At 64.4% G+C, this 138462-nt stretch overlaps 1 protein-coding gene across 1 annotated transcript; it reads left to right on the top strand.

The window, feature by feature from the left end:
• Positions 1-40708: 40708 nt before the first annotated feature.
• On the top strand, positions 40709-123226 carry PLXNA2 (plexin A2). Its single transcript, XM_037497572.2, has 32 exons — positions 40709-40741; positions 54449-55687; positions 59354-59536; positions 74069-74203; positions 89179-89279; positions 90230-90353; positions 91116-91269; positions 91829-91925; positions 93105-93219; positions 95090-95290; positions 95981-96077; positions 96965-97155; positions 102945-103096; positions 105768-105885; positions 106787-106923; positions 107520-107687; positions 107769-107862; positions 108085-108321; positions 108610-108753; positions 108944-109178; positions 110239-110381; positions 111107-111375; positions 112331-112397; positions 112484-112630; positions 112962-113121; positions 113724-113827; positions 115835-115934; positions 116312-116502; positions 116875-117044; positions 118815-119027; positions 119453-119603; positions 120106-123226. Exons 2-32 carry the CDS (start codon positions 54521-54523, stop codon positions 120199-120201), a joined length of 5661 nt encoding a protein of 1886 aa, XP_037353469.1. The 5' UTR covers positions 40709-40741; positions 54449-54520; the 3' UTR covers positions 120202-123226.
• The last annotated feature ends 15236 nt before the right edge of the window (positions 123227-138462 follow it).

Below are 138462 nucleotides of genomic sequence, written 5' to 3'. Positions count from 1 at the left end.
GGGCGCTTTGTCCAGAGCAAGCCTGTCTAGACAGGGCAGGCAGGCAGGGGGGGGCCCCAGGCTCATGGCTTGCCCCTCCACCAGTCCCTGCCTCTGAGGACTGGGCTGGGCTGCAGCCATGTGTCCACTGGCCCCTGCCTCTGAGGACCGTCTCAGCTCCCAAAGATGAAATGCTGCGTAAATGTACAAATGACTTTATGGCTTTGATTCGACAACTTCTGAGCGGAGATGGCGGAGATGTGAGGGAGACCAAAGGTGCTGGGATGAGAGGGGGCTTTGAAATCTGTTTTCGAACTGGAGGGTCACGATCTGAGGGCTGAGCCTGATGAAAGCGGGGCGCCCGCACAAAGATATGGCTGGCTGCTGGCCCTCGTACCTTTAAAGTCTGCTCATTAACATGCACAGAGCAGGAGGATGGCTAGAACATTGCAGAGCCTGGTGTGATGAGCCCGGCCGAGGCTGAGGGGGATGAGGCACGCCCTGAGTGCCTGGCTTTCCAGTTTGTCCTCCAAGCTCCTCTGGGGTGGGTGGCCCTTGCTCTGGGGACTGAGCCCCGCCCAGATGGCAGCGGTGGAGGCCATACCTGAGTCTGGGAACCCTTGGGGAACATCTCTGGACGTCCCCTGGACATGAGGCACGGCCCACCCCCAGGCCTGGCCCAGTGGGCTCTTGGCCACTCCCTCCTGGCGAGGGGCAGGAGGGAGTCTAGACATCGGGGCACCAGGGCCGCTGCCGGGCACCCTCCAGACAGGGGATGAGAGGCTGGTGGGGCTTGGGGCTTCCCAGGGGCATGGCAGCCCCACGCTCTGGACGACGCCCCCCACAGGGACGACGTGTTCTAGGTGCAGCTGCTGGAGTGAAGCTGAGATGGCGTTTTTTTTAGTCTCCTCATTTAAGCGTGGGCAACTGGCTTCCTGTCCACGGCACGCAGTCGAGCATGCTGCGGAGGGCTGGAGCCAAGGGCGGGCAGCTGCCTGGACAGCATGCGGACAGGGCAGGGCAGTGCTCTGCCAGGGGAGCCCCATGGGCTGGGGTGACAGGGGGCCCTGCCAGGGACGCCCCACAGACAGAGCGGGGGGTGCCCCTGCTCAGCCGCTGCAAAGGACAGGAGGGCAGTGCCAAGCAGCGTCTTTCCTGGCGAGTCAGCAGGGGCTGCTTTCCCGGATGGTGTATGGCTGCAACGAGCCTCTCCAGGGGCAGGAGCACAGGGCTGCCACAGGGGTGTGACAAGCTGCACTTCAGGGCCCAGGAATTATGTAACCAGCGATTCCCATAAATATTTAACAATGAGCAGACACATGAAGACAAAGGGCTGGGGACTCACTCCTCACGCAGCCCAAGAATGCAGACGCTATTGGCCACCCTCCATGCACACTGTCGGATATCTGGGCAGCCAGACCCGCTGGGCTGAGGCAGCTGATGCTGGCCATGCTCTGGAGGGGTCAACCCAGAGGTTGATGGCCTCGCCTGCCAGGCCCGGTCCAGCCTGTGGAGATGCTTGGGCCCTTGGCTGAGATGGGCCTGTCAGGCACAGGAGTGAGGTGTCAGCCCAAGCCTGGATGCAGAGTCCAGGACCTTGGCCAGAACAAGCAGCTCTGGGCCCAGGAACCTCCTGGGGAAACGCCCTCCAGGCCTCTTTTGGCCAGGTCTCGGCCTGCCCGACCCTGCCTGAGCCGCAGGGCTGAGTACCCACCCCAAGGCTCACACCCGTCTGGCCCTGGCTGGGCACCTGCTCTGGCCCTGCAGATCTCAACCTGTTACCCCCACCGAGCGCTTGGCCCCTGCCCTGCACCCAGGACCTGCACCCCTCCATCTTGGGCCAGACCCCATATCTCATACCCCAGGCCCCTCCCCCTCTCCCTGGGGCCACACCCCTCCACCTGGTGCTAGACCCCGACACCGTTCCCTGGACCCCGCACCCTGGGCCCCACACCCCTCCGTCTTGGGCTGGACCCCGCACGCCGGGACCCACCCCTTCTCCTTGGGGCCATACCCCTTTACCTGGTGCTGGACCCAGAACCCACTCCCTGGACCCCACACCCTGCCCCTTGTGTCCAGACCCCACACCCCGCACCCCGGGCCCTGCACCCCGCTGTCTTGGGCCAGACCCCAGATCCCGGGGTGAGCGTGAGCCAAAGACCACCTGGTTTCAAGGCAGAGGCCACTCTGGTGAGGCCCTGAGAGCCCCAGCGACCCTGGCCTGAGGGTGTCACCCACAGCACAGCAGATTCGGGCAGCCCTGGGCAGGAGCCGGGGTCAGAGAGCTCAGCACAGACGGCCGGGGCTCAACGGGAGGGCAGGAGGTGGAAGAAGGGGCCCCGCGGCCCACAAAACAAGGAGGGCTGGCGGGTGCCTGTGTGCAGGGGGGACAGCTGGCTGCAGCTGCACTCCTCGCCTTGGGACCATTTGAAGAGAAACACATAGGAAGGGGGCTGCCTGTGCAGTCAGGGGCCAGTGGTCCAGACCTCAGCTGAGGACACCTCTCCTGGTCCTGCCGGGTGGATGCTCCTCCTGCAGGGTGGACACCCCTTCTGGGGGTGGACACCCCTCCTCTGGGGTGGACACCCCTCTGTAAGCAGGGGTCCTGTGCACTCAGGGGGCCACGGCCGGGGCCTTACCTCGCAGCCCTGCCAGCCTTTCCTGCAGTCTCATCTGGTTTCCGGCCCCTGGCTGCTTGGAGTCCCCAAGCTGGCGAGTGGAGAGGGTGGTTTCTGCTCCAGGCAGGCACATCTCCATGGTGAGCACACTCAGTTCTGCCCGGGTGCCTGAGTGTGCAAGCTTGCAAGGGGGCCTTGGGAGTGGGGGTCCCCACTTCCAGGGTAGACAGGCAGGGCCGGGGATGGCACCATCTCAGCCCTACCTCAGCCCCACCTCGACCCCTGGGGTCTTGTGGCCCCACCCCTGAGGGTCCCCTGCAGACTGGCAACCCCCGCACCCCATCAGGTGGCACAGCAGCCCCCAGGCCCATGGCTTGGTGGCTGGCATTTAGGAGAGATGGTTCTCCTGCGCCACCCCCGTCACGGGACTTCCCAGCCCTGCAGCTGCAGCCTTTCATTCAGGACCCCAGTGACCCGGCGAAGCACACAGTGCAGAGATATCAAAGTCGACTTCCCCCTCCCCTCTCCATGCCACTGCCTGGGGACTTCACGATTGATTGTTACTGGTTCAGGTTCAGCTTCCAGGACGCTCACGTCTTAATCCAGTCAATCCCTTCTGAGAGCCCACTCCAGCCGTGTAATTGTGTTTTCCACCTGGAGAGCGAGAGGTTTGTCATCCCTGCCTGGAGGAGGGGATGGGTCTCGACCTCCACCTCCAGGCTCCACCACCCTCACACTGGGGAGGGAATAGGCCTTGGGGATCTCAGGAAACCTCCACCTGAGGCCCAGGGAGTGAGGTGCAGGCGAAAGCTAACCAAGCATGAGGGCGCCCTGGTGGGGGCCCCTGCCAGTCTGGCCTGGCTTTCACTGGATGGCGCCAGAGGCCTGACACAGCAAGGCTGGCCCTGCCCAGGGCAATGCACTTGGCTCCCGCCGAGCCCCAAGTCCCAGCCATCTGGGGGTCGCTGATGTGCAACATGCTCCCTGGAGGACACGGGGCCCTCACAGCACCCGCACGCTGGGGTGTGGGTGGGTCTTGGTGCTTCCCGCTGACACTGCTTAGCCCAGGAGCCAGTTCCAGCCCCAGGCTGCAAGTCTCCCTCCTCCAGCGTGGCCATTTCTGCCCGCCTGCTCCCTCTGCTCGTCCCTCGGTGCTGGCGTGGCCGAGACCCGAGGGCACCTCACCGAGGCCGGTGCTGTGCCCTGCAGGGGCTACAAAAAACTGGCTCCGCTGCTGCCCACCTGGTGCCCGCCTGCTGGACTGGCCCCCAAGGGCTCAGCTGCAACCTGGGCCTGCTATGACCCAGTTTCACCCACTGCTTGTTACCCGGGGGCTCAGAACTGTGTTGATGCTCTTGTGGCACAGCTGGTAATATTTCCTCCCAGGCAGCACACGCCAGCCATGGGAACCTTCTGGCCATAGGAATCTGCTGGCCACAGGGACCTACTGGCCACAGGAACCTGCTGACTTGCTGATGGTGGAGGCAGCATGGGCCAGCCCAGGCTCACGGCCTGCACTACGCAGGGGCCACGTGGGAGACGCCCAGGCCATGCTGTGCCCTCAGGGCCCAGCCTCCCAGCAGGGTGTGGCTGCCAGGTGGAGGGGGCAGGGAGGATGCCATCCAGAGCAGGACGAGGCATGCAGTGTGTCCTGGCCATCTGCGCCCTGAACACCCATTCATCCCTGTCTGTCTGTCTGTCTGCAAGCACAGATGCGCAGGTGCTCAGCTGGGCCTCCCTGTGTGCCGCATGGGTCCTGCCCCGGCCTGAGAGGCAGCAAGCGATGAGGAGATGGTCTCCCACCAGCACACCTGGCTGCCAGGTGTGTGCAGGGCCGAGCGTGCAGGGCTGAGTGTGCCAGGCCGAGTGCATCAGCACGCGTGTGCAGGGCTGAGTGTGCAAGGCTGAATGTGCCCGCGCATATGTGCACACCTATCTAGGCAAGGGTCCCGGCTGGGCTGGGCTGGGGCCAGGGTTGTGGTCACATGGGGCATGAACCCCTCTCCCAGCTGCGCAGCCCAGGGGCACCTACCCCTGCCCTGTACCCCTGCCCCCAGCCCTGCCCCACCCCCTCCGCCTTGGATGCAGAGTCCCTTCTCTCTCATGCTCTCCTCCCTGCACTGACCCAGTGCTGGACCTGGTCTGTGCCACTGCAGGGCGTTTCCCTCCTCCAAGGCCTCACTCCCGCCGCCCGTGGGCTCAGGTGCCCGCAGGTGCCTCAGTCGGCTGCTCAGAGCACATTCCTCGCCTGCAGAAATGGAGTCAGGATTCGCCGAACACCCAACACATGAATAGCAAGGTCCCACATTTGGGGTGGACTGCCAATCTGCCCCCAGTCAGGAGCACAGGGTGGTTGGGGTCCCCAGTGGACAGGCCAGCCAGCAAGCTCCGCCATATGTTGCCCACTGCTGGAACAGGGCTGCCCAGTGAGTGCAGGCAGAAAGCTCTCTCCATTGTTCTCCCCCTCTGCTCCTGCAACATTATTTCTAAATTGTCACAAAAATGTTGCCAGAAATTTGGACATTTAGACACATGCTCATTTTTCTTTTGGACAGAATGGAGCTTGGTGGCATCTGCAGATCGCTCAGCTTAAAGGCGAAGGGCAAGCTGGAACTGGGGGCCCTGCCCACGGACACTGCCCGGGGGAGCCCTGGCGGTCAGCGCTTGTCCACATGTCTGGGCGCAGGGGTGCTGCGGTCTTGGGCAGCTCTGCCCCAGTGGTACTGGATTCTTGCTCGGGCCAGGTGCGGGTACTGGGCACTGGACTGGAGCGTGCACCCTCCACGCTGCCAGGCTCACCAGGGGGACAGTGGGGCTCCTGGCCATGGAGCGGGCCTGTCCCCCCTGTGCTGTACCAGATGCAGGCAGAAGAGCAGGACCTGCCGGTCACTCCTGCCACAGGGCTCCTGCTGAGTCAGCCCCACAGCGCGGTGAGGGGAGGGGACAGAGACCGGACACCAGACCAGAGCCCGGCAGCGCCCCAGGCTCCTCTGTGGACCGCTAGCATCTCCCCAGGCTGGGGTGCGTCTCCCTGCATGTGTCCCGCCAGGGGCTCCTGCTTGTGCTGAGGCAGCCACGAGGCCACATGCGAGTCCCAGTGAGCAGACCAGGCCAGTGAGGTCAGCAAGGATCCTGACAGTGAGCCCGTGCCCCGTCCTTGGGGCAGAACTGCCCGTCCACCCCATGTCATCTCCACCTCTCCACCTCTCCACCTCTCCACCTGAGTCCTGAGCCTCTGAGGGTCCTGGCCAGCGACCCCTTTGGGTGGTGGGGGGATACTGGGGGATGCCCACTGTGTGTGAGGTGCGGACATGGGGGCTCCAGAGCAATGCACCTCCCGGCACACTCCCAGAGAGGTTGTCTGCCTCCCTGAGATGGACTTTCTCTGTCCTGCTGTGGCTTTCAGGGACCTCACAGGTTGACAGCACTGGCGTCCCCAGAGCCCCCACCTCCTGCCCAGCCAGATGAAACCTGAGTGTCCAGCGAGCTGGGGAGCTGGGCAGGTGCTGCATGGGTGATGGCCCGGGAGGACCCTGCTCTTGGGGACTCACCCTTCCCGCGGGGAACTGTGCTCAGCAAGGCAGACGTCGCCCGGAGAAAGGGCTGGATGTGTACAATCTGCTCTGTATTTAAAAAACGAAAAAGAGATGGGAAAAAAACACAACTTCTCCCTTTCTGCGCCATGAAGACAAACACCCCCCCTTCCAGTGACAGCTCAGCGTGCAGGCCCCTCCAGAAATCACACATCCCATCAGAAACACGTCCAATCTGTCTCCGAGGCAGATCAAATTGCATTCTGTTTTGAAAGAATCGAAAGCACACTTGTTAATATAATAAATGCCTTCCGTTCGTTCGAGAATTGGTCTTTGTTAGCACATAATTCAAGAATTATCTATTATGGTGAAAAAAAGCTGGAGCCCTGGGCCTGGGTTAGTGTCTGGCTACGCTTCCTGGGGCCCCTCGTCCTTCCTTCGTGGGAGAGCTCAGCCCGGTCTGCGCTTCCTCGGGGACCATCGCTCTCCAGGATCGATGGAGCAACAAAAGGCGTTTTCTTGATTTTCATACATTACGCGAACAGTCCGGTGATGACAGGCCATTAAAACTCAGCAAGTCAGATGCTTAAGCCATGGAGCTTTATGTCCTATATATCACTTTTACAAAGCAACTTTCTTCCCTCCTCCAACTTTCTGTGGAATCTTTTATCAATAGGAAGGACAGGAAAAATGCTTATTTACCACATATTTGCTGAGCCACATCCATTCGCAATGCATCTTGGCTGACGGTGTAGGAGAGGAAGTGCCATCACGCCGCCCATCTGGAAGTGGGCAAGTGCCTGGACAGCGGCCTTCTTGCCCGAGGGACCTGGCTTCTCCCCAGGTGTCCCTGCAGTGCATCTCCTTGCAACCCCAGCTTCTGTGGGAGCCTGAGGGTCAGGTGAGGCCGGGGGAGGACTGCAGAACAGGGTCCCCCCAGGGGAAGGGGCTTCTCTGCAGGAAGGTCCCCCTGGCCCAGGTCTGCTGGCCTGCAGCTGGGCTCAGCCTGTACCTGTCCCGGCTGCGCTGGCAGCTGGAGTGCTGGCCAGGGGCCCGGGTAGTCCTTCAGAAGGAGGCCTGGCTGCTCAGCCATGCGGAGAGGCCTGAGGGCTATTCCTGGACAGCAGGTGCCTGAGAAGCGGCCGGCATGTTGGGCTGGTCTCCAGTCAGAGCTGGTGGCCCGAGCACCCAATGGTCTGGTCTACAGATGGCCCCCTGGGCCCTGGCTGTGGGGCTGCAGTGGGGAGGGCCAGGGAGGTGCCCACCGTCTCCAGGAACCTAGTGCCACCAGCCAGCAGGCCAGGATGCGGGCCCAGTGCCACGCTGTGTCCAGGCCCAGGGTGGCAGGGCCCTGGGGTATCTGGCCCTTGGGAGGGCCCTGGCCAGCGGCCTGCCCCAGGCTCTCGCCCTCTCCTAAAAGTGGCCACAGGCACCTGGCCGGGCAGCCCCGCACTGCAGCCCCATCCACCACCCCTGCCCCAGCCTGGCTGACTCCCAGGCCTATCCCCCCTGGCTCAGAGTCATCCAGGGGCAGTCTGGGGTGCTAGGGCCACATGCCCAGCTGCTCTTACATACCTGCCTGGAGCAGGGTCATTCTTGGTGACAGCTGTGGGGCTGTGGGGACTCCCGAAGCCTCCACCTTCCTGCCTGGTTCTGACTCGGCTGAAGAAAGACCACGCAGCAGGAAGGGGTGCCGGGGGCCCTGAAGTCCCATCCTCACAGACTGCGCAGTGGGCTCTTTGCCCAGACGGAATCCCGGAATCCCATCGCAGAGTCCCTGCGTGGGAGGGTGGCCCTGTGCTCAGCCTGCAGGGGCTCCTCCTCTGTAAGAGGCAGCATGAGGTCCAGGGCCTGGCGTGGAGGACAGAGGGCGGAGGCTGGGCAATGAGGGGGCATGAAGGCCAGGGCAGGCTTGGCAGACCCTGCGGGGCCCTGTCCTGGGACACGCCCCCCAAGTCCTTGCCCTCTGCAGCCTCCTGGGTGCTCTGGGCTGGGGGGCCCATCCCTGCCTGTGCCCTGTCTGCTCTGCCGCCATCTCTGTCCCCATTGTCCACGGGTGGGGACACCAGTCATCACATGAGCTCACACCGCAGCCCCACATTCACTGTGTCACCCCTGGGCCCCACAGCAGCCCATTCTCACGCCCTGGGAGGCTTCAACACTCTCTGGGGGCTCAGTCCAGCTTGGAGCAAGGCACCTCAAATCAGTCCTGTTCCCCATGGCAGCCAGAGCCCGGGGTTGCTTGAGGCCCCTGGGGAATCTCCAGTGTGGCCCAGGACTTCAACATGGGCAGAGGCTACTATGTGCGTGGGGCGTGATTCCTACCTGCTCCGTATCTCCTGTAGACACTGTTCTCTGCAGTCCTTGTTTAAATGGTGTCTCTGTTCAGAGACTCCCCATAGTCCAGACTTTTAACCCCCCACTGCTACCCTGTATATAGATTTGTAATTCTGGCATTTGCTTTACTTTAGATTTTTAAATTCATTTTTTTAATTTAAATTTTAAATTCATTTTTTAAATTTAAAGCACGTGTACGTGTTTGCACATTTATCTCTTCTCCAAAACAGTGTGCCAATGACTCCCGCCCACGCTGTCCTCCCACCCAGCCATGCTTTCTCCTGAGCTGGGGTTCCCTGCCCGAGCAGGCAAGCACCAAGGCGGGAGCCGCATGGGGACCAGGAGGGTAAGGGCCTCCTGTGGGCAACAGGCGGTGCATTCCTAGCCCCAAGACCAGCCTTCCTGCCCCTCCAGGAGATGCTAACCCTGGGGAGGCTGCTAAGTGCTTGGGAGGCCACTGAGCTCCAAACTCCCGCAAGGTGGCCACACACTCTGGGAGGGTCGCTCAGCACTGAGGAGGCCAGGGCTGCAGTTACGGCAATGCCCACGCAGGCGCCAGACTCCTCTGTTCCGGGAGGCTGGTGTGAGGCCCCGCACCCAGGACCAGTTTGGGGCAGAGGTGGGGCTAAGTCAGATCGCCTCATCCTGCCAGGGAGAGGCGGTCTGAAGGGCTGGAGTTTGGCTACCTGCACCTGCTCTAAACCCTCTAGACCACTCCAGACACTCCCGAGGATTAGTCAGGCGCCCATGGACGTCATGGCTTCACACTGGGGAGGACACATGTGGGTGCTTCCCCAGCACAGAAAATGTGGGAACTGGGCCTCCCCAGTGGCGCAGCGGTTGAGCGCTGGGTTGCGAAGCTGCCCGCAGCCTCTGCAGCACTGGTTCGATCCCCGGCTGCTCCCCGGCCACCAGAGGAGGGTCCTGCATGGCGCGCAGACCTCTCCTGCCGCCCGCTGCTCCCCTCAGCAGTGTACTTCGGTCCTTCTGCCTGCTCTGCTCCCCGCTCTGGCTCTGGTGAATTCTCTCACTCTCCCGCGCTTCTGGCTGTACCCAGTGCTTGTATAAATAAATAAATAAATCTTAAAAAAAAAAAAAAGAAAATGTGGGAACCTCTTTAAGAAATCACCCCCCACCCCCACCCCCGCCTCCCGCCCCGCTCCCGCAGCATCCACAGCCCAGCCCTGTTCTGAGGCCAGGTGTTGCTACAGCACCACTGGGTATTTCCTGCACAGTGTCCAGTCTGTAAACTAATCACACAGCCTGGTCGGATCTTCTGGCCAGCGTGTGGGTTCACCACTAAGACCCCACGCTTAGACACCTGCCTCCAGGTGCTCCCCAAGGTGGCTACCCAGTGGCGCCAGGCACTGGGCAAGTCAGGGTGCCTTCCCCAGGCCCCCGGGGAGCTGGCCTGCAGGGACAGGGCCCACGGCCTGCTCCTCCTACCTGGACCAGGCCCTCCCTCAATCTCACCTCCTGCCTGCATTTTCTTGTGCCTGACGCTCCCATGATTCTGTTTCAGCAAGGCCATTCGGGGTTTCTGACCTTGCCTGGCTGCACCAACGCTGATCCAGCAAGCAGAGTTGCCAAGAAGATGAAGCTATGTAGGCATGAGGCAGCAGCTGGGGCGCCAGTGAGCTGGTCCTGAGGAAGGGCCCCACACTCCTCCTCTGACACTGGGCAGAGAGGGGCCCCGAACGACCTCGCGGCTCCCACCCTGCACCCACCAAGGTGAACCTGGAGCAGGTTCGGCACATGGCAGGAGGCTACTCCTGGGTGCTGCCGGTGAGCTTGTGCGAAGGGCACTTCACTGGCTGCGAAATCACTGCACGCAGCAGGGGCTCGTCTCTGCACGCAGTTCTAGTACCGCCCGGCCATAATGAATTCTGGAGCAAAATTAATGTACAGTGAACGGTGATTAGGTAATTAGCAGGCACAGAGGAATTTAACCATCCCAGAGATGGAGAGCCAGGCCCTGCCGACACCATGCGCTCCGCAAATGATGAATATTCTCAGCGCCAGCCCATCTCCACCGCTCATCAGGAGAAAAGGAGCCTGTCCCCGGCAGTCACTCCCCGCCCCTGTGCCTGGAGCCCGCCCCACCCCCTGCGCCTCTCCTGTCGGGTGGCCTTGGCCTCTGCAATTTGACTCCATGGAGGCCTTACTTGGTGGCGGTGTCTTCAGGCCATCGCAGCAGGGGAACACCTGTCACCCCAGATGCCCCCAGGCAGTGCCAGAGCCACCCAGTCTTGTTTTCAGCGGCGGCCACCAGGGTCTGCACCCCACAGCCCCGCACTGCTCTCATTCCACTCCAGAGAGTGTGCATGCAGGTACACTGGGTGTGTGTGCATGTAGGTGTGTGTGCACATGTGTGTACGTGGGCTTGTGTGCACATGGGTATGTGCACGTGGAAGCCGCCTCATGTCCTATTGTGTCCACCCCAACCTACAGTCTGGCCCCACCGCAAAGGCTGTTCCACTGCCCCCCGCCACTGGCTGAGCACCTATGCTGCCAGGCCCTAAAGGACCACATGCCCCGGGGGTCAGAGCAGCGTGGGCAGGACATTGTCCACTTCTCCAGCCCCCAGAAACCCCCCAGACAAGGGGGGCTCCCCAGGGCCCCCACCTGCAGTAGGTTCCTGACTCCACCAACCCCTCCAGGGGCACCACAGTGAGCCCTTTCCCGTACCGCTCCCAGGGTATATAGGTGCCACCACTCGCCAGCCCTGTGAGGGATGCTCGGGGGCCACTGCCCCTCTGGCTGTCAAGAGGAGGCACCTCCCGGCAGCCCAGCCAGCAGAAGGAGGCACCTGTGCGCTCAGGGGCCAGGCAGGTGTGTCTGCAGGAGAGCTCTAGCATCTGCGATAGTCAGAGGGTGGAGGGGTCTCATGTCTGCCAATGGGTCCACTGCCCTCTCCTCCTGGCCAGGGCTCGGCAGGTGTTCAGCCCAAAGACACGGCCCCTAGGGCTCTGGCAGCGCATTCTGGCAGCCACGGGCACAGCGGCACACTCAGGGTGGGGCGGGGCCAAGGGTATGGGGCTTCCCCGGCGAGTGCTGGGTGGATGAGCTCGGGCCTCAGGCTGTCTGGCCAGGGTGATGAGTGGACATGAGAACAGCTGGGGTGGGGGCTGCCATGGGACCCTCACTGTCCACAGAGACGGCTCTGTGGAGACTCCACAGAGAGGGCACTGTCCACAGAGAAGGCTCTGGGGGGGCTGCTGACCCTCACCCTGGGGCCATGCTTGCAGCTCCCATGGCCACCTGGTGTGCGTGGGGCCCATAGTCCTCGCTGTCCGCCTCCCGGCTGCCCCGGCTGGCTCACCTTCCAGTGCCCTTTTCCGCCTCTGCTTGACCCTGTGTCCTGGGAGTATCCACGTTGGTATGGCCAGTGGAGGAGGGAGCTGCCCAGCACAGCCAAGGGCCTTGGTTGTTGCTATGGTTGTGGCCCAGGCTGGTCCTGCTGCTCAGGCCGCCGCCTAGGGTGGCCCAGGGGCCAGGGCTGCATCTGCATCCCTCTGTCTCTGTCCCTGTCTCTTACAGGCCACCTGTAAGTGGGGTGCGGGGTACCATTCAGCTGCTCTGCACGGGACCCACCTCCACCCGCGCCCCTTGGCCTGAGCCCTCCCAGTGAGTGTCCCTCCTGGGGACATCTATCAGCAGAGTTGGCCTGACGTCAAAGCCTGATGCTTCACTCCACTGAGCAGCATCCTGGTGCCCGTGCTGGGGGCTCCTCTGTCACTCTCACTCTTTCCTCTCACTTGATGGCGTCCACTTCAGGGGGCCTCTGGGCTGAGGGTTGTCCTCTTTTCGGGAGCCACTGGGCGGGAGGTGACTCTGGGCAGGAGGTGGCCTCTGGGTGGGGAGTGGCCTCTGGGTGGGGTGGGGACCTCAGGTCAGGGAGGGACAGGTGTGGTGTGAAGACACTGGGCAGCGGTGGTGGTGGACAGCCCTAGCCAGGCTCCCTCCGCGTCTCAGGCCTGCCTGCGCCTGCATCTGCACTGGGGGTAGGGAGGACGAGGGAGCGTCACCGTGCCTCCCACAGGCTGGGGCCTGCCGCTGCCAGGAGTGACCTTGGAAAGAGGAAGAGGAGCTGGGTCTGCCCTACACCCTGTCCAGCAGGCAGGTGGCGAGGGATGTGGGGGCAGAGGAGGGCTCTGGGGTAACACTGGGGATGTGTGACAGTCTTGGGGGAGGTGAGCTAACCAGTGGGCTGGGGTGCAGTGTGGTCCCGGGGGGTGGGGCGCCTGGCTGCTGCTGACTTTGGACAGGACCCAGCCCAAAGGTGGCCCCTGGGTGGATGGCAACCATAAGAGGACCCAGGCTGACCCACGGGGAGGGTGGGGGGACCCCATGGAGCCGGGTGAATTCTGGGCCACAGCCTCAGGTGAGGAATAAGCCCCGCAGCAAGGCCTGGCTGAGGGTCTGTGTGCAGCTGCAGGAAGCAGTGCCCACAGGGCCAGGGGTACCCCAGGGGGCTCAGCCCAGCCCCACTGCCTGCTGACACCTGAGACCATGAGTCTGGGCCAGGCCCCGGCACCCCACGGCACTATGCGGAGGTCCAAGTCTGGGGGTCAGAACTGGGCACCCCGCAGAGGTGAGCAGGCTAGGGGCAGGTCCAGGCAGCATAGCCCCTCGGCTCGTCCCTTCCCACGTGGTGCCGGCTCCATCAACAAGTGTGAGTGGGCAAGGCCGGCCTGAATCTTACCCTTGATCCAGGGAGCGCATTCGGCCTTGGGGTTGGTCTGTCACAGCCTGTCAGAGGAAGACCATCTTTCCTAGGAGCAAGTGCCCCATCCCAGCCATCCCCATCCCAGGCCCAGAACCTGCTCGACCCTGAGGGGCTCAGCTCCTGGGGCTGACCCTGTGCTCCAGCTCAGCCTGTTGCATCTTGTTGGGCTGATTCAACTATAACCCGTTTAGGCGCCCAGCTCGCCTGCCCCATGGCCCTCAGCCCCTCCTGGTCTCTGCCTCACCTGCAACCAACACACCCCTTCTCCAGCTCTGCTCAGCCCTCTGAGCAGCTGCCCTCACCTGCAGTGGAGCCGTGGGGCGCTGCACCAACCCCTCCCAGCACACCCACGTCAAGCACAGTATGGAGGAGTCGGGGTGAGCCTGCTGAGACCCGGCGCCCCAGAGCCCAGGTTGCCCCCACCCTCCCACACCACAAGCCTGCCCCCGGAGCGAGACCTGCAGATTTTCCTGGCATGGGTGTCGAGCAACATTGCACCCCATATCTGTCCTGTGCCTCCAGATCATATAGGGTCTCAGACAACGAGGTGCAAGCTATGTGTTCCCAACACCCCCAAGCCCTGCACCCCCACCTGAGCCCTGCACCCCCAGGCCCGAGCCCTATACCCCCAGCCCATAGCCTTGCACCCCAGCCCCATACCCCTAGACCTTGAGCCCCACATCCCCAGCCCTGCACCCCTACCTGCCCAGCCCCATATCCCCAGTCCCCGAGCCCTGCACCCCTGGCCGGAGCCTGCACGCCTAGCCTCTCAGTCCCACACCCCAGCCCCTGAGCCCTGCACTCCCAGCCCTGCACCTTCCACCCTTCAGCCCTGCGCCCTCTACCCTTCAGCCCTGCAGCCCCGCCCCTGAGCTCTGCACCGCCACCCCTCAGTGCAACCTCACTGGCCAAGGGCTCCTCTCTTACCAGGCCTGCCTGGCCCCCAGGTGTCCAGGTGGGGCTTTATGGTTCAGAGAGGTGAAAAGACTTGCACGGGGTAGGGGGGCAGTCACACCAACATCCGCCTGGGGGCTGCCCCAGGACCACACCACGCCCACGCCCACCCCATCCTGCCAGCTCTCTGCACCCTGCACACTGTACGGCTGTGAGCCCCAGTCCCCACTGCGTCAGCGCTGGCACTTTGTGATGTGCCAGCCAGAGTCAGCCCAGCTGTGCATGCCTGGCTCTGGGGCATGGGGCACCAGGCATGCCCCCATAATCACCTCCGGCTGACAGGCCTTCGTCAGCAGCGCCACCCTGCTCCCGCATGCCCACAGCATCCTTGTCCTCCCGCGTCCATCTCTGAGCTGACAGCTGACTCCCTGTCACCCACCTGCTAATGTGCTGAGCTGGGACAAGCCGGCCCGACCCACTTCTGCCCCCCATGCTGCGCTGGGCCGGCTGGGCCAGCCAGATGAGGAGGGGCACGTCCAGCCGCTGCCCACACCCAGGGCAGCCGCTGGCTGCAGCCTCAGCGCGGCCTCCCCTCACAGAGACCCGCGGAGGGGAAGGGGCAATTGGCTACATTATTAGGACAGAGACTGGTGGGAACAGGGACAGGGACAAGCCATAAAGCTCCACACGGCCCACACCGTGAAGGGGCGGGGGGCTGCTTCCTGGCACAGCTCACACTCTGTGCCCGCGATGCCACTATGCAGCTAGCTCCACAAGGAAGATGGGCCACATCCATGTGCTCCCCAACCACCCCTCTGGAACCCACAGAGGCCTTGGGCATTTGATCTGCTAAGCACTTTATGCTGAAAATAGCCCTTATTAAAATGGCTTCATTATCCCTAGTGCTCCCCGCTGCCCTGGGGACGTGGCACCTCTGGTTCTAACTTGGAGCAGGAAGCCAGGTCTGCACACGTGGCAGCAGAGAGCCAAGCTTCCAGAAGCTTCCCAGTCACACAGGGTCGGCATGGCTCCTCCTGCTACCCCACACCCCTCTCGAAATACCCAAGGAGGCACAGACTAGCAGATGCAGCTCTGACCCCAGCGCCTGCCCATGGGAGACATGAGAGCTTGGGCTTCCTGCCAGGCACCCACTGGCCCAGGCACCTGCTCTGCCCCCCACTGTGCTGCCCACACTGCTTGGGACCCTGGGGCTGGAGGGCACCCCGGGGTACGCTGGGAGGGCTGCCTGCCCTGCTCAGTGTTGACTGCACTGCCTCGTCCTGTGACAGAGGCCACCAGGGCACTGGCCCTGCACACACCTGGCCCTGCAGCAGAGCACACATGGTGGGACTGGGGGTGCCAGAGCCTGAGGGCACACAGACACTCCTTCCCTGCCCCCAGTACGGCATGGCCTCACCTGCTGCCCGCCGTACTTCATGCCTGCGTCATAGGCCATGTGGGATGCCCTCAGCACGACCTCCATCCCGTGGACCCCCCACCGGGACGCAACCCTCCCCAGTACCTGAGAAGCACACGTGGGGGGCGCCAGGGCTTCTCATTTCCGCAGCAAGGCCACCCTGGCCTGACCAGTACCCTAACGCCCCCAGCAGAAGAGGAGGGCGGGTCATGTCTTGTCTTGGCCATGTCAGCGGGGCAGTGACTGTGGGTGGAATCAGGGGGTGCTCGGCACGGGAGCTGAGGCTTCTGGTGACAACAGGAAACCCTCATTTAGCCAGAACCGCAGAAGGAGCTGGTGAGAGATGGGGCGAGCACCCTTGTATTACTGCAAAGCACTCATCTCGGCCCTGTCGCCCGGGGCGCGCCTGACCCGTCCTCCTGGGGGCCGAAGGGCCAGCACCGTGTCTTCTGCTTCCCTGCACTTTTATTACGGTGCTGGCCCTGACGCCAGAGCCCATCAGCACCTCTGCTCAGTGGCTCGAAGTAGGCTGAATTGTAGCTGGTGGCAGGGGGTGATAAATGTGGCGTGAGCCGCCTTTCCCCAGCAAGCTGCAAATCGCCCGAGCAGCACAGCCCACAAAAGGTTCCCGTGGAGAGAATTTATCTTGCATTGTCGAGTGGAGAGGGGAGTGGAGAGCCCTGCTTTCCATTTCTGCAAAGTCACATTCGATCTCGTGCGACGTGCAGTCCACATATCTTGAAAGGGGCTCCAGCGGAAGTGAGATGGGGCCAGAGTGGACAGCAGGAAAGGGGTCACCCGAGGTGCAGGCCGATCCTGAGCTTTTTCAATTTCCAGCCCTGGCTCCTGAATGACCACCCGCGTGGCCCCCGCCCTGCCGGGAATGCAGGATGGAGACGCTTGGCTGCCCCCCAGAACCCTAAGCCCCCTGCAGGGCAGCTGTGCTCCCAGGCCAGGGCCCCCTGTCACTGCACCTTGTCTAACACTGGCAGATTATCTGCCTCCAGGCAGAGCCTTAGCCCTGCACCTCCCTGTCAAAGCATCCGCCCGTTTTGGAATTCTCCGGAATGTTGGATGATCTGGGGAACCGCGAGGTGTGGTGGACGTCCTGACACCTCATGCAGGGTGAGGGCTTGGGGGTGCAGGGTCCCCCCTGCTGGACAGCCATGATAGTGACAGCCTTTCTCGAGACAGGCCTACCTGGCCTAGCCCTCCCCCCCCCCACTCTGCCTCTCCCGGTGCTCAGCCGCGTGGGGGAGGCGGGGGACGGTGTCTGTTCTCCTTGACTAGGGCAGACCCCATCATTCCCACTCTTCCATACCCACTCTCTTGGACTCACTCCAGCGTGGGCCCCAAATTGCCCCTCCCCAGTGTGAGCACCGCCTCAGCCCACGGCCCCGCCCTCACAGCCCCGCCCCTTGTCCTGGCTCCTTCCCACCCCTGTGGTCCCGCCTCCTGGTCCTGGCCCCGCCTCTGTCCCTGAGCACTGTGGGTCTTGTCCTGGAGGGGCCCCTCCCATCTTCCACAGCTGCTTGGGTGCCCCACGGCTGGACGGGGTCCCCCTCCTGTCCAGGCCTCTGCCAGCCTGGTGGCTGGGGGCACACTGCGCCAACCTGGCTGGGCCGAGGGATGCCCGCAGCGAACCCTGGATGTGAATGTGGGGCCTGGCGATGGGGCAGAGGTCCCCAAAAGGAGCAGGCGATCCCTCAGACGGGTGGTGGATTCCCAGGACACTGGAAGCGGGGCAGCTTGTTTGCTGGGTCACCCGCAGAGGCACTGCGGTGGGTTTCTCAGCCTGGCCCAATCTGCTTGGCCCCTGGAGCCAGCTCTGCAGGTAGACTTTTCATGCACGCTGCTGTCCAGTAGGGGGACGAGGGGCCGGCCCCCCCACCCGCTCCCAGGACCTTGAGCTGCAGCCTTGTTCCACCCGGGAGTGGACGGCCCGTCCTTGCCTGACCCACGGACTCTCCAAGCTGGACACACGCCTCCCTGCAGGCTTAGCTGCCCAGGACCAGCAGCTCCGTGTCCACACATGGCCCCACAGCAGCCCCCAGGACAAGCTGAACACCTGCACCCTGAGGTCTGTGCTCCCCTGTGAGGGCTGCAGCCCAAATCCTGAGGAACTAATCTCAGCAAGTAGTTCATGAGAGGCCCGTGGCCACCTACACTGTGTCAGAGGGAGGTGTCAGCCCTGAACCTGCCCTGAGCCCGGGCCTGGGCCTGACCCTGAGCCTGGGCCTGAACCTGGACCCTGAGCCTGGGACTGAGCCTGGACCCTGAGTCTGCCCTGAGCCTGGGCCAATTCTTAGACTCACCCCTCCTTTCCTGGGGCACCACCCTGAGACCCAGTGGCCACCTTAGCTCTGTCCCATGGGCCTCGGGTTGCACATCTGTCTGGCCCAGCCTCCCTGCCCCTCTCCCCAGGCTGTTTCATTCCAGCAAATTAAAGGGACATGGAACATGAAAGCAACACAGTCACTGGATAGGCACAGGGGACACCACCCCATGGAGACCAGGCTCGGAGCTGGGGGACCAAGAGCTAAGGGGCTGTGAACTCAGGGACAGGGTGGTCAGGGTCAGGCAACATGGCCTGGAGACATCTGTGGGGTCTGCCTGGGGCAATGCGGCCTGGGCTGTGAGCTGGACCCTCCCCTCACCCTCCCCCCACTGCCTCCCACCTCCTTCCTCTCTCCTCTCCCCACAGCCTCCCCTGCCTCTCCTCCACTGCCTCCCCCTCTCCTTCACTGCTCTCCTCCCCTTTCGCCACCCCCCTCCCCTCTCCCCTGCTCTGCACAACCACTGGCAGCACTAAGAGGCTCAGGCCACCTGGCTGCAGAGTGCCAGGCAGGCACAGAGAGGATGGTCCAGGTCAGGATCAGGGTTACCTTCCTCAGCACCCTGCCCTCGGAGCACAGACAAGCAGGAAGCCCTGACTGAAACAGGTTGGTAGTGCGCCCCAGCTCCTGCTCCGGTCTGGGCAGTGGTGGCGGGACATGCACCTGGTGAGGATTCTCACTGAGCCAGCCCCCAGGGCCACAGACCCATCTTGCCACAGCCATGAAGCTGAAGCCACCACAGGGAGCCCCGCCTCCCTCGCACCACCCTCCACTATGAATGGAATTCAGACGGGGTCACCTCTGTCCGGCTGTGGGTCCAGGTGTGGTGGGAGGGACAGGGCGCGGGTGAGGGGTCAGTCCAGCAGCAGAAAGGAGGACAGGAAGGAAAACAAAACCCAAAATGTGAACGTCAGCAGAGGACATCAGCCCAGCCCTCTGCCCCGCACAGAGGCAGACGGCACCGTGGATGCAGCACACAGAGTGTGGTCCAGTACCGCCCCAGCTGGGTCAGCCCATCGGGGTCAGCCCAGCCCGGGTCAGTCCATCAGGGTCAACTCAGCTGGGGTCAGTCCATTGGGGTCAACCCAACTGGGGTTGGCCCTTCAGGGTCAGCCAGCCAGGGTCAGCCCAGCCCAGGTCGGCCCATCGGGGTCAGCCCATGTGCCACGCAGCTCTCTTGCTAATGCCCTCGAGGGGTCCTGTAGAGTGACCAGCATGCCTGCATGAGGGGGCAGTCATGGGCAGTCACTTCCCAGCATCCTCTGCACCTGGCAGGTTGCATTTGTGGAATGACGGATAAATGCCCAACCCCACACAGGCAGGACTCGGCCCAGCCCCAGAAGGACGCGGCTGAAGGCCACGCCACAGAGATACTGGCTCCAGCACATGGGATCAACCAGTCTTGGCATGTGGCAGATGGGGAAATTGAAGCAGGGAGTGGGGGAAGCTGCCCATGGTGGGCCAAAGACTCCCGGGCGTCCAGGCCTGGGCTGAAGGCCAGGCACCACCATGGCCCTGTTTTGCAGAGCCACTGCTGGACACACCTCATGTTCTCTCATTGACTTTTCAACACAGTCAGGAGTGGACGAACTCTCCATTTCAGAGGTAGAAAGCTGAGGGCACCCCACTGGGGCCAACAGGGGATGGAGCTCCCTGTGTCTGCCCCTGGGCCCCCGGGTGTCACTCTGCCTGGCACAGCAAGGGTCCAGCATGGCCGCTGAGGGCAGGACTGCAGCTGCCAACACTGCTCAGGCTGGCGTTGTCAGAACTGGCCTGGCCTCCAGGGGGTCTTCCCTGAGAGGACCCACCAGCACTGCCTGGCTCAGGTGCTCCCCACCCAGCACCCGCAGTGCTAGGGCTTGGACAGCCCTTTCTGGGTCCTGGCGGGCGCCCTATAGCCAAGTTGATGCAGTGGATGGCTAGTGACACTGGAGTGACGTGAAGGCTCCAAGGCACGCAGCTGTCCTGTTGCAGAAGCAAAGCAGTCACCGGTGCCTGCACCACCTCCCGACTCAGAGCCTCTTCTCTCTCTCTGCACCCCAGACCTCCCCCCAGAACACCCTGCTGCAGCCCCGTGGGGGGGCTGCCACCCCAGCCAGCAGCAACAGAAGGGCGGGGGCATGCAGTGGCCCCAGAACCCCTCCGACCCCATGACAGGCTGGTGGGGTACAGGGCAGCCCCAGAACCCCTCTGTCCCCCATGACAGGTGGGAGGGGGCACGGGGCAGCCCTAGGACCCCTCTGTTCCCATGAGGCGGAGCACAGAGCAGCCCCTGGACCCCTTCTTCCCCCATGACAAGAGTCTAACTTGAGAAGAGGCCTGTCCCCGTGGTGCTGAGTGTGACCCACTAGTCCCTGTCTGCCAGGGGAGACCGCTTCTGAGTGTTTCCCACCAGAAGGGAAGCCATTAGCCGGCCGGAGGGCACCCCAGTTTTCATCTGGCTCCCACTCATGCCTCAGGCCACACAGCAAGCACCCCGAAGGGGAATCTTCCACCGTATGGCGCTGTGTGTGGAGCCTCATCCCTTGTCTACCCACCTCCCCCTGGGTTTGTGAGCTGTGTAACCCCCAGTCCCAGCCCCTGGGAAGGCCATGCCTCCTCCTCTGAGGGCCCCCAAGGTCAGCCCTTCCCCCGCCCCCCACGGCCACGCATCCCCACACCTCCCCAAAGTCATGCCTTCCCCAGCCCCCACAGCATGCCTCCCCACAACCCCCACGGCCATGCTTCCCTTGCTGGGGTGTGTCCCTGGCATGGGTTTGGAATCACATCTGGGAGAAACTGGAGAAGGGAAAGGCACCAGGTGGCCCCGTCACGGACGTCAGGCCTGGTGTCCCTGCTTCCACCCCCTTGTCCACACCTACGGCAGCTGGACACGCAGGGGAGCCCACTGGAGGCCCCCTCGGCTGTGACCATGGCCCCCGGCTGTGGTTCAAAGGTGCAGATAGCCACATGGTGTGGCCCCCACAAAGCCAGGACAGGCGGAAACAAGGAGGTGCCGGGTCACCCTGGGCAGCAGCGCCTGGACAGAGGGGACTTGCCCCCCCAGTGGATGGCTGGCGGTGGCCTTGGAGCTTGTGCGGACAGAGGGGACCCAGAAAGTGGGGCCCATCCTCCTCGGGTGCGGGTGGGGAAACTGAGGCAGCACCTCATCTAAGACCAAAGAGCATGGGGGTTCACCTGGCGTACCCACTCTGTGGCCAAGAAGTGACCAGACTATCTCAGGAGGGGAGCAGGAGAGAAAGGGAGAAAATGAACTGACGCCAAAGAAAATCTTGGAAAAGGAGGAGGAGGAAGAGGAAGCGGGAAGGGAAGGAGAGGGGGAGGGGAAGGGAGCCGCCCCGGGCCGCTGCGAACTCTGGAGGTAAAGTCACCTGAAGCTAGTGTGGCTGACAGCAGGGGTGGGGTCCAGGGTGTCGGGGTGGGGGGATCGGGGCATGGAGTGGGGTCACAAGGATTACAGAGCTATGGTGTGGGGGGGTCCTGGGTGGCGGGGACTGGGGGCTTGGGGAAGCAGGGTGGAGGAAGGGGGGGTGGGGGATGGGGGACCGAGGCAGCAGGGAGGGGGGGATGCAAGTGGGAGTGGGCGAGGGGGGTATGGGAGGGGCAGTGGGAGGGGTTGGAGCGGTGGGAGGGGTTGGAGTCCCAGCTGCTGTGGTGGGGCAGGGCCAATGCCTGAGAGGTGTGCCCTGCCAGCATCCTGGGGTCCGGCAGCCGCCTCCAGGCACTGGGCTGTGTCTCCTGGGTCCCACCACTTGGCCTCTGGGTTCTGGTCCCAGGTGACGACCCAGCCAGGAGGGATGCCCCATGCCCGCCAAGGCCCTTCGCCCCTGTGAGAACCTGGAGAGGGAGTTGCGGTGAGAACTGCGGGGTTTCACGCAGGGAGGCCGAGCAGAGGGCCCTGTTTTCCCAGCTGCCCCACAGCAATGGCCAATGGGACTCCCTGGAGGAGCTGTCCTGGGAGGAGAGGGCCCTGGACTGTGAGGCAGCGCCTGCAGGGTTGGGGCTGTGCCGGGATGCACCCCAGGTTCCCTGTCTGTGACGCGCACACAGGACTGTCCTTGCACCCTGAGAAGGGGCAACCGTGGACATTGGTGCCCACGTCGGGTTAGCCAGGGGGAGTGGGGCTAACCGGTGTGGATGAATTGGAGGTGACAGGGAGGGAGGCACAGCCAAAGGAGCAAAGGTGGGGGCAGCAGGAGGGTGGGGCCTTGACCCCAAGGAGCATCATCTGTTGGGGCAGCATCCTTAGACACTGCCCTCCTCCCTGGGGCATGAACAACCTTCACTTTCCAGCTCAGATGCCTGCTGGACTCTTGACCCCACAGCTCCTGGTAGCACCTGCTGCCCAGGACAGGCCAGAAGAGTGGGCAGGAAGAATGGCCGGCCGGCAGAGCAGCGCAGTTATGTCTCCAAGTGTGTTGGGGGTGGGGCTGCTGTGGGGCAGGGGTCGCGCCAGGAGGCCCAGTGCACCCATCCCACTGGTCACTCCCTGGGTCCAGGAGGGCAAGGACCTGCCAGCAGACAGCCAGGGACAGAGCTGCAGACCCCCGCCAGGCAGAGGACCCTGATGACGTCACAGGTTGGGGATGGCAGGTGTGGTGGGCAGACATGAGGCTCGAGGCAAGAGTCAGACCTGTGATGGATGGAGAGACTTTTCCGACAGAAGGGATGTAAATGAACAGAGAAACCCCTGGTTAGGGAAGTTATTCTAGCAAGTGGCTATATAAATGTCTTTATATTGTTATTTCCAATATTAGTTTGTTGTTCCTCCATGAAAGCTGATTTATTTGAAATGTTATTACTAGAAACACCCTCATCTTTGGCTAATAACTCATACGCTGGAAGATTACCTCTGGAAGGCGGCCTGGCACTGTCTGCAATCCTATTTATGGATTAAAGGATTTGAGCAGTATTGCAAGCGAGATCTCTAAAGAGCAGGATAACGCAAACCTGGTTCCATATAAAGACCTTCCCCGGCCCCAGTAACCCCATTGAGTCAGGACTTTCCCCCCGAGCCGTGCTGGCCTCGAGCGTGGGTCCAGCCGCTTCCCTTGGCTCCCACAGGCCCAGCTGATGCTGTCCCTTCCCCAGGACAGGCTGAATGAGCCATGGGCTGTGGGGGCCAGCAGGGACCCAGGAAGGTGGCGGCCAGGCCCAGGGTGCGCCCACAGTGGGCAGAGGGCCCGTGCTGCCAGCCCAGGGTGCCTCTGGGGCTGCAGCTGCCCCTTCACAACACTCAGCCCACGTGGTGCCTCTTCCTCGGCCATGTTGCTCCTTAACCTATAAGCCCTGGGCCCTGCCCTGGGGGGTGGGATGGCAGGAGGGGAGCAGGAGGCAAGGGCAGCCTCCCCTCCCAGTGGGAAGGTGGGCAGGGAAGTGAAGGCCGACACCGAGGTCCCACTCAGCCATGTGTTCAAGGCCCACTTGACGTAGCACCTGGCCTCCACTGGATTTCAGGGTTGAGACATTTCTAGAGAAAGTGAGTGTCCCCATCTGAGCGGCAATCACACCACACCCTTTCTGTGAAGTGGGCGCCCACTGGGGTGTGGGCGTTGATGTTTCCTTGGGGAGCTGTCTCCTGTTTCACCAGTCATGTCTCCCATGACTCAGTCACTGGTCAGGAGGCAGCTGCCAGCCTGAAGCTTTTGTCTGCCTGCACAACCTCAGCCCGGAGCTGCTGTCTGCTTGCACAACTTTGGCCAACCGGGCATCAGTGCCACAAACACAGTTGCTTAAGGTGCTGGGATGTCTTCAAAAAAGTCTGTCTGCTGTGTTTTCCTTGTAAAACAAATGCTGCCTCCGAGTGAGTGTTTCACTTAAAGTGCTTCCACAGGGCACTTTCCAGAACCTTCTCAGGAATAAGACCTCAGGAGAATGCCACACGCTTGGCCAAAGTAAAGGAAGCAGGTTTAGCGGGGGTGGAGATACTGGGCACAAGGACTGGGGCCCCACAGCTGGGGGGCCCGCTAGTCTGGTGGCGCCGGGGCCGTGGAACGCAGAAGATGGGCAGCCACGTCCAGCACACACTCCCTACAGCTCGCCCCATCAGTCTGGACTCTACTCCTTCCCTTTGGGTCCTTTGAAACAAGTTTGCACATGGCCCTGTGCCTCTGTCCCAGCTGAGACCAATGAGCTAAAAGCCCATTTGTATGGGGGTAAGTCAGAGTAGCCGCCTTGTGCACCAAGCGGCCAGCACAATGAATCATACAACGCTCATCACAGGCAGCAAGAAGCAGATAAGGGACGACAGCCCTTAGCACTGATGCTGGAAGACCTCTGGTGGTAAATAAGCGACATCATCACATGCGATATTAGAAGGCGTATCATCGGAGCGGAGGCATGCCTTCCAGGAGGAGATGGGCGGCCCCCGGCCTGCCGTGGACACCACTCTGGGGACTGTCCTCTGCCTGTCAGAGCTGGCCAGGTGCACCACGCCCTCAGCCTTCTGGGCCATGCCCTCAGGAAGGGGCTGGGAAGGTGCTGACTGAGGGATGCGGCCAGCTGGAGTGCCCGGGACAGGGTGACCGGAGACTCTATCTCCATTCCCTCTGAACTGGCCACTGCTGAGGGGCTCCTGCCAGTGGCATGGGCCAGCCTGGACCCCTGGACCAAGGTGGTCAGCCACAACCCATCACACAGCCGGGAGCACCACGGGCTTCCTTCAGAGAAAGGCCTGCTCACACCAAGCCTGTTCCCGTGGCACCACTCTGTCCCCTGCCCATTCCTTGTCACGACACCTGGCCCTCCTTCCCGGGACAAGTGGGCTCTGGCAATGCAGCTCCACCCATGCTCACTTGCTGCCCAGGTGGCCATGGGGCAGGAGGCCAGAGGAAGCACCCTGGGGGTGCCAGAGGAGCCAGACATGCCTGTCAGCGGTGCCAGGAGCACCAAGACCCAAAGTGCGGGGAAATGCCTGAGACACACTGGCACTGCCTCTGTTCCGGGGCCACGCTGCCCTCACGGACACCCCAGCTGGGCAGGAGCAGCCCCTCACCTGCAGCAGATGGCCACAGTCAAGGTGGGGTCCAGGCAACCCCCCCGCCGCGCCTGCCCTCTCGTGGGCCCTGGCCTGGCCGCCTCGCACACGCGTCTGCTCCCGCCCGTCCCTCCTGTGGGGTTAGAGCCCACTGGCCATGTCACCTTCATCTCCCCAACCTTGATACAGGGCTGGAAGGGCCCCATCTCCAGATATAACCCTGTCCTGAGGTCCTGGGGTTCGGACCAGCCCAGGGGACAGTGGACAGCCTGGCAGCGGGTGGGAGCCAGGCAGCTGAGGGGCTAGGGCGACAGCAGCCTCACCTGCCATCTGGCAGGAGCGGAGGGGCCCAGGTGGGTGGTTGGTCTCAGGGCAGCTCCAGCGGCTGGCGGGTCTTCCAGGTGCATTAGGTGCTAAAGGCAGAGCAGAGCCCGCCCCCAGGGCTCTGAGGAGGGAGATACCAGCAGCAGCCCCATGTGGGCTGCAGTCTCCCAGCTAGGAGGCACCAGGAACCAGCTCCAAGACAGCCACACCTGAGCAAGCAACACTGCGGAGGGCGGAGGAGGGCCATCTACACCTGCATGCCGGGAGCTTGGAGCTGGACACTGGTTGCAGGATGGATCATCTACGAGCTGCTTGGATCGAGAGCTGTCTCACCGCTCTGGGGTCATGGCTGAAAACTTGGGTTCGGGGTGGGAGGCCCCAGAGTGACATTGTCCTCGAAGGAAAAGGAGGGGCCATGCCACTGTCCCCAATAATTAGGCCCCCACCTGCGCCATCTCCCCACCTGCTCCATCTCCCCCATCAGTGCCATCATCCCCACCTGTGCCGTCACCCCTACCTGCTCCATCTCCCCTATCTGGGCCACCTTCCCCATATGGCAGAGTCCCCCTCCATCATCGCATCAGCAGAGGCAGAAGGGCCACCACAGCCCGTGATCAGCAGTTGGGTCTGGTTGGGTCTGTGCCACCACATGCAGCGTCAGTGTCCCCAGTCTGCAGGCCCTTCACTGCGAATGGCTGGCTCTGGAGCCTCCCCTCTCCATGGGCTGCTCCTGTATGCTGGGGAGCCCCACCTGCCACCCTCCGCCCATGACTTCCCCGCCTGCCCACAGTTCTGCCCCCCAGGGCCTCTGTCAGGCCGTCAGACCCCCAAGGGCCAGCCTGGGTCCCCCCGCCCCTCAGCCGGCCCGCAGGCTGCTGGTGCCTCCCCCAAGCCCACTTCTCAGTATCGTGTGCCCCCAAAGGTGAGCAGGCCGAGGCCGAGGCCGTCCTGTGGGCCGTGTGCTGCCCGCCGTGCACGTCTCCCTGCTAGAGTGGACACCAGGACACAGGCTCAGGCGCCGTCCCCTGTGGGCCCTGCCCCTCCTGCCCAGACACGTGCCCATGAAGGACATCAGTCCCTGCTGTTTGTGGCCATGGAGCCCCCAGGATGAGGTGCTGAGGGGAAGAGGCACCGTGTGGCCTGACCCTGGCCTCGGGGAGCCCAGGTCACAGGGACCATGCAGGAGACTGTTGGGCTCATGGGGGAGGCCCCTGGCACCTGCTACACTGAGAGAGTGTGCCTAGAGCTGTGCCCCCACCCACGCCACGGTGTTGGGCAGCACTGGTTGCAATGAGCGTTCAGTCAGCCCATGTGGGTGCACAGGCGAGGAGTGGATGCCCCCACATGTATAGGACATGAAATGGGTCCTGAGAGACCCTTGGGCCCTTGGCACAGCCGTCTCTGGAGCCTGGCCCTTCAGTCCCTGGACCAAGTCCCGGGGCTGCCCAAGCCACCCCCCAACCCGGGCAAATGTGTGTCCTGCCTGCTTAGGGCGCGTCCACTCACATGCCCAAGCCCCACAGGCCAAGCCTGAGCTGACTGCAGCCGCTGTCCACAGTTGGTCCCTCTGTCCCTGTGCTGCCCATGTTGACTTGGGGTCCAGTGGCTTTCACCGCTAGCCCTCTGGAGTGGCTCAGGCCAGGCCCTGTTGGACTGGACAGTCCCGAGCACCTGATGGACCAGGCCAGTCACCCGGGCCCCGGACCAGCCTCCTGCCTGAGTCCACCAGTCAGCCCCACCCCCAGCGATGCTGCTGCAGGAGTCTCTGAACAAATCAATTAAGATTTAATTAATAGTCTACAATTACTCCAGAATAATTATTGAGATCTTTAAATTAAGGATTGATTTGGGGAAAAACTGAAAATCCTGGACTGCTGACTGCCTTCTTCCTGGAGGCTTCACTGCTGTCTGCAGGACACGGGTGTCTGCAGGACACTGATGGTCTTGTGGGACCACAGACTCAGCCATTCCAGGGCCCATGCTGTCCCGTCCATGGGGGCCCAGGCTGTGGCGGGCGACTGCCATGACCCAGGATGTGCTTGTTCTCGACCCTGCCCAGCAGCTCCTCCCTTGTCCGCTGAGCCTGCCTTGGGGGATGCCAAGTGGGCAGCAGCTTCCTCAGTCAGCATCAGCGAGGTGGCCACCCACAGGACGCTGTAGCCCCACTGGGTGCAGCCCAGGGCTGGCCCAGAGCACCCTCACTCTGGGCTGAAGCTGGCAGAGGCGCCCTTGTCCTTGGGGCCCTCCGCTTTCCACTACTCGTGGTCAGGCCCACCCCGCCCTGGTATCCCTTGTGGAACATGGTTGGTCTCGTGCCCAAGACTCCTCCACAGGCCTGAGCTGCGTTTTGCCCCCATGCACCCCTCTGAATGCGTTGCCAGCAGCCTCCATCAGCCTCCTGCTGGCAGGACACCCGGATGCCGGCCAGTCAGTGTCCCTCACGGCGATGCCCAGAGCTGTCCCCGCTGCCCTTGGTCTCTGCAGGGAGGAGCAGAGCCCACAGCTGCCCCGGGCAGCCCGCCCCATCCTGACCTGGATCCTGCATGGCCCAACCCCCCAGGAAATCAGCTCTCCTCACACCCAAGCCAAGACTCCACCTTGGTCCTTGCGCCATGTATCCTGTCTGCGTCAGCTTGTCCCTCCACCCATCTCACGGAGCAGGGGTCCATCACCTGTGTGATCGCAGGGCTCTGAGCACTGCCCGCTCACTGGGCACAAGGTCACCAGACATGGATGAGATGGGCCAGGGCCTGGATGCCCCGGGTACCTCCCAGAGCTGCTGAACCTACGCCACACCCACAAGCCAACCATCCAGGCCCAGAAGGGTCCACAACACACCCCTGCTCCCCGCCCAGCCCCCGCCCACTGGCAACCATCCAGCCTGCTGCCCAAGGACCTCAGGAAGTCACAGCACACCCCCAAGGATACACCCCACCCCACAGGCAAACACACATATACCCCTAACACACACCCTTTACACACGCACCCCCACACATGCTTCCCACACACTCACCCACACACACGCACCCTCCACACACGCTCCCCGCACACATGCACCCCCCACACACACTCATCCCACACACATGCACCCAGTGCTGCCACTACAATGAAGACCACGGCGAGGCTGAGAGTGCATAGCAGAGCACTGGGGGTGGGGCCTGCAGAGCCTCCCCCGTCCTCCATCAGGGATCTGGGGGTCAGTGCCAGCGGCTCCTCATCCTCGCGGCTGTGCTGGGGTGCCCTTCCCTCCACACCTGCCGGTCCCACACCCAGAGTCTGCAGGCACCTAGGCCCCCTACCTGCCATGCAAGAGTGCCCGCCTGGAGCCCACCGGAGCCTCCACCCATGGCCAACAAGCTCTTGGCTGCTGCAGCCCCAAGACCCAGGCCCCTGCCTGGACACTACCCCTCGCACCCCTGCAGAGACTGCTGGGCCCCTGAAACCATGTTCCGCACCAGTCAGCACCCTCAGGGTCCTCTACTGTCCCGCCAGCAAGCCTGGGTCTCTCAGCCTGTGTCCTCCAGGGCACCGGGGACCCTGAGCTTCTTGCCTGCCGTGGCCGTGTCTACTCTGGTGCATGAGGCCTGGCTGGGGCAGCAGGAGACACTCAGCTGGCTCCTGGAAGGCTCAGGTTGGCTTTCCAAGCACCTGAGAGTATGGGGTGGCCACACAGAGGCATAGACAGACAGATAACGGTCGGGGTGGGGCGCATGGCCCTGTCAGCCCTTCCTCCTACCTGCTCGTCTGGCAGCTGCATGGCCGTTGACAAAGCCAGTCCTGTGTGTTCCTCCCCTGCCTGGCCTTTGTCCCTCCATCTGGCCTGGCTGAGGTGGCTGCTGCCTCACACAGCAGAGTAGTGCAGGGTCCTGCTCAGTGCTGCCATGAGGGCGAGACAAGGAGGGACCGCAGGCGGCAGCACACTCTGTCCCCCACACTGCCCGTGGCCAGGGGTGCTGCAGGAGGCATGACCAAGACCAGTGCCCTCCTCAGGGACTGCAGAAGCCCCCAGGCCCACCACCTATCCCCAGGGGTTTGGGGAGAAGGGCAGGGAGAGCAGTTTGCAGTCTGGACTGGCCCAAGCCTGGGCTTCAACTGCTGGCTGGCACCCCCGGGCCAACACTCGCAGGGGATGGACAGCAAGAGGAGACGGGAAGTGGCGGGGAGGACAGCAGGGTTGGGAGCCATTCAGATGTTTTAGGGATGTGCCCTGGCCCTCCCTGTGCCATGCCTGGCCTGGCCTCGCACACACGTGCTGAGGCTGGAGAAAGGGCTCACAGAGGCTGGGGCAGCAGGTTTACGCAGGAGTGGGGTCCTGTCCGGGTAAGTGGGGCACGTAGCAGAGCACAGGGTGTGGGAGGCCAGGCTGCCCATCCCCGCAGGCTCCTGGGACGGTGTCACTGAGGAGTTGGTAGGGTCACCAGACTCTCCACTGGGGGGCGAGCCTACACACTGCTCTTGCGCAGGTAGCGGGCAGGGGCAGCATTGCCAGAATGGGCTCGAGCTTATGGCTCTCCAGAGTGGTCTGCAGGGTGGGCCCCAGGAGGCCTCTTGGGAGGGTATAGACTGGTCAGGCCTCGGCCTCCTGCCTGGGACCTATGTCCTATGCCCAGGGAGCCACCACATGTCCTTCCCATTATAAGAGGAGTCTGTGCCCGCTGGGCCACCAGGGGCCAGAAACCAGGCCTTAGCACACCCCCCTGGGCCAACGTTCACTGCCCCAGGCTCACCTAGACCATAGTGCTGACCTGGGAGTCCCAGGTGAGCACAGGTGACAGGTAAGCACAGGTGACGGGTGAGCCCCAGGGTGAGCACAGGGAGGAAGTGCCTGTCAAGAAGTGACAGAGCAGAGCCCCTGGCCAGAGAAACCTGGGAGCCATCTCAGGGCACCCTGTCCAGGGAGGGGCAGCACTGTTCCCAAGGCACTCCTGAGGGCTCGGGGGCCTGATTCAGTGCCCTGGAGACCAGGACAAAGCCCAGATTTCCTGAGCACTTGGGAGCTCTTTTCCTCTTATCTGAAAAACCCAAGGTTAGTCTGATTCACCCCAGTTCAGACACGTGCTCACACACACACTCATGCATGCTCACAAGACGCAGACGCACATGTGTGTGCACACGGCACGGAGTGTGGGTACATGCTCACGCGTGTGGGCACACAGGGCCGCAGCTCCCTTGCACTCAGGCATGGCAGGCACATGCGGACGGCGTGGGCTCCATTTGGTGAGCTCAGGGGGGGGCAGACAGGCAAATTGGCAGAGCTCACCAGATGAGCCTCGGCCTGGAACTTCACACCTGTTTCCTGCCAGCCCAAGAGCCATCTGCTGCTGTGGAGCGCCAGGAACGCGCCTCGCCTGGGAGGGGGGCGGCAGGCACTGTGACTGCTCAGCTGCGCGGAACCCCAAGGAAAGGCCTTGGCAGGGTTTGCACAGACCTCTGGGGTCGAGCCTGCACGTGGGAGTGGCAGCCTGAGGGAGTTCTCTCAGGAGCAGGGCTGTGTGTGCTCACCAGGTCCACGACCAGAGGATCCTGTGCCTCCTCAAGCCTGTCCCCCCCCACCCCCACCCCGACTCCTGTGACCTCGATTCCTGCTGCCCCTGCAGCAGGGCTCAGTCAGGGAGGAGTGGGAGGGAGCTCAGTGGCTGAGAGCAGTGGGGCAGAGCCTCCGAGGGAGCCAGGGAGCCAGAAGGGAGCCAGGGGAGAACCGAAGGGAGCCGGGGGAGAGCCAGGGAGGAGCCGGGGGTGGGGGTGGGGAGCCGGGGGCATTCTGGGGTGGGGGAAGCCAGGGGGAAGCTGGCCCTCGGTGGCACTGCATGGGACAGACAGGTTGGCAAGGGAAGCACATGGACATCCTGGTCCAGAAGGGCCTTTGTGCTGCGCAGCCTTTGTGGCCCTGGGTCAGCCGCTCCCCAACAGCATGGTGATGTCCAGGCCCCAGGGCGTTCCTGGGGCATAGGCCCCTCTTGAGGACAGCTAAGCTATGAGCGCTGGGCCCTGAGGGAGGACAATGGCCAGAGCCTGGGCTCCACACTCAGGAGGGCCCCCTGCTGGGCGACCTTTGTTGGGACCAGCTGTGTCCACGCGGCTGCGACTCCAGGCGGCCGGGGGCGCCACTGGCAGGACAGCACGCCTGTCCCTCAGCCCCGCTCACTCAGCCCTCTCTGGGTCTGTGAGTCGGGGGGTCAAGGTGTGGGAGTTTCAGAAAACTAATAAAATAAATGACTAAATAAATGGAACCTCTTGTCTAGAACATAGAGATAAGATAAATCATTTCGAGTCCTGGGAAAATTATCTCTAGCATCCCGCCCTGGTCTCTCCGTTCAGCCAGAAAACACTTTAATTTATCTTGTGAAATTTTTCATCTGCTGGACGAACATTAAGTATTTCCTTCTTCCTTCTCCTTTCTTGAATATTCCTTCTCTGCGAGGCGATTGGCTCCCAGCTCACTGGAATAGACACCCGCTGGCCAGTGCACAGAGCTGCTGGCTCAGCCAGGCCGGGCTGGGTAGTGGCAGGATGCAGGGCCCCCGGCTGCGTGCCGGGGCTGGTGAGATGTGCGGTGCGACTCGCTGGGGGACCCTGTCGGCCTCCGCCCTGAACTGACCACGGCTGATGGGAGAGGGCCTCCCGGAGTCTGTGGGGCGCATCCCTGCCCCTCAACCCACAACTCCTGCACCCCTGATCTCTGCAAACACCCAGATCCTCCTGCCGCCCATGCCCAGCCCCGCCCCCCCCCAGCCCTTGCCCCTACAGCTGAGGTGGCCGTGAAGCAGGCTCCGCCTCGAGGGCTGCAGCACTCCAGGGAGTCCCCAGCATTGGCACCGGCTGGACACCAGGTAGAAGGGTGGCATGTGGTGAGCAGCATAGGCACCAACAGAGGAAAGCGATTCCCTCTGCAAAGTCACCAGCCCCCAAATTCAAACCACAGCTCTGTTCTCGGGACTTCCTTCTGGGCTGCAGCCTCCCCACCTGCCTCGTTTGTTCACCCATGGTCTCCTGGGCCCTTCCCTTCCCCCAGGTTCTCCCCTCCCCTCCCCCTGGACCTTCCCTACCCCCAATCCCCCTACCTCCCCCCAGGCACCCTGCAGCCCCCCAGAGGGCAGCAGCTGCCCTTGTGGGCAATGTGTGGGGCCTCCAGGACAGATCCTGCCTTGGAGAGGGAGCAGGCCCGGGCGCTGGGGCTGGACGTGGGCTCTGGAAGGGCCATGGCCAGGAGGCAGCTCGCATCCGCCTGCAGAGCAGCCTGGCAACCCTGTCCGCAGGGCTCAGTGCTGGCGGCACCTCTAGGCAGAGATGCAGTTTCAGGCATGTACTGCCATGACAAAGGTACCAGGCCCTCCAGCCACTCTGTGTCTGTGTGGCCACGGGTGAGCCAGGCCTGCCCTGGCTGCTGCTTGGGCCTGTGGGGGCTGCCAGACGGCCAGGATGCCTCCAGCCTAGTGAGCCACCACCGTCTGCAGATGGGGGGGGTCCCCTGACAGCCACATCATGGCTGGGTCTCGGACTAGGAAGGAGGTGGGGGAGCTGCCAGCCCAGGTCTCTGGGGCTTCTTATAAGCCAGCCTGCCCTGGGAGAGGCCACCCCCACTGACCTGATGGCCGCGGTGTCCAGGTGGTGGTGACATGCAGCACCAGGCTGCCTCGCCAAGCTCGAGGGGGTCCCAGGAGGGTCTTGTACTCGAGCATCTTACCTTCCTGCACACCCATCCCCAACACACACGGAGCAGCTGGGGAAATCGAGACAGGCCGAGCCCTGCCTGTCCATGTGAGGCCTGGCCTGGGAGTCCCCGCCTGCGCCACGCCACGGAGGTCGCCAGTGTCCTTGGACGTGACCATTAACTCTTGCATTGTCTGGTCACCGGTCACAGGGTCCAGCACTGGGCCGGGCACGCTCCTCTGTGGGGCTGGATGAGGGAGGGACCGCAGCCTTGCTGCTTGACGCACAGGCTCCTGCCATGCGCTGCAGTTCCCCGAGATCATGGGCAGCAGGGACCTCTGGGGCTCCTGGCCTGACTGCGGTGCTGAGCTGGCCCTCACAGGTGAGGGGGTTGGGGCCTGGCTCTGTGGGGGGCAGCAGAGCCAAAGCCTGCTCTGTCCACGGTGCAGGGCCCGGCCAGGCCGGTTCAGCCATCCACATCCTCGGCGGGTCAGCGGGGCCGAGGATGCCCTTTGAGCTGGGGGCAAGCCTGCACCCTTGGGCTGGCCATCTGCCCTCAGCAGGGGCAGGAACGGGGACCCCAGCAGGGACGGGAAAGGCCCCCAGGTCCCGAGTCCTGCGGTTGGCTCTGCACAGCCTCCGCCTGCTAGCCTGAAGTCCCACCACGCTCTCTGCAGCCACCCCCATCCCGGCTGCTCCCCTTTGCTGGTGACTGGCTCAATGCCCACGGGAGTCCAGCACCCACCCGTGGAGCCCCAGGCCTCTCCAGAGCTCAGAGTGCCAACTCCAGACCTCTCTGCGGCACGGCTGGGCCTGTCTCGGTGGGGCCATCTGCCGGCCAGGCCGCCGTGCTGGGGCATCTGCACCATGGGCCTCTCCAGCCAAGACACACGTCCTGCCAAGGAAAACTCTCCCCTGAAGCCTCGTCCCATCCAAACGCAGAGCTGGAACCGGCTCTTGGCAGCTCCAAGACAGAGCTAAGTTATGGAAAACAGGGTGTCTGTGCCAGCCAGTCTCGATATGCCGTCTGCAGCGCAGAGCCGTGCCCGCACGCCCTCTTCTTCCCTGCACGCCATGAGGCTGGTGCAGCTGTCCCCACACAGAGCTGCCTGGCAGGCACCCAGCCACGCACAGGGCAGGCCACGCACAGGGAAGACCGTGCACTGGGCAGGCTGCGCTCGGGGCAGGCCATGTACGGTGCAGCACCAGAGCCCAGCAGTGGCAGCTGCCCCGCAGTTAGGGGAGGGACAGACCCAGCTCCAGGCGTGCTGCATGGTCCAAAGCCCAGGTCTGTGGAGTGGACACCACCTTCTGCGCTCTGCCGTCTCTGGCACAGTGTCTTCATGGAGGGAACCGATGGGCCAAGAGGCGTTTTGCAGATTCAGACCTCAGCGCTGGTCGCAAGCAGAGGCCCAGGCCTCTGTGTGGTCTCCGTGGGCCAGGGTCATCCTCCGTGGGAAGGGTTGCACTGACCGCCCCAGCTGCCCCCCCGCTTGCTGGCCCAGCTCCTGAGGCAAAGCTCAGGTCTCCCACGGGATGGCTGTGCATGGGGTGGGGGCGCCTGAAGTTGGACGAGGCACATGTGGCCGACGCCTCTGCACAGCCCCCGTGGCCGCGGCCTCCCAAGCCCTGCCCTGCACCACTCACCTCCGAGGAAGGAAGGGAGGATGATGGTCACACCCTGGGCTGCAGGAGGCGAGGACAGGCTGGAGTGAGTGACTCTGGGGCCTGGCCACCCTGGATGGTCTTGTACTCACCCCCAGAGCTAGTCATGCTGGGGGGAGTACGGGATCGGACCAGCAAGGCAGCTGCCTGACCAGGCCCAGGCCCAAGCCCCAGTCCCCCAAGACCCCCATGCTCCGTGGTCTGCAGCAGGTGGTACCTGTCCCCAGGCACATCAGCTCCTGTTGCTCCAGAGGGGACCCGAAAACTCCCAGCCACAAAGCCTGACTCCCCGCAAATGTAAACCATAAATATCATTCTGTTATCCCATGTCTGCTGCCCCGAAGTGATCGAAAGCAGCATCCGCCCTGCCCATGCCCCTGCGGGCTCTGTGAGGACCCAGGCTCAGTTGCCCTCCATGGACATCTCCAGCCGCGCAGCCTCCCCCTGTGAGCTGCGGTGGGTGTCCTGGCCTCAGGGCACGTCCCGGCTCCATGGACCTGCCCTCAAGCTGCCCAATGGAATGTAGACACTTGGCGTGTGGCCTTCTGGGACAGGATGGAGGCTCCAGTGCGAGGTCCCCACACACTCACCCTAACGGTTATTTGCTCTTTATTTAAATTCACATCCAGCTGGGGTGTGGCCTTTATTGATTGGCTTCCAAACAGGCTGCAGGCAGGACACGTCTGGCCTTCTCTACCCTGAGCCACTGCATCTTTGCGGGGCGGGGGGGGGCTCCCAGTGGGAGTCCTAGGGCCCCTGCTGGCAGTGTTCCAGGGCCCTCACAGCGGGTGTCCCAGGCCCCTTGGCAGGTTGTGCATCGCAGGCCACGGGGCTCATTCTCTGGTCAGCCTGGGCCCCTGGCTGCAGCAGCCTCCCCTGCTCTTCCCTCGGGTCTGCTTTCTGCCCTGGAGGCCCTGCCTATGGCCTCTGAGCTCCTGGCGCTGCAGCTTGGCATGATTGGGCTCCACATGGGTATGCATTTAATTGCTCTTTCCCTTTCATTTTACTTTCTAAAATTTTAGAAGTTGCTTTTTGTAGTTTGTTGTAAAATTATGTAAAAATATTTACATAGTTCCAAGGCAAATCGATGAAACTTGGAGAATCTGAAGTGGTGGGCGCTCGACTTGCTTCTCAGCAGCCGGTGCCCCCTGGGGAGCTGCCAGGATGTGGGGGACGGGCCGGCTCTCCCCTTGACCTCCCTGCGAGCGTGGCCAGGGCCATCTGTGCAAGGGCCCAAAGAAGTGTCAGCATTGCCCAGAAGCTTCTCAGCTTTTTTAAAAGAAGAGACGGCTGAGCTCCCAGGCCCCGAATCCAGATGTCCCTGTGGGTCTTCTAACCCAGACTCAGGGACAGGGCTCGACCCCACACCAGTGTGGCTGAGGACGGGATGCAGCCGGCCATCTAGAGTCGGTGGGAGGCACAGTCAGCCCACCCCACTCAGATGGGCCCACAACATCCACCTGCAGAACATCGCCGCCCTGCCACACGCCTCCAGGGCTCCCCAGAAAGGCCCCCAAGTGGCCCTAGGGCTCAAGAGCACCCCAAGGTGCAGCCAGAGTCAGAGGCCTCAAAAAGCAGCTCTGGCTGCTCCTGCCAGGCCCCAGCCCAGGTGCGGCAGCTGACGCCAGGTGCCGCCGGTGTGACATGAGACTGGCCATGAGGCACCATCCTTCTCCATGAGCCACGGGGGGTAGCAGACCCTGCACCACCCTGGCCAGGTGCCACCACCACCAGACCCCTGCTGGCTTCCTGCCTGCACCAGGAGGGTGACAAGAGAGAGAAGAGTGTCCCGCTCTTGCATCCCAGGGTGCCCTTCCCCATCACTTGGCCCTGAGAAGGGCATGGACGCTTGGGGCAGCCTTCTCCTGGCTCATGGCCTGGGGGGAGGTATCTGTGCCCTGCGGGGCCAGGACAGGCTCCCCAGCACCTGCTTCCAGCATTGCCCCGCTGCAGCCTGCACGCAGCAGGGTGCGGCCTCAGCCTTCGGCTCTTCTCAGGGGTCACCTCAGAATGAAGCCATCACTGAAACCCAAGAAAGCATCCAGCCACAGGTAGCTCACACACAGGCACAGATACCACTGCACACGCAAACACCATGCCGTGCACATATGTGCACACACCGTGCACACACTGCTGCAGACAACAGCACATGCACAAACACCACACTGCACATGTACACACACATGCACTGCACATTCAACACACACATGTGCACACACAAAATTAGCCACATGGATGCACATATGTGTGCATGCACACACTGCAGTGCACACATGTGTGCTGCCATACTGTGTGCACCCTTCTGTGCCCTGAGCCATGTGTGTACCTGTGTGCACACTCCACATGCACACACAAGGTTTCTGCACAGAGGGGCACATAATTGTACACCTGTGGACACATAGGCATGCACGGCCAGCAGCCCTGTGTGCTCTGGGGCTTGCTCTGGTCTCCCTGGCTCCCGTGTGGGAGGAGGGAAAACTCTGCTCAGGCGAAGGCTGAGCTGGGTGTGGGGAGCAAGGGCTGGGCTGGTATGAGCTGGGGTGCGGGCGGCCATGAGTTGGGATGCGGGCAGCCCATAGGGTGCGGGCAGTGCCCCTCGGGGTCTCCTCCCTCGCCGGGCTGTATGCGGAGCTGTGTGGGGCAGGCACCTCAGTTGCTCACTCGCCTGCTTTGCAAAGAGGCGGCAGGGGGAGGAGCCGCTTGCCGGGCTGTGGGAGAATACCCTGGCCCTGGATGGGGTTCACAGGGGATTCAGGCTGGAGACCGAGAACTTTTCCAGCTGGAGGTACTGATGCATCTCCGCACCAGGAGCTCTGGAGTCATCTTCCGGCCCCAGAGGGTTTAAATGCCTGCTCAGAGCCGGATACGAGAGACAAGGATGACCCCTCACCAGGGGCGGGATGCGACGGGGGTTATGCCACAGACACTGTGTTCAAGCAGGCAGGCTCCCTGCAGGCTCTGTGTACCCAGAGCCCTGCACCCACTGTGGGGCCTCTGGAGGACCACACACTGACCAGTATGGGTCACACTGGAGCCACAGGGCCTGAGCAGCTGCGCTTCTGGGCCCAAGGAGGTCCTGACTCCTCTGGCCAGTCACCAGAGACCCCTTGGGCAGGAGGGAGCGCCTGCCATGGGGAGAAGGCCCCTTCAGCATCACCTGCTCCTGGCTGGGCCCTGTGACCAGGAACCTGCAGCCGCAGAGTTGGAGGGGGAGGAGGCCTGAGGTGTCCCTGGGTGTGAGGGTGGCCTGCGTTGGCTGAGTTCGCAGGGGTGGCAACTGTACCTCTGGCCACCCCCACTGCCCCCACCTGCCTGGCTGGAGGCCCCAGTGCTCGGCTCTGCCCGGCAGGACACAGGCTACCCACAAGCAGCTGGCTCCATCACCCGTGTCCAGGGAGCGCCTGGCATGGAGCTGGGCATTGGGAAGTGGGCAGAGGGGGTACCGGGAGGCCCCCTCTATTGACTCCCCATTGCCCTGTCGCCTGCTCCCCCACAAGGAGGCCGTGTGGGCTCAGCTCTGGGGTCCAGGGCACTGTACGGCCAGGAGAGGCTCTAGGCAAGGACATGCAGGGGCTGGGTGGTGTGCACAGCCCAGCAAACCCATCCCCCTCCCCAAGGGCCACAGTGGGGGGGCGGGGCAGAGAGTGGGTGTAGGAGTCTCCCTGCACAGGGGCCACTTTCCTGACACCCCGTGGAAGCTGCAGGGCCTGCCAGAGCCTCTGCTTGGGCTCCCTCGCTGGACATAGCGGCCGAGACATGACGGAGTCCGGTGCCTCCCATCCTAGCACCCAGACCCTCGTTTTCTCCCTCTCAGAAGAGGACAGAACACGGATGTCAGGTAGACATGGTCTCCAGGCGACCATGTTGCTGACCACCTGTGACCTTGGGCTGCTGGGGTGGGGAGTCAGACTGTCCTTGGGAGGTCAGCCATGGAGGACTGGATTGAAATGAGTGTGCCACTGCCCAGGGGCCAGCCCTGACCCCATGTCCACAAGCACACCCTCAGGGGAAGCACAGTCCCGCTTCCCAGAGGCCCCCGCCCTGTGCTCGGGGCTCAAAGGAGCAAGGCACCCCCTGCCTAGCTCACCCTGTGCTTGAAGGGCCTGCTCAGCACCCGTGAGACCCAGTTCTTCAGCGGATCAGGGCAAAGTGGCTGGAGCCCTTCACCGCTCTCCCTATCACCCCAGCTCTGTGCTAGTGTCCACATGTGTGATGGTCATAGCAGAAACCCGTCTCACAGATGGGCACGCTGGGCTCAGGGAGTGCAGGGGCTCGGCAGCCCGGGGCCAGGTGGTGGGGTAAGAGGTGCCACGGGGGCCCCCTCAGACCTCGCAGAGGGTCACCCTGCCTGTGTCTCCCCACAGGTCCCTCCCTTTATTTGGGGAGGGAGGCACAGGTGAGTGGGGGACCCTGCTTCCTTTCTTCCTTCCATGATTCCCTTCTGGCCAGGGCTGGGGAGAGGTATTAGACTCACTGTGTTACCCCTAGGTAGCTTCTCTGAAGGCCCAGCCAGGGACGTGACCCCAAGGCCTGCGAGGGCCTCCGGCATGATCAGTCAGCTGTTTGCAAAGCTTCTGCCCTGCCTGATGGGCAGCAGCCAGGTCCAGACCCACAAAGCTGGCAGCTTTTTCCAATCACCCTCCTTCATAAACTGAGGCTTGGATTTGGTGTGTTGAGATAAGAGGGGAGACAGGGCTGCCTGGATGGGGGTCAGATCCACCTGCAGAGAGAGGATAGCCATGGGCACTTGTGGGAATTGACTGCAGGGGCCAGCAATGAGCAGGGAGGCGGTGGGGGGGGGGCGGGGGGCAGTGTGGCAGAGCCCCAGCCCCCAGGGCACAATGCTGCACTGCGAGGTTGAAAGCAGCACGGACGTCCCTTTGGCAGCCAGAGCTCCCCAGGAGGACACGTTTCTGTGGGTGGAGTGTAACCTGGGTCTTCTCCTGTTCCCCCTTTTTCCAAGACCTGTCAGCCCCAGCTCTGGCAGGCCAGAGCGGCAGCCTGTCTGCAGGGCCAGGGCTGTGGCCGCCAGAGGGCAGTGCGGAGAGGCAGCCTGGGGGCCCTGGGAGGCCTGGCTGCTCAGGTGCACCTCCTCTAAGGGCCCTGGGGCACCCGCCAGCACCCCACCTCCCCAGAGCCTGTGCCCAGGGGCAGAGACACAGACCCTCTGCGTGGGGAGGCGAGGCAGGAGGCCTGCCAGCACCAGAACTCCCCCTGGGTTGTGTGGATAAGGTATGGAGGGCCACCTCTGGCCCCCCAGGGCTCCTGGGTCTGGATGCAGGGGTGCCTCAGGTGCCCACACCTCCCGGAGGCCGCAGAGGGGCTGCGGAGATCCCAGCAAGGCCCAGGTCTGAGACGTAAACAATCAGTGACAGCACCAAACCTCAGCTTCCCGGCTTTGTGGGATCCACTACAGAGGAAACGGTCCCCACCAATTCCGGGTCCCCATCTCAGACCTCGCAGGCAGGCAGCCTCCTCTGCGCTAGGCTCCGGAGGAAGAGGGGCTGCGCGGCCGGCTCGTGACAGGTGATGCTGGGGAGGGGCGCCGCGCCCCACCCTCAGCGCCGGCCCGCCCCCAGCCCCTGCCCGGCGCAGCGCGCCCCTGGCCGCGACCCGGATCCCAGGCCAGCCCCGCGCCCGGGCCCGAAGGTGGCTGTCGGGCAGCCGCTCGGCGGCCGCCCCCTCCGTCGCCGCCCCTTTGTTGACAGCTGGCGGGAGGTCCCGGGGCGGGGCGGGGCGGGGCGGGGCGGGCGCGGGCCGGCAGCGCGGGGGTTAAGCGCGGCTCCATGATAATGAGGCGCCGCTGAGCGGCGGGGAGCGGGTGGGGGGGGGGCGGCGCGCAGTCGCCGGGAAGCTGCGGCCGGAGGCGGGCGCGGGAGTCGGACCGCGGGCGCCCGGCGCCGAGCCGCGAAGACCGAGCCGGGGCTCCCGGAGGAAATGGCCCCGTGAGCGCGCCGGCGGCGGGCGCCGACGGAAGGAAGCCGATCCCGCGGCGGGGCCGGGAAGTCGCGCCGGGAACGGAGCCCGCGCTCGGCTGCGCCGGAGGGACCGGCCGCCCCGCGCCCCGGCGCCCCGCTGCTGCCCGCCAGCCGGCCGGAGACCGAGCTGGGAGCGCGGCGCGGGCGCAGGCCGAGGGCCCGCGGCACCGGGCCAGCGCGGGCGGCCTGCGGGACCTGGATGCGGCGGGGCTCCCTGTGGATCGCTCGGCCCGGTGACCGCGCGCGGCGGACGCCGGAGCCCGGCGCGGACGGGGACGGCTGCACGGAGCGCGCCGCCGAGCCTGGTAAGTGGCAGCGCCCTCGCCCTCGCGCGCCGCGACCCCGGCGCCCCCTGCCCGCGCCCCGCGCGGCCCCTTGGGTGGCGGCCCCGGCGGCGGGGTCCCCGCCGGCCGGCTCGGCCACTTCGCGGGGGCCCTCGGCGGGTGCCAGCGCCTCAGAGCCGCCGCCGCCGGCCGTGCTGCCGGCCCGGCTGGTCGGCCCCGGGCTCCTGGCCTCAGCCGCCCACCCGGCTCCCGCTGCGGACACGCTCTCCTCCCGCCGCCGCGCACCTGCCGCGGTCTGAGGCTTCGGCGTGGGGCGCCAGGGCCGCTGTCCGGAGAGCTGGAGCCTGAAGCGGCCTCCGTGTCAGCCGCGAACCGCGGGCCGGGGTGGCAGGCGCCCGAGTAGGGGCTTTCTCTGAGCGGAGGCCCCGGCGGCCGGCGGCGGCCGGGGAGCAGGTCCTGGGAATGGAGGGGATGGCGCGGAGAGAGGGTCCCAGCTCAGGGGGCTGCGTGGGCCAGCACCCTGCCCCGCCCCCGTGTTGCTCCTGGGAGCTCCGCAGGCTCCCTGCCCTGGCGTGGGGCAGGAAAGGGGGACTGAAGTAGGGCCTGTGGGGTCAGAGGCTCCCACAAGCCCTCTGAGGAGACACCCTCCATGTCCTCCTCTCGCCCCCCCCCCAGCCATGTGGGATCCTGGAAAATTCTAGCTCTTTCATCCCCCCAGGGGCCTCCCACGTGGCTGATGGCTGGACAGTGGGGCAGTCCCCCAACTGCTGACCCGGGCCCTGCAGATGTCCGAACAGGTGTTGGTGCGGGCCTGGTCTCAAACTGGCTCCAGTGGTGGACGTCTCTGGGGGGGCCCAGGGCAGGGTTTCCAGAGAGGGGGCGGGTACGCCAGCACCACCCCCCAACTTTGCCCTGCCTCCAGCAGGCAGCTGGTCCCCAGCCCAAGGAGAGGCTGGCGGGAGGATTGGGTGACCCCGGTAGATGCACAGCTTCCCCATGGCCCGGAAGCTGCAGGGCTGCTGGCCGCCCTCTGCCCCCCCCCCAACCTTCCCCACCCCAGACCTCCCAGCAGAGGGGAGAGCTGACTGCCCCTCTCCACCTCCCCCCCACCCCAGACAGACTTGCCCTCTGCTTGGCCCAGGGAGGGGGAGGAGCGGTGGGAATAGGCTGGAATGTGCGCTTGGCCGCCTGGGCCTGTCGTGTCTCCCCCGCTCCTTCCACCTGGTCTCTAGGTCTTTCCCCCTCAGCCTCATTCCAGACCTGCGGGCCTGCACCCCTGCTTCCCCTGGGTTCCCGGCCCTCCCCTCGGCCCCCAGCACCATCATTAGGGGCCAGTGGTAAAGAGGTAAGGCCGCCTGCCCCCCTGGCCCCCCTCCCCCGCCTCCAGCAAACCGCATCACCCAGGGCAGGTGCCTTGCTGGGCAGTTCAGTGGAAGCGACAGCTGGAGCTGCTGCCCAGGCTGGGGGTCCCACTTGCCAGGACTGGGCAGGGATGGCTCCTCTCTCAGGGCCCGAGGGCCAGCCGCCCTCGGGTAGGGCCGCACTGGGCTGGTGGCCCCCAGGGAGCAGCCCTTGCTGGCAGAGGCTCCCCATCTGGACCCTGTCCTGGGCTGCAGCAGCTGTGCCCAACAGACGCTGGGGGCTGCCTCTTTGGGCACAGGAGGAGCTGCAGGGCAGAGGGGCAGCTTCTGGTAGCCATGGCCTGTGGTGGCTCAGGATGTGCCAGGCCTGTCAGGGCTGCCTTTGGGGGTTAAAGCTCCAGAGGCCCAGGCCCCCACCTGGTGGCAGACTTGTGGCTGGGGGGCAGTCCTCTCTCTAGGCAGTCTCCCCAGAGAGGCGGCTGGGGGAGGTGAGTCCCGTCTCCGGCACACTCCCCCACCCAGCTGTCCCTGCACTCTGGCCGGCCAGCTCCTGTACGCCCCGCAAATAGATCCCCCGCCCCCGTGAGGCCTGGCTCACGGCCCGCCGGTACACTCCAGATAACTGGCCTGGCCAGGGCCGTGGGCGGAGCGTGGGCCGTGGGCGAGGGCCATGGGCCATGGGACCAGGGCTGGGGCTGAAGGGGTGCTGGGGGCAGTGCTGAGCGCCCAGCCTCCCCACGGCCCATGCATTGTCCCCTCTGCCGGCATCGCATGTGTCCCCTGCTGGCCTGCTGAATGGCGAGACCCGTGTGGGAAACCGTTTTTTCACTTAGTTACAAAGATTTCATGGCTGATTAGAACAAGCAAGGGCGTGTGTCCAGTCTGTCCTGCAGTGTCCGGAGGGGCCCGTGGGACAGGAGAGGTCCCTCCTGAGGGCTGGGGCGGTGCCCTCTCCTCGCCCGTGGCCTGGCCCCACTCCCTGGCACTCTGCGCCGCCTCCGGCACCTCGAGCTCCATCTGGAGCTCCAGGCAGAGCCCAGGCGAGAAAGTTCTTTGTTGGGAGCGGGGCCCCGCGGGTGAGAGCGTGATGGGGAGGGCAAGGGGGCGCGGGCTTGGCCGAGCCTGCGGCCCCTGCTCTGGTCACCCTCTGACCCCGACCAGCTGTTCTGGCCTGTCCCCCGAGTGAAGGGCACCACCGTGCCCCGGAGGCACCCATCCCCCTTGGGCCTGGCTGGTGCTGGCCAGGCGGGATGGGGCCTGAGTGAGTGAACAGGACCCCAGTGGAGCCAAGCTCAGGCCCCGGCTCTGCCTGTGGCCCAGCATTCGGGCCAAGGCAGGAGGAGGCCGAGTCCTCCGTTCCTGGTGCTGGTCCCAAGCTGAGGGCTCCAGGGCACCGGGGCTGCTCCCGCTCCTCCGGCAGAGGAGACTAAGAGCCCCAGTGCAGAGCAGAGGCCCTGGTGGCCCTGGTGGCCCAGACCCTGCGGAGGCATGGAGGCCAGAGCCAGCCCAGGAGGGGGGCGGGGTGCAGACCTGGGAGGAGGCGGCCCAAGAGGTGACTGCAGGCGGGTGAAGTTGCAGGTGGTCCCCACTAGAGGGGACTCACAGAGCCAGGCTGGGCCCCAAACTGTGGCTTTTGTGCTGTTTTTTGCCTTTTTTTTTAAAGAAGAAAAAAATAGATGAGACATATTAGACGCCCCAGCTGTCGTGTGCAGAGGCCATGCTGTCTGTCCTGCTGCCAGCGCCGGGCTGTCTGGGGCTGCTGCATGAGGGGCTGGTGGGGTGTGCCCCAAGCAGGGGGCGGGCGGGCGCCGAGGAGGGTCTGCCCGGACGGCAGGCAGAGGGAGGAGGCTGGCTAGACAGTGCAGGAGAGGACCATCTTCTCCAGCAGCAGGAGGGCCGGCCTGGTCCCAGGCCACCTCCCACAGCACCTGTTCAGCCCTTGCGCCCAGCGCACCCCAGGGCCCCCTGCAGAGGGAGGGCAGGGAGGCAGCGGCTGTACCTGTGGTCCCCACCAGGGCACTGCCAATTGCTGCCCCTCACCCGCCCCAGCTCCTGAGAGACGATCCCAGGCGGGGGTGGGCAGCAGCGGGAGCATGGCCCAGGCCCCCCGGGCGCCCCTCTCCTCAGCCCACCTGGGTGGGGACGGTCAAGTCTCCACACGGACACCCACCTACCTGGCTCACCCCAGGGGATGGTGAGGACAGAGGCGGCCCTGAGCACTCCTGGCTGCCAGAGAGGGCCCCTGTAGCCAAGGGGTCAGCGAGCCCAACACACACACAGCCACACACGTGTGCCACACACGTGTGCCACACACACAAACACGTCACACATGTGTGCTGCACATGTACATCCCACAACCAATACACATGCATGCAACACATGCTCCGCATGTGATGCGTGCACATGCCATGAATATGTGTGCATACCTCACAGAAGACACACGCATGCCAGTGAGACTGCACACACACATCACATGAAACACGTGCATGCTCCACATGCTACACATATGCATGCCACATGGTGCATACATATGTCTCACATACAACATAAAAGACACGTGTACACATAAGACACAACATGCATCTCATGAATGCATGCCACACACAACACATTCACAGCTGACATGCATGTGCCACAATAGCATGTGTGAGCACATGAATGTACACACATGCACGGCACAGTGCACACACAATGCATGCACCCGCCACACACATCATGCCACACACATGCATTGGTACACAGCACATGTCTGCACATGTGCACACATGCACAACACACTGTCATGCACAACACATGAATGCACGTGTCAGTGCATGCAAATAACATGTGGCACATGTGTATGCAGTGCATGTCGCACAGGACACTCACACATGTGCACATGCCAGTCTCACATACACATGTAACACAACTCTTGTGCACTGATGCACACATACCACACACATACAACTTGAGCTCACAATGCACACATGCATACAATACACCACACGCCACACAGTGCACCACACACGTGCAGATGCCTCCTTGCATGCACAATGCAGGGCAGAGCCACACGTGCATGGTGCACACAGCATGCTCATGAGGGTGCACACGCCTGGACATGGCCACACATCCCACGCACCATAACACACCCCAGCATGGTGCACGCCCTCTCGCTTCCTGCCCAGTGCACGCAGCGTGAGGAGGTGTGTGCAGTGGAGCTGGCGGTGCCTCCTCCTCCTCCTCTTCCTGGTGTGGGCGGGGGGTGGGTTCCCCAGCACCTGGAGCTGCCCCTCCTCGTGCTGTGGCGCAGGAGGCCCCAAATCAGGGATTGGGCCTGTTTGTGCTTCGACAAGCAGAAGAGTCACGATGTCACGAGGGTCACAGAAGCTTCTAGAACAGAAGACACAGGGAAAGTGCCACCTCCAAAGTGCCCCTCCCCCGGGAGCTCAGAAGTGGGAGCTCCCAAAGATGTCAGTCAGTGAGCAGGTGGGGAGGTCCGGTATCCTAGTCCAGCTGCAACCCCCCATCTGCCCTGACCACGGCTCTCTGGCCCGGTCCCTGTGGGCTCCTGGCGTGTCCCTCGGCCCTGGTGCTGGCCACCACCCCACGAGGTGCTGGGGCTGCCGGTTGTGGCATCCACACATGGCTCTTCATTCCCCTGCCGGCTGCTCCTGGCCGGGTTTCAGGATGCGGGGTCTGGATGCTGCCTGCCTCCGAGTTTGTCCCTCTTGTGGCCTCTGGCTGAAGGCTGGAGGCCCTGGGCTGGAGCGCCACCCGCCCATCTCCCAAGCTTGGTGCAGGGCATGCAGAGCCCAGTGCTGGATGTGCGGCGACCAGGACCTGAGCGGGCCCCGCGGTGGGGAGCCCCTGTTGCCCTGGGCCTGTGGGTGGCAGTCGAGGCACCTGACCTGAGTCTAGGTGGCAGGGTCTCCCTGCAGGCGAGAGGCTGGGCAGGGGTCGGGCTCAGTCTCGGGGGCTCTGAGTGGCATCCTGCCTCCTCCTGCTGGGAAAGGGCTCCTGGGGCCTCTGACCTCCCACCTCCCAGGCCACCCACCTCCCCACCAGCAGCAAAGCTGCCTCTGAATGTGGGATCCTTGTGGAGTCACTGGGGCTCCGGGTCCCCGACCGACGAGACCATCTGCCCCCCGGCCCCACCCAGGCCCTCCTTCATGCAGGCCACCCTCGCATCTGGCTCCAGCAGAGGGGTGGGGGCCTGTGGAAGGCACTGTAGCATCTTCCCTCAGAACGTGTCACACAGACAGGGTGGAGGTGGCAGCCTCGGGGCTTGGGTGGTGGTGCTGGCCCCCACCTCGTGGTCCTGTCCCTGCCTGCTGGCCTGGCAGACCAGCCTGCACCCCGCCCACAGCTGGGCTCTGAGCATGCTCAGCCAGGGCCCCTGGCTTCCCCAGCCACAGGCAGCGGCCTCCTTTCGTGTGGGCTCGGCTCCCATGTCGTGACGGCGCAGGAGCAGTGACTGCAGCAGCGCCATGGACAGGGCTTGGGGCTGCTGGAGCAGGGCGAGCGGGTGGACACACACCAGGGAACTGGCTGCCCCAGAGGGAGGAGCAGCTGGGCCCAAGGACCTGGCAGGCCACCTGGTCAGCTCTGCTGCTTGCCCACCTACCCTGCTAGGCTTCCCCAGGTCGGAGGCCCCGGGGACCAGGAAGAAAGGCTGGGGCCTGGCACCGGGACACGAAGAGGCAGAGCCCTGGTCCAGGATGAGAACCTTCCCTGCAAGGCTGCCGAGGTGGGGGAGGGGAGGTGCAGGCAGTAGGGGAATGTAAATGTGGGAGAGGGGCGGCTACAGGTTGCATACCTGGTTGAGAGCGCCTTGAAACCTGCCCTTCCAGGCCTCTCAGGAGGGGCTGTCAACACCCTGCTCTAGGGGCGCTCAGCTGCGGGCACCTGGCACAGTGGTGGCTCCGCTGGGATATGAGCACCGCCAAGGACAGGGGTCAGGGCCTCCCACCAGGCCCTCTAGGTGGGGACGAGTCCCTGTCCCGGGAGCCAGGCAGAGTTGGAGGCGACGGGAGTGAAGTGCTCCCTGCTGCCAGGGTGGGTCCATGCGGGAAGGCCCTCCTGGCATGCCAGCCCTGGCTGGCCCTGTCTGTCCCCGCTCTCGCCACCCAGCCCGGCCCACACCAGCCTGGCCTCTGCACGGCCAGGGGAGGGCCTGGGAGCCGGTCAGCTCCTCAGCGGGGAGCACCGTCACTCAGGCCGGGAGGCAGCTGTGCACGCCAGTCTATTATCAGCTTGGCTGGAGACAGAGAAATTTAAATGACAGTAAGATGCTTAGCAAAGAAGCGCACGTCGGTGTTAAAAATAAAGGAAACAAGACAGCTTGTTTCATCGAAGCCGAAGGTTATTAAACAGCCCTGCATTAATCAGGAGCCCGCGGGTGGGGTGCAGGCTGGGGCTGGCGGGGGTGGGGGGTGGCGCAGGCTGTGCTGGGCCCCGGATGAGAGCCACTGGTTGTGGTGAGGGCCAGGGGTGCCCCGCGGACTCTCCCAAGCCCTGCTCTGACGTGGCCAGCGCGTCTGCCTCCACCCCCACAAGCCCACCCTGGGGGACCTGAGCCAGCTGGAGGATGCATGGCCTGAGTGCCCACCTGGCCTCCCTGATGGCCCCCAAACTCTGCTGGATGGAGTTCCCCTGCCCCCACTGTGCAAGCACAGCTGGGACCATGCACCCCAGTTCTGTCCCCGCCTCGTCGGCCTGGCACGGGAGCCCTGGATGCCCAGAGGGTAGCCCAGGCCTCCCTGCTCCTCTGGGACCTGGTCCCAGGCCCCATGTCCCAGCCCCCCAAGTCCCAGCCCCCCCGTGTCCCAGGCCCCATGTCCCAGCCCCATGTGTCCCAGGCCCCGTGTCCCAGCCCCCCGAGTCCTAGCCCCATGTGTCCCAGCCCCGAGTCCCAGCCCCATGTGTCCTCCACGTGTCCTCGCGGGAGCCCGAGGTGGCTGGGCTGTGCGGGTGGGCTGGGCACCCAGGAGCCCCTCAGGACAGCAGTGCTGGGCAGCGCAGGCTGGACTGGGCTTTGGCCTGGGCAGTGGCCGGGGGGGCAAACATTTGTACAGCCTGCAGCCGGCATGCGGGGCTGCACCCCCTGCTCCGGAGCTGTCTGTGCACCTGGACTCCGAGACCTCGGCTGCCGCTCACCCTCCAGCCGCATGTCCTGACCAGCACACCAGGCACTGTCACTGTACTGCAGGGCCCTGCCCCAGCTGTGCCCACACACCCTGGCGGGCCACCGGGCTCAGGCTGGGCAGCAGCCACCGTCCTTCCTGATGGGGCCCCTCCCCTCTTCAGAACCCCAAGGCCGCCCCAAGGAGTGGTCCCAGGTGGGAATTCAAACCTTGACTCGACAGGTCGCAGAGCAGTCGACCCCCAAGCCTGCCCCTGCCCCCCACCCTCCGGGATCCTGACCACCGGGTCCCAGGCCGACACCTCCCAGCCCTCATGGGGTGTGAAGGGCCCAGCCAGTGTCCCGCTGCCTCTGGCAGGGGGGAAATAGACAGGTATACAAAACAGCTGTTTTGAACTGATGTTGGGGAGCCAGAGACTGGCAGGGCGTGGGCCCCAGGCATGGTGGCTGGAGCCTGCCAGCACAGGAGGGCCACCCCTGGGCCTGTGGGGACGTGGCCAGATGCTCATGAGGGCAGGAGCGCAGCAGCCTGTGCTGGGTGGCGGGTGGTTCCGCTGCTGCCCTAGGACCATGCTCTGACATCGGCCCTCATTTCTGACTGGGCCCTGCTGGCCCTGACCAGCCCTCACACCTCCCCTGCCCCGTGGCCACACAGGCCAGCCAGGCCTGTGTCTCCAGCAACTTCAGGGCACATCTTCCTGGGCAGAACGGGCCCCTCACACTGACCACTGGGCCCAACCCCTGGGCCCCTCCTTTCCCCTCAGGGAGAGGACAAGGTACTGGGCAGCAGGGTCAGTCTGGGCTGGCCTGGGACCGAGTGCGGCCTTTGTTGGTGGGCAACATCTGGCCCAGCCCTGAGCCCACCCGGGGCCCAGCTCCGGCCAGGGAGGACAGGGCACACGGGCCCTCCAGGCCCCTCCCAGCAGACCTTGGGCCACGTTTCCAGAAAAGAGCAGGCCTTACACCGACCTCAGGGAGGAGGGCCATGTCTTGCTCAGTGCCTGCGTCACCCGGGCTGTGACTAGGCTAGGCTGGGCAATGCTGTGGACATCCACGCAGAGCGCCCGGAAAGCGCAGCTTCCTGAGCCTGCTGGCCCGGCTCACCTTCCTGGGATTGTGCTGTGTCCACGGGGTGGGGGTGGGGGCCTCCTCCCTTCTGTGCACAGGCCCAGTGCAGCCATCACAGAGGATCCAGACCCCTTGGGGAGCTGCTGGGGCAGACCCACGACCCTGCTTTGGAGGAGTAGGCCCCTTTCCTGCCCTGCGACCAGCCCTACGGGCATAGCCCTGCCACCTGCCATTGGGAGATGCGGGTGACCCGGTCAGTGTGACGTGGGTCTGGGACACCGCAGGGCCCCCACGCCCGGGGTGGGGTACAGTGGACAGAGGGCAGGTGGCTGCTGGGGACTGATGGCCACTGTGGCTGTTCCCACCCTGGGCTGCCTTTGCCTGCCAGGTGACCTCAGCTGATGAGGGGGTTCTGGGAGACTCCGGCAGACTGGGGCTTCTGGGCAGGGCTGCAGGTCAGCGGTACGTCTCCGTGCTGCCGGCCCTGCATGAATCTTATCTGCCAGGCGGCCAGCCTGCCCCAGGGAGGACACCCATCTGGCGGCCCCGCTGAACCTCCCTGCAGCTTTGTAACTCAGGGGACAGCGCCGGACTTGGCCAAGCATGGAGGATAGACTCCAGGAGAGCCCGGGGGCCTGGGAACCGGCCAGCCACGCCGCCTGCATGTCAGGACCTGGGCAGCAGGCAGGAGGGCACACAGGAGCCGTCGGTTCTGACTATGCAGCACCCGGCCTGTGACTGCCACGCACACCCCTGCTGATGGCCGGGCACCCTGACACTGGCACTTGCATGTGCACAGTGTGTGTGTGCACAGTGTGCGTGTGCGTACCTGTCCCTGGCAGAAGGTGGCTGTGTGCAGGACTGAGCCCTCCCGCTCCGCGCCCAGCAGGGATTCAGCCTGAACCTGGAGACAGGAAGTCCTGGGTCTGGCAAGGCCTGGGGGGCTGCCTGGGTGCCCTATGTTGGTGTGGAGGTGACACTTCTCCCTGGGTCTTCATCCTGCCCCTGTGCAAGTTCCCTCTTTGTCAGGACACCGCTTTTGGGTGAGGGCCACCCTCCAGGCACAGCCCGAGAGGCTGGGCACAGGCTCTAGTGGCTGGATCCAGGGTGCTCAATCTGCCACACCTGCCTCTGCCCTTGTCGGTGCTCATGGGCTGGGCCCCCGCCAGCCAAGCCCCCAGCTCCACGCGCAGCTCTGGCCTCAACGGAGACTGGCAGGCTCTCAGCTCCGTGGGCCGTGTGGGATCTATCCAGTGTGGTGGGAGTGGAGTTGTGAGGACAGGTGGGGTGCTGCTGCTCCCAGAGGCTCACCCAGACTGGCCCGGACACCCGGGTTGGCCCTGCCGGGCTCTGCCCCACCTCCCTCAGCCCGGAGGCCACTTAGCGTCACATAACAGCACATGCTCGGGAAAATGACATGCGATTAATGAAGCAGATGCAGCTGGTGCCGCAGTGACATCTAAATTGTTCCTCTGGTCCTGTTATTTTCCGTGGGAACCCCCAGCGCGTGTGCATAAAATACGCGCAGCGATCGGTGTCTGAGCTGAGTGGCAGCTGCGGCCAGGGACGGGCGCCCGCCCCGCCCCCACCCACGCCCATGCCCCCGCCCGCGCCTGGCGCCGCCCCTGGCCACGCTCCTGCCCTCCTTGGCTCTTTCAGGGAGAATCACGGGCATTTGAATAATAATATTATAGACAGCGTCAGGGTGACAGTGAGGAGAAATCAGCGCAAACCCATGATTACTCCTTCCTTCTAATAATTATTTAAATACCAGATAGCTCCTTTCACGGTAATTGAGGCCTTGCGCTGTCAGCCTGGCGGGGCCTCCACCCCTCCCCCTCACCTTGGCGTCCCGACGTGCCTGGACTACCCTTGAGGGCCAGGCGGAGGGACATGGGCTCTCCAGTGCCTGGTCGCGCCCCGGCCACCTGGTGATGTGCTGGCCACCTCAGGGCCCCTGGGCCAGGTTGTGTCCATGGGACCTGGCCCCAGCACATACTCCTCCCGCCTTGGGCGCCTCCCACCAGTCGTGGGTGCCAGGCTGCAGGTCAGAACCCCCTCACCGCCACCACCCCCCCCCAGCTCTTGGGAGCGGCTGGGTCCTCTCGGGCCCTCCCGAGGGAGGGTGCCCATTGCCCGGGAGACGCTGGGGAGACCCACAGTCCTGGCCTGGCGAGGATGTCTCCCCACAGCCCTGCCCCTGCTGCCCGCCCCAGGCCCTCTGGCCATGGAGGTCGCGCTGCAGGGTCAGTGTGGGCTATGGTGTCATAGCCACAGGAGCTCAGCCACAGGTCAGCAGGACATAGGCCGAGCTCCGCTGAGTGGGTGCAGGCCTTGGGGGTGCCTGGAGACCCTCGCGCCCCTACCTGGCCCCCTGTTGCCCAACAGGATGGTGCCCTGATGCTGTGCCCACAGGCAGGCACTGAGGGGGCTGTGCTGTGTAGTCCCAGCCCCCGCTGGGCCCCATCCGCCTGGCCCGCCCCCCACCTGCAAGCCCACTCCCTGGGGACCTTGGGAGGGCTGGCCCTGGCCACCATCTGCCCAAGCCTCAGTTCCAGCCCCACATCTGGCCTCAGGTGGGAGCTGCCCTCACTTAGGACAGGGGCAGCTGGCTGTAGACTGGCTGGGCCTGGGCAGAGGATCCCCCACCCCCAGCCCCATTCCCTGCAGAGCTGGCCCTGCCAGGCATGGCACGGCGGGAGCCTTGAGCCTGTGGGGGCCTGGCCCACGTGAGCCCTGGGTGGTCAGCAGGGCCTGGGGGGAGGCACTGATACAGCAGGGCCAGAGCCCAGCCCAGGTCCTGGCCGGCGGTGGCTCTGTGACTGTGACTCCAAGCCTGGTGAGGGGCAAGGGGCGTTCTCCTGAGAGGAGGTCCCGGCACCTGTCATTTTCAGACCCAGAAAGAGGCTCTGGGCGCCCCTTAGGCTGCAGGCTGGTGGGTTCCAGGCCTTGCCCTTCTCCCCCACACCCCCCCCCGGCTGCTGGGGCCCACTGAGGCCACACCAGCGGGAGGACCTGTGTGAGCCGGCTCAGATGCCACTTCCCTGGCCATGTTCCACTGTGGGACATCAGCCCCTGGAAAGGCAGGGGGCAGTGTGGCAGTCGGGGCTCAGGGCCCCACGTGCAACTTTGGGGGTCACCCCGTGTGAGGACAGAGCAGGCGAGCTCTGCTCCCACCCCCACAGGAGAGAGTGGCCAGCATGTCCACCAGGGAGGGAGGGGTCACTGGCCTTGCCCAAGGGCCGAGCTGTTCCCCATTTCTGTGCAGTGAAGACACTCACTGTTCACTCCCACCGCATCTTCTGGGTAGGCAGGGAGGAGGAACAGGCCTAGACTCGGACCCTGGGGAGGAGGGACCCTGGGGAAGAGGGACAGGGTCTAACCTCAGATGCTGGGGAGGAAGAAGCCTTGGGAGAAGGGAGTCTAGGGAGGAGGGACTCCAGAGAGGACAGAAGGGGTCTAACCTCAGACCCTGGGGAGGAAGGACCCTGGGGAGAAGGGATCCTGGGGAGGAGAGAACCTGAGGAGGAAGAATTCCAGGAGGAGGGATGAGGCCTAGACTCAGATCCTGGGTAAAAGGGACCCCGGGGAGGTGGAGCTGCAGGGAGGAGGGACCCCAAGGAGGAGGGACTTTGGGGAGGACAGACAGGGTTGGTCTAGCCTTGACCCTGGAGAGGAGGAACCCTGGGGAGGAGGGAGCATGGGAGGAGGGACTTCAGGGAGGAGGGACGGGATTGAGACTCAGACTTTGTGCCTGGGTGTCAACAGCTACCAGGGCCAGCTTGCGCCCCGGGACGTGTGCGCACACGCCTGGACGCAAGGTGTGCTACCGCATGTGTGCTACCCAGTGGGTGGAGGGCTCAGCACCGGCTCAGGCTGGCCCTGTGGGGATGTGCTGAGTGCCCTGCCGGCTGGGGGCACGAGGGCTGTTATTTCCTTTCCGCGGCTACTCTTGAGGAGCTCACGTCCTGCCTTGGCCAGGACACGCTAAAAATAACTTCCAGATTTCAAACCAAAAACTGGGTCCTTGGAGGCCTTGGGTGCGTGTGGGGCCGGAAGGGCTGAGAGGTCAGCCCTGCTACACCTTCCTCTTTGCAAGGAAGATGCCTGAGTCATGGCAGCCCTGGAGCAGGGGGGCAACACTCCCTGGACACCCTGGCAGCTGTGGGGACCCTGAGTCAGGAGAGCGGTTAGAGCCCCCAGAGAGGCGGGTTCTGGTTCTTGTCCTGCCATTTGACCAGACTAGGGGGAGACAGGACCCCACTGCTGGGAGCACTCTTTGCCCAGGCTCCCCTGTGCCATCCCACTGCCCTGCTGGAGAGCTGCCCCGGCTTGTCTGAGAGCTGCTGGAAAGCGTGTCCTGGGGCCCTCTGCCTCCTGCTGCTGCCTGCAGCCCCTCCCAGGGGTCAGGAGCATTGGAACATCAGGGCACCCCCCACAGCAGGGGTCCAAACTCCAGGCCCCCACCTTGAGTCAGGATCTGTGAGGCTGGGGGAGGGCCAGAGCCTGGGGTGTGATCCCAGTGGCTGGAAGAGGCTGGGCTGCCCCACCCTGCTCCTCCGGTCTTGCAGCAGGAGCTGCCGCCCAGGCAGCCCCTCTGGCCTAGGTGGCCAGTGCCCCTGCCTGGCACTCCCTGGGCTCCCTGCAGAGGTCGCGGTTCCGAAGGCCCGAGTGCCCTAGCAGCTCTGGTACTGCGTCCGTGGTCACGGCCAGCACCCTGCTCCAAGAGTGTGGCTGGGCCATCCATCAGGGCCTCCTGGAGCAGGGCTGGGTGAGGCTGCCCCATGAGGGCAGGCGGGCTGCAAAGCAGGGGCGAGGGTGCACAGGTAGGACCCAGCAACCCAGGTGCTGTGGTGGGTGAGCCAACGCCGCCCAAGGAAGGTCCCCAGGGCAAGGGCAGCCTGCCCGCCAGCTGGCCAGACAGGGAGTCCTGGCGGCACCGCCGCTCCACCTGTCTGGGAGCGAACCCCATGTCATGGCGGACAGAAATAGAGATGCTTTGTAAAGTAAAAATGTACTTTACAGAGAAAAGGCTGGAGCCCAGAATAGACAGTAGGATTCCCCGAGCATCCCACACGGGAGCCTGCGTTAAAAATAGAAAAACCAAACAGGGGGGGAGCGGTGGGCAGCCCGTCGCCCGCCAACCCGCCCCTCTGACCATCCGCTTGTGTTTTCCAGAGCCATGTGAGGGCAGGCCCAGATCACGGAGTGGGTGAGCGCCAGCAACTGGCCCGCGTGTGTGCCTTCGCAATGGAGAGGCCGGAGCCCACCAGCCGGCCAGCCCTGCTGCTATGGACGCTATGGGCGCTGCTGGTGCCCCCCGCCGCCGCCCCACCACCGGCAGTCAGCTTCCATTCTGAAAACCGAGACTGGACCTTCAACCACCTGACGGTGCACCGCGGCACGGGGGCGGTGTATGTGGGTGCCACCAACCGCGTGTACAAGCTGACGGGCAACCTGACGGTGCAGGTGGCGCACAAGACTGGCCCTGAGGAGGACAACAAGGCCTGCTACCCGCCACTGATCGTGCAGCCCTGTGGGGAGGCACTTGCACTCACCAACAACGTCAACAAGCTGCTGCTCATCGACTACCCCGAGAACCGGCTACTGGCTTGTGGCAGCCTGTACCAGGGCGTGTGCAAGCTGCTGCGCCTGGACGACCTCTTCACTCTGGGCGAGCCCTCGCACAAGAAGGAGCACTACCTGTCCAGCGTGAACCAGACAGGCACCATGTTCGGGGTGATCGTGCGCGCCCAGGGCCGTGATGGCACGCTCTTCATCGGCACGGCTGTGGACGGCAAGCAGGACTACTTTCCCACGCTGTCCAGCCGTAAGCTGCCGCGAGACCCCGAGTCCTCCGCCATGCTGGACTACGAGCTGCACAGCGACTTCGTGTCCTCGCTCATCAAGATCCCCTCGGACACGCTGGCCCTCGTGGCACACTTCGACATCTTCTACATCTACGGCTTTGCCAGCGGCGGCTTCGTTTACTTCCTCACAGTGCAGCCCGAGACGCCTGAGGGTGGGGCACTCAACGCAGCTGGGGACCTGTTCTACACGTCCCGTGTGGTGCGCCTGTGCCAGGATGACCCCAAGTTCCACTCCTACGTGTCTTTGCCGCTGGGCTGCACGCGTGCCGGTGTGGAGTACCGCCTGCTGCAGGCTGCCGCGCTGGCCCGGCCAGGGGACACGCTGGCCAGCGCACTCAATGTCAGCGGCCGTGATGACGTGCTCTTTGCCATCTTCTCCAAGGGGCAGAAGCAGTACCACCACCCGCCCGAGGACTCGGCCCTGTGTGCCTTCCCCATCCGCAGCGTCAACCTGCGCATCAAGGAGCGCCTGCGCTCCTGCTACCAGGGCGAGGGCCACCTGGAGCTCACCTGGCTGCTGGGCAAGGATGTGCAGTGCACAAAGGCAGTGAGTGTCCCTGCAACCCACTGCTCTGCTCCGTCCCACCCCACCCCACCCAGCCTCCTCCCCTGCCCCACCCTGCTCCCCGGCAGTGCTCCCCCTGCTCCTACTCCCTGTTCTCTTACCCTGCTCCTCCTCCTTCCTTTCCATCCCTCCTCCTCCCGCCCTTTCCCTCCTCCCTCCTGCCTCTCCTTCCTCCTATATCCAGACCACCTGGGCTGAAGGGAGAGAGGGCTTCAGGACTGGGTGGAGGTGGGTGGCACCCGGGCAGCAGTGTCCGCACTGGGCACTCACTCTGCAGAGCCCTGAGTGGCCTCACCCGCATGTGCTGGGGGGAGGGGGCGCTGCTGGCTTTAGCCTCGACCCACTCAGCGAGTCTCTGCCTCATGGGACTGGCACAGACCCTGGAGCCTGTCCACTGGTAAAATTGTTGCAGAGCGAGTCAGTTGGGAAGGGGGCTGGTGCCCCAGAGGGTCTCTGAGGAAAGGGAGTCTGAGCAAAGCCTGGTGAGGTGGGCAGGGAGAGAGTGGGTGTCTGAGGACTTGTGGAGGAGGGGACGCAGGGCACAGCTCTGGGCACGCAGGAGGGGCGGGGCAGCAGGAGACCGCCATAGCCGATCACCATGGGTGAGAGGGGGCAAGAAGTGAGGCTAGTCTGGTCAGAGGTAGTGGGGACCGGGTGGGGTCCCAGCAGGGCCTTGGTGGCTACTGTGAGCAACACCAGGACCCAAGTAGGCAGGTGGCTTGTTAGCGGTGGAGAGGGATGGGCATGGGGCTTGGCTGTGAGGCTGGACCTGGGGAGAGGAGTCAGGAATGTGGGCAAGGGGAAGCGGGCGGGAGGGAGAGCCGGAGCTCCAGACCTGAAGAGGGCAGAGACAGAATGTGGTGGATAGTTTGTCCTGTAGGGTCAGCACGCTGTGTCCAGGTGGTCACCATGGCCTGCCTGTCCAGCCACCCACCATCCACCCACCCCTCCATCCATCCATCCTCCATCCATCAGTCCTTTCAGCCACACATCCACCAACTGTCCACACCCACATCTGTCCATCCTCCATCCAACCATTCACCTACCCGTCCACACTTCCGTCCTTCCGTTATCCAGTCACTCACCCACCACTCCACCTGCCACTCCTTCAAGCTACCTTCAAGCTACCTTCATCCATCCACCTGTCTACCCATCATCCACCCATCCATCATCCATCCAACCATCCGTTGTCCATCTGTCCATCATCCACCCATCCATCCATCCATTGTCCATCCATCCATCCATCCATCTATCATCCATCCATCCATCCCCCATTCACCCCTCCATCCATGTAACAATAGGATACTGAGGATTCTGAGTGTTCACGCTGTTCTGGGTGGGGAAGACACTGATGCAAAAAGGCAGAGTCCCTGCTCATGCACTGTTTGTTCTAGAGGGAGGAAGCTCAGCACCTGCTGGCAGTGTGATATGGGGCTGAGTGTGGGGTCCACACTTGCCCTGGCTGTGCTGCTGCCCTTCCTGCTGTCTGCCTGGGGCTGGTGGTCATAGCTGGAACACAGGTGCGGAGCCCGAGGCTCTGTGGCTAACAGCCTGCTCTACCACCACAGCTGTGTGCCTCGGCCCAGACCCACCGCAGGTCTGAGTTGCACTGACTTCTGGGGGGTGACACCCTCTTTTTCCTGGTGATCATGAAGACCAGACAGAAACATGTATGAATCTCAGCACCACACCTGGCATCAAGAGGCAGTGGACAGCAGCTGCTACAGCCACTGTCCCCACTGTCCTGGCTCCAGAGCCAGGAGTCGGCCTGGACCCTTCAGGCTTTCCCAAACTGTGGGTGCCCTCATGCCCTGCAGCCCCACTGGAGCTAGTGGGGAGGTTGACCCACAGGCTCTGCGGGTTCTGTGGACTCCCAGGTCCAGGGGCCTTGTCAGGAGGAAACTGCCGTTCCTGTAGCCTCAGGCCAGAGGGGAGAGGAAGCAACGCCCTCCTGGCTGCAGTGGCTGGTGCAGAGCCAGTCGGCCAGAGACCAAGGCCTTCAGAGACTCGCCCCGCCAGCCCCCAGGATCCTGCTCTCTCCTGGGGCAGTCTGGAGCTGGGGTAGCGGGCGCCCCTCAGAGTCCTGTCAGCCCAGGCCTGAGGGCCCAAAGGCCCTGGTGACCTCGAGAGGTCAGGGGAGTGGGAAGCACAGCATGGGGGTCTGGGGCTCACAGGCACTCTTGGACAAGGGGCTTGAGTCTGTCCTGGTAGCGCGAGGAGGCCCGCACCTGAGCAGGGCTCCCTGCTGGCCCTGCTGGGCAGGTTAAGGGCGCATTTGTCCCATCTGCACTAGACCAGGAGAGCCAGGGCCTCGGCTACAGCAGGGAGGCCCGGTCTCGGCACAGCGCCTCGGTCCATGTGACCAAGGATGAGGCAGAGCTGGCATGGGCTGTGCCCCTGCAACCCGCACTGACCCCTCTGGCAGTCTGACTACTCTCAGTGGGGCACTTGCCAAGCACCCCTAAGCAGAGGAAAAGGCAGCCAGGTTTGGGGAACACCCCGCAGTTTAGAGATGGGGGAGAAGAGCCAGCCCCTCCCGAGGGCTTGGCTGGGAGCTAACGCATCCCCACAGCATGGTAGTCAGGATTGCGGGGAGGGAGTGAGCTTCTGCATGTGCTTGTATTCCCCAGAGCTGGCGTCTGCTTTGCCTGTGCCTAACTCTGCAGCCTTACCTGCCCTGGAGAGGTGGCAGACACTGAAATCACAAGCAGGCAGAACTGAAAAGGAGTGTTGGTGACCAGGGTCTTCCTTTCACTTTTCTGTGGAGGGCAGAGAAAACCAAGGCTCAGACAGCATAGGAGTCAGGGCTCAGTCAAGATCCGAGTCCACTGGGTACCACTGCCTGCTGTGCCAGGATGAGAGGGGGCATCAGGAAAAGGTCCAGGAGCCTTTGCAGAAGCTAGAAGCATGCCTGGGCTCCGGGGCATGCGAGGAGCACCGGAGGGGCTGTTAGAAGTCTGCACTCCATGGCCAGCATCCCATACCGCACTCAGCCCCGCGATGTCCCTGCCCCGCCCCAGGGACCTGCCTCCCCCTCTGACTTCCCCCAGAGTTCAAGGTCATCCTGGAGGTAAAAGTGCATTCCTCATCCCAAGAACACACCACCCACACATCCCCACGTTCTCACTGGTGTGCACACGCACATGCTTGCACAGTTCACACTTGTGCCTACCCTCACCTCATACAGCACACTCTCACCCAGGCACACTCAGGCTGACTCATCCACTTCCCCATACACCACACTCAGCCACACGGGCAGGGGGGTGGGAGGCTGACCCCAGCTGCATGGACAACTGGGGCCTCCAGGAAGGAGTGTCCTGCCTGGGTGTGGGCAGGGCAGGGCCGCCCTGGCTCATGACCAGCCACTCCAGGACATGGGGTGACCGGCTTTACTTGGTGGGGCAATGGGAGCAGCATCCCGGGGATAGAGGTGTGGTGACGGCCGCCTCACCCTGTGTAGGGTGTGGGAACTGAGAATCCTGGTGTCCCAAGGGGTGGGAGCAGTACCCAGGGCCACCTTGCCTCCGCGGGAGTGGGGTGGGGAGAGGGGGCCCTCGCCGACACCTGCCCATGTAGGGCGGAGCCTGCCCCCATGGCCAGGCTGGGTCACCGCCCGAGCCCAACCCACTCACAGCCCTGCCTCCTCAGCCTGTGCCCATCGAGGACGACTTCTGTGGCCTGGACATCAACCAGCCGCTGGGGGGCTCGACGCCGGTGGAGGGCCTAGCGCTGCACACTACCAGCCGGGACCGCATGACCTCCGTGGCTGCCTACGTCTACAACGGCGACAGTGTGGTCTTCGTGGGGACCAGGAGCGGCAAGCTGAAGAAGGTGGGTGGGCACCTGCCTCGCCCCGGCCTGCCTGGGCCCGTGGGGTGGCTGGTGCAGAGCCACAGGCAACTCTGCTTTCTGAGGGGCTGGGGGGGCTAGAGGGGCTGGGGGCCGTGGCTGTCTCTGCGCTGCCTCCACCGCTATCCGCCGGCATCCAGGGAAGGCAGATGTGTTTCAGTGTCACCTGGACATCAGGGCCTACCTCTGCCCAAGGTCGGGAGCTGCCCTTCATTTCCAACCAGGGGACCATGGCTTCTTATCCTCACTGGGGACCCCTCCCCAAGCTGCTCTCTGCTAACTATGCCCGCCAGAGTGGTCAGGTCCAGAGGCCGAAGCCCAGGCCTGCCCCCGGCTCATGCGACTGAGGTCTGCCTGCTTTTCCTGCCTTCCCGGTATCCCCACCCTCGCCCAGCCTGCTGCCGGGGAGGAAGTGACAGCTCCCTGCCGCAAAGCATGCCTGTCTGGGCCCCGGAGCCTCCCTGGCCAGAAGCCTGTACCTGCTTATGGGGGCTGTGGGGCCTGCGCTACTGCAGCTGCACTCCCACCGGGCCAGCTACCCCCTGCCCAGCCCCCGCCTACCCCCACCTCCTGGGCCAGGGCACCAGGACCAGGCACTGGCCTTTGAAGTTGGCAAGTCCGAGGTCTTCCCGATGGCCTGAGCCCCTGGGAGAACCAGCCCCCCTGCAGGGCGTGGGCGGCAGGGAGGGGCCAGGAGGAATTTCCGTGCTCTGTTTGCTCTGTTTGCTCTGAGCTGCTGCCAGAGGAGGTGAGAAAGGCTGGCCTGGGTTTGTGTGAGGTGAGGACCGTGCAGATGCTGAGCCTGCAGCCCTGCTGGCCCTCATGTCCTACCAGGCTGGCCCTGCATGGTGGGCTGTTGAGACCTCATGGAGGTGGCTGTGGCCTCCGTGTGGACTGCCCCAGCAGGTCAGGCAGCCGGGCTGGGCTGTACCCTGCTCAGTGGTGCCCCTGAGGGGCCCTACCACGGGTTCATCTGTTGGGGCAATCCCTGGGGGCCAGGGCCAGCTGCCTAGCCCTCTACCACTGGTCTCTGCGTGGCAGCCACGCTAGGTCCCTGACCTCTGGAGCGCAGGGCAGGTCACGCCATGTGCATGGCTGTCATCTCCTCTCCATGCTCCTCATCCGGGGTCCACACAGTGTAGCCCCAGCTCTTCTGAAAAGTGGGCCCCCTCCCTCCAGGGCCTCAGTGACCACGTGGCCCAACACAGGGCAGGAACACTGAGGCCGGTCCACGCACAGGATGGGACAAGCCGCCTCCTGCCCAGCTGCCTGCTGGCAGCAGGGAGCCAGCGCGGGGTAAGCAGAGCCTTCGGGTCCCAGCTTGCTCCAGAACTCAGCCAGGAGCCGTGGTGCCTCAGCTCTGGCCGCATTGGGGTGTCGCGTGGGGCGAGGCCGCTGGCTGGGGGGAGCAGGACCAGCACTGGCACCCACTCTGGGAGCCCCACGTCTGGATAGCCCCACCTCCAGACAGCCCCACCTCCAGCTCATGGGTCCAGGATGGCCGGGTGTGGCTGCCCTGCCAGTTCCGACCTGCAGGCCCGCTGGTCTCCCTTGCTAGCCCCTCGTGTCTCTGTGAGCTCATCGCACCCCTTCCTTCCGGCCCAGGCTCCCTGGCCACCCCGCCTCCCTACCACCTGCTGTGGCCCTGCAGGGATGGCCCTCAGGAATCCTCAGGATTCCTCAGGAATCCGCGGAATGTTCCAGGAAGCCCCCAGGCTGGCCACGGCTCCTCAACACAGGAAGGAAGATCATGATGAAAATAGCTGAGACTTGGGGGGGCGGGGCATGCGTCATTGCCTGGCCCAGCCTGGAGGACCGCTCAGCCTGGGGGACTGCCCAGCCTGGCATGACCACAGGACAGGATGTCCCGCTCCGCTCGGCCTGAAGGGGGCGGGCACCTGAGGCCAAGTCACAGCCCTGCTGCCTGGAGCCCCAGGCCCCACAGGACGAGTGAGGACGCCTGGGCCCAGCACTGGCCAGTGGGTGCTCCCAATAGGCAGCACAGGCCCAGCTGGGCCAGCCCAGGGCGCTCATCGGAGCGTGCGCGTGTCTGCAGGAGGTGACCGAGACAAGGGTTGACCCGTGGGGACAGACTGAGTCCCTGGCTCCTGCTGCCTTGGGAGGGGCTCACGGGCGCCAAGGAGCAGACACATCCTGTCTATAGGCCCACGGCCATCAGCAGGGTGTCCGGCTACCCAGAGTGGGCCCCCTGGTCCAGGGATAGCACGCAGCTGGTCACCTTGCCCGTCGCCCATGGGCCTGGTGGTTTCGCTCCTTCATGCGGAGGAGGGAGCAGAGTTTGTGGACTGGGTGGGAATGCAGGGGCAGGAGAGGTGCCATGGCCTGTGGCCTGCAGCGTGCACAAGCAAGAGCCATGCTGTGGGCAGCCTGCCCCATGGCCCTGCAGGCTCCCCATTTGGGGGCTCCCAGGACCAGGGCAGGCACTGCTGGGAGAACAGGTCTGCCCTGCCAACCATGGAGGCAGGGCCTGTGTTGGGACCACAGGAGCCGTGGACCTCCCAGACCCAGCACCGGGGACCTGGGAGGACTGGGGGCACCTGCGCCTGGCACAGCACTGACAGGGTAGGGGACGTGCACCCATTTAGGGCTGACAGGTCTGTCTGGTGGTACCTGGTCCATCGGCTCTGCGGGCTGGGCAAGGATTGGCTGCGGCATGGACCCAGGCCGCCCGGGCCCTGAGTGCATAAGGATGCGGCCTGGCCTATCCCCGTGGGAGTGGCCTCTGGGGCTCAGCCTGCCTGCTCTGGGACGTGCTGGTGTGACCGTGAGTCCCGGATGCTTGTCCGGGGCCAGAGAGGCCTGGCAGTGGCGGGGACACCCTCCCACAGGCATGAGCAGCTCCGGTCCCAGTTGTTGCACTCACTGCCTGGCTGGGTGCGCCCTCAAAGAGGCAGTTGGGCCTAGACACTGGACCTGCCTTCCTTCCTTCCTTCCTTGCGGGTGTGAGCAGAAGGGTGGCCCCTCACCCCCCACCCCACTCCCAACTTCACTCCCCCCACCCCTGGCCTGGATGCAGGAGCCAACCTGGTGGGGTCCTGGGTGGGGCCCTGGTGCTCCCTGCGGGGGCAGAGGGTGGGAGGGTGGAGGGGGGTGGGGAGTGGGGGGAGGCGACCCCCCTACCGAGGGAGACCTCATTCATGCCGACATGTGCACCCTGGATCCTGTCTCCCAGAGATCCCGTTGGGGCCTGGCCTGTCACCAGCTGGGCCCCCCTCCTTGTGCCTTTGACCTTCACTCTGAAAACACTCTCCAGACCACTGGGGTCAAACCAAGACCCCTGACCTTCTGGTTTTCAGAGGCATGGCCGGAGCATGATGCTGGGCGTGCCCTGGGGCATGGCTGGGCTCTGGGCATTACCTAGGCGTCACTGTGGACTGGCTGTGTCCACCGGGGGTCAGTGATCATAGGAGGCTGCATAGCAGGCTGCAGAGGGATTCTGCTGGCCAGGCCCCAGGTGACCAGAGCTGGCGGCCGGTGCCTAGGACAGACGTGAGACCACTATCTCTTGTCCACCTCCTCAGGGAGGAGCCCGTGGCTTGTTTCCCCCAGGCCCTGAAGGCAGATGGACTCTGGCCTCTGCCGCTGCTGGTGGTTGCTTTTCCTCTTTCTTCTCGGTGGACCGGTCAGCTCTGGACCCCTGCCCAGGCTCCACACTCAGTGGCAGGGAGGCTTCCCCAGGGGAGGACAGGCTGGGTCTCAGCCGCACCCACGGGTTTCACCACTCTGCCTCAGCACACCCAGCTGCGCAGTGCTCTGTGGAGTGTATGTTGGGGACAGTGCATGGACGTCTGGCCAGGCCAGCGGCCACAGAGGTGGTGCCCTCCTAGAAGCCCCAGGCAGCATGCAGGCAAGGCTGGCGCTGCCCGTTCTGCTGACCCAGACAAGCGTTTCCTCCGGGGGTCTGGGGTGCGTGGGCGGCCCCGCCCATTAACTAGTCCTGTTTGTGCTGGGAGCAGGCTGACGCTGCAAGCACGAGGCGCTGGCCCATGCAGGGCACACCCCGCAAATTACCCGCGCCCACTCCTTCCCTGCCACCGGCGAGGTCTCAGATAAATGAGCAGACAGTGTGGGGTACCCCAGGAGGCACGCGGCGCCTCAGACCGTCCTGCTCCGCCTTCTGCGGTCTGCAGCTCTGGAGGCTACTAGATGCCCAAAGGGCAAAGGTGGTGTCCCCAGAGGACCAGAGGGCTGTCCCTGCGGGCCTCCTGCCATCGTCCAAACCCTGCAGGCCCTGGGTGGGGCTGCGTGGGCAGCGTTTAGTCCCGTACACTTTAGCACTCACCTGGGGACTGCTCCCTTCATGGCTGTCCTTGCTGGGAAGATTTCGGGCCCGCTGCCGGCTCTCCCTCACACCCCCACTCTCCGGGGGCTGTGCATAGGCAGCTGGTCCTGGGCCATAAACATGGGGTCCACCAGCACCCGCAGCATGCATCCCGGCCAGGGGCTTCCCACAGGGGCCGCAGCAGGTGCCTCCTGCAAAGGGGCTGCGGGACTGGGTGGGTGCTGGGGTGGGGGGACGCAAAGCTGCAGGACACCAGCTACCGTCCAGCCCCGGGAGCTGCCCAGGGGACCCCAGGGCATGACTCAGTCACCCTTCAGGTTTCAGGCTGCTCAGCGGCCCTCGCTCCAGCCTTCGCCACTTCCCCCACGAGCAACCAATGGCCTTCCTCTCCCACCGCACCCGTGCGGCACTCCAAGACCAAGGCGGACCCCAACTCCCTCTGCCTCATCAGCTGCCCGGCAGCCCCTCAGCCAGCCCCCCGAGGGGCCTCCCGGGACAGCAGCAGGAGGGGTCTGGGTGACACAGCCGCAGATCCCAGCAGGCCATGGGTGGGGGAGCCCCAGGAGGGGGGCTTCTGGTGCCGCCCGCCCAGGGGCGCCTCCCTGTTTGCTTTGGCCGCTCTTGAGCGGACAGTGCGGCGCAGTCAGCGCAGACAGGGCCCGAGTGCTCTGCACTGAGCTGCTCAATTATTTATCCAGCGCCGGCTTTAATCTCCTAAACCTGCCTGCGGGCTGCTGCACCGCGTGGGAGCACACAGGCTGCCGTTTCCGGGGTCCCCCGCCCCTCCTCTCCCGAGGTCCTGCCCCTCCTCTCAGGGGTCCCTCCTGGCCCCTCCTCTCCCAGGGCCCCCCACCCCCTCTTCCGAGGTCCCTGCGCCCCTCGTCTCCCAGGATCCCCGGCCCTCCTCTTGGGGCTGCTCCTCAGCAGGGAGCATGCCGACTGCAGGAAGAACCTTGGTGTGCGTCCACCAACCAGGAGGTGGACTTGCACACCTGACCACCATGCCCGGCTTGAGTCCCACTACCAGGGCCGCTGTGGGGAGAGGCTGTTGGCGCGTCTGGCACGGGGCTGTCTTCTGGGGTGTGCGTGGGCTCTGGGGGCGTGCTGCGGCAGAGCATGTGTTCATTCACTAGGGATGCAAGTGAGCAGCAGCGCAGGGCGGGAGGTGCTGGGTAGCGCCCGCGGGGCCCTGTGGTCGAGAGGGCATTGCACCGCCCCTCCTGGGCAGGCCTGGCACCCTGGGTTGGCGCAGCGAGAGGTAGGGCCGCGTGTGGCGTGGGTGCGGGTCCAAGGTTTCCCGACACGGGGTTCCCTGCAGGGGCTCCCAGGGACCCGCAGGTGCGCGTGTGTCTGTGTCTGTGCACATGTGCTCGCGTCTGTGTGGTGTGCGCACACCTGCAGCTCCTCCCCGTGGCCCAGGGCTGGGCAGGGCAGCGGTGGGACAGGGCTGCTGCTTCCCTCTCCCTCTGCCAGCACCTCCCGCTGGCGCCAGCCCCCACCTCCCAGCCTGCGCCCCACCCGAGCCGGTGAGGATAAATGGCTGAGGATGTCGCACCCACCCCACAGGAGCCCTGGGACACCTTCTGGCTTCCGGATGGGGCAGAGCGGGTGGGATGGGGCGCGGCAGAGCAGGAAACCTGCTCCGCAAGGCCCTGCCTGAGCCCCAGTGCTCCCCCGCCCCGCCCCCACCTTGGCCCCCCTCCCTGCCCTATCCCCCACAGGCACCCTCCCTGTCCTGCACCCCGTGGGTGCTTCTCCACCCCGCCCCCTCCCTGCCCCATCCCCCATGGGCGCCCTCCCTGTCTAGACCAACTCTGGGTGCCACCCTCTCTGGTCGCCCTCCCTGCCCCCTCCAGGGCTGTCCACAGCCCCTCCGGCCACTGGCAGGCCAGCAGTGGAAACTGCCATACCAGCCCACAGGGCCCAATTGAGAGGGCCAGTGAGCCGCCTGCCCCGCTGGCCTCCTCCGTCTCTGTCTGTGGACAGCTGCTCCTGGCTGCTGCTCCCTGCGCCCTCCATGCCCTCCCCACACTGGGGGGTGGGGCAAAACCTAGTGACAGTCAGGAAGGCACCACCCTCATTCCAGGAGGACCTGAACCCTGTGGCAGGCCAGGGGCATGGGGCCCAGGGCCACCCACCCAGGCCCATTTTCATCAGTGTCCCCCTGGCCTCACCCATGGGGGATCTTCCCAGAGGAACAGAACCCCCTCCTGGGTGGCAGGAGGCCCTAGGTGCAGGTGGTCAGAGCTCTCCATCTGCCCATTTCCAGGCTGGGTCAGAGGGAAGCCTTCCTCCTTAGGGCCCTGAGCCCAGGCCTCTGCGGTCCTGGCTGGGCTGCTGGCCCCTTGAAGTTGCTGACTCTCTGTCGACCACCCCAACCACCTCCCGGGGGTCCTGGACACAGATGCCGGCCCCACCTGGCCAGTAACCAGAGGAACTTTGTTTGTCTACAGGCCAGGAGAGAGATGGTAAGGAGTCTCCGTCCTGTGCAGGACCCAGGCTCAGTCCTCCAGGCCTGAGGTCCCAGGCCTGTGAACCCCAAAGCTCCAAGGGGAGCTCCCCAGCCCCTGCCTCAGTGTCTGGCTGGTGTGCCAGAGGAGGGACAGGCCAGTCCCAGGTCCCTTAGTGGGCTGGAGCACAGGCATGGGGGGCCTGAAGGGACAGGCCAGTCCCCGGCCCCTTAGAGGGCTGGAGAGGGGCACGGGGCCAGGAGCTCCATAGCTCTGGCAGTGCTGGGGGAGGGTGCCCACCAAGTGGACTGCAGGGGACACATCATGCTTGTGTCTCGAAAGCTGCCAACCTCCCCGGCCCCCGTGTCTGGCCCCTCTCCTCCCCAGGCCTGGTCTGCACATGGTGGAGGGGGAAGGGGAGATCCTGCCCAGTCGCTCTCTGACCTCTGCCCTTTGCAGCTTTCTTGCCAGTGACCCCTGAGTGCAGAGCTGTCTCAGGGCGCTGGGGGAGCAGACTGCAGAGGAAGTATGAGCTGGGGCCAGGGGTCATTTCACAGTGTGTTTTGGCAGAGGCCGGGGAGCAGCCGTGGGCAGCCTTTCATCGCAGATCTGCCCTGTTGAGAGCAGAGCTGCCCCCAGCGTGGCCTGGATGGGCCTGGACGGGCCTCTCTCATCATCCCCCCACCCCTCGCCAGATCTGGGGAGGTCAGCTGCAGACCTAGACCTGCTGCCTCTCCCCAGCCTGGCCGGGGGCACCTGGGGCCAGGCCACCCCTGGGGTGCTGGGTAGAGTGGGAGGTGGGTCTCCCGAGCCATGTGCACTGTCTCTCTAGGGCTCTTTTCCCACCGAGTGGGTACAGGTGGGCTGGGCCTGGGGGCAGTGGCCAAGGGACCAGTTCTGCCTTCCACACACCCTGCCCCCTGGCACCTTGGCACCCTCCCTGACTGCCTTGGGGCAGCCAGCCCTCCCTGCCACTGAACCCACACAAGGAGCCATGGTGGGGGCAGCGTCTTCTTTGGGTCTCCTGGGTCCACCCACTCTCTGGCTGTGGTGGGGGTCCCTGTGGTGGGGGGAGCTCTGTGGTGGGGGTCCCTGGCCCCTGCCAGGGAAGCAAGGCCAGGGCCGCTCCAGGGCCTCAAGGCCCCTCTGTCTGCCCCCCACCCCGTGTCCTGAACACTCACTGCCCCACATGCATGACATCCCCCCTCCCCCACCGCCCTGGGCCCAGCCGCCAGAGGCCAGAGGCACGTCCCTGGTGACAACCTGCAGACAGGCTGTTTCTCTTCTGCCCTAATGACTTTAGCACACACGGCCTGACCACGTGGGAGCTGCAGGGTGGCAGGAGGCCACATGGGGTTCAGTCCCGGCCAGGGCCTCTGTGGCCGGCAGCCCTGGGGGCCAGGGCTGGAGCAGGGGCCAGTGGGGGCCTGGAGGGACCCTGGGTGCCTGGGCAGTGTCCACCTGCCCAGCAGGAACTGCGGAACGTTGTGTGTGTGTGTGTGTGTGTGTGTGTGTGCACAGTGTGGAAATCTGTGAAGGCAAGTGTGTCTGTGTGTGTGCCTGGGGTGTCTGCGTGTGTGCATGGTGTGTCTGTGCCGCACCCGTGTCCTGCAAGGCTCGGCTTCGTGAGGCTGAGCGTGGGGCGGGGCGGGCGCAGCTGTGCTGGCTCGGCCCATCCTCCGCGGTCAAGTCAGCGCTGGTGGGGGAACTGGCCATGCTGCTGCCCGTGTGCTACAGATGCGGCTCAGCTGCTGATATTCCTTGGCAAGGCCGCCTGCCAGGCTGGCTCGGAGGGCAGAGCAGGCCCGGTCTGCGTGGGCCTGCACTGGGGTCAACCTGGTCTTGGCCAGACAGGAAACTCCCTGCCTTGTGGGCTGGCCCATGAGGCCTGCTGCCCTCACACTCACCCTGTGCCCTGGACATTCACTGGCCCTGTTGTCAGGGGGAAGCAGCCTGGGGCTCTCGGGACCTGTTGACTGAAGGGACGGAACAGTCATAGCCTGTGGGTTAAGGCCCCGTCATGGCCTCCGGAGCCCCCGGCCCATCCCCTGTATCCCACTCCTATGCCAGGTGGGGGGCCTGGCCGACCCCTCACCAACGCGGAGCCAAGGCCACACGCCTGAGGGTCACATGGCTCCCCAAGGCTGAGCAGCAGGCTGTGCTCCCCAGGTCCCCACTGCCCTGGCAGAGCCCACACTGTCTGGGTGCAAGTGCCCTGGTGACCCTCAGGCCCCGCTCGGTGCTCCCTGAGCACCCACTCTGTGCATGCTGCTCTATGCTCCCCCTGCACTGTGCTCCTCCGTCTCATGCTCCCCTTGCTCTGTACTCCCCCGCTCTGTGCTCCCTCTGCACAGTGCCCCCCCTGCACCATGATCCCCCTGTACCATGCTCCCCCTGCTCTACGCTCCCCCTGCAGCGTGCTCATGCCCTCAGCCAGGGGACCCGCCACTGGGCCCACTTACCTCACCAGCCTTCAGTCCTCACAGGAGCTGTGCTCAGACATCAAGTTTGGTGACTTCTGCCAGTTCCTCTGAGTCAGGCTGTTACCCTACCTCTAAATGGGGATCACCCTCACAATTTCATTTTGAGACAAAATATAGCCCGGCTGTAACCGTTAGAGTGGTGCCAGGCCTTGTGTGCCCAAAAAGCCGGCTGTCTCTGTACCCCCCTGCCCCTGCCCAGCTGCCCCGGGACCCTGAGCCTCACCGTCCTGTAAGCCAAAACCAGGCAGTGCCCACATGTATCATCCTGCACCACCTTCTGGGTGCAAGGGAGGGGACACAGGCTCGGTCCTGGGGGGCAGTGAGGGTGTGCAGACAAGGTGCTAGGGGTGAGGTATGTGGGCACAGTGCTCTTAGAGCATGCAAGTCTGACCCAGCTGGTTGTGGTGTGTTGGGCAAAGCTTTGCCCTCTGAGCCAGCCACCTCTTCAGCTGCCCCAGAGCCAGGGTGAGGACAACGGACAAAGGCCACGCAGCCAATGCCCCTCTAGGCCACTCTCGGTCCAGAGCGTCTGCCCCAGACTGGAACCTGCAGGATCCTGTACGGCCCACTGCCAGTCCTCTTCCTGTCAGGCGTCCTTATCAGCCATGGCCTTGTGGGGGATGAGAGGGCCAGAGGTGTGCGGTGTCCCCTCTCAGCACTGAGGGTCATGGGCCGGCTTCACGGTCTCTGGACAGGGGAGTGTCCAGGTTCGGACATGCAGTGGCCTGCTGGGGCCGGAGACATAGGCGATGTCTGTGTGCGGGTCTGGGCATGTGTGGCCCAGGCAGGGAGCTCAGCAGGGCACTGGTTTGGGGGCCAATAACCCCAATTTGTATTAAGCAAAACACAGTCATTACGTGTCACATGCCGCTGCTGTGCTGAGACCGTGGGGACAGCAGGGCTGCAGCGACCCTCCCCTCAGGCCCCATGCATGCTGGGGTGGGAGGGGGGCCTCAGGGCAGGGTCGGCGGGGTCAGGCCCCAGCTTGCCACAACCGCCAGCCAGGTGTGCCCCTCCCCGGAGGGTGCCCGGTGCCCCCAACCACCCTCGCTATGTGCCCCGCTGTTGCAGGAGCCACAGGAAGCGCTCAGCTGCCAGCGTGGTGTGGGTAGGGCTCCGCCTCTGCGAGTAGGAGGTGACATGTGGGCCCTTTGTCTGTTGCCACCGACCTGTCACCCACAGCTGATGCTCCCACATGGCCCCGAGCTGTGCTCTCGGGGTGCGACGCCCCATGTGCAGACAGTGGCTGAGCGCATTGGGCAAAGGGGTGGTGCAGGGAGCCCGCCAGGGCAGGAGCCAGCACAGTGCAGCCTCAGGGCCACCTGCCCCTGCAGGGCCACCGCTGGCCCTTGCCCTGTCCTCCCTGGCCCAGCCCTCACCCTCTTGACCTGTGCAGACCCTATGGGGGGCTCAGGGCACCTGCCAGCTGGTGCCCCTACCCAGCCTGGCAGCAGATCCGTGCGAGGCCTGTGCTGGCCCTTCTTCTGGGCCCCGTGGGCCAGCAGCCTTGTCCTCGTGGCCTTTGGGGGCGGGGGCAATAGCTCTGGGCCTACAGTGGCCCCTGAGGTGCCCGGGTCCCTGGCAGGGGGCCCGGCATGCCCAGTGGCTGTGGTGTGGGAACATGCTTCAGAAGCAGTGATGTGGCCTTAATGCAGGGCGTGGCCACTCCTTCCCAGTGGACACAGCCCTTCAGGGTAAAGGGTAAGCTTGGGCCACCAGCCCCGCAAGGATGCACTGTCCAGGGCTCACTGAAGGCGGAGTCTGCAGACTCATGTCCAGCTTGGAGGAGAAAGAGGGGCTGTCCCTTGGGGTCCACTCATGCTCTACCATCCTGAGGCCTGGTCACTGCAGCCCCCACAGGTGCCCTCTCTCTGCTAACAGTCTCTGGCCGGCCCCGCCTCCCACTCTGCTGACAGCCCCTCCAGACACCAACAGCTGCCACCCCAGGCCCAGACGCAGGAGCAGGAGCGGGTAGACGGACTCTCAGGGGTTGGTCCCTGATGGCAAGCGGGCCTGCGGTGCTGTGTCTGCTTGGGGGGGGCCTGTCCTGGGGGACCAGCCACAGAGGCCACCTCGGAGCAAGGGGCCTGCCTGACAAGGGCGTGGGCCACAGGGCGGGACTGACCAGGGTCTGCTCTCTGGGCCCTGGAGGAGGTATGGCGCCTCGAGTTGGGGCCTCGAGAAGTCCTGCACCGCACGTGGGCCTGCGGTGGGGCCTGGGTCCCCCACCTCTGCCTGCGCAGGTGGGCTCGGCTGGCTCTGAGTCCCCTCCCCCAGCCAGGACCCTCAGCTGAGACCCCGTGGGACTAATGGACACATGACCATCTCCCCACTGACCACAGCACCTGCCATCCTGTCACAGCCCAACAGGCCAAGGGTGAGGCTTGGCCTCTGGGACCCCGCTGGCTGCAGAGGGTGCCCTGGGCCTCCCATCCTCACTGGCACTGGCCAGGGCAGGTGTGTCTGCGGGAAGTCTTGCTGCAGCAGAGCTGCCCAGTACTGGCATGGCCCCGCGGCCCTGTAGTCTCCGAGAGGTGGTGACTCGGGCCAGGCCTGGCAGGCAGCTAGGACCTGGTTTGGGCAGTGCCTCCTGCCTTCAGGTGGACAGTGGGGAGAAGGCCCTGCCAGAGGCGGGCGCTGGTGTCCGCCACTGCAGAGATGCAACTCGGGGGAGGAGATTACAGATGCCGGAGCTTGGGGTTTTACACACAGAGAAGCAGGATCAAGTGTTCTAAGGGGGCTAATCCGCCGAGTCTTCTACCAGATTAGTGAGAATCTGTCCAAGGTGGAGCCCCTCAGGTTACTGGGGAGCACAGATAAGTGTGTGGAGACTCAGACCCAGCTCTCAGACCAGGACTAGGTAGTGATTTTGGGGAGGCCCCTGCCCAGGGAGGCCCTGCCCAGGGCCCACGCTAGGCCCAACAGCTGTGCTCCTCAGCTCCTGCATTTCCAGATGCCGCCTCCGAGCTTCAAGCCAGCCAAGGCCCTCTGCAGGGGCAAGGCTGGGAGGGTGGGCCAGCACAGGGCAGGGCGGCCCTGTTGCCAGTGGAGGGTGGTCAGCCATGCAGGGCCAGGTGCCTGGGGGTCCTAGCAGGCCTGGCTTTTTTGTCTGACTCCAGGTACCAGGCCCAGGGGGTGGAGGCAGCTGCACAGCAGGGGGCAGGGTCAGCTGCTGTCTGAGCAGAGATGCTCAGGGGCTCCTGCTCCTCTGCCTGTGTGCCCCTGTCGGTAACACTCCGCTGTGCTGAGAGAAAATAGGAGGGTCAGTGGGGGTCGCTGTGGCCGGAACCCCCAGAACTTCCTGGAGTGGCGGTGGTGGGGCCCAGCCTGACGTGAGCAGGCCCGCTCGTTCCACTGCGGTCCCTGGCCCAGCGAGGAGGCCATGCCCCAGGAAGGCGGGGGGCTAAGCGGCAGCTGGCAGAGCAGTCCCAACCCCAGCACCAGAGCTGGAGGGAGAGGCGGCTGGGCAGAGATGCCGCATGCAGGAGAGCCAGGCAGACAGGGCAGGTGGTAGGGCGTGCTGCCCTTCCCCCTCCCGCAGCCTGGCCTGTGACGTGTCGGCGCCCCACCAGGGGGCGGGGGCGCACACCTCTGCACCCCCGTTTAACATCAGGGCAGGTTCCCAGTTTGCACAGGACAGTCATTGGGCCTAGGAGTGCCAGACTCAGGGCGCCACTGCCCTGTGCGAGACTCCCTGGGGTCGGTGCTGGAGCGCATGTGCGTCTGTGGGAGAGGGGAGAAGATGCCCAGAGACGGACCTCCCAGGGAGCCCAACCTGTAAACTGCAGGTCCCACGACTCTGTAGGAATAGCTTCCCCTGGAATCCACCCCACGCCCACAGCGCAGCCTGGACGCTGTGTTTTACTTGCGCCCTGGGCAGCCCAAGCAGCCCAGTCCCCACCTCACTCTAGCGGTACATGCAGCACTGTGAGCACGTGCACACGTGTGTACACAGCACATAAATATGTGACTGTGTTGTGCACACGTGTGTGCACACACCCGCCTATACATGCCTCCACTTGCATGCCCAGGCATGCACACACGTGTGCAGGCTTATACACACCCACACCCCTGCACCTGTGCACATGTCTTCGCACACACGTCTCTACACATTTTGCACACTAACATATGTGTGTGCACACATGCACACAGATATGCCCACATGCATACACGTTTGTGCCACACACGGCCATAGCCCTGAGGGGAGGGTCCAGCCACGGAGCACCTGGTCCAGCCCAGGTGCGTTTGGGGGCCGCCACGGCAGTCGTCCTCAGCTCCTGCCAGCCCAGGCTTCCGCTGCAGCTCCCCCTCACACCACCTCCAGGGTGGCTCAACTCCACACTCCCCAGCTCCACACATGTCCCCTAGGAGGCCACCACAGGGCCCCTGCAGGCCTGTAGGGGCTGTCCCCAGACCCCTGTTGGCTCCTGCCTTGGGGCATCGGTGACTGTGTCCAAATCAACCCCCTTCCTCCCTCCCCATGATCCCCCTCCTTCCCCGGGCCCAGCGCAGGCCTGGCTGCTGGAGGCATGGATGGAGCTGTGAGGGCAGTGGCGGGGGGAGGGGGGGAACTGCAGCTCTAACCCCCCTGGAGCTGCACAGTCAGTCCCACAGTGGGACCAGCGCCCGCTAGACACCAGCCGACTTTGTGCGTGACGAGGGCCCAGGCCAGTCTGCCTGCTGGGAGGCGGGGCGATTCCAGACCCATGTCCTCGAAGTCCCAGCAGTCACAGCAACACAGCCCCTGGCTGCTGCTGGAGGCACAGAAGAGGAACTCCTGGCACAGCCTCTGGAGTGGCTCCCTGGGGAGGCAGGGCACAGGACAGGCTGGGTGGATGGGCCCCAAGACGGGGAACGGACATGTGCCTGGGCCAGGCGCTCTGTCCCTTCTGTCCATCCAGCCCCGCATCTGGTTCTGGGGGCTCGGATGGTTCCTGTGGTAGGGATGTCTGGGAGGACGTCCTGGTTCTCACTGCTGGGGATGTGTCACTGGGGATGTCTGGGGGCTTTGGACATCTGAGTCCTGAACCTGATGGGATGGGTGACAGAGACTCAGCCCAGACCCCGTGGGTGCGACACCCGCCCCCACGCACACCCCACCTGAAGTGTGGGGTCCCTGAGGGGACTGACTCACGCAGAACTGGCCCGCTCGCGGGGCCCCATTGGGAACCTACTCAGGGAGACCCCAGCTGGGCCCCTATGTGCAGCCTGGCCTGCTCAGTGCCGGGGGCGGGACCAGCTGCATCCAGAGGCTGAGCACAACCTGTTTCTCCTGCAGATTCGGGCTGACGGCCCTCCGCATGGCGGGGTCCAGTACGAGGTGGTGTCCGTGTTCAAGGACGGGAGCCCCATCCTCCGGGACATGGCCTTCTCTGTGGACCAGCGCTACCTGTACGTCATGTCTGAGCGACAGGTAGGTATGCGCCTCCGCTCAGAGCTGCACTCCAGGAGGCCGTGCCAGGAACAGGGAGCTGGGGGCTGCGGCCCAGAGACCCCTCTCCGGGCCGGGCCCTGCCTCACGGTGATGGATGGCCTCCAGGCAGCCGACGTCCTGCAGCAGCAGCTGCTGTGATCAGGAGGCAGATTTACCGCGCTGGGCCCTGCGCCTGCCCCAGGCAGCAGGAGGTGTGAGGAGCTGGGCCCGGAGGCTGCAGTGCTGGGTGACAGGCCCTCAGCTGGTACCTCAGTCTGGTAGTGTGTGCCGCACAGCAGGGGGACTGGCCGGGCTGGTGGGGTGGGGGATTCTGAGCCCTGGCGGGGGTAGCGGGGCCCTGAGTGCCCCAATGCCCTCCATGGAGCTGTGTCCCGACTACTCTGAGTGTTAGCAGAGAGGGGCAGATATGGGAGCTGTGGCAGGGGCGCGGGGGTTGGGGGTGCAGGGGGCAGGAGCCGGCCTTGGCCTCTCCCGGAACCACCCAGTCCAGTCTGGGGCCCTTCCCAGCGTCTCCTGGGAAGAGGATCAGCCTGGACCAGCTGCAGAGTCCTGCACCCCACAGGCCCAGCTGCTCCTGCCTCTCTCCTGCCTCCTGGGCCGAGGGGCGGAAGGGCTTGTGGGGGCGTCCTGGGGCTGAGGGCTCACCTGTGTGCTGGCTCACCCTCCGGCCACAGCACAGGGGCCCTCAGAGCTGGGGCCACCCCGTCCCTTGCTCACAAGCCATGGCTGCTGCTTGAACATCAGGTCATCCCCTGTCCCACCGACACCCAAACCCTGTCCCCGAGCAGCCCCCCAGCCTGTGAGCCTGAGCCCCTTCTGCAGCAGCAGGGCAGGTGGGAGTGAGGGTCACACCTGTGCTGCTGGCCAGAAGCCCTAGGGCTCATGCCAACCCTCCAGGCCGTGGACAGGCCATGGGCTAGCAGGGTCCCTGGGCGCCCAGTCACTGAGTGCCCGCCCAGACCCTGGTGTGGACCCACACTGGAGTCTCCTCCCAACGGAGCTAGGTCAGCTGCCACAACAGGGCTCTGTACCGGCGCTCTACCCTGCTCCTCCACCCCCGCTCCTCCTCCCCTGCTCCTCCTGCTCCTCCTCTCCTGCTCCTCCTCCCCCTGCTCTTCCTCCCCGTCCGCTCCTCATTCTGTTCCTCCACCCCCACTTCCTCCTGCTCCTCCTCCCACTCCCCCTCCTCCTGCTTCTCCTTCTCCTGCACATCATCCTTCTGCTCCTCCTCCTCCTGCTCCTCCTCCTGCTCCTCCTTGCTCTCACTCTCGCTTGCTCTCTCTGCTAATTACTTGTAATTAAGAAACAGGACTAGTTGGAAGTGTTGGTTGTGAGTGACTCACCTAACAAGTCCCGTTAATTGTGTTAATGGTTGAGGTGGTGTCCCGGGGCGGGCGGGCCCCACTCCTGCTGACAAGGCTCCACACTCCGGTGCGTCACCCTGTGTGCCTCTTGGGACCTCAGCCCGTGCCGTGGCGTGTGCTGGGAGGCAGCAGTGGCCGGCGATGGGAGCGCTGTACCTCCTCTCCCCGCACTGGCCCCACACTCACAGAGAGGAAGGGATGGAAGCAATTATTCTATTTTATACTTTAATTAGTTTAAATTAGCAGAGGGAATAGAGGTATAAAATGACCCAGCAGAGGGTGAAATGGAGATGGGGAGCCAGTGGCGGCTGCAGGGGTGTGAGCCCAGAGGAATGCCGGAGGCGGGTGTAGGCGGGGGTGCCAGGCCTGCGTCAGATCCTCGCTCTGTCTGCAGTTGCTCAGTGTCCCCCCACCTCCATCTCTCCTCCAGTCATGGGACTGCAACTGAGGACCTCACAGTCACTCAGGTGGAGCCACCACAGTCACGTTGAGGGGGCCCAGGAGCCTCAGCCCCTCTGCTGTCACCAGTGCTGAACAGTTCCCAGGTGGCTGCTTCTCTGTCCCGCCACCCCCCAGGGGACACGCGGCCTCTGGCTTCGACAGCTTGGACTGGCGCATGACCCGTATTTATTTAAAAATCCTGGAATGTGGCCAGCAGACTAAACAGTCTCCTCTCCTCCACACAGTAGAGGCGGCCAGGCCGTGCGGGGCCGTGTGGGGCCTAGAGGGCTGTGTGGGCCCATGTGTGGCCATGTGGAGCCATGGGGGGCCTATGCGGGGCCATGTGAGGGTGTGAGGGCCCGTGTGGGCCTGTGTGGGCCCGTGTGGGGCCATGTAAGCCCATGGGATCCATGAGGGGGCCGTGGGGGGCTGTAGGGGCCATGGGGTATGGTGGGGGCCAGGACTGCAAGTGTCTATGAGAGATGGGGGTGGCTGGGTCACCCTGAGCCCTGGGGTCCTGCCTGCCTGGCCCAAGTGCATGGGTTCTAAGGCCCCACACGCCCCCCATCCCATTTGCGGCTGCGGCCTGCTGGGAAATCACTGCCACGTGGACACCCACTTTAACACGTCCCTCCACACTGGGACAGGGAATGGGCCAGAGCCCCCACAGGCCCTGCTCTTCTCTCCCTCTGTGGCCTCTCTGGGCTGGCCCACAGGGCTCCAGGGCTGGGGTGGACCTTCTGAAAGCTTCTGGAATCTTCTCTCACAGGGCAGCAGCTGGGCCGAGGCTGGCCCTGGGCATGTGGGTGAGTGGTGCTGGCCCCGGCATTCTCCTGGTAGTTCTGGCCCCCTAGCCAGAACCTCCCACTCTCTAGCCAGCCCGGAGGCAGCTGCCCTGCTCCTCCTGGCGCGGTCGCCCAGGGTGGGTATGTGGCCTGTGGCCACTCTGGAGCAGAGGCTTCCTGCCTTGCGGCTGTGGCAAAGTGTGTCTGGAGGGAGCCCGAGGCCACGGCACCCCCTAGCCCCCCATGAATGCCCCCACCAACTTGGGCTCCCAGCTCCTTTGGGGCTGGGGTGCTCTCAGCTGCAGCCCTGGCCTGGTGGGTGATGGGCGCCCACTTTGGCGTCGAGGCCTCAGGCAACTCAGGTCCCCTGGAGACTGGCCTCTTCTCTCCCCATGCAGGTCCAGCGCTGACTTGGCCTCAGACCAGCACGAAGGCCCATCCCTCAACTGCTCACCTGCTGGCCTGGCGCCATGTTCAGGGCCGAAGGGAGGCAGGAGGGAAGGCCTGCTGGTGAGCAGTTGGGGGACGGGCCCTTTCCTGGCCAGGGCAGGGCGGCCTGGGCCATGTCCACCCTCCACGCCCGCGTGTGGCCGGGGCACGCATCTCAAAACAGTTGTGTGTGTGGCCACTGCTGCTATAGCGAAAGGCTGGGCAGTCAGTGCTCTGCAGGACTCCTGGTGGGGGATGCTGAGGGCTGGACCTGCACCCCAGCCTCTAGGGTTGAGACACCCAGAAATTCAGGCCCCAGGCCCCAGGCCCCAGGCCCCAGCCTCCCAGGCTGCCAGGCCCCTATACCCCCAGTACCCTATTCTCCCAGTTCCCTAGGCCCCAGACATCAGTCCCTAGCCCCCAGCCCCCGGTACCCCCATCCCTCCAACTTCCCAATCCCTCTGGCCCCCAGGCACCAGCTCTCCAGCCTTCCAGCCTCTCAGCGCCCCCCCCACCCCACCCCCAGCTCCGCCTTTTGAAGGTCTGCCCCCAGGTCCTGTTTCTCTGATTCTAGTCTCCAGGCATGACCTCAGCGTCTCGGGAGATGAATGTGCTGGCTCGGCCTTTTGCTCAGACAAGAATACGGAGGTGCAGGTGCTGGAAGACAGCCCCAGGCCAGCACGCAGCCAGGCCAGCCTCACCCTGGCCTCCCAGGGCCCCTGCCCTCCGCTCCCAGGCAAAGGTGTCCGAGCAGGCCTGGCTTCGGGCGGCACACACTGCAGCTGTCACCAGGGGGACAGGACAGGGTGCCTGGCATGGGTGTGGGGGCACGCGGCCTTGGGAGCATCGGGTGTGGCCGAAAGGGGCTGGCCCTCCCTGCGTGTCTCCTGTGCCCCCAGTGCCTAGCGAGGTTAGAGGAGCTCAGCTCCAGGCGAATCACAGGGCGTCACCACAGAGGGATCAGGGCAGGGCGAAGTGAGGGGCCTGTGGGGCCCCCAGGGATCCAGTGGGTGGGGACACGCCCCCGCAGAGACCTGGCTGGCAGAGGAAAGGGCGTGGTCTTGACCTGGGCTCGACTCCAGGGCTAAGCAGGCCTCTGCCCCCTGGGTCCTGGCTCTGAAAGCCCCATGCCCCTCAGCCTCAGCCAGAGCAGGGCCTCTGTCCCCAGGGTCGTTGTCCACAGAGGCCCAGCCAGCAGCGCTGGTCCTGAGGACACAGTCCCGCGAGCAGAGGAGATGGGGTGGGGGTCATGGGGTCACAGGAGCGTCTAATGAAACACTACCACCACGTCCTCGGTGCGGCAGGGCTGGTGTGCTCACAGGGCCCCCCAAGATCTGGAGTGTGGGATGAGTGGGGTGGGAGCAAGGAGGACTTCCTGGAGGATGTGGCACCTGGGTGTGTCATTGGCCCTGTGTGCATGCGCGAGGAGAGCAGCTGTGAGGGGAGCTCGGAGGCAGGCAGGGAGGCAGGCAGGCTCCGCGTGTTCAGAAAGGCACCCCAAACATGGAGGCAGTCCCCGAGGAATCTCCAAGGCACGGGACAGGGCCCAGGGCTGGGTCAAGACCTGTGAGGTCCCCGCCTTCAGGCCCCCCTGCCTGGCTATGGACAGATGTGAACAGCAGTCAAGAAAGGCCCCTCAGCAGCTGGCCCCTGGCCCTCTGGACCACGCCTCGCTGCCTAGGCACGCTTCTCACCCCACTGGGGATGGCCACCGGGGCCGACCCCAGCCATGTCTTGCCCTGTCTCCCGGGTGTGGGGCAGTGTGTGCTGGCCTGGGCCAGGTGCCCTCCGGAGGCCAGGGGAGAGGGTCAGGGCCAAGGCTGCGTGGTCAGGCACTACATAGGGCAGGGAGGCCTGGACTGGACCTGACCTTGCCTTCCCTGCCGGCAGCTCCCATGCTGTCTCAGTGTCCCTCCCATACGCAGGGTAATGGCCCTCCCGGTCTTGGTGGGACACAGGACACAGGAGCCTCCCCAGGTTCTCCCCCAGCCCCTGGGGACTCTGCCCCTGCCCCTGCTGGCTGGCACTCCTCTCGGGTGTCTGCCCCACGTTTCTGCATGGTGTCAGCCCCCGTGGCCCTCTCGCTGCACCCAAGTCTCTGTGACCTTTGCTCGCTGCCAGTGGAGGCAGCTCTTGGCGCAGCCGCCTTCCCACCTGCCCTTCGTGAGGCACTCCAGCTTCTGTCTCCACCACAGGCTCCATCCTGGCCCTCCTCTGCCTCCTCCAACCCAGCAGCGGGAAAACATGCTAGTCTGGACACCAGGGCTGACACACCCCCACCCCCCTACCCCCACCCCCCCCCCCACCTGGGCCAGGAGCGCAGAGCAGCCCTCTGGGCAGGGCCGGCCCCAGGCTGCCCGGCCCTACCCTTGCCCCGCCCTGGCCCCGCCTGGTGGCCTCTGTGGCCAGCTGCTACTTCTGCTGTCCCCCCTCTTCCTTGGCCCAGTGTGCCTTCACTGAGCCCCACTGAGCCCAGGCTGAGGCGCAAGGTGGCATGGACAGCAGGTGGAGATGGGCGCTGGCCTGTGGCAGCTGATGGAGCCACCGCCAGCCAGAGCCCAGGCCCTGCATCTCACTGGCTCTCTGGAGGCGGGTGCGTAGCATGGGCCTGCGTGTACAGCATGTGCAGCATGTGCGTGTATGTGTGTGTGCAGTGTTCTGTGTGCAGGATGTGTGTGGTGTGTACATGTATTCATACATACACACACGTCTTCGCGCCTTTGCTGGCGTCTAGGCACTGAGGTCTGGCCTGTCCCCGGCCCCCTGCTCCCAGCCCCCCATGTGGCCTCCTCCCGGCCCCGCTCTGTCTGCGTCTGTTTCCTGCAGGGAGTGATTTGACCTTCCTTAATGTGAGCTCTCTTCTCCCTCAACGTCGTTGGTGAGATTTATGACAGTGCTGATTGGAAGGTCACCTGTCCCTAGCCCAGGACACCAGTGCCCGCCCATGCTGGAGCCCTCAGGAGAGCCGGGGACGGAGCTGCGGCCATGGGGGGCCGGGGAGCAGAGCTGCAGTTGTGTGGGGATGGGGAGTGGAGCTGCAGCTGTGGGGGCCTGGCGCCAGGGTCTGTGGGCTGTGGGGGCTGGTGGCTCCAGAGGGATCTTTGCAGCCCCTCTGTCCCTGGCTGACTCCCTTAGCTTCCAGAGTGACTGGCCAGGCACAGAATGAACATGGATAGCTCATGGGCAGCAGCCCTAGGAAGTGTGCTGTGGACACAGGTGTGGGGGTGTCTGTGGCCGGCCCCTACCAGCCCCTGTCTGCCCTGGTTGCAGGCTTCTCCCGCGCCCTTGGTCAAGCTCATCAGTATCAGGGTGCAGGGAGGCTGCCCCACCTCACTGGGCCAGTGCCGAGTCTCCTCCCCTAGCTTGGCCCCAGGCGCCCAGGGCAGCATCACGTGGGGCTGGCCTAGGGCCTGCCTGGGCCTGTCCAGTCTCTGGGCTCATCTGCAGACCCCAGGCCCACACCCAGGGATGCCGCCCTGTGGGCTGACCAGGGCGAAGGCGTCTGGCCGGTCCTTCCCATCAGACAGGCCTCCCCATCCCATGACTGGACATGCAGGGCACATGGGGGCACATGCACAGCCACAGGGGCACACAGGGCACACCCATGGCCAGGGGCACAGGGGGGCTGCGGCCGAGCTGGAGCCAGCAGGGTGTTGGGTGGGGCGTAGACTGCTGTCCTCCTGCATGTCCCTAGAGGAGCTGGCCTCGCTTCTGTGCAGTGTCTCTCACACACCATTGACCCCCAACAGGCCAGGCCACGCGTGGTGTCGGTCAGGCCAGCATGGATGCGCACGCTGGCAGCAGACTGGGGGCAGGGGTCCAGGGTGCTCCCCGTCTCAGTGGACGTGGGGCCCAGGCTGAGAACATGGGCACAGGGACAGGCCCAGTGGGGGGGGACAGTTGTTCCCCCACAAGGCTCCTCCTCTGTCCCCCCATCCTCCTCTGTCCCCCTCCTCCCTCCTCCCCACTGATCCCTGCCCATGGGATCTCCTTGACCAGAGAGCTGAGGAGGGACCAGAGATTACTGAGAATTAATTGTAACTGTAATGATAAATTGTTGGAGTTATTATAAGTGATTATGATCCTGTTAGGAGGGTGATAACCCACATTTTATAGAGGAGGCTGAGGCTGAGCCTGGCGCAAGCCCGCGGGGTGAGGCTGGGATGGTACTGGGTCGCGACCCCAGCCTGGCCAGGCCCCAAGCGCTGCTAACTGGCCCCTACTGAGGAACAGCCGTCCCTTGGGGCTGGGTGCAGCCTCCAGAGCGGGCTATGGGCACCGCCTTGGGCGAGGCCTCTGTTGCTCCTGTCTGTGAGTCCATCGAGGTCTCGTGGCGCTGCCGGCATGGCCCCGCTGCTCTGCCCTTCAGCTGTTCTCTTCTTGGTGCAGCCTGAGCAACCTATAATTCCCATGGCCATGGCGCCTCCAAGGCCTGTGGGGATCTGTGGTGTCCGTAAGGTCACGGCCATGTCGGGGCCGGTGTCCCCACCCACAGCGTCCCCTCCCCTCATGGTGCACCTCTTGACCCTTTGTCTAGAGGTGCAAGGCCGCCCTGGGCCCCCCGGGGCTGGGGGGGCAGTTGGGATTCGGAACCAGAAAGCCCCTCCCCAAGATGGCCTTGGAGTCAGGGCTGAGGGGCGTCAGGGTTGCTGGGCTGGGATGGGCGCCCTCTACGCGCCGTGGTCCCAGAGGAACCCTGGTGGCTGCCCTTTGCCAACCCTCCTGTTCTGGCTGCTCCCAGGGTTCAGCAACAAGGGGAACAGCAGCAGGGCCCCTGTGCCATCTCCACTGCTCTGCCCAGAGTCCTCACCCCCTGCCCCCCCCCCAGCAGGGCCTCGCTATACCCCAGCTTGCCCCCGACAAAGCTTTCGTGGGGCACCGCATCTCACACCGCCTCTGGCTTGCCTGGCTGAGCCTGGGGATGCTGCAGCATCCTGGGTCCAGGTCAGGTGCAGCTTCCAGGCGCCCCACAGGTGGGCGGCTGGCTTCCGGGCTGAAGTGGCGTCCTTGGCCCTAGAAGGTGTCTTCTCCAGCTGCACCACATGCCAGGGCCAGCCAGACGGGTAGCCGAGGGGCCTACAGAGCATCGCCACATCAGCCCTCGGCCCCTGGCGCCTTAAGGGCCCGCAGAGCCTCGCTCCTAACCTATGGTCGGCACCCACCCTCCGCTCCATCCCAGCTCTCAAGGGCAAAGGGCGCTGCTTGTGCTCAGCTTTGGGCCACATTTGTGACCCATGGGTGCTGGGGAGGTTGGGAAAGTCCTCGGTCCCTAATCCTGGGCCACCCGCTCGGCACCTCCCCGGCCACTGCTCCTGGGGCCACCGCTCACCACTGGGCCCCCAGCCCTGGGCCTAACTGCTGCATGTCCCCAGGGACCAGTGGGCCGAGCGGCTGGCCATGTTGGGCCTCCAGGGCTGCCCTTTGGGCAGTGGGTGGCCCCACGCGTGGGCCCCATGCTGCCAGCTGTGGCCTGTGGGGCCGAAGGTCACTGCCTGTGACGTCCAGCAGACCCGAGGAGCAGTAGCCCTGCCTGACCTCCTGAAGGCCTGGCCAGCCCCTCCCCACCATTCAGCCCCCGCCCTCCTGCTGGCCAATGGCCATGTGCCTGGGGCCTGAGTCCGGGACTAGGGGAGCCGGGATGCAGCCACGGTGGTGACCGTCGGCGACATCCTGATTAAAACAGTGGTTTTCATAAGCTCAGCTCCGTGCTCAGTGTGCCCGAGCGCCTGATTGCGTCACTTATAACTCCAGAATTATTTAAAATTCCCCTTTCTCAGCAGACCCGCGTGCGCCCAGCAAAACAGATGAGCAGGTGATGCTTTGCTCTAATTAACTCCTCAGCAGCTACATAAGGGGGACCCTTTTGTCTCCCAGCCCCCTCTGCCCTGCCTGTCCCCAGCCACTCAGGACAACACCCACATTTGAGGCTGCCACTGAAGGGTGCCCTGAGGGGAAGTAGGGGGAGAGGGACCCCATGGTCCCAACCCCCAGTCTGTAGCCACAGAGCTGATATCTCCGGCTAATGGTCGGGACCCTGGGGGCACGGGCTCCAGGACCCCCGCCAGGACCCAGAGCCCACAGGCGCCAGGTGAGGCCAGCCTCCCAGGCCATGTTCACGCCCCACCCTCCCCTGGCATGCGGGCCCACCGGGGTGCTGTCCAGGGTTCCTCTCCCGTCAGCCACTTGAGGGGAAGAGCCCTTGGGGTGGGGGGTGTCCAGACTCAATGAGCAAGGCCCGAGTAGGGGCTGTCCCAGGAGTCCTTAAAAATAAGTCCTGTTGTCAGCAAGTTGTCAGTCTGTACCCAGAGGGGGCTCCAGCAGCTGGGCAGGCCTGGGACCCCGTAGGGCAGGCAGCCCGGGGCAGCATGTAGCCCGCTGTGGCCTCGCTAGGCTCTGGGGAGCCTGCCAGGCCCCACACCCAGCCCCAGTGCCGCAGCCCCCCACGCCTGGCCCCCCATGCCGCAATCCCCTGCGCCTGGCCCCCGTGCCCGGCCCCCTGCACCTGGCCCTCCCTGCTGCAGCCCCTGCGCCTGGCCCCCACACCAAGCCCAGTCCCGCTGCCGAGCCCTCATGTGGTACCAGGTGAGCCCCGCAGCCTCAGGGGTCCCACAGAAGGCCCTCCCCACCTGGGAACCTCCCTGGTTCTTCCTGTGTTTACTTAAGGAGCTTAAAATAAACCCTGATGGTAGGCAGGTGTGATTAGTTTCTCAGCAGGTGTTTACAGACCTACTTCATGTCGGAAACTAAAATTGGAGGATGCTGGGCTAGCACCAATGAAGAAATAAAAAGCAGGGCGAGGAGTAACCTAAAAAGACAGGCAGTTTACGAAGTGGCTTTTGCTCTGCTGATGGGCAGAGCGTGAGAGAGGCTTCTGAGGTCAATCCAGGAGGGCTGCTTGGAGGAGGGCCCCAGCAGGGTTCAGCTGCCTCATCAGGAGTTTGGGGCCAAGGGGAGCTGAGATGCAGACTTGGGGTGGGCCTGTGACAGACGGGGAGGGGCAGGTCTCACTGCTAAGGTGTCCAGCATTGGGCAAGCCTCAGGCTGTCCAGGTGGTATCTGCGGGCCCCTTCACTCCAGGCCCCTGGGGCCCAAAAGTAGGGGTGCAGCCTGGTCATCCCCAGCCACCCCGTGGAGGAGGCATAGACAGTGACCTCTCACACACACACGTCCACTCGTAGCTGGCAGGGGCTGAGCGACAAGGCCTTGGGGAGTGGGGGAGCAGGAAGCGGGCTGGAAATAAGCATAGACCCTTACCCAAGCCAGGCGCCTGGGCCTACCAGGTCTCACAAGCTCCTAGGCTGCACCCACTTGTCCTGGGATGTGGCGTGGGGTGAGGTGGGAGTGAGCTCTTCGCATGCTGGGGAGGGCCGGTGGCCACGTGGTTGGGATGGTGAGTAGCCAGAGGCACAAACTGGCATGGGCCTGGGGCCTGGCTGTAAGCTGGCCAGCTGGCCGTCCCTCCTGCCTCAGGTGGGCGCCCCAGAGGCAGTCTGGGAGCCCGCAATGTGCCATGGCGGGGTCCACACGCCCCAAGCCTGCACCTGCTGGAGGGCTGAGGCCAGTGGGGGCCTGGGCACACCACCCTCCCCGGAAGACCAGCAAGTGCCGCCTGGGGAGGCCCCAGACATCCGGCTTGGGTGAGGGTCTGTGTGTGTTACTCCAGCCCTTTCCCGCTCCCTTTTCCACTTCTGAGGACATTAGGGTTGTCATGGAGATCAGGGTCAGCACCCTGCTATGCAGACCCTTCCAGAACCCAGACTGGAGGCCACAGAAGCCCCCACACCGGCCCTTGGCGCCATGTTTGGAGTCTGCTCGCTTCCCAGCCCCATGCTGTGCCCCAGGGACGTCATCCTCCCAGGCCCTGCTACCCCTCAATCCAGGAGCCCTCCACCCTGTGCTCTTGGGCCCTGCGCCCTCCCCCAGAGAGGCTGGCGGCCTGCTTGAGGGCCCTGCGTGGGGTGGGGGGACTGCCCGGGGTGGGTGCCTACGCAGGGCTGCCCCAAGCAGTCCCCTCCAGCCTGGGGCCCAGCCCACAGGCAGCTGGCTCAGGCAGTGTCCTCAGCAAGCAGGTGATCTGCCAGGGCCTGGGGAGGGTGGGCCTGCGGCCCTGCTGCCCCGGGGTGGGGAGGGCTGGTGTGGAGGCCCGGCGGCACAAAACAAGGAGGGGTCAGGCCAGTTGTGCCTCAGCTGCTGCGTTCCACCCAGCCGGGACCAGCTGTGTACCCCATCCCACCAGGGTCTGCATCTCTCCTGTGCCAGGAGGCGGCACGTGTGGGGACAGGTGCTCCATCTGGGGCATCAGGTTCCAGGAGTTGGGGATGAAATGCTGGGTCCCGGCCCCTTCCCCCCCCCCCCCCCGGTCACTGATGGCCTCTCAAAGCTCCTGAGCCCACCCCCGGCTTCACTGTGCGGGCGGGCGAGATCTCATGCCCGTGTCCAGGCGGCTCCACCCCTGCCGTGTCCTTAGCAAGCCAGCGCTCGGAGGGCAGAGGCGGGTGCAGCTGCCCAAGGCAGGAGCCCACTGCCCCAGCAGGCCCGGCCCCAGCTGGGGGTGCAGTCTGGTTCCTTGCCCATTCACACAGGGCCCAGCCTGGAGCTCTTCTCTTGAGGAACCTGGTGGGGCCCGCCCCAGGGCCTGTGTCTTAAGGCTGGGCCCACCCTACACAGCCCACTCCCTGGCATGCCGTGTTCCAGACCACCAGAGCAGGCCAGACCCCACGGCCAATGTCCATGTACCCCATCCCTCCTGTGCCAACCTCGCTGGGTGGCCGCCCCTGTGCAGAGGGGAGCAGGGCAGGCCCCTCACATCTGTACCCACATGCCAGGAGGCCCCAGACACAACCACGGAGCCAAGAACACAGCATGAGTCACCTTTAATTAAGAGCGTTTCTTAAGCAAATGACTTAATAGGACAGTTCTATTCATTAGAGGTGTAATTACCAGACGCTAGAGCAAGCGGAGAAGAATGTGAGCGTGCCAGCCCTCCGAGCGCGGGGGCGGTGCTGCCGGGTTCTCATGGCTGTGGTTACGGCCACCCTTAGGCCCCAGCCGTGTGCAGGACAGCGACCACATAAGTGCAGGAGCGCAACAAGCGCGTCTGGCCGCGCTGAGTCAGCCCACGGAGCCGACCGACGAGGACACACCCAGGAGAGCCGGTGGCAGCGGATCTGCAGGAGCAGGGCCAGCAGCAGGTCCCTGATCCCTGCTGCCCCCATCAGTGTCTTGGCCACACCCAGCTGATGCCCCGCCCACCCCTGGCTGATGTGACGCCCCGCCCCACCAGTGCCCCGCCCATACCCCAGCCGATGCCCCGCCCCTGGCTGATGCCCCGCCCACACCTGGCTTAGGGTTGGGTCACCAGAGGCCTCCACCAGCTCCAAGCTACCCCTCTCGTCAGGAAGGATGCCTTCCCCTACTCCTGGGCCTTCCAGAGCCCCAAGGCCGAGTTGTAGCCCTTTTCTCCCAGCCCAGGCATGGTCTGTGGTCTGTGGTCCGTGGTCTGTGGTCTGGGACTGTCAGATTTGGAGTAGGAAGCAGCCTGCAGTGGCTCTGCTCCAGGCCGCCCTGGGGTGCCACATCCCCTCAGCTTGCAGGAAGTGTCCAGGTCCTGGGGCCCCCCCGATGCCCCAGCCCCCACGGGAGCCCTCTAGTCCGGGCATGTCCGGAGTGTGTGGCACTGTCTCCCCAGCTGGGACTGTCCCGGGTTGCAGGGGACCCCAAGACCCTCTCGGGGTTTGTGCCGGCGGCCCCCCACACCAGGCGAGTTTCCTGAGGCAGCTCTGCCCTTGGTGTTCTTTGTCCGGACCCTCTCCATGAGCAGACATGTCCTTGCCAGGGTCCCGGCCCCTCCTGGCCCGGGCTCCACCTGCAGCAGCTGTCCCGCGTCCCTGCTGGTGGAGTGGCATAGCTGCCTCTTTGGCATGTCAGGAGAGCTGTCTACGGTGCACTGAGCCTGACACCATGGCACCCTGCGGCAGGCGGAGTGGATGCCAGCTCAGTGTCCATGCGGCAGGTCCCTGTCTCAGGCCGCAGGCCGCTCTCGGCTCCAACATCCTTCCTGCCCTTCAGGCCTCTCCAGGCCCGCCTCACGCTTGGTGCTGGTCTGTTAGCAGCTCAAAGCTGACCGCTGTGTTTTAACACTGCCCCTAAAGGGCCGGCTATGGCCTGTCTGTGGGCCACGGGGTGGACGTGGCTCGTGAACATGCAGGCACATGAGACGGCAAAGGGGCTTGGGCCCCAGGCTGGGCCCCTCCAGCTTTGCTGGCCCTGCCTCTGGCCCCTGCATGGCTGTTAGATCCCAGACAGACTCATTCAAGTGTACCCCCCCGCCCCATAAGTTTCCTGTTTCACTTCGCTCTTCAACTTCATGCGTTAAAAAAAATTCCCACCAGGAGGGCCCAGGAAACAGGACAGATAACTGTGCTGTTGGCCCGTGTGTGGAGGAGAACAGGGCCCCCACTATCTTAGGCACTTGGCGTGAAAGTGGGCTTTGTGGCCAGGGACACAGCCCCCATTCAGCGCCTCTGCCCAGCTGCTGAGAGCGGGCTGTGTTTTGACAGACGGGCCGAGTGCAATGCGTACAGTTGTTCTAACTTCCAGCCAGATGCAGACATCACTCAGGGGCCTGGCGCAGAGGGCGGGCCAGGCTGGGCCAGGCTGGCAGGCGACCCAGGCCCTGAGAGTTGAGCTGCACACCTGAGTGAGGTGTTTCCGCAGGAAACCAGGCCTTGCCTGGGCTGGGGCTGCCCCGGCCGCATCATCCGGGTGCCAGTGGCCGGACAGCCGGGTCTCCAGGAGGTGGGAGGTGCTGTGGGGTGGGGTCCCAAATGTCCCACTCTGCGGCTGCACACATCTCAGAGGGGATGGACGGGGCTGCCAGCCTGCCCCTCAGCACAGGCAGCTTGTCTCAGACTCAGGCCCAACCCCATCCTTTGGCTGGAGCGGCATCCCTTGCCTGGCCGTGACCTCCTGACCAGCCCGAGCCTCCCCCCCAGGGAGGATCCCCAGCAGGGTCCTGGGCCATGACCCTTTCCAGACCCTGCACGTGGGGCAGCCCCCTGTCCCCGCCCAGGACCCCACCCTCCATGGAAAGTGCTGGTTTTCAAGCAGAGTCGCAGGGCTCCCGTGGCCCTTCCTACTGGCCATACTGTTGTCACAAGAGGGAGGCCGGGGGTGAAGCTCAGGGCCTGGCATTGCATCTGACATGGGTGAAGGGACCAAGACCTCCAGCCTCTCCTCACCATACCTCAGCCCCTCCTCTGCAACCTTCCACTGCCAGTGCCCCCACAGGCAGCACAGGCAGTGCCCATTGTGCCCCAAGAAGGCCAGCATGGCCAGCCACGGCTCACAGATGAGCCCTGCAGGGCCGGATCTGCCCTACTGCTGTTGCTCTGATCTGGGGGCAGACGTCCATGCCTGGGGGGCAGGTCAGGTGCACCAGTCTCCTCGCAGCACAGGCCAAGAGGTCCTCTGTCCCCACAAAGGGCCCTGTCCTCACTTAGTCCACATGTTCAGCAAGGGGCGGGTGGCCTCTATGCCCCACAGCTGTCCCTGTCAGCCCGGCAGCCTCCTGCCCAGCCGGCCACAAGACCAGAATCTGCCGACCCTTGCCCCAGCTGGCCTGCTGTCCGAGTGTGGTGGCCACGCACTGTCATGGACATAAACATCAGCAGATGTGGTAGATGCAGGTGGGGCCTCCAGCGTGAGGCGCGGGCCGACTGGAGCTGTGCCGGGAGTACTGGCCACTCTGCTGGGTGCTGGTGGGCACTGCCCTCACTGACACCTGGGCGCCCGCTCGTGCTCGGCGCCTGTGGGCACAGCAGGCTCTCGGGCACCCCCTGACCACTGCTGCCTCTCGCCTGCACCCTGGCAGTGCATTCTGGCTGGGCCTGCTGACTGCCACCACAGTAACACCCTCTCCCTGCTCTCCCCCCAGGTCACCCGGGTGCCTGTGGAGGCATGCGAGCAGTACAGCACCTGTGGAGAGTGCCTGAGCTCGGGGGACCCGCACTGCGGCTGGTGTGCCCTGCATAGCATGTAAGTCCACTGCCTGGGCCAAACCTGGTGGCGAGCAGGGGCCAGGCAGAGCCCTGCCTCATCCTCCTCTCCGGCCCGCAGGACCACATGGCCCCTGGGGGCTCATGCAGAGTCAGAGGCCTCGGGCATCTGTGCCATCACTCCAGGCGCCCCACACCAGGCTGCGTGGGGAGCGCAGTCCATTCAGCCACGCAGACACAGCCCAGCAGTCACTGCCTCCGGCCCTGCCCCACACCAGGCCAGGTCTGCCTGGTGCGCCATGTGCACAGAAAGGCAAAGTCACGCTGACGTTAGCTCGAAGCTGCAGGCAGAGGAGGGTGAAGCCCCAGGTGTGCTGGGCCCTGGCGGGCCACAGGAAGCCTGGGGGTGTGCCCGTGTCTGGGGGCCCACTGTGGCCCTCTGCCCAGCACTCACCTGGGTGCTGTGAGATGGGGCCTGGCAAGATGGGGCCGGGGCGAAACAGGGCCATGGCGAGATGGGGCTGGGGCGAGATGAGAGGGCCCCATGGATAAGACAGGTCCTGCCCCAAGGGCCGCAGCCAGGCCTGCTCTGTCTCAGTCCCACAGAGGATGGTGGTGACCATCATCACAGTGTTGCTGAACGGTCACGTGGCCGTCGCCAGGGACTGGCCACTCATCCTTACACTAGCCCTGCCAAGTAAAGGCTGGGGAAACCAAGGCAGAGAGCGATGCAGTTGTTGCCTGGCAAAGCCGTGGCAGCAGGTCGGGGGACGTGGACAGGCGTGCCCCGTGGTGCTGTCTCCCATGCCGGCCTCGGCACCTGGACCTGAACGGCACTGACACCACAGCCCGTCCCTGAGCTGGGCGCTGCCCTCTTCCGCCAGGCACCTGCTGAGAGCTGGCCCTGCAGGGTCACACTGCGGCTCCCCAGCAGTGGCACCCAGGCCCAACTACCATTTCTCATGGCCCAACTACCATTTCTCTGCACAGGTGCTCCCGCAGGGACAGGTGTCCGCGGGCCTGGGAGCCCCACCGCTTCGCCGCCAGCATTGGCCAGTGTGTGGGCCTGCGGGTGCAGCCCAGCAGCGTGTCTGTGTCCGAGCACAGCCGGCTGGTGAGTGCCCCCCACCGCCCACCTGCCGGGGCAGCCAGGGACCAGCCACCCACCTGCACAGGGCACTTTCAGGACAGTGCTGCGGGTGGTCCCACCGTCGCCCTGCAGCCTGAGTCGCGTGGCTGTGAGCCCTTTGGTGCAGGGGCTGCCTTGGGGCCCCTGGTGCAACACGTGCACATGCAGGGCCCGGCTATGGCTCCCAGTGTGGAGGTCCCGGTGCCTCCGCTGGGCACCCTCCCCACCGCCGGGCAGGCGCGCTCAACACCAGACTGACCATGCTGTGCTGCGGAGCTGGTGGACTGTTCCTGGGACTGTGGTGGTTCTGGGGTGGGGCCAGGAAGTGCCCCCAGCAGGACAGGCTGACACACGCAGGCCAGGGCAGGCACCCTTCCTCCCCTGCTCTGACCCCAGCACCCCTGGCCTCAGCCCTGCTCTTGCAGCCTCCTTAGCAGGAGGTGGGTGCAGGGGAGCCCGGGCCCTGCCACTGGGCCCTGCAGCACACCCCCAGGAGATGGGCTGGGTCCTGTGGCTTGTGCTGCTGGTGACCCTCCAGTGGGCACTCACTCCGAGGACTGAAGTGGGTCCCCGTGCTCCCTCTATGCCCCTGTGTGCCTCCTCTGTGCTCCCGCCCATCACCTCCTGCTGCTGGTGGGGCAGAAAGGTGCAGGGCAGGACAGGAGAGCCCCTGGCCGCGGGCAGTGCTGGCTTGGCCGCGTCCTTCCAGGGGTCCTGCACCCACCTACTGAGCCTCTCTGCCCGCAGCTCAGCCTGGTGGTAAGCGATGCTCCCGACCTCTCTGCCGGCATCGCTTGTGCCTTCGGGAACCTGACAGAGGTGGAGGGACAGGTGTCCGGGAGCCAGGTCGTCTGTGTCTCGCCGGGGCCCAAGGAGGTCCCCGTCATCCCTCTGGACCGAGGTGAGAAGCGCCTGCTCGGGCTGCCCACCAGGCTACAGGCCGGGGACACAGCGGCACCCCGGCAGAGCTTGCTGTGTGAGCTGAAAACCAATGACCAGCCTGGAAGTGGTCAGGAACCAGGAGGCTCATGGGCACGGATGGTGTCCACCATGTCCCCCAGAAGGCAAGCACCATGCCAAACTTGCAGGGCCTCCCCAGGCCTGGCCTGCCTAGCTCTGCCCCAGCCTTGGGACTGAACACTGACTGGTGGGTGCTCTGGGCATCGGCTAGGGCTTCCTTCTAATTGGGTGGCAGGCAGCTGGCCTGGACAGGGCTGGGGGGCAGTGACGCAGGACCAGAGGAGCTCTGGGGGGAGAGATGATTCAAGCAGGCCCCACCTACCCTCTCATGAGGTGATGCAGGCAGGCTCCATCTCCTCTGTGCTGAGATGATACAGGTAGGCTCAGCCACCCCCTCTGTGCTGAGGTGATACAGGCAGGCTCAGCCACCCTCTGTGCCTGATAGCCTCCAGGTGGCTCATGACCTACCCCAGTTGTCACTCTCTTTGTTCCTTTTCCAGACTGGTTTGGGCTTGAGCTGCAGCTGAGGTCCAAGGAGACAGGGAAGATATTCGTGAGCACGGAGTTCAAGTTCTACAACTGCAGTGCCCACCAACTGTGAGCCGGAGGGCTGGGTGGGCAGGGCTGGACGCAGGCATCCCTCTACCCTGGCAGCAGAGGGCACAGCTGTCTGAGCACCCCCTACAGGCCAGGCTTGGCATGTACCTTCAGTGTGTTTTAGCACTTTCCATTTCATCGGTGGTTTTAGCCTCAATGGCACTCACACCACAGCCTCTGACTTCATTCATGCTCCTGACCCCCACTACGCTGAACCACACTTCTCAAGTGAAACAGTGAGGAGGATCTGAATTGAAAGCAGGGACTGGGAGCTGTGTACAGGAGCCCCGGAGGGCCCAGCCCCACAGGGAGCAGGGCAGGGCTGAGCCACCCACCGGTGGTGCTTTCTGACCTCTAGAGCAGGGGTGGGGCCCCACACCCAGGAGCTGTGCATGGCCTGAGAGAGGAAGGCTGGGCCTCTGGGACAGCACTGCAGGCCAGTATGGCCCAGAGGCTGCCCGGCCTCCAGCCAGGGCCCCGACTCCAGGCTTGGGGCGGGACAAAGGGCAGCAACGTGGGCTTCCAAGCTTTGAGCACACTGGGCCTGGCTGAGGGCAGGGCTGGTGGTCAGCTGGGGAGGGGTCTGCTGCTGGTGGGACTGGTGGTCAGCTGGGGTGGGGGTCTGCTGTGGGCGGGGCTGGCAGTCAGCTCAGGAGAGTCCTGGGACCTTCGGCCCCTCTGAGGCTGCAGAGGAGGTAGCCGTTGCCAGCCCACAGAGCAGAGCCCGGGCTGGAGAGAGGGCAGAGAAGCTGCTGAGTGCTCTTTATGTCCCAAAACCAGCACCAGGCATCCTGAGCCCTCTCTGAGCACACAAATGTGGTTTCAGGCCTTAAAGTAACAGGTGATTCGGCTCTTGCAAATAACGCTCAACTTCGCGCTGTCCTCCCCTAGCCCAGTTCCCACGCTCTCGTCTGACATAGCTGGGGGGACAGCAAACTCTCCATGCTGGCAGGCAGGGGCACCCTGCCAAAGGCCAGGGGAGCTGCCTAGCACCCGGAGGGGGGGTGACACCGGGGGGGCCCTGGCTTTCTCCCCGGGAGGGGTCCCCACCCATGTGCCTAGCCCCCGTTGCCCCCAGCACAGACATTCCTGGTCCCCCGGGCCCATGTGCTGGATGCCTGCCTGGGAGCCCTGGAGTGGGGCCAGCTGAGGCCGGGCCTGACCGCTGGGTCCTTGCAGGTGCCTGTCCTGCGTGAACAGTGCTTTCCGCTGCCACTGGTGCAAGTACCGCAACCTGTGCACGCATGACCCCTCCACCTGCTCCTTCCAGGAGGGCCGCATCAACACCTCTGAGGTAGGCCGGCCCCTGCTCCATTCCCCCTGCTCCTGGCCTTCTCTCCTGGGAGCCAGCCTGCGCCTGCTGCTATAAAGCCTGAGCAGGCGGCGGTGCTGCGGCCAGAGCACTGTGTGTCCAGGCACCGTGTCCAGGCTCCAGAGCCCAGGACACTGGGGGCCTGAACTACAGCCTGGGGGCTGCAACTTGGCTGCTGGGGACACGTCCACTCAGCCGTCCTTCTGTCCCCCTCTCCTGGCCTCAGCTCTGACTGCTATGGAGCTGGCGGGTGGCCTGAGGACAGTGGGAGTGGAGCACCACACCAGGGTTCCCGCCCACGCCCCTACTGTCCGCAGCCAGAGCTTGCATGCCGGCCTTCTTTCCACTGCTCCCCACTGTCCCCCAGTGGGGGGCGTCCCGTGGCCAGTGTTCCATGCCCAGTGTGGCCAGCTGGCAGGTCTGGACCGCATAATGCCTGGTGTGTTCCTGCACACAGGTGTGCCTGCGTTCCCTCAAGGTCACACAGAGGGTCTGGAGGTGGCAGCAGGGGCTCACAGACCACCGGACAGCAGCGCCGCCCCTCCTGGCCAGGGCCCGGGTCTGGACGCAGGCAAAGGGGTGGTGAGCGTGGCAGACAGCCTGGGGCGGGGCTGCGAGCGCTGCTGCCTGGGGCTGCTGCAGGGTGTTAGCTGATGGCACTGGTGCCGCAGGAGCACGACCCCGGCTCTGGGCAGATGGGCGGCGGCAGGCCTGGGTGTGTGCGGTGCCAAGTGGACCAAGCATGCCAGGTAAAGCTGAAAAATGAGAATTTTAATTTAAAAGAATGTTGAAAATCTTAAAAGAGAGTGGGCATAAAAGCGCCCGACGCAGACCCTGCCGGGGACTTGCCTCCCCTGGAGTGGGGACCTCAGTGGGGGGGCCTCAGCCAGGGAGTCACCTTAGCCCAAGGGGGGCCTCAGTGGAGGGGCTGCTGCTGATGGAGGCCCCACACCAGGGGCCTCACACCTGGGCCTTCCCGCCCCCAGGGGTCTGCCAGAGCCCTGCTGGCCCAGGGGCCGCTCATGCCTAGACAGGAGGGTGTGCACCGAGTGTGCCTGCACGTGCCTGGGCGAGTCGGGCCTTAGGGGAGGCTGCCGCAAGACATGGGCCCTGGGACCCAAGGTACCTCCTAGACAGCTCCCCACAGGAAGTGTCCCTGGGCTCACTTTGTAGAAAGCCTTGGCATCCTTCGGAGACAGGACCTGGCAATTTAGTGGTCATGGGACCCTAGAAACACCGGTCATTCCTGCCTGCCCAGCTGACGGGAATAAAGAAGCAATAGCTGTCCCTTCACCCTTCCACAGAGGCCAGGGTCCACTTCACGTGGGCAGAGGGGGCACTGGGGGGAAGTTGGGGTGCAGCATCGGTAGCAGTGAGGGGTACCGCTGCCCATAGCCCCTCTGTCCCGCAGGCGCCCACCACTCCCACCCCAACTCCCGCCCCTGGATGGGCTCTCGAGCTGTTTTCCCCAGTCCAGGTGGCCTGATGAGGAACAGGTTGGCCGCAGAGCAGTTTTAAGGGCGAGTACCGCGAGGGTTGGTGGTCGCCAGGCAGGCTGCCGGGCAGGAACATGGATGGCCGCTGGACGGGGCATCTGGGCAGGGGGACTGGAGCCGCTGAACAGGACCACATGAAGCCCTGGAGTTCCAGGCGGGGAGCCTCGGAGCCCCTTTGTCCTGTGTCTCCGTCTCAGGGGCCAATGCTCAGCTGCCCGGCAGGGCTGGGAGATGCACTCCAAGCTCTAAGGGCATGTCTGGGTGTGGGCCACCCCTGGGCTGGGGCAGCAGCCAGACGGAGGGCCGCTTGGAGGCAATGGTGCCAGAACCAGCCTCATACTACCCTGCTGCCCCAGGACTGCCCCCAGCTGGTTCCCACGGCCGAGATCCTGATCCCGGTCGGCGAGGTCAAGCCCATCACCCTGAAGGCCCGGAACCTGCCGCAGCCGCAGTCCGGCCAGCGAGGCTACGAGTGCGTCCTCAGCATCCAGGGCGCTGTCCACCGCGTGCCCGCCCTGCGCTTCAACAGCTCCAGTGTGCAGTGCCAGAACAGCTCGGTGAGGGGCATGGCCGCCCCCGCCCACCCGTCACCCCCACCCGGCCCACGGCCTGCACCCCTCACTGTGCCTGGCCCCCGCCTACCTGGCCCCCCAGTCCCCTACCCCTCCTGGCCCCTGGCCTGCACCCCTCCACACCTGCCCAGCCCCCACCCATGCCCCCCATGCCCACTCCACCTTGGCATAGGGCATGTGGGAGCCCCAGAACCCCTGCCAGCAGGCCCAGGGGATGGAGGGATAGGGGCACTGGGCCCAAGACTCAGCTCAGGAGCCCCCTTGGCCTCGGGAGGCTGCAGTGAGCCCTACCCCACCCCAGGGGTGCTGACGGGGGCAGAGAAGGAATTGGCCGGCAAGGGGCGGGGTGCGGGGGCAGGAATTGTGCATCTGGAGCATCGAGGGTCAACCCTCCCAGCTCAGTGATAACCCCAGGCCAGGTGTCCTTTGCGCTCTCTGTGGGAGCCAGCAGGGATGGGGGCGCGTGATGAGAGCCACCTCTTATCAGGCAGCTGTCCGGGGCCGGTAACAGCCCCAGGACAGGAGGGATGGCAGGGGAGAGCCGGGCTGGGCCACCCCTCAGGATGAGGAGGGCGGAGGGGCTATGTCCAGCTGAGAGAGCTGGGCCTCTGGGTCCACTGGGAGGGGAGTCTGCCCCTGGCCGTGCCCGGCCTCAGTGCCTGCCTCCTCCCACAGTACCAGTATGATGGGGTGGACACCAGCAACCTGGCCGTGGACTTCGCTGTGGTCTGGAATGGCAACTTCATCATTGACAACCCGCAAGGCCTGCAAGGTGAGGCGCGTGGTGGGTGTGGGCGGGGCATGGGCGGAGTGCAAGGCAGGCGTGGCCAGGGCCCGGGCGGGGACTGCTGATCCAGCGGGCACTGGTCAGGGCACCAAGAGTCCTGGCTGTCCGAAGCTGGCTTATGCTCCCACAGGCCTGTGGGGTCCCAGTACCAGTGTCCCCACCTGACCCCTGACAGTAGTGGGGCGGGGAGAGGCCCCTGAAGGTTTGCAGAGCTGCCCGAGGCCCTGGCCTGGGAGCCAGCTGACCCTCTGGGGCACGTGGCCTGCTGCCTGCACCCCAGGCCTGCAGCCTGCCCCAGCTCTGGGCCTGGCCCCCCAAGCTCCCAAGGCCCCTTCCCACATGTTTCGTTTTGGCCTGGAGTGAGGGCTGAGCCCTGACCTGGCGATGGAACCCCACATGAGCACAGGTTGTGGCAGAGATCAGAGCCAGGGGATGAGCAGGACCAGCGAGCAGGCCTGCTGCAGATGGCCACCCGCCTGCCCGGCCCTCCACCCACATCCCAGCTTGCACTCGCCCCTGCCTGCACCCTCACCCAGCCCCTGCCCGCACACCCACACCCGCCTCTGCAGGGCGCTGGGTGGGCGGGAGCCAGGCGGAGAGGCGGGGGTCACCTCTTCCACGCCCACTTGGAAGCAGTGGAGCCATGATTAAAGCCCTGTCCACTGGGTTCAGAGCCGGGACTCTTCCCAAGCTGTTTTGCCCTTAGCCCCTCCTGGGGCCAGCTCTGTCCGCTCCCCGCAGTGACAGCCTTGGTCTTGTGAGGGCTGGCCTGATCCAAGCTCTGCCATCATGGGCCCGTTGGGGCAACTCCCAGCGTGCCTGGGAGTTGGGGGGGCCGTGCGGACCCCTGAGTCCCGCACCTCTCCCTGCAGTCCACCTGTATAAGTGCGCTGCCCAGCGGGAAAGCTGCGGCCTCTGCCTCAAGGCCGACCGCAAGTTCCAGTGTGGCTGGTGTGGTGGGGAGCGCAGGTGCACCCTGCGACCGCATTGCCCTGGACCCTCGGGGCCCTGGCTCGACTGGTCCAGCCGCGACGTCAAGTGTTCCCACCCCCAGATCACAGAGGTAAGCCGGGGGGCCCAGGGCAGGTGGGGGTGTGTGGAGCACCCTGGAATAGCACCATCTTCTATGGGATGCAGCCCGGTGGAGGGATGGGGCCAGGCATGAGGACAAGGCCAGTTGGAGCATCCTAGGGGCAGAGCCAGGTCGCCATGGGGCATCCCCAGAGCAGGACGAGGGTTGGCTCCATGTGAGTGGACACTTCTGGGTGGCTGAGTGTTCCTGGCAGGTCTGGGGCCCAGGGGCTGCGATGACCCTGGCTGCAAAGCGGGGAGAGGGGTGACCGCGCTGCCCTCAGGGCGCCTCTGCCCTTGTGGTCACAGGAAGAAGCATAAGAGCGCCCCAAGAGCGTGTCTGCTGAAGCACAGGCCACTGAGCACGATGGGCAGCCAGGGGACAGCTGCAGGCACTGACGCTGGGGCCCCGAGGCCACTCAGCGCCGGTCATGCCCACTGCCCTGTCACCAACGGCCGCTAGGGCCTGGGCAGTTGCGGGGATGCGGGGTAAAGCTGCCCCCCACACCTTCGCTCTGGCTTTGGCCGTCCCTGGCTGGGTAACTCCGGGAGTGTCCTGAGCCCACAGGAGGAGACCCTGGAGGTGGCCCAAGGGGAGGCGGGTGCCCTCAGTGGGAGAGTGCGCACCCTTCCAGACAGCAGAGCCGGCGGAGTCCTGCAGGGACAGGCCCACACCCACTCATGCGCAGCAGCCACACCGGGTTTGCACTCAGACGACCACCTGCTACCCTGGAACCCGGGGCCCTGCTGCTCCCAGCGGGCAGAGGACTGGGGGGCAGATGAGCCTGCTGCGCACAGGGCAGGGCAGCATGGACAGCGCCAAGCTGGCTGTGGGGCCGCCGGGTGGGCTGTGGGGTGCTAGGCAGGCAGTGGGGGTGCCGAGTGGGCTGTGGGGTGTGGGGGTGCCAGGTGAGCGATGGGAGCACTGGGTGGGCAGTGGAGATGCTGGGCGGGCTTTGAGGCATGGGGGTGCTGGGTGGACAGTGGGGCATGAGGGCCGACACTGCCCCGAAGTCGGGCCACCCCTCCCGCAAGCCCGGCTGTGCCCCACGCCCGGCGCCTAGGCAGGAGGCTGCGACCTGCCCGGCGGTGCTGGTCCTACTGCTCCATCAGTCCGGCCTGGAACCTTCTCTGGCTTTCTTGCCACAGCTCTGCTGCTGTGGACAGGTGCTGAAACCAGCCTCCCTCCGTGCCTGCTCAGGTAGCCTGGTCCCTACCCTGCCGGCCCCACCCAGGGGCTTGGGCTGGCTGCCGGCTGGCCAGCCTGGGCCCATGGCTGCTGGTGTGGGACCCAGCTTCATGGTGCATCTGCACCCCTGAGGTGTTGGGGAAAATCAGGGTGGTCCACTGTCACTGCTTTTCCGGAGAGGCTTGGGGTGAAAGTGGGTTCGGGGGGGCAACTCTGTGCCAGTCCAGGTGGCCGAGGTCCAGCGGGACAGGCGAGGGGGCTGCGGGTCCCCTGCAGAAGTGGGGTGTCCTGCAGCCTGTGGGGCCTGCCCCTGCTCCCCTCCCATCTCCGAAATGTCCTTTCCAGTCTTTTAAACTTTTTATTGCTGAATTAATTGCAGACTTAGAAAAAGGTACAAAAATAGTACAAAGAACTTTCATATCCCCTTCACCCAGGTCCTCCAAAATTAGCTTCTTACACAACGTAGCACTGTTATGAAACCAGGCGTCACGTGGCCCTGGCAGTGACTGAGCCCTTCACCACCAGCGATGCCCGTCCAGGTGGACACGGCGTGGTGGACCCACCCTGGTCCGGCCCCGCGGTCCCGGCTGGGCTGTGCTGGGCGGGTCATGGGTCTCAGCGGCCCCAGCAGTTCTTCTTGCCGTGGCCAGTTGGGCAGCAGTGCCGTGGCCACAGCCGGTGTGTGTCGGGGGCCAGACCGGGGCAGCTGAGCTGGGAAGTGGACCCTGAGGAGCCCAGACTGTCCCTGAAGAATAACTGAGAACCTCGGCTGTCGTTGACCAGACAGAGATGCAGCAGGCAGGGAGGGGACGGTGTCTTTGCACTCCGGCCCCCTTCATCATGGGGCTCCCATGACCGGCGCCACCCCTCAGGGTGAGGGGACCCACGGACCGACAGCCACCCTGGCCTCCACACCCTAGGCGGCTCACAATGGCTCTGGCCGAGCTGACTGTGTCGGGTGCCCCCGTGGGGCGCCAAGGCGCGTATGCACAGTGTCCCGCTGGTGCTGGGTGGAGCCGGTGAGGGCTAGGCCTCCTGCTATGTGCCTGCATTTCTGCCGGCCCCATGAGGCGTCACTGGAGGTGCTCGATGGCCACGCAGCTGGGCTCCACCTCCCCGCCAGCCGGGCTCCACCTCCCCGCCAGCCTGAGAGCCAGATCAGCCACCCCAAGGGGGAGGACAGGGGAGTGGTGCCCTTGGCAGCCCACAGGAGACCCTGTGTGTGCGCAAGGCCGCCTTCCCCAGCTCTGTCCGCCCTGTCACCTCCACTCGTCCTCACCTGCCGCCAGCTGCGGGCCCGAGTCTTCATGATCAGGGGAAGGAACCCGCTGATCGACTGCAGCTATCAGAGGGGAGCAGGAGGGGCGCAGGGGTGCAGACGGTGTGGGGGCGGCCCGTGGGCCCAGAGCCTCCCTGCTGCTTTCACTGGACCAGCAGAGACCTCCCTCCATGTCCTTGAGCCACCAGTGCTGGGAAGCTGCCCAGGACAAACCCGTGCTCGTCGGGCGGCCAAGCTGACCCACAGGAAAGACCGCTGGACCCTGCCCAGGGCCAGGGCCTAGGCCCCAACCTATGGGCAGAGGATTCGGCCAGCCTGGGGGGGGAAGGTTGGTGTGTGCCCTGCGCCCGTTGGTTTGTTTACATCCTCGTTAGCGGGACGTCAATGCACAAGTGACCAGGTCAGGAGGGAGAGCAGCGTGTTGTGTTGCACCTGGAGCTGGACAGATGCTGCTGTGGAGAGCCCTGCCCCTGCCTTGTCCCTGCCCCTGCCCACCAAGGCCACCGCTGCCACTGCCACCCACCCGTGCAAGCTGCTACATGCCTTCACATGCACACACCTACACACACACATACCCACATGGGGACATGCACACATGTGCACACACATAAATGTGCATGCACCTGCACACATGCCCACCAGCGCACACGCCTACATGTGGACAGACCCACACACTGCACACACCTGCACGTGCACACTGCACATGACCGCACACACATGCCTGCACAGGGATACACCTGCACACATGCACAACCCATACATGCATGTACACGCACGTGCACACGCATACCTGTGCACACCCATGCACACATGCCTGCACATGGACACCCACACACCCGCACATGCTTGTACACACCCACAGATGCCTGCACACACACATGCACACACCTGCACACACGGATGCATCCACACCCCTGTGTGCACACACAGGCATGCATATGCACATGCATGTGCACTCCCAGTGCATAGGCTCACTTGTGTTCACAAGCTCACGCAGAAGGGAAGGGACGCTGCCCATCCTGGGCTCTGGGCCCCTGACCAGCGTGGGCGCAGGCAGCAGAACTGCAGGCAGGACTTGGCTTTGCCCGTGGCGTGGGAGGGGGGCAGTCACCGTCTCCTCAAAGTGCTTCTGCCTGGCGGGTCCCGCTGGGGGCTGCTGGGGAGACCTCAGGTCCTTCCCGTAGAAGGTGTGACCCTCAGGGCTGCCAGCAGACCCAGGCTATCTGGTGGCTCTCAGGACCCCTTTCCCGGCTGTGAGCCTCTGGGGTGCTGATAGCTGGTCAGAGAGGCCCACCCACCTCCCTGAAAGCCAGCCCCAGGTGGCCCACCCAAAGGACTGAGGACTGGCCGCCCTCTTGGGCGAGGCGCTGCGTGGAGATAGCGCAGGCGGGAGGCTCGCTGCTGGCCCACATGGCCCAATGGGGTTAGCCTGGCCACTGTCCCCTATGGTGGCTCAGCGGGCAATGCCAGCGGGAGGGCTGGCTGCAGCACATGCCCCAGTGTCTCCCTGCAGCCCGCGGGGCCTGAGTGGCGGGCATGGTCCCTGTGACCGTAACGGCCAGGCAGCCGGGGCCTCTACGCCCCATGACATCTGGGGCCCCCTTCACTCCGAGACGGTGAGAGGTTTTCCTCCTCAGAATGGCAGGTGGCACCAAGAGCGCTCCCTGGCCTGCCGGCCTCTGGAGCAACCCCTTGAGCCCACAGCAGCAGCAGAGGGGCAGGCATCTGCGACTCACAGCGATAGGAACCTGCAGGTTCCGTCCCCGCCCCCCCCCCCCACCGGCCCCCGCTACCTGCAAGACAAAGTATTTTTAGGCTTTCCAGAAAGATTTCATTTCACAGTTTTTCTGAAAGGTTGTAATTAACTGTAGTGAGTGCGAGAATGTGGCTTTAAAAATAAAAGGGGGGAGGAGAGCGAGCCAGGGCCCGAGGCACCGGGGCCCTGAGGTCCTGCAGTAGGCGGCTGGGGGCACCCAGGCCCTGCTTCTGCTCAACCAGGATCCCAGAGCCCGGAGGTTACCGGGGGCTTGGGGGGGCACAGGGGAGTGGTCATCTCAGAACCCTGGACCAGGACAGCTGGGCCAGCCACTCCCTCCTCTCTGGCCCGCAGCCTCCCCTGAGTACATAAGCCCCTCAGCTGCCCACCTAGATTAGTTCCATGAATGTTGTTAATTTTTATTCATTGGGGGACATTTCACTCCCAGAAAAGGGAATCAACCCCAGCCAGGTGACCGGGGTGAAGTGAGCCAGCTGAGCAGACCCGGGAGGGGAGAGGAGGGGGGCAGGAAAGTGGGAGGGTGGAGAGGGCCCCCAGGCCCGCAGCAGAGGGTAGGAAGCCAAGAGCTTGGGGCGGCCTGGCTGGGCCGCCCACTCCCTGAGCCGGGACCCGTCCCCATCTATCCTTACCCACAGTTTGGGGGGACTCCTGACCCGTAGCGAGGACAGGTGGGGTCTCCAGATCAGCAGTCCTGCAGGCCTGTGTGGAGTGCTGGGGTCTCGGCAGGGCGGCTCCACTCCCCACCTCTCCATTCTTGTGGCCGAGAGCAGGCATGTGCCCTTCCTTTCAGGGGCCGCGCTGTGCTGCACCTGAGGGACGGCCGTGGGCCCTGAGCCCACCCACTCCAAGAGGTGGCCTAAGCTCTACCTTCCCTGCCCGTGTCCAGCCCCGGGTGGCACTTCCATGCCCTAGGCTGGGTTGGAGTATCCTGGGGCCCGACTCGGCCTTTCCTAGCCTCCGGACCCTGCGTAAAGAAATTAAAAGATAAAGGTCTTTGCTGACCAGAGCCTGCGGGTACACAGCTGTGTCTGCCTGGCTCAGCAGACCTGTGGGCAGTTTTGCAGAACAAGGCCAAGAACAGGGCCGGCCCCTTTCATCCCGCAGCAACCTAATCACAGCCCCTGGCCAGGGCCCTGGCCCCCACCCTCAGTCTGCACCCCATTCCCTGCCCTGGGGGCCCAGTCCAGGCTCCTCTAGGTCCAGATTCCCAAGTTGTCCTGATTTCCCCGCCCACCTGCTCACGCCTCTGCCGTCCCTGCCATCCGCCCTTCGTGTGGTGGCCCCATGAGAACAGGGCTGAGCCCAGGGGCCGTGGGGCCATCCCATCTCAGGGTCTGGGGAGGTTGGGGAGGCTGCGTGGGCCTGGGCCCTGTGTCTGCTCGGCCCTGTGCCAGCCATGCTGCACACACAGGTGTCCAGTATGGCCAGGCAGGGGGCAGGCTGTGGGGAGAGCTGGCCATGTAGATGCCCGCTGGGGCCGCATGCTCGCACACAATCTGGGGTGTGAGCTGGATGCTGACTCTCTCTCTCCCTCAGATTCTAACGGTGTCGGGGCCTCCAGAAGGAGGGACGCGAGTGACCATCCGCGGTGTGAACCTCGGCCTGGCCTTCGCCGAGATCGCCCAGCATGTGCAGGTGGCCGGGGTGCCCTGCACACCCCTGCCCGGGGACTATGTCGTGGCCGAGCGGTGAGTCGCCACCCCAGGCCTGCAGCCCAGCCCACGCTGGTCTCCACCTGCCGCGGCTGGCCCCTCCCCTCATCCCGCGGTGTGCACGCTGCTGCGGGCAGCAATTTGTTTGGCTTCTGGGACTCTGATGGCAGCTTAATCCAGCAGGGCCTCTACCGGCACAAATCTATTTATCTCACCGAGGGAGACGTTGCTGCAAGTTAGAGGCAGGCGCGGAGTGTGGGCTGCAGGCGGGCTTGTGACATATGTTCCAATTTGGGGTGTTCATCTGGCTGCTGTGGAGCTGCCAGTGGGCAGGAGGACGGGGACTGGAGAGGAGCCAGTAGCCAGCCCCCTTGCTCGTCCTGAGCTTGGCGACCTCCACTGAGGACAGCTGGGCCAGGCTGGCCGCAGGCTCCGGCCCCTCTGCCCGCAAGCGGCTGCCCTTTGTGCCCCTCGCACTTTCTATCCACCCGTGACCTCGTCTCTGATCATAAGACCCAGTCGGCACTGGCCGCTGTCACTGTGGCAACTGCCGGTGGGGCTGGACAGGCTCAGATGCCAAGGGCTGACCCAGCTCTCAGGGTACGGGAACCAGAATCAGCCCTGGGGAGGTGGGCAGGCCCTAGCACCAGAGATCCCATGTCCCCAGCGTGTGCTGGGTGGCTGGCCAGAGGGACAGCCCTGGGCCAAAGGCAGGTGGAGGAGGTGGCACTGGCCCAGCCTCAGGCCCCAGGTCCTGACTGCCTCGGCAGGGAGTCCCGAGGACCAGCCTGGCTCCCAGAAGAGGAGGAGCTGGACGCTGCAGGGAGGGGTCACCTGCAGTTCTCACAGCCCCACGGCCAAGTTGGGGGGCCATTTGGGAGATGGACAGTGGAAATAGCGTGAGGCCCTTGGAGTCTAGTGTGGACGCTTGTCCCAGGCCACGGGGAGCAATGGGCTGGGGAGACCAGACTCGAGGCTGGGAAAGGAGCGAGGGTATCCCCAGGACAGCATGGCACCCCAGACACGCCCTGGCCCCCACAAACCAGGCGCATGTCCCTGAGTCAGTGACCTCAGTGACCACAGGGCCTCTACCTGGCCCCAAGCTCAGGTGCCACCTCGCGGGACCCCCACACCATGGCTGCGGCTTGCTGCCCTCCCCACCATCCACCTTGGTCCAGGTGGTGGTGAGGCCCTCTGGACACGGGCTCTGCGTGGGCATCCAGTGTCCCACACATCTGCACCACTGACCTCGGCCATGCCAGGCACAACGTGCTGGACAGCAGGCTGGAGCGTGGACAGTGCGGGCTGGTGTGGCTCTGTTCTCAGATGCTGCCTGGGGGTAGATGGGGTTGGGAGCACATCACAGTCTCTCACAGTCTTGGGGCCAAAGTGCAGAACGCAGCCTGGGAGCTTTTTGGGTCACCAGCGTGTCCAGAAGCCCTCTGACCAGGCCAAGCTGAGCCATGGACATCAGAGCTGCACCACCTCATGCAGCAGGTGTGGGGAGAATGGGGAGCCCAGAGACAGACCCAGAAGTCACCCTGCATGAACTGCCCTGGGCCCCGGGGCCCCGTCCTCCTCCCCAGGTTGCTGCCAAGCCCCTGCTCAGGCCCCATCCCAGGACATGGAGTGCTCCCCTGCCCCAGAGGAGCAAGGGGACGCTGGCCGCGGAGAGGTGACAGCACCCAACTGTCTCTGCAGCCGTCCCACCACAAGCCCAGCCTCGGTCCTGACTTGGTGCCCGTGGGGGGTGCCTCAGTGCCCGTGGGGGGCGGGTCTGGGGCCTATCCTGGCGGCCCAGGGCCGCCTCCTGCTGAGCATAGTGGCCTCTGCTCCCTGTCCCTGAGTGCCAGGAGAGCCCCAGAGTCTGGAGGACTCGCTGCCAGGGATGCCTGGGATGGGGGTGTCCGCAGGGAGGCCAACCCGACCTCAGATGCCCGCTCGCGAGCTCCAGGGGCATCACTGTGTCTCCCCCAGATCGCGATTAACTCGCGTGCCCATGGAGCAGAGGGTGCAGGCTCCGTGGGCGTGGGAACCCCTGGGCCCTCACTGCAACCCCTGCGCCACAAGTAGATCCCACGGCTGGGGTGCTTGTCGGATCCGCCACTTGGAGGCGTTGGCTGTGGAGCTGTCCGGGAAACCAGAGGGCCAGTGGGGTCCTCTCAAGGCCTGATGACAGGAGCAGGTCTGTGCCCGCCCCTGCCTGCCTGCAGGCCTGCTGAGCGGCCCAATCTGGGGTCCGGGTTGCCTGCTGGGGAGGGCAGCGCCCCTGCCCACCCAGCCTCTTTTGCCTCTGGAGGCTCTGTGGCAGGTGGCCCCAGCTGGGCATCCATTCTCACTGTGGGGTGCGGGTCCCTCCCCTGCAGGGCTTGCTGAGAGGCATCCGGCCTCCGTCGTGGGTCCCGTGACCCCATCGGAGTCTGGGAGTACACATTCCCTGCCCCCTTTTCTTGTGCCCTCTTTAAACTCCTGGAATGAGCACGGAACCCCAAGGTCCCAGCCAGGGTGCTGCCACCGCCTGTCCTCAGCCCCGGACCCCTAGCCGGCACCTGCCCAGGCGGCCCTGCACTCAGGCTCCAGCCAGGGGCAGGGGCTTGTCCACTCTGGGGGAGTGGCTGAAGCCCAGGCAGGGACAGCCCCTTTCACTGTCACCCCATGAGGGCCCCCCCACCACCACCTCTGCTCAGGCCCCTGCTTTGCACACTAGGATCGTCTGCGAGATGAGCCGTGCCCCGGGGGGCACCAGCGCAGGGCCTGTGCACCTGTGTGTCGGCGAGTGCAAGCCCGAGTTCACAGCCAGGTCCCACCAGCAGTTCTCCTTTGTGGTGAGTGGCGGCCGGGCAGGCCCCGCTGTGGGGGTTGACAGGCAGAGCCAGCAGCAGCCCCACAGGAGAGGAGGCCCCATGTGCCTAGGGGACATGCAGTCATGTTTCCCCAGGGACGTGGCGGGGGTGGCTCACTCTGCAGTGGCCCTGGCCTGTGGTCCAACTGCCCCCGCTGCCCCGCCTCCTGCAGGTGGAAGCTGCCAGTGGCCGTGGGCGCTGGGGAGTAGGAGGCCGAGGCCCCCAGGCCCAGTGCACGCAGCCGCCCTGGAGGGCCAGAGGCAGGGCCTCCGAGGTGGGGCCTTCCGAGGCAGGATGGGGCTTGCACATCAGCCAGGGTCCTGGCAGGGGATGCGGCCCAGCCTCAGGCCTCAGGGGGCTGCCTGCCACGGGGAGGGCCTGTTCATAATGACAGACAGCAGCCTTCCGGAGGCCCATCTGGAGGGAACGCCGGATTCAGTCCTATCGATTTTGTGTCAAAAAAAATCAGTGTAGCCTGTATGGAGAGGTGTTTTCAAATTGCTCTCAATTTGTAAACTAATTGATAGATTAGTCAGTGTCGCCATGGCCCTCCCACCAGCTGAGACACCAGACTCCCTGGGGAGACTGTGAATTCCACACAGACATGCCCTCCTGGCCGCCTCCTGTCCACTGGGCAGCCACCTGTGGGGCTCAGTTCCAGGGCAGACGAGCCTGGCAGCAAGGGGGGGCGGTGTCCTGGGGCGGGGTCTATGGTCTTGTGGAGGGGATAGTGGTAGGTGTGACAGGCCGGGGTGGGGGTGTCAGGGATGGGGATGGAGTTGAAGGTTGGGGCGGGGAGGGCACCTGGACCAAGGCAAGAAGCCCTCCCCCTGCAGCCAGGCCCACCCCGGCCGGCCCGGCCGACCCGTCTCTGTGCCCCCAGACCCCGTCCGTTCTCTCACTTGCCCCCATTCGCGGGCCAGAGTCTGGCGGCACCATGGTCACCATCACTGGGCACTACCTGGGGGCCGGGAGCAGCGTGGCCGTGCACCTGGGCAACCAGACCTGCGAATTCTATGGGTGAGTGTGCACGTACGTATAGTGTGTGTGCACATGCGTGTGTGCATGTGCTCGTGTGTGTGTGCACGCGTGCGGGGCACCAGGTTGTGTGTGTACAGCTCACTCAAACTCCCCTTGGGCCAGTGCCCGCCTCGGCCACCTGTCATCGTGGTGCAGGGTCTTGGGCTGGACTCGTATGTAGCAGAACCTGGGCTGAGAGACCCTGGGGCCCCAGATAGACATCACTGCTGGGCTATCACCACGTCAGGGCCTGTCACCACGTTGGGGACCCCCTTGTCACCACGTTGGGCCCCCCCTCACAGCGTTGGGCCCCCTTACCGCTTTGGGCCCCCATCACATCAGGGCCCTGTGGATCTTCCTGCAGTGGTCACCTGACACTTTTCACTAAGCAGACTCCAAGCTAAAGTCATATTCTAGAGACTGCCAGAGGGCTCCCCAAAGCCCAGGGCCTGCTCCCCCAGCTCAGCGGGGACTCAGTGCACCTGCAGGGGTTGACCGGGCTGGGAATCTGAGGGCAGGGCACTCTGGGCCCACCCCGGACCCCCTCAAGCTCCCCTTGGCCACAATCCCTCACCAGCTCCTGCTCCCCCCGTCAGGCGGTCAATGAGCGAGATCGTGTGCGTCTCGCCCCCGTCGGCCATAGGCCTGGGCGCCGTGTCTGTGTCCGTGAGCGTAGACCGCGCCCGCGTGGACAGCAGCCTGCAGTTCGAGTACATTGATGACCCGCGGGTGCAGCGGGTGGAGCCAGAGTGGAGCATCGCCAGGTGAGGCCGCCCCGCACCAGAGCTGGTGTCCCCAGTTACCCCAGGTTAGGGTGGCCCTGACCCGGCCTCTTCTTGTCCCAGCGGCCACACACCCCTGACTATCACCGGCTTCAACCTGGATATCATCCAGGAGCCCAGGATCCGCGTGAAGTTCAATGGCAGGGAGTCTGTCAACGTGAGTACCCACCCGGGGCTGCGCCATGGTGACAGCAGCCTCAGTCCTGTGGCCGGTCCCTGCTGCCCTGCCTGGGCTGCCTGGTCACCAGGAGCCCCACCCTGGCTCACCATCAGCAAGGACCCCAGGCAGTGGCCAGGGCTGGGAGGGGTGGGGTTCCCAGGGTCAGCAGGAGGGTTGGGGCACCTGGGGCCAGTGGGAGCCCTGATCCTGGCCCTCCAGGTCTGCAGGGTTGTAAACACCACCACCCTGACCTGCCTGGCACCCTCCCTGACTACGGACCACCGGGCTGGCTTGGATGCTGTGGAGCCCGAGGAGTTTGGCTTTGTGTTCAACAACGTTCAGTCCCTGCTTGTGTACAACGGCACAAAGTTCATCTACTACCCCAACCCCACCTTCGAGCTGCTCAGCCCAACGGGCGTGCTGGATCAGAAGCCAGGGTCCCCCATCATCCTGAAGGTGGGTGCTGCCAGGGCCCTCTCTTGGCCATCTGTGCACATGGCTCCCAAGGCCCTGCTGGCCCCTACTCACCCCCCGGCCTGGTGTGGCCTGGACCCTCGGTGGCACTTGCCCCCTGCCGGCCCCTTCCCCAGTGTCCACATGGCACCTGTCCCCCTGGCCCGCTTCCCCCTGCCTTCCTCTCCCCCTTCCTGTGCCCTCTCTGCCTGTGGGGACTGGCTGAAGGCTCCCCAAAGCTCGCCCAGCATCTCCTCCGGGCCCTCCAGTCACCCCACTCCATGTCCCCAGGGCAAGAACCTCTGCCCGCCAGCCACCGGGGGTGCCAAGCTTAACTACACTGTGCTGGTCGGGGACACACCCTGCACTGTCACCGTGTCTGAGACTCAGCTGCTCTGCGAGCCCCCCAGCCTCACCGGGCAGCACAAGGTCATGGTGAGCGCCCTGGCCCTGCGGGGGGCTCAGGTGCCGTGGGGAGCTCAAGCAGTGGGGGTGCTCACTAAGCATGGGGGTCTGAGGGGCTACAGGGGGCTCAGGTGCCTGGGGAGGGGAGTGTGCTGTGGCGGGGGCGGGGTCTCAGGCGCTGTGCAGGCAGTGCCCATCCTGAGTCTTGGCTGTGCCGCAGGTGCACGTGGGTGGCTTGGTGTTCTCGCCTGGCTCCGTGAGCGTGGCCCCCGACAGCCTGCTGACGCTGCCTGCCATCGTGAGCATTGCTGCCGGCGGCAGCCTCCTGCTGGTCATCGTTGTGCTGGTCCTCATCGCCTACAAGCGCAAGTCCCGGGAGAACGACCTCACGCTGAAGCGGCTGCAGATGCAGATGGACAGCCTAGAGTCCCGCGTGGCCCTGGAGTGCAAGGAGGGTGAGCGTGCCCTGCCCCGCCCCAGATGGCCCCGCTGTGGCAGCAGCCGACTATTCTGAAGGCCCCTGCCAGCCAGCGTCCTTGTCCAGGATGGAATGGGGACTCCTGCCTCCCACAAAACCATGGCCGCTAGGAGATAGGTGTGCCTGTGCCCCTTCAGCGGTAGGCCGTGGGGCCCTCGGGGTACACATCTCAGTCAGGACCCCGTGTCACTCAGCTGCAAATGTGCGGCTGGGTGGCCCATGAGGACAGTGAGGGGCCCACTGGGTGGGCTGTGCCCAGGGACCCGGCCATCAGCTCAGAGCCCTGGCTCTGTGCTCAGTTCTGTCCCACTCGTGTGAAACACCCAGACCTCGGGCTCCTCACCCAGGGCCTTCCTCAGGGAGCGGCACTGAGTCTGCTCAGGCCCCCTGCAGCCACCACAGCCCATCCACTCCAGAGCTGCTGCCCGCCCCCATCCATTCCAGAGTTGCTGCCCACCTGCCGCGGCGGGCTCTGTCCTTATGGAGCAGTGGCCCCACCCCTCATGGCCAGCTGCTGCGGCTGATCCGCTGTTGAGGGCAAGCCGAGAAGACGACTGGCCTCTGCCCTTTGCTGTCCTCTCTGAGCCTGAGTCCACCAGGTCACCCCACTGCGGCAGATGTCGAGGCCCCCTTCGTAGGGCTGAGTAATGTCCTGTTGTTGGGATGGCCCCACTGTGCTGCTTCGGCCACCGCAGTTGACCTCACACCAGGGGCGGCGCCTGACTCGGTTCCTGCTGTCCCTCCCTCAGGGACACCCAGGTGGCCAGTGGGTGGCCAGCGGCCCTCGGGTCCCACGCAGTGCCCAGGCCGCCCCATCCCCCTCCCCCAGTGCCTGCGCCTTGACCACGGCATCCCCAGGCCACCTTCCCCTCCCTGTGCCTTGACCACAGTGTTCCCAGGCCGAGTGGCACCCACGGGGTTGGTCCCATGTCCCCGAGGCATATGCACAGGACCGGACTCCTCCTCGGGAGGCCGTCTGACCCCCCCACATCCCCTCTGCCACACGCCCGCTGACCGCCCGCCCTCCTCACTCCCAGCCTTTGCCGAGCTCCAGACAGACATCAATGAGCTGACCAGCGACCTGGACCGTGCCGGCATCCCCTACCTGGAGTACCGCACCTACGCCATGCGCGTGCTCTTCCCGGGCATCGAGGACCACCCAGTGCTGCGGGAGCTGGAGGTCAGTTGCTGCTGTGCCTGCAGGGGGGCCCGCAGTCCTGGTCAGGACGCCCCTCAGGCTCACAGGCACCCCTGACCCCGAGGAACTCTGGGCCAAACCACAGCGCTAATCAGCAGGCTCTGTCCCTTCTTCGTGGGGCGGGCAGGCGGAGGCGGCTCTGAGAGCACTGGGGGGTGTCAGGGCACAGGGCGGCGGTGGTGGGCCCAGCAGGTCCCTGGGGTCTCCTACTGGGCATGGCAATGAGCCCCTATGGCTCCTGTGAGGAGCAGAGCCCCATCCTCCTTACCACAGTGGGGGCAGGAGGGACCAGCCTCCCTGGAAGGTGCTATAGTGGATGTCCTGTCAGGGACCCAGGTGGGGTGCGGGCCAAGCACTGGGCCCCCAGGGCGCAGGGGGTGCAGCAGGCATTGGCTCAGGCACAGGGGTAGAGGCCATGTGGGTCCCATCTCAGGTGGGCTGGGGTGCAAGGCGGGGCTGTGGCCTGTGGAGTGGGGTGGGGGGGCTGGTGCAGGGGAGGGTGCCTGTTGTCCCATTGTAGGGGCAGAGCTTGGGCCTGCAGGGTGGGGGGGCTGAACACAGGGGTGGGGCTGTGTTGGGGCTGCAGTCTGAGGGGGTTAGGATCAGGGGCAGGGCCTGCAGGTCACTGTGTAAGGCTGGGCTGCGTCCTGCAGGGGGTCGGGCCAGGGGCGGGGCCTGTGCTATGACGTCCTGCCCTCTGTCCCCAGGTGCAGGGGAACGGACAGCCACACGTGGAGAAGGCTCTGAAGCTCTTTGCACAGCTGGTCAACAACAAGGTGTTCCTGCTGACCTTCATTCGCACGCTGGAGCTGCAGCGCAGCTTCTCCATGCGCGACCGTGGCAACGTGGCCTCGCTCATCATGACTGGCCTGCAGGGCCGCTTAGAGTATGCCACGGATGTGCTCAAGCAGCTGCTGGCTGACCTTATTGACAAGAACCTGGAGAACAGGAACCACCCGAAGCTGTTGCTCAGGAGGTGCAGGGGAGCACAGGGGCAGGGCAGGGAGGGGGGAAGCGGGGTCAAGCGGGGAGTGAAGGTGGTGGGATAGGCTCCCTGATGCTCCCACCTGTGTCCACACGCTCAGAGCGGGCGGATCCCTGCTGCTGGTGGGCTGGACCCAGCGCTCCTCCATCCGTTGTGACCTTGGGCCCGCCGGGTGGCCCGTCCAGCTGGTAGCCCCACACCCCTCAGTGAGATGAAATGTGGGGGAGGACCCAGTCTAGCCCCACACACTGGACCCCTTGAAAGACCCTAGTATGTTGGATGTGCTGGGATTTGTGGGGTTTCCTGTCTGTGCCCCTTCCTGTCAGTGACTCACCAGACCCTTGCAGACGCCCCAGCCCCTCCTGTGACCCCTCCCTAAGCTGAGCCCCACCGCCAGCCCCCCACCCCTTGGAAGCAACCCAGGCCATCGCTGCTGCTCCCAGGAGCTCGCAGGCCCCAGGCCCTTGTGGTTGTACATGGAGGGAGGAGGGCCTGGCTCCTGGCCCCATCCCACCGGACAGTGTGGATGCTCCTGCAGTGCCCAGTGTCTGACCTGGAGCACAGAGAGGGGCTGGGGCTGGAGGACCCCAGTCCCTTCTCCTGTCACCCTCCTGGCGACTACCATGCAAGGGTGTCCGCCCCTCTGGGCATCCCATCCATGTGTGGGGGACGGTGCCATCAGACAGGGTGGGACATCCCGAGCCCGGGGGTCAGACATCCTGCCCAAGATCACAGCCCCATGCCAGCTCCACCATGATAGGGCACTCAGGGCATTGGGGGCAGGGACAGGTATGTCCTGGACACAGCTCCCCGGACACCCCAAGGGCCATAGGGAGTAATGAGGCAGCCCCACCTGGCCCTGCATGAAGGGTAGAGGGCACCCCACCTTGGCAGGCAGGAACTGCCTCAGCCCTGGATGCCTCCATGCAGCCCCTCCCTCCCCCAGGACAGAGTCTGTGGCTGAGAAGATGCTCACCAACTGGTTCGCCTTCCTCCTGCACAAGTTCCTGAAGGTCAGTGGGGGCAGGAGGAGCCTGGCAGGGGACAAGCAAGTGGGAGGCACCAAGCTCCAGGCTCACACGCCCCCGCCTGCATGCAGGAGTGCGCCGGGGAGCCACTGTTCATGCTGCACTGCGCCATCAAGCAGCAGATGGAGAAGGGCCCCATCGACGCCATTACGGGTGAGGCCCGCTACTCGCTGAGTGAGGACAAGCTCATCCGCCAGCAGATTGACTACAAGACACTGGTGAGCACAAGTGCAGGCCCCACCCTGGCCGATCACCCGCCCTGGGCCCACAGCGTGCGTCCACGGGGCAGGGCCAAGGGCATGTGCTCCCCTCCCATCTCCCCAGGGAGCCCAGAGGGCACCCTATGCCTCAGTTTACCACAAGCAATGCTGGGCAGAGGAAGGTGCACCCCTGTACGTCTGAACAACTTAGCAGGAAGGCAGGGTCCGCCCAGCACCCTCCCTCATCCACCCACCCAGGGCACCCTGCTGGGCCTGGGGACAGAGTAGCTTCTGCGTAGGCTGTGGGCAGCTGGCGGCAGGCCCAGCCGTCAGCGCTGTCCCCCTGCAGATCCTGAACTGCGTCAACCCTGACAATGAGAACAGCCCTGAGGTCCCAGTGAAGGTGCTGAACTGCGACACCATCACGCAGGCCAAGGAAAAGATCCTGGACGCCGTCTACAAGAATGTGCCCCACTCCCAGCGGCCCCGCGCCGTGGACATGGACCTAGGTAGGTGCCCGGCTGGGCATGGCTGGGGGTGGTCAGGGTGGAGACCCTACTGCCTGCATCCCACCTGGGCCCCACCTGCCCCGAGCACCCCTTCCTGGACCCTGTCTGCCCCCTCAGTGCACACTGCCTAGGCCCTGCCTGCTCCCCCATGGCCCCCACCCCCCATGCACCCTCACCTGGGCCCCGCCTGCTCCCCATGCACCCCCATCCAGACCCTGCCTGACCCCCATGTGCTGTGCTGGTCCACGGCACCCATGCCCCTCCACACCCCATGCACCCCTGCCTGGGTCCCCCCTGCCCCCATACCCCCCACCCTATTGTGCACCCCTACCCAGGCTCCGCCTGTCCCCCATGCCCCCAACCCAGGCTCTACCTGCCCCCGTGGCCCCTACCTCCCATGCACCGTGCCCAGGCCCTGCCTCCCCCCCTCCGTCCCCCACCCCACAGTGCACCCTGCCTGGGCCATGCCTGGCCCCCTTGCTCCCTACCCCCCGTGCACCCCTGCCTGGGTCCTGCCTGCACCCTGCACCTGAGGGGGGCTGCCTGGAGGAGGGGGGGCAAGGTGCCCTGGCTGAAGCCCCCCAACACGGCACCCCCTCCAGAGTGGCGGCAGGGCCGCATTGCCCGGGTCGTGCTGCAGGACGAGGACGTCACCACCAAGATCGAGGGTGACTGGAAGCGGCTCAACACGCTGGTGCATTACCAGGTAAGGGCCCACAGTTGCGTTCCAGGTGAGGGTCCTGCCGGTGCATTACCAGGTGAGGGGCTGCAGGTGTGTTACCAGGTGAGGGCCCGCAAGTGCATTACCAGGTGAGGGGCCACAAGTGCATGCTTTACCAGGTGATGGCCTGCAGGTGTGTGTGAGGGGCTGCTGGTGTGTTACCAGGTGAGGGGGGCTAACTTTGACCACCCAGGATGTCCCCTTCCCTCCAGGGCAACTCAACCTCGAAGCCTAAAAGTGGTCTCTTGCCCCTTTCCTGCCCTCGGGCCTGGAGAAGATTTTCTTGGCTGTGCTGCCCTCAGAGCCCCAGGGAGCCCCGGCCCTGCGGCCACAGCCATGGGAAAGGCCGTGCTGGGCCTGAAGGCCCAGGTAGTGGCTGGAGTCTCCCAGGGCAGAGAGGAAGCCTGGCCCCCCCCAAGTACCCCTCCAAACTCTGCCCCCACCCCGGCCTGTACTCACATCTAACACCCGGGCCCCAGGATGGCCCGAGTGGGGGTGGGGCGAGGACCTCGCTGGTGTGACCTCGCTGGTGTGACCTCGGTTAGGTCACCTGCACAGTGCGCACAGCAGCCCTGGCCACCCTCCCCTGCGCCCCCACCCCACCCCACCCCACGGTGCAGGACTGGGCAGAGACCAGCAGAGTGAGGGCCTGGGCAGGGTAGCCTCTCCCTGCTCACTGACCTGCACCATAGGTCAAGGGCCCATGGCCAACCCAGAGAAACGTGGCAGCCTTGAGGCACCACCCTGACAAGCCGCTAGCCCTTGGCCAGGACTGCGGGGATCCAGCCTGCAGTGGCCAGGCTGTGCTCATGGCCAGTGCCCTCTTCTTCCTGGAGCAGGGCTGCATCTCCCGGCTCTCAAGTAGCTGCTTGCAGGTTCGCAGCGGGGAGCTGAGATGTGCCCTGGACCTGGCCAAGGCCGGGGACCCCTGGGCCTGCAGGCTCCTTGCACTCCCCACCTCCAACCCAGGCAATGCCCTTGACCCACCCGGGTCAGAGGCCCCTGGAGTCCCCGCAGGAGAAAATCTGCATTATCTTAATTAACAAAGATATTAAAAACCTCAGATTTATAGGGAGGGCGAAATTAAACATAACCACGGAGCCGTTGTCGGGGAATCTCGTTAGTGCTAATGCTCATTTATGGTTTGACTTCCCAAAGTTTAATTCCTTTTTGGTGGGAGAGAGGGGCTGACAATTTAAAACCCAGAAAGATGGTTTTACGGTTCGTGCAGCTATAAATCAAACTGATAAAGTTCATAAAAATTGTTAAAGTAAAGAACGGTTTAATAGGAATGTTTTATGGCCCATAACATTATTATAGCTGCCTCATCCCTCTGTGCTGGATGTTTAATAGAATGGCCAGGAATCCGGGGTCTCCATTTGGACTGGACAGCGGGCAAGCTTACCTGGACTGGCTCCAAAGGCCTACAGCAGGGCTCCTGGTGCCAGCCTTTCCCTGTGGCCGGCGGCTTCACAGGGCAGCTGACACACCCCTCTGGCCGGACAGTGGCTGCCCTTGGGGGGTTCCTCTGGTGGACCGGGGCAGCAGGCTCAGGCCGGGGTAGAGCAGCTGCAGACCAGGGCGACATGAGCTGAAGTCCCAGAAAGGCCGTCCCGGGGCAGCCGGTCCTTGTGGGAACCGGGCTCCAGCCGAGACTTGGGCTACCATGGAGACCGTCTACATGCTCCCCTGGCGTGGGGGCCAGCGACTCTCACAGGTTGCAGGGCACTGCCTGGGACTCCAAGGCATGGGCTGGTTAGATGTTCTGGTCACACCTCAAAGGGAATCACACAGAGGAAGGCAGATGTTTAATTGACCCAATAGTTTGGAAGGAATGGCCGCCCCCACTCGGGACTAATGTGGCTGTGGCCCTGGGCCACGGGGCGAGCCGGTGTCAGTGTGTCCTAGATGCAAGCGGGGGCACCCTCCAGTCCAGGGGGTACTGGTGAGCTCAGGGCTCTGGGTGCGGCCTCACCACCATGTGCCCCCCAGGTGTCAGACAGGTCCGTGGTAGCCCTGGTCCCCAAGCAGACCTCGTCCTACAACATCCCTGCCTCCGCCAGCATCTCCCGGACATCCATCAGCAGATATGGTGAGCGCCAGGACCAGGGCTGTGGTGGGCAGGGAGCGGGGGTGCCGGCGCCAGGGGTCCCTGGGAGTGTCACACACCCTACAGAACCTGGATCTGTGCTGGAGCCCTGTGACCACACTGACTGCCCTCAGCCGGAAGCATCGGGATCCCCAGGGTCCCCCGAGCTCCCAGAATTTCCAAATCTTCTTTTTATGAAAAAGCTTGATTATCCGCACACCACCCATGGAACCCTAAATGGCCCCCCCAAGGCGAGGTCCAGGGCATCCTTCCAACTGAGGCGCATCCCCCTAGTGAGCGCAGCGGGTACGGGGTGTGGGGGGGCACCTAGGGCCTCCTCCCGAAGGGCGGGGCCTGCCACTCACAGCCTCGCACCCCAGACTCCTCCTTCAGGTACACGGGCAGCCCCGACAGCCTGCGCTCCCGTGCGCCCATGATCACGCCCGACCTGGACAGTGGGCTCAAGGTGTGGCACCTGGTGAAGAACCATGAGCACGGGGACCAGAAGGAGGGCGACCGGGGCAGCAAGATGGTGTCTGAGATCTACCTGACCCGGCTGCTGGCCACCAAGGTAGCGCCCAGCCTGGCCGCTGTGGTCCCCACCCCAGCCGTGCCCCACCCACTTTCTGGCCCCCGGGGGAGAGACCGGGGCCATGTCCCCACCCGGGAGCCCCTGCTGCCCCGGTCTCTCCCCCAAAGATGGACGTAAGCAGGGCTGCGTCGGGGCGAGCCGTCCCCCTGGGCCTGAGTGAAGGCCCTCCTGCCGGGGGCACCAGGCTTGGTCCACAGACCCCTCCCTCGTGTCTGCGGCCACCAGCCCCCCTGTGCCCTGTGGCGCGAGTGGCCAGAAGGGGCTTGTCCAGCGTTGGAGCCCCCGCCGGCCCCAGACAGGCCCCAGGTGGACTTGGGCAGGTGGAGTCAGAGCCCTCACGCTTCGCCCCAGGGCACGCTGCAGAAGTTCGTGGATGACCTGTTCGAGACCCTGTTCAGCACAGTGCACCGGGGCAGTGCCCTGCCTCTGGCCATCAAGTACATGTTTGACTTCCTGGACGAGCAGGCGGATAGGCACAGCATCCATGACACCGACGTGCGGCACACCTGGAAGAGCAACTGGTGCGGGGCTGGCCCGGAGGGCGGCTGGAACAGGGGACTCACTTAGAGGGTGGCCACAACGGGGGGCTCACCTGAGGGCAGCCAGAGTGGGGGACTCGCCTGCAGTGTGGCTGCAGCAGGGGGGCTCGCCCGGAGGGTGGCTGGAACGAGGGAGGGATGCTGGCCCTGAGGGTGGCTGCAGCGGGGGGCTGGCCCACACAGTGGACAGAACAGGGTGGCAGGGGGAGGGCCTGGTCCCCATGAGGCCAGCACCCAGAGTGTGGGAGCTTTCCTGGTCTTGCACCCCTTCCCTGCACCGGGAGGCTGACTTGAGGGCCCCTACTCCTGGGTGGAGACTGTCGCTTCTTGGGAAGGGGCCAGGAGCTGGGTAAAGGCCCACAGGGGGAGCCAGCAGCAGAGCCGGGGCACTGGGCCCCGGAACAGCATCCAGGGTGGGGGTGCGGGGGCGTGTCCCCAGGGACGCTGGTCATTGTGGGGCTCAGCACAGCTGGGGGCTCAGCACAGCAGACGTCCCTCTAAGGCCTCCTCACAGGCACAGCCGGCTGCACGGGCCTCCCCCAGACCCACCGGGTCCACTGCTCCTCCCCTGGGGCTGGAACCAGACTCAGGCCAAGCCCAGGTCTGGCTTTCAGGTCAGACGGGATCGCCAGGAGCAGGAGATCCCCCCAGGAAGCAGCGGGCAGCCAGCACCAGCTTGTGGGGTCTGCCTGCTCCAGCCAGGGCAGCCACACAGATGGGCCCAGCTGGTGTTTGGGCACCCGCAGTCCTAGCAACCAGCAAACACTTGAGAGATCCCACCAACCCCACAGTCCTCCCCGCTTGGGGCTGTGGCTGGCCCTGCCAGGTCTGCAGCCCTGACCACTGAAGGAGGGCGAGACCACTGGGCCATCAGAGGCTGTGGACGCTGCCTGAAGAAAGGGGGGCAGAGGCCAAGCCCATCTCTCCCAAGACAGGGTACCCCGAGACAGCGGGGAGCCTGGCCCATGAACATCAGGGTGGTGGCAGGCTCCGGGCTTGCAAGACCAGTCAGGCCAGCACAGCTGGGACTCACAGCTGCCCCCACAGAGGGGCAGGTCGTCAGGTGGACAGACTCTAGTCCACCCAGCAGTGGCCTCCCACCTGCCTGCCTGCCCGGTGGAGTAGGCATGGCTCCCTGGCAGCTCATGGGGGTGCAGAGGGCACCCTTGTGCCCTCCCAGGGGTTGGGTCTTCCAGACAGCACCCTGGACCCCAGGCCTGGCGGATGGGCAGCCCTGAGAGAACCACAGCTGAGCCACCTGTGCGGGCACCCCATGAGGGCGTCTGTCCACTTGAGGACTGGCTGGTCAGGAATGCCCCTTCTGCAGCTCAGGGTCTGTCTTGAGGAGGCGGCCTCTCTGCTCCTGGCCATACCTGGTCCTCCCTGCAGCTGCCCGGTGCCCTGCTCTCCTGGCAGGAGGGCCCAGAGCTCCCCACTTGGTAGTGAGAGAGCGTGTCAGTGCCCCCCAGGGCCCCATGCACTCCCACAGACCTCAAGTGCCCCCCAGGGCCCTATGTACCCTCAGGCCCTCAAGAACCCCCCCCAGAGCCCTGAGTGGCCCCAGACCTAGAGCACCCCAGGGTCCCATGTGCCTCCCTCCGGCCCCAGGTGCTCCCAGGACCTCCATGCACACCCCCTGGACTGGAGTGCCCCCTAGGGCCCTGAGCACCCCCAGGTGACAGTGTTCAGGTTCCAGGCCCAGGGGGTACGGGGAGTGGGTCTGGCGGTGCCCTCAGCCTGCTTTTCCCGCAGCCTGCCCCTACGCTTCTGGGTAAATGTGATCAAGAACCCGCAGTTCGTGTTCGACATCCACAAGAGCAGCATCACAGACGCCTGCCTGTCAGTGGTGGCCCAGACCTTCATGGACTCCTGCTCCACGTCCGAGCACCGGCTGGGCAAGGACTCGCCCTCCAACAAGCTGCTCTACGCCAAGGACATCCCCAGCTACAAAAGCTGGGTGGAGAGGTGAGGCCACTGCCCACCCTACCCTGCCCTGCCCTACCCTGCCCCGCCCCACCCCGGCTGCGCGCTGGGGCGCTCACGTCCCTGCAGAAAGCTACTCTGGTTCTGCTGACCACTGACCGTTGACTGAGTGGAGCCCAGCAAGGCGGTGGCTCTGGGATGCATCTGTGTTAAGGCCTGGCCCCCTCCCCCTTACTATGAGAAAGTGACTTAGAGACGCTGAGTCACCTGCCCAAGGTCACCCTGCAAGCAGAGGGCAGGGTGGGGCTGGCTGAATGCAGGGAGTGTCTCTCCTCCCATTCCCTGCATCCCCCCAACTACACCGCCCCCCACAACCCCACCCCCCCACCCCCGCCCCTGCACTGCAGCCCAAACTGCCAAGTCCTGGGAGAGGGGCGGGGCAGGCCCTCCACAGCTGCTCCCTGCAGGTACTACGCCGACATCGCCAAGCTTCCCACCATCAGTGACCAGGACATGAACGCCTATCTGGCCGAGCAATCACGCCTGCACGCCACTGAGTTCCACATGCTCAGCGCGCTCAATGAGATCTACTCCTACGTCAGCAAGTACAGCGCAGAGGTGAGCTTGTGGTGGACACCCGCGGCCTGGCGGAAGGGCCCGACCCTGCCCCTGCCCCTGCCTCTGTCTAGCTCAAGCTCTGCCCTAGCAAGTCCTGCCCCCAGCAAGCCCCGCCCCTGCTGATCCCCGCCCCCGCCTCTCCCCCCCCATGTGAGCCCCACCTGCCAGCTGGTGTGGGGGCTGTGCTTCCTCACCTGCTCTAGTCACTGAGCACCAGCAGCCCCAGGGCCACCCACGGCCTGCCCCCCAGGGCGGCGGTAGGGGTGTGGTAGCGGCTGCACCGATCGCAGGGATGGGGTGGGGGCTTGTGCACACTGGCACACACACATGCACACACATGCACAGATCACAGTCTGCACGCCCACATGCACACACAGGCACACAGTTTCACATCCACATGCACACACACATGCTTGTGGCACCAGAGGCACCTGCTCCCCATGTGCTCCTGGCCTGGGTCCAGCACGGGGTGGGGTCGGTCCTGAGCGCTGTCTGCCCGCAGCTCATTGGGGCGCTGGAGCAGGATGAGCAGGCCCGGCGTCAGCGACTGGCCCACAAGGTGGAGCAGCTCATCAATGCCATGTCCTTCGAGAGCTGAGCGCGGCCGCGCCCCAGAGGACCACAGCTGTGCCAGGGGCTCGAACCGCGGCAGCGGGTCAGGCCAGCCGCTGCCCCAGGCCCTGCGGCGATGGGACATGCCAGGACAGGAAGGCAGTGGCTCAGGCTGGAGCCCCACGGTGCCCGCCCTTTGCATGAAGCTCATCCGATGTATATTGCGGAACAATAAGAACGCTAGTTAGTTTTTTTAAGAGAAAGGGGGAAAACAGAAATAAAAGGAAACAAAAGCCTCCAGGTTCTTCCCATGCAACCTCCGTTTCACTCGGACCGGCCCCTCCGACTTTCCGTCCTCCCACCATCACCTCCTGCCTACAGACGCCAACAACCGTGGAGAGGCCACGGGGGAGCCCGGGGATTTACAAAGCAAGGAGGAGCAGGAGCAGGAGCTGAAGGACCAGGAGCTGGAGGACCAGGAGGAGGATCAGGAGAACAGCACAGACCCCACCAGACACTCTGCACAGCAGCTGTGCAGCCTGCACCCCTGGTCAGTCCAGTTGGGCGGAGCCCGAGGTCTGGGCCCTCGACAAAAGGGGTCTCAGCATGGGGAGTGGCCCGGGACCGGGCGGCTGTGCCTGTGTTCGGCGTCCTGGGTGAGTGGGCTCCACGTGGGCCTCTGCTGGGCCTGGGCACTCTGCCTGCCACTTCTTGCCGTGAAAGAGGATGCAGAGAGTCAGCACCCTTTGCCAAAGGCAATACTTGAAATGCGAGGTCAGAGAAGCCATGTCTGTCCTCATGCACTCATGCTCGCTGCCAACTGCAGAGGTGCCAGGCCTGGCCGTGGGCAGCAGCTCCCTGGTTGCCCGCCCACCCCTTTGGGGGCTCTACTGTGAGTCTGTGGAAGGAGCGGCAGCCTGTCCCGCTCGCCTGCAACAGGATGACCACGCTCCACTCTGGCCAAGCCTGAGTGAGGGCAGCAGGATAGGCGGGAGGAAGGGCAGGGGTGGCTGCCACACGTCCCTTCCACGCCTGCCCTGCGGCGTCCTTGCCTCTGGCTCACCAGGGCTGAAGGCCCAGCTTTACCTCCAAGCAAGTCCCAAAGGCCATGCTGCCCACGTTGGAGGGCAAGGGGCTGGGCTGGCCTCCACCTGGCGTGCTGACGCCACCCACATGCCTCCACACTGGTGCCCATGTCCACCCGACACTCTGGCTAGCAGAAGACGGTGTGGCCCCACACTCAGGAAACGCTGCTCTGAGGCAGATCACAGCCAGCAAGCCCAGCGCTGCTCCCAGGGACCCTGCTGCCAGCTCCGCGCCGTGGCCCGAAAGGTGCCCACTCCCGCCTCCGCACTCAGCCCAAGTGCTGCCCTTCCCAGGCCCAGCGTGGTCACCTGCAGGCTGTGCCCAGTGGGGGAGGAGATGGCGTGGCCAAGGGTCTGCCCCCAGAACCGCCTTCTGAGCTGAGCCTGTGGGCAGAGGCAGCCCCTGCCTGGCAAACAGAGGCCAGACATCACCGCCCTCAGCCCCTGTGCTCCAGCCAGCCCCACCCAGACAGTGCCCAGTGAGGGCTGCCGACGTGGGAAGAGCCCGCCGGGGCCTGCGAGTGTGTTAGGGAGGCTGGCCGGCAGGCCCACCTGCAGTGTCCCTCAGGGAGGAAGGAAGGAAGAAGATACCTCCATCCAGCACGGGCCAGGAGTGGGCTCTCTGGGGCGCTCAGGCTCCGGGCAACCCAGCCCTTTGGGGCCCAGGCCTCCTGCATTGCCCTGAGGGTTTGCCTGGTGGAGGGCTGGCCGCCCTGTGCCGGCCATTGGGAGGGAAGGCAGGAGAAAGTCCACCCGGCTTCACCGAGATACGGCCTCCAGGGAGCCGGTGCCTGCGGAAGGATGGTAGAGGCTGGCCAGGGTCTGAGCTGGGCCATCCCGCCCCAGTCACACTGCTGCCCCACCCCAGCCTGTGGTCAGCATCCCTCCTGGACCATCCCACCTGAAACCCAGCCTCTTCGGTCTGCCCCAAGGCCCTGTTTCCTGCAGCATCTGGCCGGAACCTCCTAGCCACCCAGACTGGGCTCTACTCAGGGCGCTGACAGAGGCTTGGCCAGCACATTCAGCTTACTGCGGAGGGTACCACCTTCCTGCAGAGGGCACAGCCAGGTGGAGGAAGGAGCCTGCTCACCAGCTGCCTTACTAAGCCGGGGCTCACCCCACGAAGAGGCCGCTTATGTGAGCTGCCCCCACTGCCGAGCTCCTGCCTCCTGCCACCCCCGCCCCCTGCAAGGGAAACAGCAGCAGCCCGAGGGCATGGCCAGGTGGCAAGGACCCAGAGCCAGTGGGCGTGTGGGAGGCTCACACCCGTGCCCCCCAGGAGCCTCTGGCCACACCTGCCTCCCACCTGCTACCATGACCTGGGGCAGCTGTTCCCAGGCCAGGGCCGAGTACCATCACCACCCATCCAGCCCGAGACTGTGCTGCCTGGCCCTGAGGGCAAGGAGAGGAGCCTGAGACATGGTGTAGGGGCAGGCAGGCCCTGGGGGCAGCAGGCACCACCTGAACAGCTGCGGGGCGGCTCTTCAGACCCCAAAGCCTCCTGCCCTATTCCGTCCTTTCTCCTGTTTTCCCCAAAGAATGAGGTTCAGCCTCGGGGGCCAGTGACCCCACAAAGGGAAGTGGCTTCCTGGTGCAGGGACGCCCTGGGCTGCCAGGACACTAGTGTGGCACTGAATGGCCGCACCTGCCAGTTCTAGAAGACTGGCCCAGTGGGCAGCACCACAGCCCCGCTGGGTGCTCAGGCGGACGCGGCCCCACCTCTGCCTGCCACACTCCTCGACACACTGGAATCTGTGTTATATATATTTTTAAGGAAATACAATGATAGCTGTCTGGTTTTGTTGTTTTACAGGTGTTGTGGAATTAAAAACTGTAAGAAAATGAAGTATTTAAGGCACCCCATGGACGGGGCTTTTGCTACCCTAATATATTACTGTGTACCTACTGTAAATATGAAACACGCCTATTTTGCAAGCCAAGGACACATTTGTACTGTTGTTATATATAAATAAAGTTTACTGGATAAAAAGGTCCATCTCCAGCCCTTGTTCAGAGCCGCCCGGTCCTGGCAGCGGGACGGAGGCCAAGCGGTGTTGCCTGTAGGGGCCTCTGGGTGCTTTGGGGCTTAGCTCACTGGTGTCTGCTACAGCAGTCACATCCATGCATGCATGCACATACACACGCAGCACACACCCCACATGTGACCTATGCACTTGCACGTGCATGTGTGCGTCGACGCGGTTGTGTGTGGACACACATGGCCAGCAGCCCACCCGTCCGGCTGTCCCCCACCCCAGCATTCCCACATGGGCTGTGATGGAGAAGGGCCGAGACCCCCTGGGAGCAGTGGCTGGCAGGAGGGAGCTGGCCGCACACCACCCAGGAACACGTTCGCCTCTGCCAGGCTGCGCTGCACATGTGCTGGGTCACAAGGGGGGACCCAACAGCCAGCCATGGCCCCCACCAAGGGCATGGTTGTCCTTCCCGCCAGCAGAAGGCAAGGGCAAGCCAGGGAGGTGCCTTGGAAGCAGGATGGGGATGGGCTCTGGTCAGCCTGGGGCAGCACTGACTTGGGACTGGCCATGGCCCAGAGGTGGGGTTGTTTGACCCAAGATGCCCTTCCTGCCCCCTGCCAAGCCTCCTCCCCCAATCCTCTCTCTGCCCTGATCAGGCCAGCTCCTTGGGAGCACAGAGGAGGCTCCAGGCCCATCCTGATGTGATGAGCCAGCAGCATGGCCTGGGCCCCGAGCGCAAGTGCAGTGTCTCCTGGACAAGGGTCTGTGCCCACCCCACCTGCCTGAGCAGCCACAGGCGGCCATGGACACTTTGCATGGACATGACCGGGGGCTGCAGCCTAGGGCTGCCCCACACAAGCCGGTCAGAGGGCACTGCCGACCCTGAGTACACAGGGGCCTGCAAGGGCGCAGAGCAGATAGGCAGCCCCAGTGGGTGGGACACCCGGGACACACCAGGGACATGCCCGGGACACACCCAGAACACACCTGGGTCATGCCCAGAATGTGGGGAGCACATCACGGGGGAGGGGGGACAGGGGGTTACCCCACAGCGCAGGACAGAACCAGCGCCAGCTGGACTAAAGCCTTCAATGCTGACACATGAGCCCGAAGCCCCTGGAGTGAAAGGTGCTTGTTCCTCCCTCGCGTGGAGATGGGGTTTCCAGGTGCAAAGGCAACTGCAGAAATCACGGGAAAATGTGTTTGGCTGCATAAAACATCAATTGACACTATTGAAAACTCAGACAGTCGAGCAAACAGCAGCACCGCCTGAGAAAAACCTACAGAGTCCTGAGGAGCCAACGGGCTTCGCCAGAAACAGCCCCGCGAGAGGCTGCACATCCCAGAGACCATGGAGGCCACAGAGGAGACCAGTCCCCTGGGTCTTCCTCCTGTCACGCTAACTACACCTTGACCTTGAACCCCTAAAAATAAGGCCCAAGACAGGCGCGCCTCTCTTCCATTTATAGTCAGTGGGAACAATTAAATGTGCCAAGTGTCGGAAGATTAGATTCGGCAGGTCCAGGGTGGGCAGCATTGTGGGCCCAAGGTGGTCAGCACGGTAGGCTGAAGACCTGGAAGTTTCAGGAAGTGGTCTGTATGCTCGCAACCCTCGCGGGGTGGCTGGACTCTGATGCACTTGCTGACCCTGGGCCCCACCCCGGCCCAAGTTTCTAGGTGTGCAAAGGGGCCTGCCGCTTTCTCAGAGTGTCCTGTGCTCCTGCTGCTGTCCTGGAGGCGGCGTGCGCAGCGCATCCACAGCCCTTCCTGCAGCCGGACTGCTTGAGGCTGCCCTCTCCGCAGCTCTGCAGGGAGCCCCCTCGGCCCTCACCGCAACTGCCAGGCCAGCTCAGTCCTGCTGGGGCCAGAGTCTGCTACAGTCCGAGTCTGTTGTCAGCGCCCAGAGCCACCTACCCTGATCCACCCTGTCTCTGAGGGGACTCGACAGAGGGCCTGGCAGAAAAGGGGGTATGCAGGCCCCTGGGGCAGAGTCCAGAGAGGACTCCACGGAGGCAGGCGCCGCAGGCCCTGGGCAGTGGGCACGGCCGCGCACACGCCAGCACCATGGACAGGACTCAGGCCTGGAGTGGGGGGGTGCGTCCCCACCCAGCCTTTGGCCTCTTGGCTGAGTTTTTCCAGAGGGTCAGAGACATGTGGTATGTCACGTTGTCTCCTCCTCTCTTTCCTTTGTGTCCTCTGAACCGAGGCCATCACTGGAAAAGGGCAGTGAATTAACCACACTAGCCCCTCGACAAACCGACAGCTAATTGGCTCATCTCTCCCCGGTGCAGTGTCTCTTTGGGATCTTCGGGGCAGATATAAATAAGCCGATGCTATTAATAAGACAGTGGCCAAGGGAAGAAAACACTTCCGAGACCCCGAGGGCCAGGGAGCTGCGCGAGCCCGTGAGCGAGACTTGATTACAGGAACCAGGCGCAGCTCTGCCCTCCTCCCCAGGACCCGTCCTCCGAGGCCCTCCCGGTCCCAGGCAGGAGAGGCTTTGTGAAGTCAGGAAATTATAATTTAGATAAATCTGTGCAGCCATTGGCCTGAGCGCGTCTCTGGAAAATAGCAGTTAGCAAGGTAGGGCCTGCCAGACTCCAGGCCTTTATTGTCTCCTGATAATTAAGTCCTGCACGGAAATCCAATTACAAATGTTCTCAATCGCCCTCCAGCTAAGAGGTAACAGAAGTGGGGGAAGCGCCCGACTTAACTAACTCCGGATAAAAATTAATATCGCGGCCGTGTTGGCTAATTAAAAGTGCCGCCTCTATTAGCAGGCCTTTATGTGAATAAATGAGACTATTATTATCATATCTGACAACAGGGCCCTTATCGGGCTGCCTGTCAGCCCCGCTCTGGGACCAAGGGTTGACCACCAGGCACGGGTCTCCTTGGGGATGGATTGCCAGCCAGCGGGCTTCCCTGGATGGCACTGCGGCTGTCCTCCCGCCGACCTCTGCCTGGCCTGCACTCCAGTCTCCCCTGGATGCCGCGTCTGGCCCCTGCTGGGCAAGTGAGGCTATCACCAGGTGACCTAGGTCCCGGCCTCTCCTGCAGACCTGGCGCCTTTGCCCCAGAGGGCAGGCACCGGGCTCCTGGCACCCAGGGAACAGCCAGCAGGTCCCAGAGAGGACCCAGGCCACAGAGAGGAGGGTGTTCTGGCCACTGGAGAGGCAGGGACCACACTCCTGCAGGGCTGGACATGAGCCTAGGGCCTGCTGGCAGTAGTTTGACCTGAGCCGGAGCCTGATCACAGACTACATGGCTGGAGCCTTGGTCCAGCAACGTGCACATGCCTGGTGGGGCCTCCCCTGCTCAGGAGAGTGGAACTGGCCCTTCCCGCCAGGAGCAGCTCCCCAGCCTATCCACACCGCTGATGACTATAGCCCTCGGAGCTGCAAGGCCAGGCCCAGCCTCCTTCCTCTAGGGCAGTCACCCTAAGTCCCAGTGCCCAACGGCCCCACTGCTTCAAAAAGCAACGGACTTGGTAAGGCGCCTTCAGAGCGTCTGCAGGGTGGAAGCAGGGGTCTCCCAGCGACCCAGGCTTCTGCCCCATTCACCCGCCCGGCTGTGAAGGGGTGGGGCCGCGTGCCTGTGAACAGGTGAGGAGGCGGAGGGGCTCCTCCAGGAGATGAGCCTGCGCCCCTGGCCCCAGGGCCATCTGTGGACCTGAGGCCCCGCAGGCAGGGGATGCAAGGCCCAGTGAGCTCTGCAGGGGGCGCCTTGCGCAGCCCTGATGGAGCAGAGCCAGCGGGGGAGGCGGATGGACCAGCGTGCCATAGCATGGGAGACTCGCCATACCATTGGTCCTGCTGCCACCCTCCCCCCTAGGTCTCCCAGGTGGAGCCGGCTCGTGGCAGTCTCACCTCCAGGTGCTGCGGCCCTGGGGTTGGGGGCTTGCAGTGGGGAGGGGGGCCAGACTCTCGCGCTCGGTGGCTGCCCCGCCTTGTAGACTAACTCGGAGGAGACCGTGTGGCTCCTGGATTGCACCAGCAGCAAGTCATGGGGTCCAGCCCCCCCAGGGGAAGGCAGGTGTCCCATAGGTGCTGGGGCATGTCCCATAGGTGCCCCAGCAGCGCCCCCACACACATGGGGTCACCCAGCATGGCGTGGCAGCAGGACCCCTGAAGGTCTACAGGGGCCGCCTAGGCAGTGGCGCCTCTGGTGGAAGATGCTGGAGTTCTGCTCCCTCGCCATCCCCGCTGCCCTGTTTCCCACTGGGAAGGAGCCGTGGGGGGCTCGCCCTATGCTGCTGAGAGGGGGTTTCTGGTGAAACCATCCCAGAGGGGACCAGGACTCTGCTCAGGAACCCCACAGCCCCCCAAGCCACCATCATGAGAATAAACCTTGAAAATGTGAATGACCGGGGCCTCCCCCGTGGCACAGTGGGTTGAACGCAGAGCTGTGAAGCTGTTTGCAGCCTCTGCAGTGTGGGCTCAATACCTGGCTGGCCAGGGAGATACCCACATGGTGTGGCAGACCTCTCCTGTCTCACCAGCTGCTCCCCTCAGCAGTGTACTTCATCGGTCTTCCTGTTCTTCTCCCTGCTCCATCTCTGGAGAATCCTCTCACCCTCCCTCACCTCTGGCCTGTACCCCAGCTCTTGTATAAATAAATAAAAAATCTTAAAAAAAATTGTGGACCACCCAGCCCACACAAAGAGCATGGGCACCAGGCTCGCGGACCCAAATGGAAATCTGAGATCCTCAAGACAGGCCCCTGGGCCCCAGAGTGGTCCTGGCACGTAAAGTGGGCCTGAGGCAAGCAGAGGGGAGGAGGTCGGCCTGCAGCCACATGGTCAGAGGCTTAGCTCTCCCGGGATGAATCCCCCTAGAGCGGGACCCCAAAGCCCTATGAGTGTGGGGGATGGCCGCGAAGGGAGCTGCAGTCCTATCCGTGGTCAGAAGAGGGCACCAAAGCAGCTGGTGCAGCCGCCCACGAATCCAGAGGGAAATGAAGGTGGCCTGGGGCTCACAGCGCCTGCCGGCACCCCAACTCTCCCTTCCCCAACTTCCTGACTTTCCTGGTGCACAGACCTCCTGCTGTGCAAAGTGCATCTTCTATTTATTTCGGGGTTTCCCTTGCTCAAACAGCCCCAGAGCTCTGCCGGGAGGGGCATTGCGATCCCGAGGCCTGCGCACCCCCGGGCCACGGGGCCGAGGAGTCAGGACGCAGAGCAGCAAGATAAGGTCTGTCCAATTTGTTCTGGTCCCTGGAAACCCGCTTATCTGCTCTCCCGTTGCTTCATCGCATCGCTGAAATGACGTCCTTAATACGTGTTTTAATTTAAGAATTCATTCCCGCTTCGAGAAAGGGGCGCGCTGTGGCCAGATAAGAACCCCATCTGCCTTCAGAGAAGGTCGGGGTTGGGGTGTCACGCAGGCTGTAATGTCTTAAATTAAGGCGCCTCTCCTGGGCGCTTGCTGCCTCTTTATGAAATGATTATTCTACAGAGGTGCATTTAATATCATTAAAATAATGATTGTGCATGTTTAATACATCAATTTAAGTTATCTCTCGTGCTATAAAATGCAGGATAATTTCATAAATAATCATAAAGCATTTACAAATGGCGACTAAATGCAAAGCATTCTGGCTAATCCTTTATCTTCCACAAACACAGAAATAACAATTAGATTCCTGGAATGAAGAGGGAGGGAATGTTCTAGAATGCGCACCTCCTGGCTGAATGCAAATGAGGAAAAGGGGAGGCGGTGGGACACTGCGCCCTTTCTGGGAGGGAAGGTCTGGCCTGGGCCCCTGCCGCCCACGCCAGCACCACTGGGGGCACGGCCAGGTGGCGCCCCTCCAGCCCTATGCAAGAGAGAAGTGGACACAGCCCAGGGGGCTGGCCAGAGTGGGGGGCAGAGGAGGGCACTCATGCAGGGGGCTTCCCTCCCAAGAGGCGCCCTTCCGGGCAAGGCCAGCTCCCAGGCAGGCCCTGCCTAGACCCTGCCTTTCTCGGGCCATCCACTCCTCCCAACGCCCACAGCCCTGCTGGGTCTAAGGCACGGGGCTTTCCACACCACCTCGCTCACCTGTGTTGTGACCAGAGCAGGTGTTTGCAAGAGGGGGCCCCACCTGGACACCCCAACCCTCCCTCCTCAGCTTTCCTCACCAGCCCCTTCCTAGCCCAGGAGCTTCCCATCCTGGGAGCTCCCCGACCAAGGAACACCCCAGTGTTGGAGCACCTTAGCCCAGGAGTACCCTGGCCCAGGAGCACCCCAGCATAGGAGCACCCAGGCCCAGGAGCATCCTGGCCCAGGAGCACCCCAGTGCAGGAGCACCCCAGAATAGGAACACCCCGGCCCAGGAGCACCATTGTGGAGACAACTGCTCCTTCCCCCCACGTGGCGGGTGTCCAACCAGGGGCACCCCTTGGACCTGGGCACCTCGAAGACCGCCCCCCAACTGCTGGGGCCACCCTGCCTCACCTGGAGGGAATCCGAGCAGCTGGCACCCCCAGCAGCCCTGTCACCACCAGACACGGTGGAACGAAAACAAAAGACGTGACAAATGTCTCTTTTTCTCTTTCATAATTAACTGAAATGCCAGTTGTGTAGCAGGCGCAGCCGCCACTGACAGACAGGTGGGATGAAGAGGAGACACCAGGCCCCTTGCAGCCCCCAACCACAGTCACAACCCTCACCTGCCAAGGCCAGAGGAGACAGGGGGCCACGCCAGGGCACCCTAGCCACTTGCAGGCCCTCCCAGGAGGGACAAGGATCCCCCCACCTCTCACCTCCTGCCAACCCCTGCGCCCTGTTGTCCCACCCGCGAAGAGGGGCTGGAGACCCTAAGGACTGACCACCAGGCAGGGCTGGCTGGGCCCCAGGCTCCACAGGGAGGGGCGGGGTGGGGCGGGGGCGATGGGGGGGTGGGGCTGGCCAGTCTAGTCACCTCTGTGGATGTCGCTTTCCAGAGGGGACGGCAGGTGGGACCTGGCCGGGGAGCGGGCGGACAGACATGACAGGTCCTCCGAGGTGCATGATCCCACCTGCACCCCCTGGGGGCCCGGAACCAGGGTGTGGGCCGGTCAGGCCCAATCCCTGGGGCTGGTCAGGCTGCCTGCGGCCTCCTGTCCTCACAGCAAAGCCCAGGTGGAGCAGGACCCCTGGCTGAGCCCCCCCCCCCCGGGGTGCACCTGGGCCTGGGCCAGGGGACGCGTGTCCAGGCCACCCTGCCCATGAGAGCTTTGGCGTGGGGCCATGCTGTCAGGCAGCCGTCCTGTCTGCACGGGACAAACCTCTAGGGCTCCCGCTTGGGTCCGGGCAGAGAAGTGGGCCTCAGAGACGCAGCCGGGAGCAGGTGCGCTCCTTGTCGAGAGCCCTGAGGCTCATCTCCAGCACCCCTTCCTGCCACCCGCCCCTCCCGGGCCCTGACCTTCGGGATCCTCCTGCTGAGGGCAAGTTTGGGGCTTTGCCCCTGACCCCCCGCAGCCTGGCCCGCTCCCCAAGCTGCAGGGTGGGAGGTCAGAGCTCAGTGGCAGTGCTGGGGGTCAGTGCTGGGGGTTAGAGCTCAGGGGCAGTGTTGGGGGGCAGGAAGACAGGCCTGGGCAGCGGCCTGGCAGGGCGGGAGATGTACTTACAGGAAAGCTGAGAAACAGCCAGTGACCTGCCCTGCATTGTCAGAGGCCAGGCCTTGGGACGAGGCCCCCCTTCAGGGCAGCGGATCCCACAAGGATAGTTGCAGCCCCAGACAACTGTCTGGGGGAACAGGAGGCCGAGCAGAGCGGCCCCAGAACCCACCAGGACTCTGTGGCCGGGGGAATGTTATGAGTACAGCCCGGGCTCTAGCACTCCCACTGTGCTCTTCCTGCACATAGGCCTGGTCCCTGGGGGTCCAGGCAGGGATGCCCTCTAGGCCTTCGCCATTGACTTCCCTTTCTCCTGCCCGTCCCCGCCTCCCTGTTCTCCTCCCTCCCCGGCCCGTCCCCCAGCACTGCAGGTCCTGTCTGGTCTTCCGGACCTTACCCGACCCCTCCCTAACTCCTGCCATGCTCCCCTGCAGCCATCCCAGCCACGGGACCCCAGGGCGACCCAAGCCTCTGATGGCGGTCTGGGAAGGGGGCATCATCACTGAGTCAGGAGGGGACAGTGGTCCTGGGTGCGGTTCCTGCAGGACCCCCACCGCCTCAAAGAGGAGTCTGTAGGTGATGTCCTCTGGCCTGCAGGGAAGCTTCTGGAACAGGGGAGGTTGGAGGGGGTATGCATAGCCACAAAGTCACAGAGCAACGGAGAGAGCAGGAAGTGGTAATAGCACCCCTAACCCCCACAGCGGCCAGGGCCACTGAACTCTGGCCTCCCCAGCAAGGCTAGCCTTGGGGGGAGGAGGGGGTCAAGCCCTGCTGGCCTGGCAGGGGGGACCAGCACCCCTGGAGGGATAGCAGAGCCCACTGGCCTCACATCTGTCGCAGCCAGGTGGCAGCAGTGCTGCTAGGCTATGAGGAAGATCTGTCTCTTCATGCTGTGCAGGATTAACCTCCTGGAACGGATTACCTGTCAGCTCCCCAACGCGGGCTGGCCGACCTCTGGGTTGACGCAACCGCCTTGGCAGCGCCCCAACCCGACATTCCCTTCACTGGCCTTGGCAGGGCTGCTCTGAGCCCTGGGACATGCAAAGCCCAGAGGGAGGCAGCCCAGGAGGAGCTGCCGGCAGGAGGGGGCAGCAGGTCAGGCCTGCTGGTGGCCCTGACCATCTCCTCCCTCACCGGGCCAGCATCGGGGACAGGACCAGCTGCCCCATGGGGAGCCTCTGTGAGGCCAAGCTGCTCGAGCTGGGGCTGGATCCACGCGCCAACACACAGAGAGATGGTCAGAGCCTGGTGCTGCTGGGCTGGCCAGGAACCCCACAAGGTGCGCACCTGGTCGCTGTCCCAGAGTCCCCTCTGCAGCCTCAGCCCCCTCCCCTGTGACCAGTCACTTCCTCACCACACACAAACCCCCACTACAAGCCCCCCACCCGCTCGGGCAGAGGAGACATGTGGGCCCTGGGCACACACACATCCTTCACACGCGAACATATGTGCTCACACCCAAGTAGTCTCACACTCACATATACACGCAGTCTCACACGCACACACCTGCACTCACACACGTGCTCACACATACACCCATGTGCGCCCACGGGCACTCTCTCGCACTTGCAGGGAGCAGGTGGGGGCTGGGGCTGTTGGGAGCCCTGGGATCCTCTGTGCTGTGATGGACACCCCAGCACCTACAGCACCCCCACCAAGCCCCTGCTCCAGCCGCACATGCTGCCCGAGGCACAGACACGAGCACCTTCCGCAGCCTCCAAGACACAACTCCTGGCAATTCACCCTGAAATCATGGCTCTCGGGGAGTGGAGGGGTGCCCGACCTCTCCAGGTTCACCTGAGTTGGGGATCCCAGGCAGCTTGAGGGCAGCTGCACAGTGGCTGTGCCCCTGGAGGAGCTGGGGGGCCTCCTGAAGGCCCCATTTCCTGCTTCTCAGACATGCAGCTCATCAGACAGGAAGACACAGGTCCAGACTCTAGAGAAGAGGGCACTGCGGCCAGGGGCCAGAGCTGTTTGAACCAGGGGTCCTGTGCCCCTGGGGTCAGCCTCCCCACCCTTCCCCCAGGATGAGCGCCCCAGGCCCCCCAAATCACAGGCTCCAGGGATACCAGCGCGCAACTCCCGCCTCCCTGCAGTGCGAGCGGTGGCCACCAGAGGGCAGGCGCGGGCCGCGCTCCTCCCTGCAGCCCACCGCGCCTGCGCCCAGCCATGCCCGACCGCCGCGCCGGCCCCGCCCCTTGCTGGGCTCTGCGGACCGGGAGGAAGCCCCCTAGGGCTGGTGCCTGTGCGGCTGCCGTCCTGCTCCCGTGCTGCCCGCTGCCCTGCCCTCAGCCTCCTCCGGGCCCTGCTCCCCTCCGCTGCTCCCCACTCCCGGATTCCCTCCCTTCCCCACCCCCTGCTCCGCTCCTTACCCGTGCTCACCTGCCCCTGCTCCCCGCCCCTGCTCTCTTTCCCTTCCTTCCTCCCCTCCCCGGCCTCCTGCCCAGCCCTCCTCTGCACTCCCTTGTCTGTCTGTCTCCACTTTGATCAAGGTCCCTTATTTTCAGAGTTGCACTGACCCAGGCAGCCAGGAATGGGTGGGCCCCGGGAACACCCGGGTCACAGGGGCTGGGAGGGTCAGGGCTGTGTCTCTGCTTGGAGTGTTTCAAGGCCAGGCAGGATGGGGAAGCAGGGCTGAGAACAGGGAGGCAGGGTCTGCTGCCACGGGGGCATCTGTCCCCCAGACCCCAGACCCTGGTGCCTGCTGCCCTCTGCCCAGTTCTCAGCACCAGCTGGCCAGGTCAACGCACTCAGCTGGATCTGCACTCGGTCGTGCCCACCAGCCCTGCGGCCTCCTGCCCAGCCTGTCTTCAGGCAGCCACTCTGCAAGCTCTGCCTCCCTGCCAGGGTCAAGGACTGTGGAGGGAGCCACCAGCCGGGCCCAGACCCATCTCCAGGGGTCTCTTCTTCCCACAGCTGGAATCACAGCTTGGGCTGGCTCAGGGGAGGCCTCACCTGGGAATGAAAGCCAGGCCTTGGGGTGTCTACCGCACATAGTGTCCTCAGTGGGTCCTTGCTAAGGGCCCTTGAGTTCCTTCACTCAGGGGCAGCCTCACGGGACAACTCTGCAGCCCTGGCCACAGCCAGACTCAGTGCGGGTCTGTGCCCTCCCCAGTAGCGGCCCTGGTCATGTGTGAGGCTGCAGCTGTGGGAGAGCAGGCTTCTCCCCGTGTGGCTGCAGGGGGCTGTTTACGGTCACTCTCTGCTGCTGCTCCCCTGCTGGCAGGAGTGTCCCAACACATACAGGGAGGTGTTTTTTCAGGATTTGTCACCTTTATAGAAAGAGTCTCAATTGAAGAGGAGGTGGTGTCAAGCCTTCTACTCTTCTCCTTTAAAATCCTGGACTGGAGCTGTCGACGGCTTTCTCTTTAAGTGACCACAGCTGGGTGCTGGGGCCTGCCACAGGGCACACGCTGGCCAGGGGCTTCCCATGTGCTGTGCTGTGGGGGTCTCCAGGAGGTGAGCTAGAGCCCCTAAGGGCCTCGTGTATCCACAGGGTCCCGGTAGCCAGTGGAGAGAGGGTCCAATGGACACGAGGGTCGAGTGGGCACGAGGGAGCAGCCCCATGTGCTTATGGAGGTGGAGCAGGCCGGGGAAGTGGGGGCAGGGCCAGGCCCAGGGGTGCAGGCCCTGGCGGGTGGAAGTGCCTCGGGAGGTCCCCGTTACAGCAGCAATGGGGAGCTGACACCCTGAGGGAAAACAGGACCTGGGGGAGACCCCCACCATGGGAGTTCCTGGGTAGGAGTGGAGTGGAGAGTGTGGGTATCCATCTGTCCTTGCAGTTTCGGGAACAACTTGTATTAGGCAGAGCTGTGCTTCCAGCCTAGAGCCTGCTCACACCCCTGTGAGCTGGCGCTGACCTGCGGGCCCCCTGCCTCCAGGGCCAGGCATGAAAACCACCTCCATGTTCTTCCCACAGGCCCTGGCAGCAGCCCCGCCTCATTTTGCAGGAGCCCCTGGCCTGCTCCACACCCCAGCATTCTCCACACTCCATGCACCTGCAGGGGAGACCATGGAGGCACCAAGTCTCCCCAGGACTGGCCTGGGCTGTTGTGGGACCTCCCTGAGAGTATTGCCGCCAAAGGGGAGATTCTCCCAGAGTGGCTGTGATGTAGGAGAGAACAGAAAATCTAAAGGAAACATCACAAGGCTCCTGACTCACACAGGAGGTGGAGGAGAGGGGTTAACGTGACCATTAACCCAGCTATGGACATCAAGACCCTTAGGGCCACTGCCTTATCACAGGAGTAAGGCCCAAGCAGAATCAGATGCTGTAGGGAGAGTCCAGAGAACAAACCTAGGGTAAAGATACAGAGATAGGGCCTGGAATCTCCAGTCTCTTTTGGAATCTCCTTATTATCCAAAATCAGCAGCAAACAGGCCACCCCACAAAGGAGTGACCCCTACCAAAGAGAAGAGGACTACATCCGTACAGTCTCTGCCCTGGTGCGGGGCAACACTCACTCTGCCCACTTGTGACTATGCAGGGGCCCCTTTTCGCCAACACTCCCTCCACAGGGCAGCAGCCTCCTGGCTGCCCGTGACCTGTACCTGCTGGGACGTCTCCTCACTGACCTCCCTCAGTGGAAGCAGCTCTCCTCAAGACCCCGCCTACCACCATGCAGGCCTCTCCCAGCAAACCTCCCTCTCCCTCTCGGGGAAGCTCTTCCTGCCCACTGGTATCTATGCGAGTGTCCTTCATTCTTCCGTCCCTTCCCTAATAAACCTGCCCTTTAACTATAACCAATATCCCTGTCTTGTGGAGAAATTCACTTGGGAAACTCGTCCTGTATTGCTGAAAGGGGAGCTCTGGGGAAACCTTTCCTAGAGTGAACCCAAGGACCCCGCACTCCAAACCCACTGACTCCAAAAAAACGGCATCAGCTATGAGGGAAACTGGAGCAGCCCAATCCCACCTTCAGGGCCAGGACTCCCAGCAATGGGCCTGGGGGGCAGAGAAGGCTGAGGTGGGAGGGGCAGGCCAGGGGCCTCAGAGCTCCTCTTCCTGTGCCCACACCCTGTGGCACCTAGCCAGTGGGAGAGCTGGACCCCAGCACAGGGCTCCAGCTCTGTTAGCCCCTGAAATGGGCCCCTCCCTGCACTGTGACCTGGATCCAGTGGGGCGACATTGGCCATGGCTTTGCCTGTGGGAGATCCCACCTTGTCTGCATATAAAGTAATGGCTATGAATATCTTGTGGGGAGGGAGTCCGAGGACAGCTCTTATCCACAGCCCCGAAGCAGAGGCACTGGGCAGCTGGAAAACAGAACCCCATCCTCAACCATGTCCTCACCCTCCTGTTTAAAGGCCCTTCACCCCCAGAGTCTCTGGGGCCAGGGCTCCTTCCCAAAGATTCCAGGCCTCTGGCATCAGGAGTTCAGGGCGCTCCAGGTCGGGCGCCCCGCCCTGAGCCACGGGAGCCCGCACAGCTGAGCACATCTGGATCCATGTGGAGCCAGAGCGGTGCACAGAAACCTCCGCGTTGAGGACCCTGGGGCGCTGGGCCCCCTCCCTGCCCCAGGGTCCCTCCCACCCCAGGCGAGGAGCCTAGAGGCCCTGGTCAGGGTGGCCCAGGCGTCCTGCACCTTCTGCCTGTGCGGGAGCTCCTCCCCGCTCTTCTGGGGCTGGTGCTTCCCACAGGGCAGTGGCCTGGAGAACAGGGCAGCCAGCTCTGCCTGTGGTGGCACAAGGCTCTGGGGTTCCTGGGGCGCCGGGGAGGGCCTAGAGTTCTGGGCTGTGGCCGCCTGGCCCGCGGCCCTCAGGGTTCAGGCGCGGCCAAGGCCTCCGGAGCCGTGGACTCTGCCAGGGTCCTGAGCCAAGGCTGACGTGGGGGCTGAATAATTTTTGGGTGGGGGAGGTGGGGGAGGGTGTGCAGGGACCGCAGGGTGGGGAGGGAGTGCCTTTGGGCTCTAGAGTGGGGGAGGGGAACAGGGGGCTGGAAATAATGGTCCCTCCCCAGATCCTCCCCTTGGGTGCCCACAGCCTGAGAACGGGGTGGTGAGTGGACAGTGGCTGGAAAGGAGACACCCTTTTTCTTGTGACACCCCCCTCCCATGCTCCCAGGCAGAAGTCCGGGCACAGCCCCCCCCATAGTGGGGGGTGGGCAGGGAGAAGAGGGCTCAGAGCCATGGCTGTGACCCCAGAGCTGCTGTGGGGGTGGGCTGCTGTTTTCCAGGTGGAAGCACAGAGCTTGAAAGGCTGCTGTCCCGGGGGCCAGTCCCCCTGCCAGCAGCACAGCAGAGGCCCCTCTTTCTGGGCAGATGCCCTGGGAAGGGGCTTTGGGGGACCGGTGTACCACCACAGGAGGATTTCGGGGGGACTCTTCATTCTGCTCCTCAGTTGGGTGAAGAGGACTCTCCCAGACAATGCCTGCTTGGCCTCTCTGGCCAGCAGCTGAGCCCCTCTGCCTCCAGCTGCTCCCAGACCTGGGGCAGAAGTCCATCCAGAAGCCCCCTCTAAAGGCGCCCCCAGTGGAACCCATACTACCCAGCCTGAGGGCCCACTCTGAGTGTAAGGGCAGGCCACAGAAGGCGCCCCTGCCCAAGGCCCGGAGGCAGGCATGGGGTACAGCGGGCAGCCCTGATGACTGGCCAGCGTGTCCCAGTCTGCCACACAGGGGGGCACAGCCACAGCCTCCAGCCTGCAGCCCTCCAGGAGTGCCCCACAGCCCACAGGGAGCCACATGCAGAGCCTCTGTGGCCGGCACTGTGCTGCAGGAGGCGTGTCTGGCTTCTGGGTCCTTGGCCCTCAGCAGTCTTAGGGTGCTGAGGTGGCCTGCAGAGGCCTGCCCCAGCTAGAGCTGCCCCAGCACGGCCCTAGTGGCCATGGCTGAATGGCAGGCATCCCCCAGAGGAGGTACGGGAGCATAGTGAGGTACCCCACTAGCTCTGCACCCCAGCACTGCCCCAGCTTCCTGGGATACACCTATTCCCGGTTCACCTGGGTGCTGTGACTTGGATATAGCAGGAGCCCCGAGAACACGCCAGCGCCAGGGGTCACGCGCCCAGGTCGCAGGCCCAGGTCACAGGCCCTCCCTGCTGGATGCCTGTGACAGTGGCCCTCACTGACGGGTGACTCCGGGTCTATGTGTCCATCACTGGGGCTCCGTGTCACAGCACTGGCGCCGGGGCTGGGGAGGCATCAGGAGCGGGTTCCCGGAGCCACCTCAGCCGCTGCACCTTCAGGCTTGGACCAACCCCTCCTCAGATCCTCAGGCCATCTCCTGGCAGTCCCATTCAGGGGGTCTTCGCCACCCCTTCACCCAGGGTTAGGAGGCTTCCGAGCTGTCAGTGAGAGGGGGGCCACTGACGGGGCCTCAGATTTGGGAGCCCCAAAGTCTTTGGTTCCGCCCCTCATTGAGCGTCTGAAGTGGGCACGGCCAGGCTGAGCAGAGCAGGGCAGCGGTTTCCGCAGGAGGGCCGTGGACACCCTGGGTGGGGACAGGACTGAGGCAGCAGTCCCTCCCAGAGCCTCGCAAGATGTCAGGGGACACGTCAGAATGGGGAACAGCTCTGTTGGCTCTTCCAGCTTCCAAGGAAGGGCCTCCTCTGTGTCCCTGGGGTCTGATGGGGGGCAGCGGCCCCAGAGGGAGGCCCCACAGCCTGGCGGTCGGCGGGGAGCAGGTGAGCCAGAAGCCCAGCCCTAGCTCTCCACCATGACCCGACCCC

This window comes from Talpa occidentalis, unplaced genomic scaffold (genome assembly GCF_014898055.3).
Source record: "Talpa occidentalis isolate TD23 unplaced genomic scaffold, MPIMG_talOcc4v2.1 talOcc4.8, whole genome shotgun sequence".
Taxonomy (NCBI): Eukaryota; Metazoa; Chordata; class Mammalia; order Eulipotyphla; family Talpidae; genus Talpa; species Talpa occidentalis.
Note: the sequence above shows the minus strand (reverse complement) of the source record. Positions and strands in the feature narration are given on the sequence as shown.

What these genes read in the sequence shown, in the direction of transcription:
- PLXNA2 (XM_037497572.2), top strand. Translation starts at nt 54,521, where the DNA reads ATGGAGAGGCCGGAGCCCACCAGCCGGCCAGCCCTGCTGCTATGGACG. An exon ending in ATGTGCAGTGCACAAAGGCA is followed by an intron (nt 55,688 to 59,353) that starts GTGAGTGTCCCT and finishes CTGCCTCCTCAG; the next exon opens with CCTGTGCCCATCGAGGACGA. An exon ending in TGTCCGAGCACAGCCGGCTG is followed by an intron (nt 90,354 to 91,115) that starts GTGAGTGCCCCC and finishes CTCTGCCCGCAG; the next exon opens with CTCAGCCTGGTGGTAAGCGA.